Here is a 143,604-nt window from a genome sequence, read left to right on the forward strand (position 1 = left end):
TAGGATGTTTCCATCAGTGGGAGAGTCTGGGATCCAAGGATAGAGTGTCCGTGTGGGTAGGATGTTTCCATATGTGGGAGAGTCTGGGATCCAAGGATAGAGTGTCCGTGTGGGTAGGATGTTTCCATCAGTGGGAGAGTCTGGGATCCAAGGATAGAGTGTCCGTGTGGGTAGGATGTTTCCATCAGTGGGAGAGTCTGGGATCCAAGGTTAGAGTGTCCGTGTGGGTAGGATGTTTCCATCAGTGGGAGAGTCTGGGATCCAAGGATAGAGTGTCCGTGTGGGTAGGATGTTTCCATATGTGGGAGAGTCTGGGATCCAAGGATAGAGTGTCCGTGTGGGTAGGATGTTTCCATCAGTGGGAGAGTCTGGGATCCAAGGATAGAGTGTCCGTGTGGGTAGGATGTTTCCATCAGTGGGAGAGTCTGGGATCCAAGGTTAGAGTGTCCGTGTGGGTAGGATGTTTCCATCAGTGGGAGAGTCTGGGATCCAAGGATAGAGTGTCCGTGTGGGTAGGATGTTTCCATCAGTGGGAGAGTCTGGGATCCAAGGATAGAGTGACCATGTGGGTTTCCATCAGTGGGAGAGTCTGGGATCCAAGGATAGAGTGTCCGTGTGGGTAGGATGTTTCCATCAATAGGAGAGTCTGGGATCCAAGGATAGAGTGACCGTGTGGGTAGGATGTTTCCATCAGTGGGAGAGTCTGGGATCCAAGGATAGAGTGTCCGTGTGGGTAGGATGTTTCCATCAGTGGGAGAGTCTGGCATCCAAGGATAGAGTGTCCGTGTGGGTAGGATGTTTCCATCAGTGGGAGAGTCCGGGATCCAAGGATAGAGTGACCATGTGGGTTTCCATCAATAGGAGAGTCTGGGATCCAAGGATAGAGTGACCGTGTGGGTTTCCATCAATAGGAGAGTCTGGGATCCAAGGATAGAGTGACCGTGTGGGTTTCCATCAGTGGGAGAGTCTGGGATCCAAGGATAGAGTGACCGTGTGGGTTTCCATCAGTGGGAGAGTCTGGGATCCAAGGATAGAGTGACCGTGTGGGTTTCCATCAGTGGGAGAGTCTGGGATCCAAGGATAGAGTGACCATGTGGGTTTCCATCAGTGGGAGAGTCTGGGATCCAAGGATAGAGTGACCGTGTGGGTTTCCATCAGTGGGAGAGTCTGGGATCCAAGGATAGAGTGACCGTGTGGGTAGGATGTTTCCATCAGTGGGAGAGTCTGGGATCCAAGGATAGAGTGACCGTGTGGGTTTCCATCAATAGGAGAGTCTGGGATCCAAGGATAGAGTGTCCGTGTGGGTTTCCATCAATGGGAGAGTCTGGGATCCAAGGATAGAGTGACCGTGTGGGTTTCCATCAGTGGGAGAGTCTGGGATCCAAGGATAGAGTGACCGTGTGGGTAGGATGTTTCCATCAGTGGGAGAGTCTGGGATCCAAGGATAGAGTGACCGTGTGGGTTTCCATCAATGGGAGAGTCTGGGATCCAAGGATAGAGTGACCGTGTGGGTTTCCATCAGTGGGAGAGTCTGGGATCCAAGGATAGAGTGACCGTGTGGGTAGGATGTTTCCATCAGTGGGAGAATCTGGGATCCAAGGATAGAGTGACCGTGTGGGTAGGATGTTTCCATCAGTGGGAGAGTCTGGGATCCAAGGATAGAGTGTCCGTGTGGGTAGGATGTTTCCATCAGTGGGAGAGTCTGGGATCCAAGGATAGAGTGTCCGTGTGGGTAGGATGTTTCCATCAGTGGGAGAGTCTGGGATCCAAGGATAGAGTGTCCGTGTGGGTAGGATGTTTCCATCAGTGGGAGAGTCTGGGATCCAAGGATAGAGTGTCCGTGTGGGTAGGATGTTTCCATCAGTGGGAGAGTCTGGGATCCAAGGATAGAGTGACCGTGTGGGTAGGATGTTTCCATCAGTGGGAGAGTCTGGGATCCAAGGATAGAGTGACCGTGTGGGTTTCCATCAATAGGAGAGTCTGGGATCCAAGGATAGAGTGACCGTGTGGGTTTCCATCAGTAGGAGAGTCTGGGATCCAAGGATAGAGTGTCCGTGTGGGTAGGATGTTTCCATCAGTGGGAGAGTCTGGGATCCAAGGATAGAGTGTCCGTGTGGGTAGGATGTTTCCATCAGTGGGAGAGTCTGGGATCCAAGGATAGAGTGACCGTGTGGGTAGGATGTTTCCATCAGTGGGAGAGTCTGGGATCCAAGGATAGAGTGACCGTGTGGGTAGGATGTTTCCATCAGTGGGAGAGTCTGGGATCCAAGGATAGAGTGACCGTGTGGGTTTCCATCAGTGGGAGAGTCTGGGATCCAAGGATAGAGTGACCGTGTGGGTTTCCATCAATAGGAGAGTCTGGGATCCAAGGATAGAGTGACCGTGTGGGTAGGATGTTTCCATCAGTGGGAGAGTCTGGGATCCAAGGATAGAGTGTCCGTGTGGGTAGTATGTTTCCATCAGTGGGAGAGTCTGGGATCCAAGGATAGAGTGTCCGTGTGGGTAGGATGTTTCCATCAATGGGAGAGTCTGGGATCCAAGGATAGAGTGACCGTGTGGGTTTCCATCAGTGGGAGAGTCTGGGATCCAAGGATAGAGTGACCGTGTGGGTAGGATGTTTCCATCAGTGGGAGAGTCTGGGATCCAAGGATAGAGTGACCGTGTGGGTTTCCATCAATAGGAGAGTCTGGGATCCAAGGATAGAGTGACCGTGTGCGTAGGATGTTTCCATCAGTGGGAGAGTCTGGGATCCAAGGATAGAGTGTCCGTGTGGGTAGGATGTTTCCATCAGTGGGAGAGTCTGGGATCCAAGGATAGAGTGTCCGTGTGGGTAGGATGTTTCCATCAGTGGGAGAGTCTGGGATCCAAGGATAGAGTGACCGTGTGGGTAGGATGTTTCCATCAGTGGGAGAGTCTGGGATCCAAGGATAGAGTGTCCGTGTGGGTTTCCATCAGTGGGAGAGTCTGGGATCCAAGGATAGAGTGTCCGTGTGGGTAGGATGTTTCCATCAGTAAGAGAGTCTGGGATCCAAGGATAGAGTGTCCGTGTGGGTAGGATGTTTCCATCAGTGGGAGAGTCTGGGATCCAAGGATAGAGTGTCCGTGTGGGTTTCCATCAGTGGGAGAGTCTGGGATCCAAGGATAGAGTGTCCGTGTGGGTAGGATGTTTCCATCAGTGGGAGAGTCTGGGATCCAAGGATAGAGTGACCGTGTGGGTAGGATGTTTCCATCAGTGGGAGAGTCTGGGATCCAAGGATAGAGTGACCGTGTGGTTAGGATGTTTCCATCAGTGGGAGAGTGTGGGATCCAAGGATAGAGTGACCGTGTGGGTAGGATGTTTCCATCAGTGGGAGAGTCTGGGATCCAAGGATAGAGTGTCCGTGTGGGTAGGATGTTTCCATCAGTGGGAGAGTCTGGGATCCAAGGACAGAGTGACCATGTGGGTAGGATGTTTCCATCAGTGGGAGAGTCTGGGATCCAAGGATAGAGTGACCGTGTGGGTAGGATGTTTCCATCAGTGGGAGAGTCTGGGATCCAAGGATAGAGTGACCGTGTGGGTAGGATGTTTCCATCAGTGGGAGAGTCTGGGATCCAAGGATAGAGTGACCGTGTGGGTAGGATGTTTCCATCAGTGGGAGAGTCTGGGATCCAAGGATAGAGCGACCGTGTGGGTTTCCATCAATAGGAGAGTCTGGGATCCAAGGATAGAGTGACCGTGTGGGTTTCCATCAATGGGAGAGTCTGGGATCCAAGGATAGAGTGTCCGTGTGGGTTTCCATCAGTGGGAGAGTCTGGGATCCAAGGATAGAGGGTCCGTGTGGGTTTCCATCAGTGGGAGAGTCTGGGATCCAAGGATAGAGTGTCCGTGTGGGTAGGATGTTTCCATCAGTGGGAGAGTCTGGGATCCAAGGATAGAGTGTCCATGTGGGTAGGATGTTTCCATCAGTGGGAGAGTCTGGGATCCAAGGATAGAGTGACCATGTGGGTAGGATGTTTCCATCAGTGGGAGAGTCTGGGATCCAAGGATAGAGTGTCCGTGTGGGTAGGATGTTTCCATCAGTGGGAGAGTCTGGGATCCAAGGATAGAGTGTCCGTGTGGGTAGGATGTTTCCATCAGTGGGAGAGTCTGGGATCCAAGGATAGAGTGTCCGTGTGGGTAGGATGTTTCCATCAGTGGGAGAGTCTGGGATCCAAGGATAGAGTGTCAGTGTGGGTAGGATGTTTCCATCAGTGGGAGAGTCTGGGATCCAAGGATAGAGTGTCCGTGTGGGTAGGATGTTTCCATCAGTGGGAGAGTCTGGGATCCAAGGATAGAGTGACCGTGTGGGTTTCCATCAGTGGGAGAGTCTGGGATCCAAGGATAGAGTGTCCGTGTGGGTAGGATGTTTCCATCAGTGGGAGAGTCTGGGATCCAAGGATAGAGTGACCATGTGGGTAGGATGTTTCCATCAGTGGGAGAGTCTGGGATCCAAGGATAGAGTGACCGTGTGGGTTTCCATCAGTGGGAGAGTCTGGGATCCAAGGATAGAGTGACCGTGTGGGTAGGATGTTTCCATCAGTGGGAGAGTCTGGGATCCAAGGATAGAGTGACCGTGTGGGTTTCCATCAGTGGGAGAGTCTGGGATCCAAGGATAGAGTGACCGTGTGGGTAGGATGTTTCCATCAGTGGGAGAGTCTGGGATCCAAGGATAGAGTGACCGTGTGGGTTTCCATCAGTGGGAGAGTCTGGGATCCAAGGATAGAGTGTCCATGTGGGTAGGATGTTTCCATCAGTGGGAGAGTCTGGGATCCAAGGATAGAGTGACCGTGTGGGTTTCCATCAGTGGGAGAGTCTGGGATCCAAGGATAGAGTGACCGTGTGGGTAGGATGTTTCCATCAGTGGGAGAGTCTGGGATCCAAGGATAGAGTGTCCGTGTGGGTAGGATGTTTCCATCAGTGGGAGAGTCTGGGATCCAAGGATAGAGTGACCATGTGGGTAGGATGTTTCCATCAGTGGGAGAGTCTGGGATCCAAGGATAGTGTGTCCGTGTGGGTAGGATGTTTCCATCAGTGGGAGAGTCTGGGATCCAAGGATAGAGTGTCCGTGTGGGTTTCCATCAGTGGGAGAGTCTGGGATCCAAGGATAGAGTGACCGTGTGGGTTTCCATCAGTGGGAGAGTCTGGGATCCAAGGATAGAGTGTCCGTGTGGGTAGGATGTTTCCATCAGTGGGAGAGTCTGGGATCCAAGGATAGAGTGTCCGTGTGGGTAGGATGTTTCCATATGTGGGAGAGTCTGGGATCCAAGGGTAGAGTGTCCGTGTGGGTAGGATGTTTCCATCAGTGGGAGAGTCTGGGATCCAAGGATAGAGTGTCCGTGTAGGTAGGATGTTTCCATCAGTGGGAGAGTCTGGGATCCAAGGATAGAGTGACCGTGTGGGTAGGATGTTTCCATATGTGGGAGAGTCTGGGATCCAAGGATAGAGTGTCCGTGTGGGTAGGATGTTTCCATCAGTGGGAGAGTCTGGGATCCAAGGATAGAGTGTCCGTGTGGGTAGGATGTTTCCATATGTGGGAGAGTCTGGGATCCAAGGGTAGAGTGTCCGTGTGGGTAGGATGTTTCCATCAGTGGGAGAGTCTGGGATCCAAGGATAGAGTGTCCGTGTGGGTTTCCATCAGTGGGAGAGTCTGGGATCCAAGGATAGAGTGACCGTGTGGGTAGGATGTTTCCATCAGTGGGAGAGTCTGGGATCCAAGGATAGAGTGTCCGTGTGGGTAGGATGTTTCTATATGTGGGAGAGTCTGGGATCCAAGGATAGAGTGTCCGTGTGGGTAGGATGTTTCCATCAGTGGGAGAGTCTGGGATCCAAGGATAGAGTGTCCGTGTGGGTAGGATGTTTCCATCAGTGGGAGAGGCTGGGATCCAAGGATAGAGTGACCGTGTAGGTAGGATGTTTCCATCAGTGGGAGAGTCTGGGATCCAAGGATAGAGTGACCGTGTGGGTAGGATGTTTCCATCAGTGGGAGAGTCTGGGATCCAAGGATAGAGTGTCCGTGTGGGTAGGATGTTTCTATATGTGGGAGAGTCTGGGATCCAAGGATAGAGTGTCCGTGTGGGTAGGATGTTTCCATCAGTGGGAGAGTCTGGGATCCAAGGATAGAGTGTCCGTGTGGGTAGGATGTTTCCATCAGTGGGAGAGGCTGGGATCCAAGGATAGAGTGTCCGTGTGGGTAGGATGTTTCCATCAGTGGGAGAGTCTGGGATCCAAGGATAGAGTGACCGTGTGGGTTTCCATCAATAGGAGAGTCTGGGATCCAAGGATAGAGTGACCGTGTGGGTTTCCATCAGTGGGAGAGTCTGGGATCCAAGGATAGAGTGACCGTGTGGGTAGGATGTTTCCATCAGTGGGAGAGTCTGGGATCCAAGGATAGAGTGACTGTGTGGGTAGGATGTTTCCATCAGTGGGAGAGTCTGGGATCCAAGGATAGAGTGTCCGTGTGGGTAGGATGTTTCCATCAGTGGGAGAGTCTGGGATCCAAGGATAGAGTGTCCGTGTGGGTAGGATGTTTCCATCAGTGGGAGAGTCTGGGATCCAAGGATAGAGTGTCCGTGTGGGTAGGATGTTTCCATCAGTGGGAGAGTCTGGGATCCAAGGATAGAGTGTCCGTGTGGGTAGGATGTTTCCATCAGTGGGAGAGTCTGGGATCCAAGGATAGAGTGACCGTGTGGGTAGGATGTTTCCATCAGTGGGAGAGTCTGGGATCCAAGGATAGAGTGACCGTGTGGGTAGGATGTTTCCATCAGTGGGAGAGTCTGGGATCCAAGGATAGAGTGTCCGTGTGGGTAGGATGTTTCCATCAGTGGGAGAGTCTGGGATCCAAGGATAGAGTGTCCGTGTGGGTAGGATGTTTCCATCAATAGGAGAGTCCGGGATCCAAGGATAGAGTGACCATGTGGGTAGGATGTTTCCATCAGTGGGAGAGTCTGGGATCCAAGGATAGAGTGACCATGTGGGTAGGATTTTTCCATCAGTGGGAGAGTCTGGGATCCAAGGATAGAGTGTCCGTGTGGGTAGGATGTTTCCATCAGTGGGAGAGTCTGGGATCCAAGGATAGAGTGACCGTGTGGGTTTCCATCAGTGGGAGAGTCTGGGATCCAAGGATAGAGTGTCCGTGTGGGTAGGATGTTTCCATCAGTGGGAGAGTCTGGGATCCAAGGATAGAGTGACCGTGTGGGTTTCCATCAATAGGAGAGTCTGGGATCCAAGGATAGAGTGTCCGTGTGGGTAGGATGTTTCCATCAGTGGGAGAGTCTGGGATCCAAGGATAGAGGGACCGTGTGGGTTTCCATCAATAGGAGAGTCTGGGATCCAAGGATAGAGTGACCGTGTGGGTTTCCATCAGTGGGAGAGTCTGGGATCCAAGGATAGAGTGTCCGTGTGGGTAGGATGTTTCCATCAGTGGGAGAGTCTGGGATCCAAGGATAGAGTGACCGTGTGGGTTTCCATCAATAGGAGAGTCTGGGATCCAAGGATAGAGTGTCCGTGTGGGTAGGATGTTTCCATCAATGGGAGAGTCTGGGATCCAAGGATAGAGTGTCCGTGTGGGTAGGATTTTTCCATCAGTGGGAGAGTCTGGGATCCAAGGATAGAGTGTCCGTGTGGGTAGGATGTTTCCATCAATAGGAGAGTCTGGGATCCAAGGATAGAGTGTCCGTGTGGGTAGGATGTTTCCATCAGTGGGAGAGTCTGGGATCCAAGGATAGAGTGTCCGTGTGGGTAGGATGTTTCCATCAGTGGGAGAGTCTGGGATCCAAGGATAGAGTGTCCGTGTGGGTAGGATGTTTCCATCAGTGGGAGAGTCTGGGATCCAAGGATAGAGTGTCCGTGTGGGTAGGATGTTTCCATCAGTGGGAGAGTCTGGGATCCAAGGATAGAGTGACCGTGTGGGTAGGATGTTTCCATCAGTAAGAGAGTCTGGGATCCAAGGATAGAGTGTCCGTGTGGGTAGGATGTTTCCATCAGTAAGAGAGTCTGGGATCCAAGGATAGAGTGACCGTGTGGGTTTCCATCAGTGGGAGAGTCTGGGATCCAAGGATAGAGTGACCGTGTGGGTTTCCATCAATAGGAGAGTCTGGGATCCAAGGATAGAGTGACCGTGTGGGTAGGATGTTTCCATCAGTGGGAGAGTCTGGGATCCAAGGATAGAGTGTCCGTGTGGGTAGGATGTTTCCATCAGTGGGAGAGTCTGGGATCCAAGGATAGAGTGTCCGTGTGGGTAGGATGTTTCCATTAATGGGAGAGTCTGGGATCCAAGGATAGAGTGACCGTGTGGGTAGGATGTTTCCATCAGTGGGAGAGTCTGGGATCCAAGGATAGAGTGTCCGTGTGGGTAGGATGTTTCCATCAGTGGGAGAGTCTGGGATCCAAGGATAGAGTGTCCGTGTGGGTAGGATGTTTCCATCAGTGGGAGAGTCTGGGATCCAAGGATAGAGTGACCGTGTGGGTAGGATGTTTCCATCAGTGGGAGAGTCTGGGATCCAAGGATAGAGTGACCGTGTGGGTAGGATGTTTCCATCAGTGGGAGAGTCTGGGATCCAAGGATAGAGTGACCGTGTGGGTTTCCATCAGTGGGAGAGTCTGGGATCCAAGGATAGAGTGTCCGTGTGGCTAGGATGTTTCCATCAGTGGGAGAGTCTGGGATCCAAGAATAGAGTGACCGTGTGGGTTTCCATCAGTGGGAGAGTCTGGGATCCAAGGATAGAGTGACCGTGTGGGTAGGATGTTTCCATCAGTGGGAGAGTCTGGGATCCAAGGATAGAGTGACCGTGTGGGTAGGATGTTTCCATCAGTGGGAGAGTCTGGGATCCAAGGATAGAGTGACCGTGTGGGTTTCCATCAGTGGGAGAGTCTGGGATCCAAGGATAGAGTGACCGTGTGGGTAGGATGTTTCCATCAGTGGGAGAGTCTGGGATCCAAGGATAGAGTGACCGTGTGGGTAGGATGTTTCCATCAGTGGGAGAGTCTGGGATCCAAGGATAGAGTGTCCGTGTGGGTTTCCATCAGTGGGAGAGTCTGGGATCCAAGGATAGAGTGACCGTGTGGGTAGGATGTTTCCATCAGTGGGAGAGTCTGGGATCCAAGGATAGAGTGACCGTGTGGGTAGGATGTTTCCATCAGTGGGAGAGTCTGGGATCCAAGGATAGAGTGACCGTGTGGGTAGGATGTTTCCATCAGTGGGAGAGTCTGGGATCCAAGGATAGAGTGACCGTGTGGGTAGGATGTTTCCATCAGTGGGAGAGTCTGGGATCCAAGGATAGAGTGACCGTGTGGGTTTCCATCAGTGGGAGAGTCTGGGATCCAAGGATAGAGTGACCGTGTGGGTAGGATGTTTCCATCAGTGGGAGAGTCTGGGATCCAAGGATAGAGTGACCGTGTGGGTAGGATGTTTCCATCAGTGGGAGAGTCTGGGATCCAAGGATAGAGTGTCCGTGTGGGTTTCCATCAGTGGGAGAGTCTGGGATCCAAGGATAGAGTGACCGTGTGGGTAGGATGTTTCCATCAGTGGGAGAGTCTGGGATCCAAGGATAGAGTGTCCGTGTGGGTAGGATGTTTCCATCAGTGGGAGAGTCTGGGATCCAAGGATAGAGTGTCCGTGTGGGTTTCCATCAGTGGGAGAGTCTGGGATCCAAGGATAGAGAGACCGTGTGGGTAGGATGTTTCCATCAGTGGGAGAGTCTGGGATCCAAGGATAGAGTGACCATGTGGGTAGGATGTTTCCATCAGTGGGAGAGTCTGGGATCCAAGGATAGAGTGACCGTGTGGGTAGGATGTTTCCATCAGTGGGAGAGTCTGGGATCCAAGGATAGAGTGTCCGTGTGGGTAGGATGTTTCCATCAGTGGGAGAGTCTGGGATCCAAGGATAGAGTGACCGTGTGGGTAGGATGTTTCCATCAATAGGAGAGTCTGGGATCCAAGGATAGAGTGACCGTGTGGGTTTCCATCAGTGGGAGAGTCTGGGATCCAAGGATAGAGTGACCGTGTGGGTTTCCATCAGTGGGAGAGTCTGGGATCCAAGGATAGAGTGACCATGTGGGTAGGATGTTTCCATCAGTGGGAGAGTCTGGGATCCAAGGATAGAGTGACCGTGTGGGTTTCCATCAGTGGGAGAGTCTGGGATCCAAGGATAGAGAGACCGTGTGGGTAGGATGTTTCCATCAGTGGGAGAGTCTGGGATCCAAGGATAGAGTGACCATGTGGGTAGGATGTTTCCATCAGTGGGAGAGTCTGGGATCCAAGGATAGAGTGACCGTGTGGGTTTCCATCAGTGGGAGAGTCTGGGATCCAAGGATAGAGTGACCGTGTGGGTAGGATGTTTCCATCAGTGGGAGAGTCTGGGATCCAAGGATAGAGTGTCCGTGTGGGTAGGATGTTTCCATCAGTAGGAGAGTCTGGGATCCAAGGATAGAGTGTCCGTGTGGGTAGGATGTTTCCATCAGTGGGAGAGTCTGGGATCCAAGGATAGAGTGACCGTGTGCGTAGGATGTTTCCATCAGTGGGAGAGTCTGGGATCCAAGGATAGAGTGACCGTGTGGGTTTCCATCAATAGGAGAGTCTGGGATCCAAGGATAGAGTGACCGTGTGGGTTTCCATCAATGGGAGAGTCTGGGATCCAAGGATAGAGTGTCCGTGTGGGTTTCCATCAGTGGGAGAGTCTGGGATCCAAGGATAGAGTGACCGTGTGGGTTTCCATCAGTGGGAGAGTCTGGGATCCAAGGATAGAGTGACCGTGTGGGTAGGATGTTTCCATCAGTGGGAGAGTCTGGGATCCAAGGATAGAGTGTCCGTGTGGGTAGGATGTTTCCATCAGTGGGAGAGTCTGGGATCCAAGGATAGAGTGTCCGGGTGGGTTTCCATCAGTGGGAGAGTCTGGGATCCAAGGATAGAGTGACCGTGTGGGTAGGATGTTTCCATCAGTGGGAGAGTCTGGGATCCAAGGATAGAGTGACCGTGTGGGTAGGATGTTTCCATCAGTGGGAGAGTCTGGGATCCAAGGATAGAGTGTCCGTGTGGGTAGGATGTTTCCATCAGTGGGAGAGTCTGGGATCCAAGGATAGAGTGACCGTGTGGGTAGGATGTTTCCATCAGTGGGAGAGTCTGGGATCCAAGGATAGAGTGACCGTGTGGGTAGGATGTTTCCATCAGTGGGAGAGTCTGGGATCCAAGGATAGAGTGTCCATGTGGGTAGGATGTTTCCATCAGTGGGAGAGTCTGGGATCCAAGGATAGAGTGACCGTGTGGGTTTCCATCAATGGGAGAGTCTGGGATCCAAGGATAGAGTGACCGTGTGGGATTCCATCAATGGGAGAGTCTGGGATCCAAGGATAGAGTGACCGTGTGGGTTTCCATCAATAGGAGAGTCTGGGATCCAAGGATAGAGTGACCGTGTGGGTAGGATGTTTCCATCAGTGGGAGAGTCTGGGATCCAAGGATAGAGTGTCCGTGTGGGTAGGATGTTTCCATCAGTGGGAGAGTCTGGGATCCAAGGATAGAGTGACCGTGTGCGTAGGATGTTTCCATCAGTGGGAGAGTCTGGGATCCAAGGATAGAGTGTACGTGTGGGTAGGATGTTTCCATCAGTGGGAGAGTCTGGGATCCAAGGATAGAGTGACCATGTGGGTAGGATGTTTCCATCAGTGGGAGAGTCTGGGATCCAAGGATAGAGTGTCCGTGTGGGTAGGATGTTTCCATCAGTGGGAGAGTCTGGGATCCAAGGATAGAGTGTCCGTGTGGGTAGGATGTTTCCATCAGTGGGAGAGTCTGGGATCCAAGGATAGAGTGTCCGTGTGGGTAGGATGTTTCCATCAGTGGGAGAGTCTGGGATCCAAGGATAGAGTGTCCGTGTTGGTTTCCATCAGTGGGAGAGTCTGGGATCCAAGGATAGAGTGTCCGTGTGGGTAGGATGTTTCCATCAGTGGGAGAGTCTGGGATCCAAGGATAGAGTGTCCGTGTGGGTAGGATGTTTCCATCAGTGGGAGAGTCTGGGATCCAAGGATAGAGTGTCCGTGTGGGTAGGATGTTTCCATCAGTGGGAGAGTCTGGGATCCAAGGATAGAGTGTCCGTGTGGGTTTCCATCAGTGGGAGAGTCTGGGATCCAAGGATAGAGTTTCCGTGTGGGTAGGATGTTTCCATCAGTGGGAGAGTCTGGGATCCAAGGATAGAGTGTCCGTGTGGGTAGGATGTTTCCATCAGTGGGAGAGTCTGGGATCCAAGGATAGAGTGACCATGTGGGTAGGATGTTTCCATCAGTGGGAGAGTCTGGGATCCAAGGATAGAGTGTCCGTGTGGGTAGGATGTTTCCATCAGTGGGAGAGTCTGGGATCCAAGGATAGAGTGTCCGTGTGGGTAGGATGTTTCCATCAGTGGGAGAGTCTGGGATCCAAGGATAGAGTGACCGTGTGGGTAGGATGTTTCCATCAGTGGGAGAGTCTGGGATCCAAGGATAGAGTGTCCGTGTGGGTAGGATGTTTCCATATGTGGGAGAGTCTGGGATCCAAGGATAGAGTGTCCGTGTGGGTAGGATGTTTCCATCAGTGGGAGAGTCTGGGATCCAAGGATAGAGTGTCCGTGTGGGTAGGATGTTTCCATCAGTGGGAGAGTCTGGGATCCAAGGTTAGAGTGTCCGTGTGGGTAGGATGTTTCCATCAGTGGGAGAGTCTGGGATCCAAGGATAGAGTGACCATGTGGGTTTCCATCAGTGGGAGAGTCTGGGATCCAAGGATAGAGTGACCGTGTGGGTAGGATGTTTCCATCAGTGGGAGAGTCTGGGATCCAAGGATAGAGTGACCGTGTGGGTAGGATGTTTCCATCAGTGGGAGAGTCTGGGATCCAAGGATAGAGTGTCCGTGTGGGTAGGATGTTTCCATCAGTGGGAGAGTCTGGGATCCAAGGATAGAGTGTCCGTGTGGGTAGGATGTTTCCATCAGTGGGAGAGTCTGGGATCCAAGGATAGAGTGTCCGTGTGGGTAGGATGTTTCCATCAGTGGGAGAGTCTGGGATCCAAGGATAGAGTGTCCGTGTGGGTAGGATGTTTCCATCAGTGGGAGAGTCTGGGATCCAAGGATAGAGTGACCGTGTGGGTAGGATGTTTCCATCAGTGGGAGAGTCTGGGATCCAAGGATAGAGTGACCGTGTGGGTTTCCATCAATAGGAGAGTCTGGGATCCAAGGATAGAGTGACCGTGTGGGTAGGATGTTTCCATCAGTGGGAGAGTCTGGGATCCAAGGATAGAGTGTCCGTGTGGGTAGGATGTTTCCATCAGTGGGAGAGTCTGGGATCCAAGGATAGAGTGACCGTGTGGGTAGGATGTTTCCATCAGTGGGAGAGTCTGGGATCCAAGGATAGAGTGACCGTGTGGGTTTCCATCAATAGGAGAGTCTGGGATCCAAGGATAGAGTGTCCGTGTGGGTAGGATGTTTCCATCAGTGGGAGAGTCTGGGATCCAAGGATAGAGTGACCGTGTGGGTAGGATGTTTCCATCAGTGGGAGAGTCTGGGATCCAAGGATAGAGTGTCCGTGTGGGTAGGATGTTTCCATCAGTGGGAGAGTCTGGGATCCAAGGATAGAGTGACCGTGTGGGTTTCCATCAGTGGGAGAGTCTGGGATCCAAGGATAGAGTGACCGTGTGGGTAGGATGTTTCCATCAGTGGGAGAGTCTGGGATCCAAGGATAGAGTGTCCGTGTGGGTAGGATGTTTCCATCAGTGGGAGAGTCTGGGATCCAAGGATAGAGTGACCGTGTGGGTTTCCATCAGTGGGAGAGTCTGGGATCCAAGGATAGAGTGACCGTGTGGGTAGGATGTTTCCATCAGTGGGAGAGTCTGGGATCCAAGGATAGAGTGACCGTGTGGGTTTCCATCAGTGGGAGAGTCTGGGATCCAAGGATAGAGTGACCGTGTGGGTAGGATGTTTCCATCAGTGGGAGAGTCTGGGATCCAAGGATAGAGTGTCCGTGTGGGTTTCCATCAGTGGGAGAGTCTGGGATCCAAGGATAGAGTGTCCGTGTGGGTAGGATGTTTCCATCAGTGGGAGAGTCTGGGATCCAAGGATAGAGTGACCGTGTGGGTAGGATGTTTCCATCAATAGGAGAGTCTGGGATCCAAGGATAGAGTGACCGTGTGGGTTTCCATCAGTGGGAGAGTCTGGGATCCAAGGATAGAGTGACCGTGTGGGTTTCCATCAGTGGGAGAGTCTGGGATCCAAGGATAGAGTGACCATGTGGGTAGGATGTTTCCATCAGTGGGAGAGTCTGGGATCCAAGGATAGAGTGACCGTGTGGGTTTCCATCAGTGGGAGAGTCTGGGATCCAAGGATAGAGAGACCGTGTGGGTAGGATGTTTCCATCAGTGGGAGAGTCTGGGATCCAAGGATAGAGTGACCATGTGGGTAGGATGTTTCCATCAGTGGGAGAGTCTGGGATCCAAGGATAGAGTGACCGTGTGGGTTTCCATCAGTGGGAGAGTCTGGGATCCAAGGATAGAGTGACCGTGTGGGTAGGATGTTTCCATCAGTGGGAGAGTCTGGGATCCAAGGATAGAGTGTCCGTGTGGGTAGGATGTTTCCATCAGTAGGAGAGTCTGGGATCCAAGGATAGAGTGTCCGTGTGGGTAGGATGTTTCCATCAGTGGGAGAGTCTGGGATCCAAGGATAGAGTGACCGTGTGCGTAGGATGTTTCCATCAGTGGGAGAGTCTGGGATCCAAGGATAGAGTGACCGTGTGGGTTTCCATCAATAGGAGAGTCTGGGATCCAAGGATAGAGTGACCGTGTGGGTTTCCATCAATGGGAGAGTCTGGGATCCAAGGATAGAGTGTCCGTGTGGGTTTCCATCAGTGGGAGAGTCTGGGATCCAAGGATAGAGTGACCGTGTGGGTTTCCATCAGTGGGAGAGTCTGGGATCCAAGGATAGAGTGACCGTGTGGGTAGGATGTTTCCATCAGTGGGAGAGTCTGGGATCCAAGGATAGAGTGTCCGTGTGGGTAGGATGTTTCCATCAGTGGGAGAGTCTGGGATCCAAGGATAGAGTGTCCGTGTGGGTTTCCATCAGTGGGAGAGTCTGGGATCCAAGGATAGAGTGACCGTGTGGGTAGGATGTTTCCATCAGTGGGAGAGTCTGGGATCCAAGGATAGAGTGACCGTGTGGGTAGGATGTTTCCATCAGTGGGAGAGTCTGGGATCCAAGGATAGAGTGTCCGTGTGGGTAGGATGTTTCCATCAGTGGGAGAGTCTGGGATCCAAGGATAGAGTGACCGTGTGGGTAGGATGTTTCCATCAGTGGGAGAGTCTGGGATCCAAGGATAGAGTGACCGTGTGGGTAGGATGTTTCCATCAGTGGGAGAGTCTGGGATCCAAGGATAGAGTGTCCATGTGGGTAGGATGTTTCCATCAGTGGGAGAGTCTGGGATCCAAGGATAGAGTGACCGTGTGGGTTTCCATCAATGGGAGAGTCTGGGATCCAAGGATAGAGTGACCGTGTGGGATTCCATCAATGGGAGAGTCTGGGATCCAAGGATAGAGTGACCGTGTGGGTTTCCATCAATAGGAGAGTCTGGGATCCAAGGATAGAGTGACCGTGTGGGTAGGATGTTTCCATCAGTGGGAGAGTCTGGGATCCAAGGATAGAGTGTCCGTGTGGGTAGGATGTTTCCATCAGTGGGAGAGTCTGGGATCCAAGGATAGAGTGACCGTGTGCGTAGGATGTTTCCATCAGTGGGAGAGTCTGGGATCCAAGGATAGAGTGTACGTGTGGGTAGGATGTTTCCATCAGTGGGAGAGTCTGGGATCCAAGGATAGAGTGACCATGTGGGTAGGATGTTTCCATCAGTGGGAGAGTCTGGGATCCAAGGATAGAGTGTCCGTGTGGGTAGGATGTTTCCATCAGTGGGAGAGTCTGGGATCCAAGGATAGAGTGTCCGTGTGGGTAGGATGTTTCCATCAGTGGGAGAGTCTGGGATCCAAGGATAGAGTGTCCGTGTGGGTAGGATGTTTCCATCAGTGGGAGAGTCTGGGATCCAAGGATAGAGTGTCCGTGTTGGTTTCCATCAGTGGGAGAGTCTGGGATCCAAGGATAGAGTGTCCGTGTGGGTAGGATGTTTCCATCAGTGGGAGAGTCTGGGATCCAAGGATAGAGTGTCCGTGTGGGTAGGATGTTTCCATCAGTGGGAGAGTCTGGGATCCAAGGATAGAGTGTCCGTGTGGGTAGGATGTTTCCATCAGTGGGAGAGTCTGGGATCCAAGGATAGAGTGTCCGTGTGGGTTTCCATCAGTGGGAGAGTCTGGGATCCAAGGATAGAGTTTCCGTGTGGGTAGGATGTTTCCATCAGTGGGAGAGTCTGGGATCCAAGGATAGAGTGTCCGTGTGGGTAGGATGTTTCCATCAGTGGGAGAGTCTGGGATCCAAGGATAGAGTGACCATGTGGGTAGGATGTTTCCATCAGTGGGAGAGTCTGGGATCCAAGGATAGAGTGTCCGTGTGGGTAGGATGTTTCCATCAGTGGGAGAGTCTGGGATCCAAGGATAGAGTGTCCGTGTGGGTAGGATGTTTCCATCAGTGGGAGAGTCTGGGATCCAAGGATAGAGTGACCGTGTGGGTAGGATGTTTCCATCAGTGGGAGAGTCTGGGATCCAAGGATAGAGTGTCCGTGTGGGTAGGATGTTTCCATATGTGGGAGAGTCTGGGATCCAAGGATAGAGTGTCCGTGTGGGTAGGATGTTTCCATCAGTGGGAGAGTCTGGGATCCAAGGATAGAGTGTCCGTGTGGGTAGGATGTTTCCATCAGTGGGAGAGTCTGGGATCCAAGGTTAGAGTGTCCGTGTGGGTAGGATGTTTCCATCAGTGGGAGAGTCTGGGATCCAAGGATAGAGTGACCATGTGGGTTTCCATCAGTGGGAGAGTCTGGGATCCAAGGATAGAGTGACCGTGTGGGTAGGATGTTTCCATCAGTGGGAGAGTCTGGGATCCAAGGATAGAGTGACCGTGTGGGTAGGATGTTTCCATCAGTGGGAGAGTCTGGGATCCAAGGATAGAGTGTCCGTGTGGGTAGGATGTTTCCATCAGTGGGAGAGTCTGGGATCCAAGGATAGAGTGTCCGTGTGGGTAGGATGTTTCCATCAGTGGGAGAGTCTGGGATCCAAGGATAGAGTGTCCGTGTGGGTAGGATGTTTCCATCAGTGGGAGAGTCTGGGATCCAAGGATAGAGTGTCCGTGTGGGTAGGATGTTTCCATCAGTGGGAGAGTCTGGGATCCAAGGATAGAGTGACCGTGTGGGTAGGATGTTTCCATCAGTGGGAGAGTCTGGGATCCAAGGATAGAGTGACCGTGTGGGTTTCCATCAATAGGAGAGTCTGGGATCCAAGGATAGAGTGACCGTGTGGGTAGGATGTTTCCATCAGTGGGAGAGTCTGGGATCCAAGGATAGAGTGTCCGTGTGGGTAGGATGTTTCCATCAGTGGGAGAGTCTGGGATCCAAGGATAGAGTGACCGTGTGGGTAGGATGTTTCCATCAGTGGGAGAGTCTGGGATCCAAGGATAGAGTGACCGTGTGGGTTTCCATCAATAGGAGAGTCTGGGATCCAAGGATAGAGTGTCCGTGTGGGTAGGATGTTTCCATCAGTGGGAGAGTCTGGGATCCAAGGATAGAGTGACCGTGTGGGTAGGATGTTTCCATCAGTGGGAGAGTCTGGGATCCAAGGATAGAGTGTCCGTGTGGGTAGGATGTTTCCATCAGTGGGAGAGTCTGGGATCCAAGGATAGAGTGACCGTGTGGGTTTCCATCAGTGGGAGAGTCTGGGATCCAAGGATAGAGTGACCGTGTGGGTAGGATGTTTCCATCAGTGGGAGAGTCTGGGATCCAAGGATAGAGTGTCCGTGTGGGTAGGATGTTTCCATCAGTGGGAGAGTCTGGGATCCAAGGATAGAGTGACCGTGTGGGTTTCCATCAGTGGGAGAGTCTGGGATCCAAGGATAGAGTGACCGTGTGGGTAGGATGTTTCCATCAGTGGGAGAGTCTGGGATCCAAGGATAGAGTGACCGTGTGGGTTTCCATCAGTGGGAGAGTCTGGGATCCAAGGATAGAGTGACCGTGTGGGTAGGATGTTTCCATCAGTGGGAGAGTCTGGGATCCAAGGATAGAGTGTCCGTGTGGGTTTCCATCAGTGGGAGAGTCTGGGATCCAAGGATAGAGTGACCGTGTGGGTTTCCATCAGTGGGAGAGTCTGGGATCCAAGGATAGAGTGACCGTGTGGGTAGGATGTTTCCATCAGTGGGAGAGTCTGGGATCCAAGGATAGAGTGACCGTGTGGGTAGGATGTTTCCATCAGTGGGAGAGTCTGGGATCCAAGGATAGAGTGACCATGTGGGTAGGATGTTTCCATCAATAGGAGAGTCTGGGATCCAAGGATAGAGTGACCGTGTGGGTTTCCATCAATAGGAGAGTCTGGGATCCAAGGATAGAGTGACCGTGTGGGTTTCCATCAGTGGGAGAGTCTGGGATCCAAGGATAGAGTGACCGTGTGGGTAGGATGTTTCCATCAGTGGGAGAGTCTGGGATCCAAGGATAGAGTGTCCGTGTGGGTTTCCATCAGTGGGAGAGTCTGGGATCCAAGGATAGAGTGACTGTGTGGGTAGGATGTTTCCATCAGTGGGAGAGTCTGGGATCCAAGGATAGAGTGACCGTGTGGGTAGGATGTTTCCATCAGTGGGAGAGTCTGGGATCCAAGGATAGAGTGTCCGTGTGGGTAGGATGTTTCCATCAGTGGGAGAGTCTGGGATCCAAGGATAGAGTGACCGTGTGGGTAGGATGTTTCCATCAGTGGGAGAGTCTGGGATCCAAGGATAGAGTGACCGTGTGGGTAGGATGTTTCCATCAGTGGGAGAGTCTGGGATCCAAGGATAGAGTGTCCGTGTGGGTTTCCATCAGTGGGAGAGTCTGGGATCCAAGGATAGAGTGACTGTGTGGGTTTCCATCAATAGGAGAGTCTGGGATCCAAGGATAGAGTGACCATGTGGGTAGGATGTTTCCATCAGTGGGAGAGTCTGGGATCCAAGGATAGAGTGACCGTGTGGGTAGGATGTTTCCATCAGTGGGAGAGTCTGGGATCCAAGGATAGAGTGACCGTGTGGGTTTCCATCAGTGGGAGAGTCTGGGATCCAAGGATAGAGTGACCGTGTGGGTTTCCATCAATAGGAGAGTCTGGGATCCAAGGATAGAGTGACCGTGTGGGTTTCCATCAATAGGAGAGTCTGGGATCCAAGGATAGAGTGACCATGTGGGTAGGATGTTTCCATCAGTGGGAGAGTCTGGGATCCAAGGATAGAGTGACCGTGTGGGTAGGATGTTTCCATCAATAGGAGAGTCTGGGATCCAAGGATAGAGTGACCGTGTGGGTCTCCATCAATAGGAGAGTCTGGGATCCAAGGATAGAGTGACCGTGTGGGTTTCCATCAGTGGGAGAGTCTGGGATCCAAGGATAGAGTGTCCGTGTGGGTAGGATGTTTCCATCAGTGGGAGAGTCTGGGATCCAAGGATAGAGTGACCCTGTGGGTAGGATGTTTCCATCAGTGGGAGAGTCTGGGATCCAAGGATAGAGTGTCCGTGTGGGTAGGATGTTTCCATCAGTGGGAGAGTCTGGGATCCAAGGATAGAGTGTCCGTGTGGGTTTCCATCAGTGGGAGAGTCTGGGATCCAAGGATAGAGTGTCCGTGTGGGTAGGATGTTTCCATCAGTGGGAGAGTCTGGGATCCAAGGATAGAGTGTCCGTGTGGGTTTCCATCAGTGGGAGAGTCTGGGATCCAAGGATAGAGTGTCCGTGTGGGTTTCCATCAGTGGGAGAGTCTGGGATCCAAGGATAGAGTGACCGTGTGGGTTTCCATCAGTGGGAGAGTCTGGGATCCAAGGATAGAGTGTCCGTGTGGGTAGGATGTTTCCATCAGTGGGAGAGTCTGGGATCCAAGGATAGAGTGTCCGTGTGGGTAGGATGTTTCCATCAATGGGAGAGTCTGGGATCCAAGGATAGAGTGACCGTGTGGGTAGGATGTTTCCATCAGTGGGAGAGTCTGGGATCCAAGGATAGAGTGTCCGTGTGGGTAGGATGTTTCCATCAGTGGGAGAGTCTGGGATCCAAGGATAGAGTGTCCGTGTGGGTAGGATGTTTCCATCAGTGGGAGAGTCTGGGATCCAAGGATAGAGTGTCCGTGTGGGTAGGATGTTTCCATCAGTGGGAGAGTCTGGGATCCAAGGATAGAGTGTCCGTGTGGGTAGGATGTTTCCATCAGTGGGAGAGTCTGGGATCCAAGGATAGAGTGTCCGTGTGGGTAGGATGTTTCCATCAGTGGGAGAGTCTGGGATCCAAGGATAGAGTGTCCGTGTGGGTAGGATGTTTCCATCAGTGGGAGAGTCTGGGATCCAAGGATAGAGTGTCCGTGTGGGTAGGATGTTTCCATCAGTGGGAGAGTCTGGGATCCAAGGATAGAGTGTCCGTGTGGGTTTCCATCAGTGGGAGAGTCTGGGATCCAAGGATAGAGTGACCGTGTGGGTAGGATGTTTCCATCAGTGGGAGAGTCTGGGATCCAAGGATAGAGTGACCTTGTGGGTAGGATGTTTCCATCAGTGGGAGAGTCTGGGATCCAAGGATAGAGTGACCGTGTGGGTTTCCATCAGTGGGAGAGTCTGGGATCCAAGGATAGAGTGACCGTGTGGGTTTCCATCAGTGGGAGAGTCTGGGATCCAAGGATAGAGTGACCGTGTGGGTAGGATGTTTCCATCAGTGGGAGAGTCTGGGATCCAAGGTTAGAGTGTCCGTGTGGGTAGGATGTTACCATCAGTGGGAGAGTCTGGGATCCAAGGATAGAGTGTCCGTGTGGGTAGGATGTTTCCATCAGTGGGAGAGTCTGGGATCCAAGGATAGAGTGACCGTGTGGGTTTCCATCAGTGGGAGAGTCTGGGATCCAAGGTTAGAGTGTCCGTGTGGGTAGGATGTTTCCATCAGTGGGAGAGTCTGGGATCCAAGGATAGAGTGACCGTGTGGGTAGGATGTTTCCATCAGTGGGAGAGTCTGGGATCCAAGGTTAGAGTGTCCGTGTGGGTAGGATGTTTCCATCAGTGGGAGAGTCTGGGATCCAAGGATAGAGTGACCGTGTGGGTTTCCATCAGTGGGAGAGTCTGGGATCCAAGGATAGAGTGTCCGTGTGGGTAGGATGTTTCCATCAGTGGGAGAGTCTGGGATCCAAGGTTAGAGTGTCCGTGTGGGTAGGATGTTTCCATCAGTGGGAGAGTCTGGGATCCAAGGATAGAGTGACCGTGTGGGTTTCCATCAGTGGGAGAGTCTGGGATCCAAGGATAGAGTGTCCGTGTGGGTAGGATGTTTCCATCAGTGGGAGAGTCTGGGATCCAAGGATAGAGTGACCGTGTGGTTAGGATGTTTCCATCAGTGGGAGAGTCTGGGATCCAAGGATAGAGTGTCCGTGTGGGTAGGATGTTTCCATCAGTGGGAGAGTCTGGGATCCAAGGATAGAGTGTCCGTGTGGGTTTCCATCAGTGGGAGAGTCTGGGATCCAAGGATAGAGTGTCCGTGTGGGTAGGATGTTTCCATCAGTGGGAGAGTCTGGGATCCAAGGATGGAGTGACCATGTGGGTTTCCATCAGTTGGAGAGTCTGGGATCCAAGGATAGAGTGTCCGTGTGGGTAGGATGTTTCCATCAATGGGAGAGTCTGGGATCCAAGGATAGAGTGTCCGTGTGGGTAGGATGTTTCCATCAATGGGAGAGTCTGGGATCCAAGGATAGAGTGACCGTGTGGGTAGGATGTTTCCATCAGTGGGAGAGTCTGGGATCCAAGGATAGAGTGTCCGTGTGGGTAGGATGTTTCCATCAGTGGGAGAGTCTGGGATCCAAGGATAGAGTGACCGTGTGGGTTTCCATCAGTGGGAGAGTCTGGGATCCAAGGATAGAGTGACCGTGTGGGTTTCCATCAGTGGGAGAGTCTGGGATCCAAGGATAGAGTGTCCGTGTGGGTTTCCATCAGTGGGAGAGTCTGGGATCCAAGGATAGAGTGACCGTGTGGGTTTCCATCAGTGGGAGAGTCTGGGATCCAAGGATAGAGTGTCCGTGTGGGTTTCCATCAGTGGGAGAGTCTGGGATCCAAGGATAGAGTGACCGTGTGGGTTTCCATCAGTGGGAGAGTCTGGGATCCAAGGATAGGGTGACCGTGTGGGTTTCCATCAGTGGGAGAGTCTGGGATCCAAGGATAGAGTGTCCGTGTGGGTAGGATGTTTCCATCAGTGGGAGAGTCTGGGATCCAAGGATAGAGTGTCCGTGTGGGTAGGATGTTTCCATCAGTGGGAGAGTCTGGGATCCAAGGATAGAGTGTCCGTGTGGGTAGGATGTTTCCATCAGTGGGAGAGTCTGGGATCCAAGGATAGAGTGACCGTGTGGGTAGGATGTTTCCATCAGTGGGAGAGTCTGGGATCCAAGGATAGAGTGACCGTGTGGGTTTCCATCAATAGGAGAGTCTGGGATCCAAGGATAGAGTGACCGTGTGGGTAGGATGTTTCCATCAGTGGGAGAGTCTGGGATCCAAGGATAGAGTGTCCGTGTGGGTAGGATGTTTCCATCAGTGGGAGAGTCTGGGATCCAAGGATAGAGTGACCGTGTGGGTAGGATGTTTCCATCAGTGGGAGAGTCTGGGATCCAAGGATAGAGTGACCGTGTGGGTTTCCATCAATAGGAGAGTCTGGGATCCAAGGATAGAGTGTCCGTGTGGGTAGGATGTTTCCATCAGTGGGAGAGTCTGGGATCCAAGGATAGAGTGACCGTGTGGGTAGGATGTTTCCATCAGTGGGAGAGTCTGGGATCCAAGGATAGAGTGTCCGTGTGGGTAGGATGTTTCCATCAGTGGGAGAGTCTGGGATCCAAGGATAGAGTGACCGTGTGGGTTTCCATCAGTGGGAGAGTCTGGGATCCAAGGATAGAGTGACCGTGTGGGTAGGATGTTTCCATCAGTGGGAGAGTCTGGGATCCAAGGATAGAGTGTCCGTGTGGGTAGGATGTTTCCATCAGTGGGAGAGTCTGGGATCCAAGGATAGAGTGACCGTGTGGGTAGGATGTTTCCATCAGTGGGAGAGTCTGGGATCCAAGGATAGAGTGACCGTGTGGGTTTCCATCAGTGGGAGAGTCTGGGATCCAAGGATAGAGTGACCGTGTGGGTAGGATGTTTCCATCAGTGGGAGAGTCTGGGATCCAAGGATAGAGTGTCCGTGTGGGTTTCCATCAGTGGGAGAGTCTGGGATCCAAGGATAGAGTGACCGTGTGGGTTTCCATCAGTGGGAGAGTCTGGGATCCAAGGATAGAGTGACCGTGTGGGTAGGATGTTTCCATCAGTGGGAGAGTCTGGGATCCAAGGATAGAGTGACCGTGTGGGTAGGATGTTTCCATCAGTGGGAGAGTCTGGGATCCAAGGATAGAGTGACCATGTGGGTAGGATGTTTCCATCAATAGGAGAGTCTGGGATCCAAGGATAGAGTGACCGTGTGGGTTTCCATCAATAGGAGAGTCTGGGATCCAAGGATAGAGTGACCGTGTGGGTTTCCATCAGTGGGAGAGTCTGGGATCCAAGGATAGAGTGACCGTGTGGGTAGGATGTTTCCATCAGTGGGAGAGTCTGGGATCCAAGGATAGAGTGTCCGTGTGGGTTTCCATCAGTGGGAGAGTCTGGGATCCAAGGATAGAGTGACTGTGTGGGTAGGATGTTTCCATCAGTGGGAGAGTCTGGGATCCAAGGATAGAGTGACCGTGTGGGTAGGATGTTTCCATCAGTGGGAGAGTCTGGGATCCAAGGATAGAGTGTCCGTGTGGGTAGGATGTTTCCATCAGTGGGAGAGTCTGGGATCCAAGGATAGAGTGACCGTGTGGGTAGGATGTTTCCATCAGTGGGAGAGTCTGGGATCCAAGGATAGAGTGACCGTGTGGGTAGGATGTTTCCATCAGTGGGAGAGTCTGGGATCCAAGGATAGAGTGTCCGTGTGGGTTTCCATCAGTGGGAGAGTCTGGGATCCAAGGATAGAGTGACTGTGTGGGTTTCCATCAATAGGAGAGTCTGGGATCCAAGGATAGAGTGACCATGTGGGTAGGATGTTTCCATCAGTGGGAGAGTCTGGGATCCAAGGATAGAGTGACCGTGTGGGTAGGATGTTTCCATCAGTGGGAGAGTCTGGGATCCAAGGATAGAGTGACCGTGTGGGTTTCCATCAGTGGGAGAGTCTGGGATCCAAGGATAGAGTGACCGTGTGGGTTTCCATCAATAGGAGAGTCTGGGATCCAAGGATAGAGTGACCGTGTGGGTTTCCATCAATAGGAGAGTCTGGGATCCAAGGATAGAGTGACCATGTGGGTAGGATGTTTCCATCAGTGGGAGAGTCTGGGATCCAAGGATAGAGTGACCGTGTGGGTAGGATGTTTCCATCAATAGGAGAGTCTGGGATCCAAGGATAGAGTGACCGTGTGGGTCTCCATCAATAGGAGAGTCTGGGATCCAAGGATAGAGTGACCGTGTGGGTTTCCATCAGTGGGAGAGTCTGGGATCCAAGGATAGAGTGTCCGTGTGGGTAGGATGTTTCCATCAGTGGGAGAGTCTGGGATCCAAGGATAGAGTGACCCTGTGGGTAGGATGTTTCCATCAGTGGGAGAGTCTGGGATCCAAGGATAGAGTGTCCGTGTGGGTAGGATGTTTCCATCAGTGGGAGAGTCTGGGATCCAAGGATAGAGTGTCCGTGTGGGTTTCCATCAGTGGGAGAGTCTGGGATCCAAGGATAGAGTGTCCGTGTGGGTAGGATGTTTCCATCAGTGGGAGAGTCTGGGATCCAAGGATAGAGTGTCCGTGTGGGTTTCCATCAGTGGGAGAGTCTGGGATCCAAGGATAGAGTGTCCGTGTGGGTTTCCATCAGTGGGAGAGTCTGGGATCCAAGGATAGAGTGACCGTGTGGGTTTCCATCAGTGGGAGAGTCTGGGATCCAAGGATAGAGTGTCCGTGTGGGTAGGATGTTTCCATCAGTGGGAGAGTCTGGGATCCAAGGATAGAGTGTCCGTGTGGGTAGGATGTTTCCATCAATGGGAGAGTCTGGGATCCAAGGATAGAGTGACCGTGTGGGTAGGATGTTTCCATCAGTGGGAGAGTCTGGGATCCAAGGATAGAGTGTCCGTGTGGGTAGGATGTTTCCATCAGTGGGAGAGTCTGGGATCCAAGGATAGAGTGTCCGTGTGGGTAGGATGTTTCCATCAGTGGGAGAGTCTGGGATCCAAGGATAGAGTGTCCGTGTGGGTAGGATGTTTCCATCAGTGGGAGAGTCTGGGATCCAAGGATAGAGTGTCCGTGTGGGTAGGATGTTTCCATCAGTGGGAGAGTCTGGGATCCAAGGATAGAGTGTCCGTGTGGGTAGGATGTTTCCATCAGTGGGAGAGTCTGGGATCCAAGGATAGAGTGTCCGTGTGGGTAGGATGTTTCCATCAGTGGGAGAGTCTGGGATCCAAGGATAGAGTGTCCGTGTGGGTAGGATGTTTCCATCAGTGGGAGAGTCTGGGATCCAAGGATAGAGTGTCCGTGTGGGTTTCCATCAGTGGGAGAGTCTGGGATCCAAGGATAGAGTGACCGTGTGGGTAGGATGTTTCCATCAGTGGGAGAGTCTGGGATCCAAGGATAGAGTGACCTTGTGGGTAGGATGTTTCCATCAGTGGGAGAGTCTGGGATCCAAGGATAGAGTGACCGTGTGGGTTTCCATCAGTGGGAGAGTCTGGGATCCAAGGATAGAGTGACCGTGTGGGTTTCCATCAGTGGGAGAGTCTGGGATCCAAGGATAGAGTGACCGTGTGGGTAGGATGTTTCCATCAGTGGGAGAGTCTGGGATCCAAGGTTAGAGTGTCCGTGTGGGTAGGATGTTACCATCAGTGGGAGAGTCTGGGATCCAAGGATAGAGTGTCCGTGTGGGTAGGATGTTTCCATCAGTGGGAGAGTCTGGGATCCAAGGATAGAGTGACCGTGTGGGTTTCCATCAGTGGGAGAGTCTGGGATCCAAGGTTAGAGTGTCCGTGTGGGTAGGATGTTTCCATCAGTGGGAGAGTCTGGGATCCAAGGATAGAGTGACCGTGTGGGTAGGATGTTTCCATCAGTGGGAGAGTCTGGGATCCAAGGTTAGAGTGTCCGTGTGGGTAGGATGTTTCCATCAGTGGGAGAGTCTGGGATCCAAGGATAGAGTGACCGTGTGGGTTTCCATCAGTGGGAGAGTCTGGGATCCAAGGATAGAGTGTCCGTGTGGGTAGGATGTTTCCATCAGTGGGAGAGTCTGGGATCCAAGGTTAGAGTGTCCGTGTGGGTAGGATGTTTCCATCAGTGGGAGAGTCTGGGATCCAAGGATAGAGTGACCGTGTGGGTTTCCATCAGTGGGAGAGTCTGGGATCCAAGGATAGAGTGTCCGTGTGGGTAGGATGTTTCCATCAGTGGGAGAGTCTGGGATCCAAGGATAGAGTGACCGTGTGGTTAGGATGTTTCCATCAGTGGGAGAGTCTGGGATCCAAGGATAGAGTGTCCGTGTGGGTAGGATGTTTCCATCAGTGGGAGAGTCTGGGATCCAAGGATAGAGTGTCCGTGTGGGTTTCCATCAGTGGGAGAGTCTGGGATCCAAGGATAGAGTGTCCGTGTGGGTAGGATGTTTCCATCAGTGGGAGAGTCTGGGATCCAAGGATGGAGTGACCATGTGGGTTTCCATCAGTTGGAGAGTCTGGGATCCAAGGATAGAGTGTCCGTGTGGGTAGGATGTTTCCATCAATGGGAGAGTCTGGGATCCAAGGATAGAGTGTCCGTGTGGGTAGGATGTTTCCATCAATGGGAGAGTCTGGGATCCAAGGATAGAGTGACCGTGTGGGTAGGATGTTTCCATCAGTGGGAGAGTCTGGGATCCAAGGATAGAGTGTCCGTGTGGGTAGGATGTTTCCATCAGTGGGAGAGTCTGGGATCCAAGGATAGAGTGACCGTGTGGGTTTCCATCAGTGGGAGAGTCTGGGATCCAAGGATAGAGTGACCGTGTGGGTTTCCATCAGTGGGAGAGTCTGGGATCCAAGGATAGAGTGTCCGTGTGGGTTTCCATCAGTGGGAGAGTCTGGGATCCAAGGATAGAGTGACCGTGTGGGTTTCCATCAGTGGGAGAGTCTGGGATCCAAGGATAGAGTGTCCGTGTGGGTTTCCATCAGTGGGAGAGTCTGGGATCCAAGGATAGAGTGACCGTGTGGGTTTCCATCAGTGGGAGAGTCTGGGATCCAAGGATAGGGTGACCGTGTGGGTTTCCATCAGTGGGAGAGTCTGGGATCCAAGGATAGAGTGTCCGTGTGGGTAGGATGTTTCCATCAGTGGGAGAGTCTGGGATCCAAGGATAGAGTGTCCGTGTGGGTAGGATGTTTCCATCAATGGGAGAGTCTGGGATCCAAGGATAGAGTGACCGTGTGGGTAGGATGTTTCCATCAGTGGGAGAGTCTGGGATCCAAGGTTAGAGTGTCAGTGTGGGTAGGATGTTTCCATCAGTGGGAGAGTCTGGGATCCAAGGATAGAGTGTCCGTGTGGGTTTCCATCAGTGGGAGAGTCTGGGATCCAAGGATAGAGTGTCCGTGTGGGTTTCCATCAGTGGGAGAGTCTGGGATCCAAGGATAGAGTGTCCGTGTGGGTAGGATGTTTCCATCAGTGGGAGAGTCTGGGATCCAAGGATAGAGTGACCTTGTGGGTAGGATTTTTCCATCAGTGGGAGAGTCTGGGATCCAAGGATAGAGTGACCGTGTGGGTTTCCATCAGTGGGAGAGTCTGGGATCCAAGGATAGAGTGACCGTGTGGGTTTCCATCAGTGGGAGAGTCTGGGATCCAAGGATAGAGTGACCGTGTGGGTAGGATGTTTCCATCAGTGGGATAGTCTGGGATCCAAGGATGGAGTGACCATGTGGGTTTCCATCAGTTGGAGAGTCTGGGATCCAAGGATAGAGTGTCCGTGTGGGTAGGATGTTTCCATCAATGGGAGAGTCTGGGATCCAAGGATAGAGTGACCGTGTGGGTAGGATGTTTCCATCAGTGGGAGAGTCTGGGATCCAAGGTTAGAGTGTCCGTGTGGGTAGGATGTTTCCATCAGTGGGAGAGTCTGGGATCCAAGGATAGAGTGTCCGTGTGGGTAGGATGTTTCCATCAGTGGGAGAGTCTGGGATCCAAGGTTAGAGTGTCCGTGTGGGTAGGATGTTTCCATCAGTGGGAGAGTCTGGGATCCAAGGTTAGAGTGTCCGTGTGGGTAGGATGTTTCCATCAGTGGGAGAGTCTGGGATCCAAGGATAGAGTGACCGTGTGGGTAGGATGTTTCCATCAGTGGGAGAGTCTGGGATCCAAGGTTAGAGTGTCCGTGTGGGTAGGATGTTTCCATCAGTAGGAGAGTCTGGGATCCAAGGATAGAGTGACCGTGTGGGTAGGATGTTTCCATCAGTGGGAGAGTCTGGGATCCAAGGATAGAGTGACCGTGTGGGTTTCCATCAGTGGGAGAGTCTGGGATCCAAGGATAGAGTGACCGTGTGGGTTTCCATCAATAGGAGAGTCTGGGATCCAAGGATAGAGTGACCGTGTGGGTTTCCATCAGTGGGAGAGTCTGGGATCCAAGGATAGAGTGTCCGTGTGGGTAGGATGTTTCCATCAGTGGGAGAGTCTGGGATCCAAGGTTAGAGTGTCCGTGTGGGTAGGATGTTTCCATCAGTGGGAGAGTCTGGGATCCAAGGATAGAGTGACCGTGTGGGTTTCCATCAGTGGGAGAGTCTGGGATCCAAGGATAGAGTGTCCGTGTGGGTAGGATGTTTCCATCAGTGGGAGAGTCTGGGATCCAAGGATAGAGTGTCCGTGTGGGTTTCCATCAGTGGGAGAGTCTGGGATCCAAGGATAGAGTGTCCGTGTGGGTTTCCATCAGTGGGAGAGTCTGGGATCCAAGGATAGAGTGACCGTGTGGGTTTCCATCAGTGGGAGAGTCTGGGATCCAAGGATAGAGTGACCGTGTGGGTAGGATGTTTCCATCAGTGGGAGAGTCTGGGATCCAAGGATGGAGTGACCATGTGGGTTTCCATCAGTTGGAGAGTCTGGGATCCAAGGATAGAGTGTCCGTGTGGGTAGGATGTTTCCATCAATGGGAGAGTCTGGGATCCAAGGATAGAGTGTCCGTGTGGGTAGGATGTTTCCATCAATGGGAGAGTCTGGGATCCAAGGATAGAGTGACCGTGTGGGTAGGATGTTTCCATCAACAGGAGAGTCTGGGATCCAAGGATAGAGTGTCCGTGTGGGTAGGATGTTTCCATCAGTGGGAGAGTCTGGGATCCAAGGATAGAGTGTCCGTGTGGGTAGGATGTTTCTATCAGTGGGAGAGTCTGGGATCCAAGGATAGAGTGACCGTTTGGGTTTCCATCAATAGGAGAGTCTGGGATCCAAGGATAGAGTGACCGTGTGGGTTTCCATCAGTGGGAGAGTCTGGGATCCAAGGATAGAGTGACCGTGTGGGTTTCCATCAGTGGGAGAGTCTGGGATCCAAGGATAGAGTGACCGTGTGGGTAGGATGTTTCCATCAATAGGAGAGTCTGGGATCCAAGGATAGAGTGACCGTTTGGGTTTCCATCAGTGGGAGAGTCTGGGATCCAAGGATAGAGTGTCCGTGTGGGTAGGATGTTTCCATCAATAGGAGAGTCTGGGATCCAAGGATAGAGTGACCGTTTGGGTTTCCATCAGTAGGAGAGTCTGGGATCCAAGGATAGAGTGTCCGTGTGGGTTTCCATCAGTAGGAGAGTCTGGGATCCAAGGATAGAGTGACCGTGTGGGTAGGATGTTTCCATCAATGGGAGAGTCTGGGATCCAAGGATAGAGTGACTGTGTGGGTAGGATGTTTCCATCAATGGGAGAGTCTGGGATCCAAGGATAGAGTGACCGTGTGGGTAGGATGTTTCCATCAGTGGGAGAGTCTGGGATCCAAGGATAGAGTGACCGTGTGGGTAGGATGTTTCCATCAGTGGGAGAGTCTGGGATCCAAGGATAGAGTGACTGTGTGGGTAGGATGTTTCCATCAATGGGAGAGTCTGGGATCCAAGGATAGAGTGACCGTGTGGGTAGGATGTTTCCATCAGTGGGAGAGTCTGGGATCCAAGGATAGAGTGACCGTGTGGGTAGGATGTTTCCATCAGTGGGAGAGTCTGGGATCCAAGGATAGAGTGACCGTGTGGGTTTCCATCAGTGGGAGAGTCTGGGATCCAAGGATAGAGTGTCCGTGTGGGTAGGATGTTTCCATCAGTGGGAGAGTCTGGGATCCAAGGATAGAGTGACCGTGTGGGTTTCCATCAGTGGGAGAGTCTGGGATCCAAGGATAGAGTGTCCGTGTGGGTAGGATGTTTCCATCAGTGGGAGAGTCTGGGATCCAAGGATAGAGTGTCCGTGTGGGTAGGATGTTTCCATCAGTGGGAGAGTCTGGGATCCAAGGATAGAGGGACCGTGTGGGTTTCCATCAGTGGGAGAGTCTGGGATCCAAGGATAGAGTGTCCGTGTGGGTAGGATGTTTCCATCAGTGGGAGAGTCTGGGATCCAAGGATAGAGTGACCGTGTGGGTTTCCATCAGTGGGAGAGTCTGGGATCCAAGGATAGAGTGTCCGTGTGGGTAGGATGTTTCCATCAGTGGGAGAGTCTGGGATCCAAGGATAGAGTGTCCGTGTGGGTAGGATGTTTCCATCAGTGGGAGAGTCTGGGATCCAAGGATAGAGTGTCCGTGTGGGTAGGATGTTTCCATCAGTAGGAGAGTCTGGGATCCAAGGATAGAGTGACCGTGTGGGTAGGATGTTTCCATCAATAGGAGAATCTGGGATCCAAGGATAGAGTGACCGTGTGGGTAGGATGTTTCCATCAGTGGGAGAGTCTGGGATCCAAGGATAGAGTGTCCGTGTGGGTAGGATGTTTCCATCAGTGGGAGAGTCTGGGATCCAAGGATAGAGGGACCGTGTGGGTTTCCATCAGTGGGAGAGTCTGGGATCCAAGGATAGAGTGTCCGTGTGGGTTTCCATCAGTAGGAGAGTCTGGGATCCAAGGATAGAGTGTCCGTGTGGGTAGGATGTTTCCATCAGTGGGAGAGTCTGGGATCCAAGGATAGAGTGTCCGTGTGGGTAGGATGTTTCCATCAGTGGGAGAGTCTGGGATCCAAGGATAGAGTGTCCGTGTGGGTACGATGTTTCCATCAGTGGGAGAGTCTGGGATCCAAGGATAGAGTGTCCGTGTGGGTAGGATGTTTCCATCAATTGGAGAGTCTGGGATCCAAGGATAGAGTGTCCGTGTGGGTAGGATGTTTCCATCAGTGGGAGAGTCTGGGATCCAAGGATAGAGTGTCCGTGTGGGTTTCCATCAGTGGGAGAGTCTGGGATCCAAGGATAGAGTGTCCGTGTGGGTAGGATGTTTCCATCAGTGGGAGAGTCTGGGATCCAAGGATAGAGTGTCCGTGTGGGTAGGATGTTTCCATCAGTGGGAGAGTCTGGGATCCAAGGATAGAGTGACCATGTGGGTAGGATGTTTCCATCAGTGGGAGAGTCTGGGATCCAAGGATAGAGTGACCGTGTGGGTTTCCATCAGTGGGAGAGTCTGGGATCCAAGGATAGAGTGTCCGTGTGGGTAGGATGTTTCCATCAGTGGGAGAGTCTGGGATCCAAGGATAGAGTGTCCGTGTGGGTAGGATGTTTCCATCAATGGGAGAGTCTGGGATCCAAGGATAGAGTGTCCATGTGGGTAGGATGTTTCCATCAGTGGGAGAGTCTGGGATCCAAGGATAGAGTGTCCGTGTGGGTAGGATGTTTCCATCAATGGGAGAGTCTGGGATCCAAGGATAGAGTGTCCGTGTGGGTTTCCATCAATGGGAGAGTCTGGGATCCAAGGATAGAGTGTCCGTGTGGGTAGGATGTTTCCATCAGTGGGAGAGTCTGGGATCCAAGGATAGAGTGTCCGTGTGGGTAGGATGTTTCCATCAGTGGGAGAGTCTGGGATCCAAGGATAGAGTGTCCGTGTGGGTAGGATGTTTCCATCAATGGGAGAGTCTGGGATCCAAGGATAGAGTGTCCATGTGGGTAGGATGTTTCCATCAGTGGGAGAGTCTGGGATCCAAGGATAGAGTGTCCGTGTGGGTAGGATGTTTCCATCAGTGGGAGAGTCTGGGATCCAAGGATAGAGTGTCCGTGTGGGTAGGATGTTTCCATCAATGGGAGAGTCTGGGATCCAAGGATAGAGTGTCCATGTGGGTAGGATGTTTCCATCAGTGGGAGAGTCTGGGATCCAAGGATAGAGTGTCCGTGTGGGTAGGATGTTTCCATCAGTGGGAGAGTCTGGGATCCAAGGATAGAGTGACCGTGTGGGTTTCCATCAGTGGGAGAGTCTGGGATCCAAGGATAGAGTGTCCGTGTGGGTAGGATGTTTCCATCAGTGGGAGAGTCTGGGATCCAAGGATAGAGTGTCCGTGTGGGTAGGATGTTTCCATCAGTGGGAGAGTCTGGGATCCAAGGATAGAGTGTCCGTGTGGGTAGGATGTTTCCATCAATGGGAGAGTCTGGGATCCAAGGATAGAGTGTCCATGTGGGTAGGATGTTTCCATCAGTGGGAGAGTCTGGGATCCAAGGATAGAGTGACCGTGTGGGTAGGATGTTTCCATCAATGGGAGAGTCTGGGATCCAAGGATAGAGTGACCGTGTGGGTAGGATGTTTCCATCAGTGGGAGAGTCTGGGATCCAAGGATAGAGTGTCCGTGTGGGTAGGATGTTTCCATCAGTGGGAGAGTCTGGGATCCAAGGATAGAGTGACCGTGTGGGTAGGATGTTTCCATCAGTGGGAGAGTCTGGGATCCAAGGATAGAGTGACCGTTTGGGTTTCCATCAGTGGGAGAGTCTGGGATCCAAGGATAGAGTGTCCGTGTGGGTTTCCATCAGTGGGAGAGTCTGGGATCCAAGGATAGAGTGTCCGTGTGGGTAGGATGTTTCCATCAGTGGGAGAGTCTGGGATCCAAGGATAGAGTGTCCGTGTGGGTAGGATGTTTCCATCAGTGGGAGAGTCTGGGATCCAAGGATAGAGGGACCGTGTGGGTTTCCATCAGTGGGAGAGTCTGGGATCCAAGGATAGAGTGTCCGTGTGGGTAGGATGTTTCCATCAGTGGGAGAGTCTGGGATCCAAGGATAGAGTGACCGTGTGGGTTTCCATCAGTGGGAGAGTCTGGGATCCAAGGATAGAGTGTCCGTGTGGGTAGGATGTTTCCATCAGTGGGAGAGTCTGGGATCCAAGGATAGAGTGTCCGTGTGGGTAGGATGTTTCCATCAGTGGGAGAGTCTGGGATCCAAGGATAGAGTGTCCGTGTGGGTAGGATGTTTCCATCAGTAGGAGAGTCTGGGATCCAAGGATAGAGTGACCGTGTGGGTAGGATGTTTCCATCAATAGGAGAATCTGGGATCCAAGGATAGAGTGACCGTGTGGGTAGGATGTTTCCATCAGTGGGAGAGTCTGGGATCCAAGGATAGAGTGTCCGTGTGGGTAGGATGTTTCCATCAGTGGGAGAGTCTGGGATCCAAGGATAGAGGGACCGTGTGGGTTTCCATCAGTGGGAGAGTCTGGGATCCAAGGATAGAGTGTCCGTGTGGGTTTCCATCAGTAGGAGAGTCTGGGATCCAAGGATAGAGTGACCGTGTGGGTAGGATGTTTCCATCAGTGGGAGAGTCTGGGATCCAAGGATAGAGTGTCCGTGTGGGTAGGATGTTTCCATCAGTGGGAGAGTCTGGGATCCAAGGATAGAGTGTCCGTGTGGGTAGGATGTTTCCATCAGTGGGAGAGTCTGGGATCCAAGGATAGAGTGTCCGTGTGGGTACGATGTTTCCATCAGTGGGAGAGTCTGGGATCCAAGGATAGAGTGTCCGTGTGGGTAGGATGTTTCCATCAATTGGAGAGTCTGGGATCCAAGGATAGAGTGTCCGTGTGGGTAGGATGTTTCCATCAGTGGGAGAGTCTGGGATCCAAGGATAGAGTGTCCGTGTGGGTTTCCATCAGTGGGAGAGTCTGGGATCCAAGGATAGAGTGTCCGTGTGGGTAGGATGTTTCCATCAGTGGGAGAGTCTGGGATCCAAGGATAGAGTGTCCGTGTGGGTAGGATGTTTCCATCAGTGGGAGAGTCTGGGATCCAAGGATAGAGTGACCGTGTGGGTAGGATGTTTCCATCAGTGGGAGAGTCTGGGATCCAAGGATAGAGTGTCCATGTGGGTAGGATGTTTCCATCAGTGGGAGAGTCTGGGATCCAAGGATAGAGTGACCGTGTGGGTTTCCATCAGTGGGAGAGTCTGGGATCCAAGGATAGAGTGTCCGTGTGGGTAGGATGTTTCCATCAGTGGGAGAGTCTGGGATCCAAGGATAGAGTGTCCGTGTGGGTAGGATGTTTCCATCAATGGGAGAGTCTGGGATCCAAGGATAGAGTGTCCATGTGGGTAGGATGTTTCCATCAGTGGGAGAGTCTGGGATCCAAGGATAGAGTGTCCGTGTGGGTAGGATGTTTCCATCAATGGGAGAGTCTGGGATCCAAGGATAGAGTGTCCGTGTGGGTTTCCATCAATGGGAGAGTCTGGGATCCAAGGATAGAGTGTCCGTGTGGGTAGGATGTTTCCATCAGTGGGAGAGTCTGGGATCCAAGGATAGAGTGTCCGTGTGGGTAGGATGTTTCCATCAGTGGGAGAGTCTGGGATCCAAGGATAGAGTGTCCGTGTGGGTAGGATGTTTCCATCAATGGGAGAGTCTGGGATCCAAGGATAGAGTGTCCATGTGGGTAGGATGTTTCCATCAGTGGGAGAGTCTGGGATCCAAGGATAGAGTGTCCGTGTGGGTAGGATGTTTCCATCAGTGGGAGAGTCTGGGATCCAAGGATAGAGTGTCCGTGTGGGTAGGATGTTTCCATCAATGGGAGAGTCTGGGATCCAAGGATAGAGTGTCCATGTGGGTAGGATGTTTCCATCAGTGGGAGAGTCTGGGATCCAAGGATAGAGTGTCCGTGTGGGTAGGATGTTTCCATCAGTGGGAGAGTCTGGGATCCAAGGATAGAGTGACCGTGTGGGTTTCCATCAGTGGGAGAGTCTGGGATCCAAGGATAGAGTGTCCGTGTGGGTAGGATGTTTCCATCAGTGGGAGAGTCTGGGATCCAAGGATAGAGTGTCCGTGTGGGTAGGATGTTTCCATCAGTGGGAGAGTCTGGGATCCAAGGATAGAGTGTCCGTGTGGGTAGGATGTTTCCATCAATGGGAGAGTCTGGGATCCAAGGATAGAGTGTCCATGTGGGTAGGATGTTTCCATCAGTGGGAGAGTCTGGGATCCAAGGATAGAGTGACCGTGTGGGTAGGATGTTTCCATCAATGGGAGAGTCTGGGATCCAAGGATAGAGTGACCGTGTGGGTAGGATGTTTCCATCAGTGGGAGAGTCTGGGATCCAAGGATAGAGTGTCCGTGTGGGTAGGATGTTTCCATCAGTGGGAGAGTCTGGGATCCAAGGATAGAGTGACCGTGTGGGTAGGATGTTTCCATCAGTGGGAGAGTCTGGGATCCAAGGATAGAGTGACCGTTTGGGTTTCCATCAGTGGGAGAGTCTGGGATCCAAGGATAGAGTGACCATGTGGGTAGGATGTTTCCATCAGTGGGAGAGTCTGGGATCCAAGGATAGAGTGTCCGTGTGGGTAGGATGTTTCCATCAATGGGAGAGTCTGGGATCCAAGGATAGAGTGTCCGTGTGGGTTTCCATCAATGGGAGAGACTGGGATCCAAGGATAGAGTGACCGTGTGGGTAGGATGTTTCCATCAGTGGGAGAGTCTGGGATCCAAGGATAGAGTGTCCGTGTGGGTAGGATGTTTCCATCAGTGGGAGAGTCTGGGATCCAAGGATAGAGTGACCGTGTGGGTTTCCATCAGTGGGAGAGTCTGGGATCCAAGGATAGAGTGTCCGTGTGGGTAGGATGTTTCCATCAGTGGGAGAGTCTGGGATCCAAGGATAGAGTGACCGTGTGGGTAGGATGTTTCCATCAGTGGGAGAGTCTGGGATCCAAGGATAGAGTGACCGTGTGGGTAGGATGTTTCCATCAGTGGGAGAGTCTGGGATCCAAGGATAGAGTGTCCGTGTGGGTAGGATGTTTCCATCAGTGGGAGAGTCTGGGATCCAAGGATAGAGTGACCGTGTGGGTAGGATGTTTCCATCAGTGGGAGAGTCTGGGATCCAAGGATAGAGTGACCGTGTGGGTAGGATGTTTCCATCAATGGGAGAGTCTGGGATCCAAGGATAGAGTGTCCGTGTGGGTAGGATGTTTCCATCAATGGGAGAGTCTGGGATCCAAGGATAGAGTGACCGTGTGGGTAGGATGTTTCCATCAATGGGAGAGTCTGGGATCCAAGGATAGAGTGTCCGTGTGGGTAGGATGTTTCCATCAATGGGAGAGTCTGGGATCCAAGGATAGAGTGACCGTGTGGGTAGGATGTTTCCATCAATGGGAGAGTCTGGGATCCAAGGATAGAGTGTCCGTGTGGGTAGGATGTTTCCATCAGTGGGAGAGTCTGGGATCCAAGGATAGAGCGACCCTGTGGGTAGGATGTTTCCATCAGTGGGAGAGTCTGGGATCCAAGGATAGAGTGACCGTGTGGGTAGGATGTTTCCATCAATGGGAGAGTCTGGGATCCAAGGATAGAGTGACCGTGTGGGTAGGATGTTTCCATCAATGGGAGAGTCTGGGATCCAAGGATAGAGTGTCCGTGTGGGTAGGATGTTTCCATCAATGGGAGAGTCTGGGATCCAAGGATAGAGTGACCGTGTGGGTTTCCATCAGTGGGAGAGTCTGGGATCCAAGGATAGAGTGTCCGTGTGGGTAGGATGTTTCCATCAATGGGAGAGTCTGGGATCCAAGGATAGAGTGACCGTGTGGGTAGGATGTTTCCATCAGTGGGAGAGTCTGGGATCCAAGGATAGAGTGACCGTGTGGGTAGGATGTTTCCATCAATGGGAGAGTCTGGGATCCAAGGATAGAGTGACCGTGTGGGTAGGATGTTTCCATCAATGGGAGAGTCTGGGATCCAAGGATAGAGTGACCGTGTGGGTAGGATGTTTCCATCAATGGGAGAGTCTGGGATCCAAGGATAGAGTGACCGTGTGGGTAGGATGTTTCCATCAGTGGGAGAGTCTGGGATCCAAGGATAGAGTGACCGTGTGGGTAGGATGTTTCCATCAATGGGAGAGTCTGGGATCCAAGGATAGAGTGTCCGTGTGGGTAGGATGTTTCCATCAGTGGGAGAGTCTGGGATCCAAGGATAGAGTGTCCGTGTGGGTAGGATGTTTCCATCAATGGGAGAGTCTGGGATCCAAGGATAGAGTGACCGTGTGGGTAGGATGTTTCCATCAATGGGAGAGTCTGGGATCCAAGGATAGAGTGACCGTGTGGGTTTCCATCAGTGGGAGAGTCTGGGATCCAAGGATAGAGTGACCGTGTGGGTTTCCATCAGTGGGAGAGTCTGGGATCCAAGGATAGAGTGTCCGTGTGGGTAGGATGTTTCCATCAATGGGAGAGTCTGGGATCCAAGGATAGAGTGTCCGTGTGGGTCGGATGTTTCCATCAGTGGGAGAGTCTGGGATCCAAGGATAGAGTGACCGTGTGGGTAGGATGTTTCCATCAGTGGGAGAGTCTGGGATCCAAGGATAGAGTGTCCGTGTGGGTAGGATGTTTCCATCAGTGGGAGAGTCTGGGATCCAAGGATAGAGTGTCCGTGTGGGTCGGATGTTTCCATCTGTGGGAGAGTCTGGGATCCAAGGATAGAGTGACCGTGTGGGTAGGATGTTTCCATCAATGGGAGAGTCTGGGATCCAAGGATAGAGTGTCCGTGTGGGTAGGATGTTTCCATCAATGGGAGAGTCTGGGATCCAAGGATAGAGTGACCGTGTGGGTAGGATGTTTCCATCAGTGGGAGAGTCTGGGATCCAAGGATAGAGTGTCCGTGTGGGTAGGATGTTTCCATCAATGGGAGAGTCTGGGATCCAAGGATAGAGTGACCGTGTGGGTAGGATGTTTCCATCAGTGGGAGAGTCTGGGATCCAAGGATAGAGTGACCGTGTGGGTAGGATGTTTCCATCAGTGGGAGAGTCTGGGATCCAAGGATAGAGTGTCCGTGTGGGTAGGATGTTTCCATCAGTGGGAGAGTCTGGGATCCAAGGATAGAGTGACCGTGTGGGTAGGATGTTTCCATCAGTGGGAGAGTCTGGGATCCAAGGATAGAGTGACTGTGTGGGTAGGATGTTTCCATCAGTGGGAGAGTCTGGGATCCAAGGTTAGAGTGTCCGTGTGGGTAGGATGTTTCCATCAATAGGAGAGTCTGGGATCCAAGGGCACAGCCTCAGAATAAAGTCTGTCCCTTTAAAATTGAGATGAGAAATTTCTTCAGTCAGAGGTGGTGACTCTGAGGAATTCCTCACTGCAGAGGGCTGTGGTGGCCAAGTTATTTGTGTATTTTAGGCAGAAATTGATAGATTATTGATTGGGTTAAGGGTCATGGGGAAAGGTGGGAGAATGGGGTTGAAAATAAAATCAGTCATGATTGGATAGCAGAGCAGACTCAATGGGCTGAATGCCCTACTTCTAGTTCTATACTATCATACACATTCAGCAGGAGAGGCTACTTTTCCTGTGTGTGAGAACGTGTATGAGGTGATATTTTTTGCAGATGGGTCCAGTTTCACAGCTTCGCATCATTGATCCTTTCTGCTTCAACCACACTGTTGCTGATGTTCTGTGGCTTTCAAAAGTTTAGAGAGGTTTTTGTTAGTGTGACTGAACTCTCTGACCACACGCATTTGTTGTTTGGAGCACTGAGACTTGCTGAAGTTTCATCGAGAACAATGAGTGGCCACAGCCTCATCTGATCACATGACTGTTGACCCTGCAGCCAACAGATGTACCCAAAACCAGAGTGACCTGATACAGGTTAAAGTTATGCTACCCACTAACAATCTCACTCTGTGCCCTGGGTTAACTGCAATGGAGATGGAGTCAATATACAGCTATTTCTGAGATGTCACCTGATCTTCCACAGAACACGCTTGATGCAAAATACCAGCTAAATTCAACTGTAATCTCACCAGTCTCACTTCTCACAGAATCAAGGTTTGCTTTATTAATTCCTTGGTCTTTAAATGTCTACAGAACTTAGAACATGGAAGAGACCTTCAGTCCACGGTGTTGAGCTGCAGTAACTAAATAGCTGCCTGTTATTTGCCTGCTTTAACATCCCTGAAGGTGCACTTCAGATGCCTTTCACAAATAAATGTTAAAAAAAACTTCCCCTGCAGGTGTTCTTTGAACTCCCTATTACACTTGGGATAGCGATTAGAGAAGAGCTCTGCTCCTCCGGCAGGATGTGGGAGATCAGGGAGACTGCCATTCCCCTTAGAAAGTGCGCCCAGCGACAGCTCCTGACTGACCACGTTAAGAAACTGCAGCTGAAGTTGAACATGCCTGGGGTTACCAAAGATGATCAGAGTGTTAAAATTGGACTTTCAGCCAGGTGGTCACAGCTAGGGTACAGACAGCGAAAAGTTAAGTGCTCACCAATAAAGATCGAGGGAGCAGACAGGCAATGCAGGATCCGTTCCCCTCAGCAACAGGCACTCACCTTTGGATACCACGCAGAGATGATTATCAGGGCATAGCTGCAGCAGCCAAGTCAGTGGCTCTGAGGATCAGTGGGGACGGGCAAAGTCAAGCAGTGCCACGGTGATGGGGTACAGACTGCACGGGGTGTTGCTGCCTGGGTACCAGGGTCGAGGATGTCTCAGTGTGAATGCAGAACATTCCCAAGGGGAGGGTTCCCATGCAAGGCTTATTGAGAAAGTTTGGAGGCATGGGATCCAAGGAGACTATGCTTTGTGGATCTGGAATTGGCTTGTCCACAGAAGGCAAAGAGTGGTTGTAGACGGGTCATATTCTGCATGGAGGTTGGTGACCGGTGGTGTGCCTCAGGGATCTGTTCTGGGACCCCTTTTCTTTGTGATTTTTATAAATGACCTGGATGGAACAGTAGAATGGTGGGTTAGTAAATTTACTGATGACTCTAAGGTTGGGGATGTTGTGGATAGTCTGGAGGGTTGTCAAAGGTTACAAAGGGACATCAATATGATGCAGAACTGGGCTGAGAAGTGGCAGATGGAGTTCAACCCAGATAAGTATGAAGTGGTTCATTTTGGTAGGTCAAATTTGAAGACAGAATATAATATTAATGATAAGACTCTTGGCGGTGTGGAGGATCAGAGAGGTCTTGGGGTCCGTGTGGATAGGACACCCAAAAGCTGCTGTGCAGGTTGACAAAGTGGTTAAGAAGGCGTATGGTGTGTTGGCCTTCATCACCCATGGGATTGAGTTCAAGAGCCGTGAGGTAATGTTACAGCTATATAGGACCCTGGACAGACCCCACTTGGAGTACTCTGTTCAGTTCTGGTTACCTACCAGATGTGGACACTATAGAGAGAGTTCAGAGGAGATTTACAAGGCTGTTACCTGGAGTGGGGAGCATGCCTTAAGAGAATAGGTTGAGAGAACTTGGCCTTTTCTCCTTGGAGCGATGGAGAATGAGAGGCAACCTGATAGAAGTGTATAAGATGATAGAGGGCATTGATCGTGTGGATAGTCAGAGGCTTTTTCCCAGGGCTGAAAGGGCAAACGTGTTGGGGCATAGTTTTAAGGTGCTTGGAAATAGTTACCGAGGGGATGTCAGGAGTAAGTTTTCCACACAGAGTGTGTGAGTGCGTGGAATGCACTGTCGGAGGAGGTGATGGAAGTGGATACAATAAGGTCTTTAAAGACCTTAAATAGGTCCTTGGAGCTTAGAAAAATAGAGGGCAATGCGGCAGGGAAATTCTGGGTAGTTTCTGGAGTAGGTTTTATGGTCGTCGGAACATTATGGGCCGAAGGGCCTGTAATGTGCTGAAGATTTCAATGTTCTGTGTTCCAAAGAGGTTTTTACCAGATTAAGCTGAGAAAAAATAAAAATGAAAGGTGAAATGTTTAAGGGGAGCATGAGGGGGAACTTCTTCACCAAGAGGGTGTGAGAGTGTGGAATGAGCTGCCTGCAGAAGTGGTGGATGCGGGTTCAATTTCAATGTTTAAGAGAAGTTTGGGCAGGTCCAGAAATGGGAGGGCTGTGGAGTGCTGTGGTTCAGGTGCAGGTTGGTGGGACTGGGCAGGTTAATAGTTTGGTATGAACTAGATGGGCTGAAGGGCCTGTTTTGGTGCTGTAGTATTCCAAGATCCTATGACTCAGTAAACAAGTAAATGATGAAACTAATCCCCTCTGCCCACTCCTAACCAGAAAACCACAACCTGTGCGGATTGGAAACACTGTGACTCGCTGACAATTAACAGTAGCGCTCCACAGGGAAGTGAGCTGATCTACTCTCCATACACACCTGACGCTGTGGCTAGGCATAGCTCAAACAGCATCTATAACTTTGTTAATGATACAACCTTCTCCTTCTCCTTCTTTTTCCTCGTCCTCCCCCCCACCCGCCCCCAGCCTAATGGTGCATTACCGCCACCTTCTTTATCCTTTCTTATTTGGCTGTCCTAGTACCCTATTCCTGCTTATCCATCATATCCTATAAAAACCCCCGTATCCCTTAAGAAAGCTAAAAGTACCCTGACCTGTGCCCTCTCATTCATGCTCAGTAACCCTTTTAATGTGAATTCCTGCACCACCAATTCCCTTAGATTAATTCTTATTATTTCTCTCTGTATCCCATACTTCCTGCAACTCAGAATTACATATTCTACTGACTCCTCTTCCTGACATTCCTCACACAAACCTGTCTTGATGATACAACCATTGTTGGTGGAATTTCAGATAGTGACAAAGGGCGTACATGAGTGAGATGGACCAGCTGGTTGTGTGGTATTGTAGCAGCAACCTGGCACTTAACGTCAGTAAGACGAAAGAGCTGATTGTGGACTTCAGGAAGGGTAAGACGAAGGAAGACATACCAATCCTCACAGAGGGATCAAAAGTGGAGAGAGTGAGTAGCTTCAGGTTGCTCGGTGTCAAGGTCTCTGAGGACCTAAGCTGGTCACTATATATTGATGCATTTACAGGGAAGGCAAGACAGTGGCTTTTTCTCATTTGGAGTTTTGGTTTGTCAACTAAAACACTTGAAAACTTCTACAAATGTACGTGCAGATCGTTCTGACTGGTGTCACCGTCTGGTATGGGAGAGGGGCTACTGCACAAGGTCGAAATAAATTGTAGAAACTTATAAAATTAGTCATCTCTACCAGCCTCCATAATATCTAACACATCTTCAAGAAGCAGTGCCTTTCTGAAGTGCCATCCTTAAGGATCCCCATCACCCAGGACATGCCCTCTTCACACTGTTACTGTCGGAAAGGAGGTACAGAAGCCTGAAAGCACACACTCAGCGATTCAGGAACAGCTTCTTCCCCTCTGCCATCCGATTTCTAAATGGACATTGAACCTGTGAACACTATCTCACTACTTTTTTATTTCTGTTTTTTGCACTTCTTATTTTAACACAGCTACTTTATTGAGATATATATAGTTAATGTAACTCAGTTTTTTCCCTATATTTATTTATCATGTATTTTATTGCACTACTACCATAAAGTTAACAAATTTCATGACCTATGCCGGTGATATTAAATCTGATTCTAATTCTTGAACAAAGGAATAACAATTGCCACTCTCCAAGTGTCCTCTGGCCAGTGAGTATGTAACGATCATCGACAACGGCACAGAATTCTCCTCCCTCGTTTCCCACAGTAAACTGAGATATAACCCTTCTGGCCCTGGGGACTTAACTTTCCTAATGTTTTTCAAAAGTACCAGCACATCCTCTTTCTTAACATTGACATGTTCAAGCACATAAGCCTTTTTCACATTGTCGTCACAAACCCCAAGGTCCCTCTGACTGGTGAAAACTATATTTCCCTGATCTGCTGTGACTAATAACATGATTCCTTTTCTATCCCCAGTCAGTCCTACCCTCACTCCAGCCATCCTCCTGTTCTTCACATACAGTACCTGTCGAATGCCTTGGGGTTTTCCTTTATCCTTCTCACCACAAACTTCTCATGACCCCATCTAGCTCTCCTAAATACATTAGCACCTTGCTGGTTACCTTGTAACTCTCAAGAGCCATGTCTGACTGTTGGTTCCTCATCCTGAAATAAGCTCTTCCTTCCTCTTGACTAGATGTTCCAAAGCTCTGGTCAGCCATGGTTCCTTCACCCTACCATCATTTCCCTGCCTCAACGGGACAGACCAATCCAGGACCCCAAACAAGTGTTGCCTCAACAACTTCCACGTTACAGTGGTGCATTTCCCTGAGTACATCCATTCCCAGTTCCTGCCAAATTCCCCCTCCCACCCATTAAATACTTTCCCATACCAATGGCTCCTGTCCCTGTCCAAAGCTATGGTAAAGGCCAGGCAGTTGTGGTTACTCTCTCCAAAATGCTCTCTCACTGTGATGTCTGACACCTCACCTGGTTCATTGCTGATATCCAGCATGGTCTCTTGTCGAGCCTCAGCATTTACATATTGAATCAGGAAGAAGATGGCGCCAGCAAACAACGCGACCAAAGGCAACATCCTCCAGATAGTTCACAAAATCACTTTTTCACTTCTTTGATACCTTCTTTTTCTGTCAAATGTGTTTCTCTTACTGTTGGAGCCTGTAATCTACACCTGCACGTTGCTGTCTCCAGGAGGGTTCTGTGAGATTCTAGTGAAGCAGGTAGTCTTGAGACCAAGAAGCTGGAGATGGGATGTGAGCCCATGATTGATTCCATTTCTCACAAATTAAAGCACCGAGGAAGATTGAAATCGTAGAGACAAGTGTGGAAGGGCAAGCAGGTGTTCAGCACCGTCTACCAGCCTCTCGTTCGCTGCTGCCAGAGGAAAGTGTCTGCGTGTGACACTCTATCTCTCTCACTCACTGCTCCCGAAGGACGACCCCTGTGTTCGAAAGGCCTCTCTCTCCCTCGATGCTGTCGGAGGGTGGTGCTGGAATCCATGGTCTTGTGCAAGATTTAATCGACACGGTGTGTGGATTGGACTTGGTAGTTCACGTTATGATGTGTTTCTGCTTTCTGTCACTCCTTTTCTGTTGCTATTTTAGGTGATTTTGAATCAGGGTGGCCTGCAGATAACAAACACTGAATATGCCTGGACTCTTTTGATTTTGAGGTTTCATATTCTGTTTCTCAATTTTTTATTGTTGCCTTTTGCATGACTTGTTGCTTTTTTGTGTAGTGGGTGGAGTTGGTTGATGTGTTTCTTCGAATGGGTTCCATGGTTTTCTTTGTTTTGTGGCTGTTGTGGGGAAGACAAATCCCAGACTTGCATACTGCATACATACTTAGATAATAAACGTACTTTGAATCTTTCCTGGACACACCTAACAAATTCTGTCTCTTCTAAGCATTTTGAACTATGAAGATGCCATTCAATAATAGTGAAGTAGGGGTCCACCATAACACCGGCCTTGTTATTTTTTCACCTTTCCAAACTCTGACACCTGATCTGTTCCTCAGTGTCACTTTTACTTCTAAGATCATTAGATATAGGAGCAGAATTAAGCCATTTGGCCCATCAAGTCTGCTCTGCCATTTCATCATGGCTGATCCAATTTTCTCCTCAGCCTCAATCTTCTGCTTTCTTCCTGTAAACCTTCATGCCCTGACCAATCAAGAATCTATTATCTCTGCCTTTCGGCCTATTTCGTCCACACCAGAGCAATTTAAACTGTCTACGTCCAACAAATTGCACTGGGACCGTAGACCTCCATATTCCTACTATCCATGTACCTATCCAAACTTCTCAAATGTTGAAATCAAGCTTACATGGACCACGTGCTGGCAGCTCGTTCCACATTTTCACAACCCTCTGAACAAAGAAGTTTCTTCTCATGTTCCCCTTAAATTTCTCACCTTTCACCTTTAACACTTGACCTCTGGTTGTCATCCTACCCAACCTCAGTGGAAAAAGCCTGCTTGCATTTACCCTATCTATACCCCTCAAATTTTTTCCGCTTTCAAATCACCTCTTAATCTACATTTTAAAGAATACAGTTCTAACCTATTTAGTCTTTCCTTTTAAGTCAGATCCTCCAGACCCAGCAACATCCTTGTGAATTTTCTTCTGCACTCTTTCAAACTTATTTACTTCTTTCTTACAAGTAGGTGACCAAAACTGCACACAATATCTCCCGCAACACACACAAAATGCTGGTGGAACACAGCAGGCCAGGCAGCATCTACGGGGAGAAGCACTGTCAACATTTCAGGCTGAGACCCTTCTCTCCATTTTGAAACATCTAAACAACATACAACAACCATTTCTTTCTTTGTGGAAGGCAACTCTCTGTAATGGGTACCACATCGTATTAGGGTTAGGGTTAGGGTTCCATGCACTGACCCATACTCTGAGTTCATCACCCTTGTTCCTGATGCTACTTGCATTAAAATTGACACAGTTCAACCCATCCCACTGACTACAGCTTTGTCCTCTCAATTGCCGATCCCTCCTCACAGTCTCTTTAAAGATCAAAGAACAATTTATTATCAGAGTACATATGGGTCACTATATACAATCCTGAGATTCATTTTCCTGTGGGCATACTTAGCAAATCTACAGAATAGTAACTGTAAACAGAATTAATCAACAACAAACTATGCAAATGCAAATATAAACAAATAGCAATAAATAACAAGCATGTAATAACAAGATAAAGAGTCCTTAAAGTGAGACCGTCAGTTGTGGGAACACCTGAAAGAGAAGGAGTGCAGTTATCCCTGTTTGTTCAAGAGCCTGATGGTTGAGGGGTAGTAACTATTCTTGAACCTGGTGGTGCGAGTCAAGGCAGTTGCATCTTTTACCTGATGAAAAAGTGAGAAAAAAGCATGCCCAGGTGATGCCCTCTCTCTCACTCACACTAACACAGGGTATGTGAAGAATCCTTACTCATCCTGAATTAACTGAACAGGAAGCAGAAACAGGAGCTAGTGTAAAAAAAGCAAAAAGTTGCAGACGCTGCAAATCAGAAATAAAAGCGTAAAATACTGGAAACACTCACAGGTGAGGACGTTATGGGGTTTTATTTATGAGATGATGTTTCTGTGAATGTTCATTTTCATCATTGACCTGTTCTGCTGCAGACACTGGTGTTTGTGGTAAGATCAGGGGCTTCTTTCACATTCAGCAGCTGCTGCTTCAGTCTGATGTTTGAGAACTTGTGGGTTATGACTGTGTCATGTGGGAAGACCACAGGCCCTCCTGATCACATGACCTACAGCCTACAGACCTGCCTGAGGATGTATAAAACCAGGAATCCCTCTGCACATTGCAGCTACAATTGCCTGTGACTGCCTCGCCGAGCCATGGCTCTATCACTCCTTCTACTCATCCTGCTGGCAGCAGCCGATGGCTTTCGGTGAGTATCATCAGACTACTGGTAACTATGAGACTACACCGAGGTAAGCAGTGACAGAATGCAGAATATAGTGCTACAGTTACAGAGAAAGTGAAGTGCAAGTAGACAATACGGTGCAAGACCTGTGATGTTCTACATTGTGAGGTGAAGAGGTGAACTTGGTATTACGTGGAACCTCATCTTTATCATGCAAGAGCTTTTGTTAGATGGAAGTTAGGAGAGGAGAGAATTACTGGGTTGGCAGCTATCTTTAATTATACTTGCTGCTTTCTGGAGATAGTGGGTAGTGTAAACAGAATCCACGGAGGGGAGGCTGGTTTCCACATTGTGTTAAAGGGGTTGTAGTCTTGGGCAGATCAGTTGCTATACCATGAGACTACAAGATATAGGAACAGAATTAGGCCATTTGGCCCATCAGGTCTCCTCCACCATTTCATCATGGCTGATTCAATTCTCCTCTCTGCCCCAATCTTCTGCCTTCTTGCCTTAACCCTTAATACCCTGACCAATGAAGAATCTATCAACCTCTGTTTTAAATATACATAAAGGCTTGGTTCCCATAGCTGCCTGTGGCATAGAGTTCCACAGATGCTCCACTCAAGCTAAAGAAATTCCTCCTCATCACTATTGTAAAAGAGCGCCTCTCTATTCTGAGGCTGTGTTCTCTGACCTTAGACTCTCCCACCATATGAACCATCCTCTCCACATCTACTCTATCAAGGCCTTTCACCATTTGATAGGCTTCAATTAGATCACCCCTCATTCTGAATTCTACTGAATACAGGCCCAGAGCCATTAGATGCACTTCATATGACAAGCCATTCAATCCTGGAATCATTTTCGTGAACTTCCTTTGAACCTTTCCCAGTTTCAGTACATCTTTTCTAAGATAAGGGGCAAGACTGTTCATGACATTCCAAGTGAGGCCTCACCAGTGCTCAACATTGCATCCTTGTTTTCATGTTCTAGTCCTCTTGAAATGAATGCTAACATCACATTTGCCTTCCTTACCACAGACTGAACATGCAAATTAACTTTAGGGATTCCTGCACAAGGACTCCCAAGTCCCCTTCTCCCTCAGTATTTTGTATTTTCTCTCCATTTAGAAAATAGTCACCCTTTCATTTCTTCTACCAAAGTGCATGACCATACACTTCCTGACACTGTATTCCATCTGCCATTTCTTTGCCCATTCTCCTAATTGGTCTATGTCCTTCTGTAGCCCCCTACTTCCTCAAAACTACCTGCCCCTCCACCTATCTTCCTGCCATCTGCAAAATTTGCAACAGAGCCAAATTGCATCATCCAAATCATTGACATATAACATAAAGTCGGTCCCAACAGAGACCCCTGTGGAACATCACTAGTCACCGGCACCCAAACTGAAAAGGCTCCGTTTATACCCTGTTACAAATGTGCCACAGCTCTGAGGGGCCGAAGGGTGCGGGGTAGCCCCCTCCTTTGTGAAAATCGCAAGATCACTATTAAGTCAGTTCAGGAGACCCAGGAAATGAGAGAAAGACATGCAGAATCCACAAAGAGTTGGAATGTGTCCTGGCCTCCGAAAGGCAGACCCATTCATACCGGCTATTGTCTCTTGGAGACGGACTTGTGTATTGCATCCTGTACGATGCATCGAAGCCCCCAGGCAATGAACCGAGGGGGAGGTTGGTGGAGGGATTGCATCATCCCAACCTGATTGACATCTGAAACCCTGTGAGTCAGGATAAAAAGAGGGTCTGTGGGAACAGCCCCTCAGACGCACCAGAAGAAACGCTAGCGATCCCGTAATAGCAAAAACCAGTGGAAGGCCACGTGCGTCCTTTTCCGTTTGCCCCGGAATCGGTGGCCTTTACCACGGAAGAACGGTTTTTAGCTAACAACGGGGAAATCAACTCCCAACGACTCTCGAAGGATTGACATCATAAAAGGAATGGGCAAGTTTTAACCCGTCTTTCTCTCCAACCAAAGAGCTGCAGCTGGAATGAACTAAAGTGACTTTTATATTTCCATCGGACAATACATTATCCCCTAGACAACGATAGAGCTATTTCTTATTGATTATTATTATACCCGCGCTTTTAGATTTAGTATTGACGACGTATCTTATCTGTGTGTTTGCATTGATAATATTTTTATCAATAAATGCTGTTAAAAATAGTACCATCAGACTTCAACGGACCTCTCTATCTTTGCTGGTAAGTGACCCAGTTACGGGGTACGTAACAATTGGGGGCTCGTCTCAGGATTTGACACCAAATTGGGAGGCCAGTGAATCGGGCTTGTAAGTCCAAACTTGGATCTGGTTACGCGGGTAGCCAGATGGGAAACCAGCAAAGATGGACATGGGTGAGTTTATAGAAAACCCGACTCTGGAGGCGCTAGAGGCGGCCACCAAATCAGACTTGATAAATTTGGCGAAGGGGTTAAACCTCGCAGAGGTGAGGTTGTCAATGAAAAAGCGGGAGGTGCGAAGGGCAATAACTCTATTATATTGGGAAGAATGTGTTTGCAGCTGAGGTATTGGAAAATATCCCTGAAAAGGTACCAGCTAGTGGGACGGCTCAGTTAGAGTTGGAGAAATTAAGGTTGGAACATGCAATTAAGGTAACGCAGCTGGAAGCAGCTGAGAAGGAGAATGAAAGAGCCGAGAGAGAGAGGGAGCATGTGCTCCAGCTAAAAGAGTTAGAGGTGAAACGGGAGCAGGAAAGAGCTGAGAAACAAAGAGAGCACTAAATTCAATTAAAACAGCTGGAAGCAGCTGAAAAAGAGAAGGAAAGAGCTGAGAAGGAGAGAGAGTATGGGGAGGCAGAGAAACAAAGGAAACATGACTTGGAGATGGAGAAGTTAAGGCAAGAGCGAAGAGATCAAGGGTCAGACCGAGAGGAGCGGTTTAATGTTAGTTGGGAGTTGAGGTTAGTACCTCCGTTCGAGGAGACGGATGTTGATAGTTATTTCTTGCTTTTTGAAAAGGTGGCAGTGAATCAGAAGTAGCCCAGAGCACAGTGGGTGGTGTTGTTACAAAGTGTGTTAAAAGGGAAGGCACAGCGGGCCTATACGGCGTTGTCCATGGTCCTCCATCACCATGAAGAGGAGGAGAGTTATGACAAAGTAAAGGCAGCCATTCTCTGGAGTTATGAGTTAGTACCTGAAGCGTATAGACAAAAGTTCAGGAATTTAAAGAAAGGGTGGAATCAGACGTATACCGAGTTTGCCTATGAGAAGGGTGTGCTCTTGGACCGTTGGTGCACAGCAGAGATAGTGGAAGAGGATTATTGGCGTCTCAGGGAGTTAATTCTGATTGAGGAATTTAAAGGTTGTGTTTCGGAGGATATCCGGATGTATTTGAATGAGAAGCCGAATAAGTCCATCTCAGAATTTGCTAGGTTCACAGATGAATATGCCCTAACCCACAAGACAAAGTTTTCCTCGAATAAAAGTTCCCAGAGAGACTGTGGGAATGATCGAGAAAGCCCGCCGGCTGAGGCAGAGGTCCCGCCGGGAGCTAGTGGTAAGGTTGGGGAGGAGAGGCAGGACGGCCAGAGATTTCCGGGCTTGACTTGTTTTAATTGTGGAAAGAGGGGGGCATATTGCATCTAGGTGCTTTGCTCCGAAGAAAGAGACAGGAAAAGGGAAAGCAGCAGTCCCTATCGGATGTGCCGTGGTAATCAGTAAATTGACAAGAGAGCCCCGGGTAGACAGAGTACAAGAAGGGTCTGAGACTTGTATGTCAAACGGACCCGTGTCTGTGAGGGAGGGAGGCACACCAGTTCCAGTACAGATCTGGAGAGACACAGGGGCTGAACTATCATTGATCAGCAGTAAGGTACTAGATTTTGGTCGCAAGACGGGAATGGTAGCTGTGAAAGGAATAGGCAAAGGGACGGAAATGGTGCCCTTGCATAGAGTCATTATGAATTGTGAGCTAGTCTCTGGACCAGTTGAAATGGGGGTGCGATCAGAATTCCCGAGAACTGACGCGGACGTCCTTCTGGGTAATGATTTAGCCGGTGGTAAGGTTTGGTCAGCAATGATGCTGACGAGCCGGCCGGTGAGCATTGCAGCCCCGTCCCTAGCGTCCAAGATCTATCCCGCATGCGCGGTCACTCGCAGCATGTCGAGAAAGGCAGCTGAGAACGAGAGCAGTTTAAATCTGGCCAGTATTGATTTGGCCGAGACGTTTTTACTGACCCTGTACCACGAGGGTTTAGAGGGTGGTAAAGCGAAGAGTAGTAAAGTGAAAGAGAGTAAGGGAGAGGAGGTAGACCTGCCCTTAGCGAAGAGAAAAGTTCTAGAGGCAGGAGATAAAGATGAGAAACAGATAGAGCTGTTAAAAGGTCCAGGGTTGGACATGGATGATCTGTCTGGCTTGGCAGAACTGTTTGAAGAAGTGGTAAGTTCTAAAGGTGTTCCCAATAATGAAATGAGGGCCGTCCTAGATGAAAAGGATGCCATTACCTTGAAGAAGTCTGCTGGGTTGGCAGACGAGGTTGTTTCAGCCCGCGGGGTTGAGTTTACTCCGGAAGGGAGTTGCCCAGAGAGTAGCTGGGAGAATCAGGGGAATTTAGAGTTTGGACCGGGTACGGGTATTGAAAACCTGGAAGAGGCAAATGTCCTGTTGGAGTGTGTCCAAGATGTGGATGCACGTGGTACTGAACCTAGTAATGAAGCTCAGAAAAAGTCTGAGGTATTTGATTCAGTCGACAAGGACGGCAGTCCTTGTGGGTCAGATAGACTTGGTTCAGTGAAGAAAGGGTTAACCTTGGTAATAGTGGGAAGTGAGAGTTCCCAGGTGTTTGTGCTCGAAGGTGTGCTAAAAGTTAATGCGGAGATCAAAAGTGGGGAGATGAATATTATCATTGAAGGAAACGGGAAATATGTAGTTTCCAAATCGAATGAAGAAGATTTAAAACCCGCGGATCACTTACAGGTTGAGTTGGAAGATGACGGGGCGGGGGGGGGGGGCCCATGCTATTGTTATTCCAGAGTGTGGTGTGAAAAGGAGCAATTTGAAATGCTGCTTGAACAAAGAGTTCGAACTGAAAACTAATAGCCTGAAGGGCCCTGAAGAGAAAGTTAGCAACTTGCGTAAAATTAAAGAATTGGGTGGAAATTCCGAAGATGGTCTAAGTTTGGGACACAGTGTTGATAAAATAACTCCTATGAAAGAAGCGGGCAAAAGCCTATTTCGCCAGGGTACCCAAGCTCCCCACGTGGGAACTAACCGGAAAAGAGACGAGGGTTAATGGGGACGCCATTTTTAAATAGCAGAAACCAGTTTTAAGGGATTTCGACAAAGCCTGTGAATAATAAAAGACAACCCCCATGGAAGCCTGCCTGTTAAGTTTGAAAGCAACATAACGATTGGTATTTGCATGACCTTTCGTAGTATACACGTAAGCTTAAGATCACAACTCTTGAGTTTTGTTTGCTGAAGAAAAAAAAGGTGGTTACTAAATTGGAGTCTGATGCTACAAGACTTTAGTAGGGTACAAGATGTTAAGATATTAAAGGAAGTGACAATTGTAATCGGTAACCATCTAGATGCTGAATTGAATGTATAACTGTATTACTCTGTAGTGAAAAGAAAAAGCTTTTGTATTGTGTTAGATTCTAAAATCCTGTAAGACTCTGTATTACTCTGTTTTTACCGATGGTGAAAACGCTTTGAAGAAAGGGGGTGTTACGAATGTGCCACAGCTCTAAGGGGCCGAAGGGTGCGGGGTAGCCCCCTCCTTTGTGAGAATCGCAAGATCACTATTAAGTCAGTTCAGGAGACCCAGGAAATGAGAGAAAGACATGCAGAATCCACAAAGAGTTTGGAATGTGTCCTGGCCTCCGAAAGGCGGAACCATTGATACCGGCTATTGTCTCTTGGAGACGGGATTGTGTATTGAATACTGTACGATGCATCGAAGCCCCCAGGCAATGAACCGAGGGGGAGGTTGGTGGAGGGATTGCAACATCCCAACCTGATTGACATCTGAGACCCTGTGAGTCAGGATAAAAAGAGGGTCTGTGGGAACAGCCCCTCAGACGCACCAGAAGAAACGCTAGCGATCCCGTAATAGCAAAAACCGATGGGAAGGCCACGTGCGTCCTTTTCCATTTGCCCCGGAATCCGTGGGCCCTGTACCACGGAAGAACGGTTTTTAGCTAACAACGGGGAAATCAACTCCCAACGACTCTCGAAGGATTGACATCATAAAAGGAATGGGCAAGTTTTAACCCATCTTTCTCTCCAACCAAAGAGCTGCAGCTGGAATGAACTAAAGTGACTTTTATATTTCCATCGGACAATACATTATCCCCTAGACAACGATAGAGCTATTTCTTATTGATTATTATTATACCCGCGCTTTTAGATTTAGTATTGACGATGTATCTTATCTGTGTGTTTGCATTGATAATATTTTTGTGTATTTTTATCAATAAATGCTGTTAAAAATAGTACCATCAGACTTCAACGGACCTCTCTATCTTTGCTGGTAAGTGACCCAGTTACGGGGTACGTAACAACCCACTCTTTGCTCTCTGCCAATTAGCCACTGCATTATCCATATTAGAATCTTTCCAGTAATACTATGAGCTCTTAACTTGTTAAGCAGCCTCATGTGTGGGACCTTGTCAAAGTCCTTCTGAAAATCCAAGTGTACATCAACTGATTCTCCCTTGTCTATTCTGCTTGTTATTTCTTCAAAGAATTCCAACAGATCGGTTAGGCAAAAATTTCCTTTGCGGAAACCACGCTGACTATGGCCTATTTTATCATGTGCTTCCAACTACCACGGAACCACATCCTTAACTCTAACATCTTCCCAACTACTGAGATCAGACTAACAGGCCTATTGTTTCCTCTTTTCTGCCTCTCTCCCTCCTTGAAGAGTGGAGTGACATATTCAATCTTCCAGTCTTCTGGAACCATTCCAGAATCTCGGGACTCTTGAAAGATCATTACCAATGCCTCTACAGTCTTCCACAACCTTGAGGTCTACACCATCTAGTCCAGGTGACTTCAGTTTCCAAAGGACCAAAATAATTAGGCCATTCATCCCATCAAGTCTGTTTCACCATCCCATCATGGCTGATCCCACTCACCCCCATACACCTGCCTTCAATCAGGAATTTGTCAACTTCTGCCTTAAATATACCCATGGACTTGGTCTCCACTGCAGTCTGTGACAGAGCTCTTCATGAAGCTCCTCTGGACTCTCTCCAATGACAACATGTCCTTCCTAAGATATGGGGCCCAAAACTGTTGACAATATTCTGAGTGAGGCCTGACTAGGGTCTTATAAAGATTAAGCATTATCTTCTTGATTTTATATTCTATTCCCCTTGAAAATGCCAAACTTGCATTTGCCTTCTTTACCACAGACTCAACCTGTAAATTAACCTTCTGGATGTCTTGCACGAGGACTTCTAAGTCCCTCTGCACCACTGACGTTCGAACTTTCTCCCCATTTAGATAATAGTCCTTTATGCACTATCATACATTTTCCAACACTGTATTCTGTCTGTCACTTTTTTGCTCATTCTTCCAATTTGTCTAATTCCTTCTGCAATCATATTGCTTCCTCGAGACTATCTACCCCTCCACCTTTCTTCGTATCATCTTCAAACTTTGCCAAAAGAACCAACAATTCCATTATCTAAATCACTGACAAACAATGTGAAAAGCTGTAGTCCCAATACTGACCCCTGAGGAATACCACTAGTCACTGGCAGCCAACCAGAAAAGGCCCCTTGTTTTCCCATTTGCTGCCTCCTGCTTGCCCAACCATTGCATTATCCATGCCAGTATCTTTCCTGTAATACCATAGAATTTTATCTTGTTAAGCAGCCTCAACAGTGGTACCTTATCAAACACCTTCTGAAAATCCAATCCACTGCCTCTTCTCTGTCAACCCTACTTGTTACTTCCTCGAAGAACAGATTTGTCAGGCAAAATTTCCCCTACAGAAATCATACCGACTCTGACTTATCATTAGTCTCCAAGTACCTCAAAACCTCATCCTTAATAATAGACTCCAACACTTTTCCAATCACTGAGGTTAGACTAACTGGCCTATAATTTCCCTTCTCCCTTCTTAAAGAGTGGACTGACATTTGCAATCTTCCCGTCCTCCAGGATCATGACAGAATCAAGTGATTCTTGAAAGATCATGACCAATGCATCTGTTATCTCTTCAGCAACCTCTCTCAGGACTCTGGGATGTAGTCCATCTGGTCCAGGTGACTTATCCACCTTAAAACCTTTAAGTTTGCCTAGTTCGTTTTCCTTTGTAATAGGAATGGCACTCACTCCTGCTCCCTGACACGCATGGTCCTCTGGAACACTGCTAGTGTCTTCTGCATTGAGGTCAGATGCAAAGTTCTTATTAAGTTCATCTACTATTTCATTGTCCCCCATTACTATCTCACCAGTATCAGTTTCCAGGGGTCTAATATCAAATCTCCCCTCCCTTTCACTTTTTATATAACTGAGAAAACTTCTGGTATCCTGTTTTATATTATTGGCTAGTTTGCCCTCATATTTCATCTTTTCACTTCTTATAGCTTTTTTAGTTGCCTTTTATTGGCTTTTAAAAACTTCCCAATCAATGAACTTCCCACCACTTCTGCTACCTTATATGCCATTTCCTTGGCTTTTATGCAGTCCTTAACTTCCTTTGTCAGCATGGTTGCCTAGCCCTGCCATTAGAGAGAAACTACTTCTGTGGGACATCTATCCTGCGCTTTGTGAACTAGACCTAGAAACGTCAGCCATCTCTGACCTGCCATCATCCCCACCAGTATCCTCCTCCATTCCACCTGGGTAAGTTCCTCTCTGGTGCCTTTGTAATTCCCTTTATTCCGTTGTAATACTGAAGCGAGATATGTCAACTAGTGGAGTGGTGTCGCAGCAACAACCTGGCACTCTACATCAGTAAGATGAAAGAGCTGATTTTAGATATCAGGAAGGGTAAGACGAAAGAACATATACCAATCCTCATAGAGGGATCGGAAGTGGAGAGAGTGAGCAGCTTCAAGTTCCTGGGTGTCAAGATCTCTGAGGACCTAACCAGGTCCCAACATATTGATGCAGTCCTAAAGAAAGCAAGACAGCGACTATAGAAACATAGAAAACTTACAGCACAATACAGGCACTTCGGCCCACAAAATTGTGCCGAACATGTCCCTGTCCTAGAAATTACTAGGCTTACCTATAGCCCTCTATTTTTCCAAGCTCCATGTACTAATCCAAAAGTCTCTTAAAAGACCCTATCGTATCCGCCTCCACCATCGTTGCCAGCAGCCCATTCCATGCACTCACCACTCTCCGAGTAAAAAACTTACCCCTGACATCTCTTCTGTACCTACTTCTGAGCACCTTAAACCTGTATCCTCTTGTGGCAACCATTTCAGCCCTGGGAAAAAGCCTCTGACTATCCACACGATCAATGCCTCTCATCATCTTATACACCTCTGTCAGGTCACCTCTCATCCTCCGTCGTTCAAAAGAGAAAAGGCTGAGTCCACTCAACCTATTCTCATAAGACATGCTCCCCAATCCAGGCAACATCCGTATAAATCTCCTCTGCACCCTTTGTTTTGTTTCTATATCCTTCCTGTAGTGAGGTGACCAGAACTGAGCACAGTACTCCAAGTGGGGTCTAACCAGGGCCCTACATAGCTGCAACATTACCTTTCTGCTTCCAAATTCAATTGCACGATTGATGAAGGCCAATACACCGTATGCCTTCTTAACCACAGAATCAAACTGCGCAGATGTTTTGAGCGTACGATGGACTCAGACCCCAAGATCCCTCTGATTTTCCACTGCCAAGAGTCTTACCATTAATACTATATTCTGCCATCATATTCAACCTACCAAAATGAACCACTTCACACTTATCTGGATTGAACTCCATCTGCCACTTCTCAGCCCAGTTTTGCATCCTATCAATGTCCCATTGTAATCTCTGACAGCCCTCCACACTATCCACAACCCCTCCAACCTTAGTGTCATCAGCAAACTTACTAACCCATCCCTCCAGTTCCTCATCTAGATCATTTATAAAAATCATAAAGAGTAAGGGTCCCAGAACAGATCCCTGAGGTACTCCACTAATGACCAACCTCCATGCAGAATATGACCCGTCTACAACCACTCTTTGCCTTTTATGGGCAAACGAGTTCTCAATCCACAAAGCAATGTCCTTTTGTATCACATGGGGTAATAAGCCTTGCATGGGGTACCTTATCAAATGCCTTGTTGAAATCCACATACACTACATCTACTGCTCTTCCTTCATCAATGTGCTTAGTCACATCCTCAAAAAATTCAATCAGGCTCATAAGGCATGACCTGCCTTTGACAAAGCCATGCTGACTATTCCTAATCATATTATGCCTCTCCAAATGTTCATAAATCTTGTCTCTCAGGATCTTCTCCATCAATTTACCAACCTCTGAGGTAAGACTCACTGGTCTATAATTTCCTGGTCTATCTCCACTCCCTTTCTTGAATAAAGGAACAACATTGGCAACCCTCAAATCCTCGGGAACCTCTCCCATCCCCATTGGTGATGCCAGAGGCTCAGCAATGTCCTCCCTCACCTCTCACAGTAGCCTGGGGTACATCTCATCTGGGGCTGGCGACTTATCCAACTTGATGCTTTCTAATATCTACATGATCAAGCTTTTCAGTCTGCTGCAAGTCAACTCTACTATCACCAAGATCCTTTTCCATAGTGAATACTGAAGTAAAGTATTCATTAAGTACCTCTGCTATCTCCTCCAGTTCTATACACACTTTCCTACTGTCACACTTGATAGATCCTATTCTTTCACGTCTTATCCTCTTGCTCTTCACATACTTGTAGAATGCCTTGCGGTTTTCCTTAATCCTGCCCACCAAGGCCTTTTCATGGCCCCTTCTGGCTCTCCTAATTTCCTTCTTAAGATCCTTCCTGTTAGCCTTATAATCTTCTAGATCTCTAACATTAACTAGCTCTTGAACCTTTTCTTCTTGATCAGATTTATTACAGCCTTTGTACACCATGGTTCCTGTACCCTACCATAACTTCCCTGTCTCATTGGAACGTACCTCTGCAGAACTCCACACAAATATTCCCCGAACATTCACCACATTTCTTCCATACTTTCCCCTGAGAACATCTGTTTCCAATTTAAGCTTCTGATTTCCTGCTTGATAGCCCCATAATTCCCCTTACTCCAATTAAACACTTTTTCTAACTTGTCTGTTCCTCTCTCTCTCCAATGCTATGGTAAAGGAGATAGAATTATGATCACTATCTCCAAAATGCTCTCCCACTGAGAGATCTGACACCTGACCAGGTTCATTTCCCAATACCAAATCAAGTACAGCCTCTCCTCTTAGATAGATAGATAGATAGATAGATAGATAGATACTTTATTCATCCCCATGGGGAAATTCAACATTTTTTCCAGTGTCCCATACACTTATTGTAGCAAAACTAATTACATACAATACTTAACTCAGTATAAATATGATATGCATCTAAAATCACCCTCTCAAAAAACATTAATAAATAGCTTTTAAAAAGTTCTTAAATAGTTTACTAAAATACATTGAATGGTAACTTAAGCGCAGTCCTAACCCCGGCACTTTAACATATCTTGCCCCTGGCGGTTGAATTGTAAAGCTGAATGGCATTGGGAAGTAATGATCTCTTCATCCTGTCTCTTGTAGGCTTATCTACATATTGTGTCAAGAAACCTTCCTGAACACACCTAACAAACTCCACCCCATCTAAACCCCTTGCTTTCAGGAGATGCCAATCAGTATTTGGGTAATTAAAATCTCCCATCACGACAACTCTGTTATTATTACACCTTTCCAGGATCTGTTTCCCTATCTGCTGCTCAATATCCCTGTAACTATTGGGCGGCCTATAAAAAACACCCAGTAAAGTTATTGACCCCTTCCTGTTCCTAACTTCCACCCACAGAGACACCGTAGACAATCCCCCCATGGCGTCCACCTTTTCTGTAGCTGTGACACTATCTCTGATCGACAGTGCCACACCTCCACCTCTTTTGCCTCCCTCCCTGTCCTTTCCGAAACATCTAAAACCCGGCACTTGAAGTAACCATTCCTGTCCCTGAGACATCCAAGTCTCTGTAATGGCCGCCACATCATATCTGCAAGTACTGATCCACGCTGTAAGCTCATCCGCTTTGTTCACAACACTCCTTGCGTTAAAATAGACACAACTCAAACCTTTTGTCTGAGCGTGTCCCTTCTCTATCACCTGCCTATCCTTCCTCACACGCTGTCTCCTAGCTTCCTGTATTTGTGAGCCAGCCGCTTCTTCCCCAGTCTCTTCAGTTTGACACCTGAGAACATTTCTATCACATACAAACCTTTGATTTTTCTCCATACAAGCAGTCCTCGCATGACCTTTATCCTCCTCCACCTCACCATCTGCTCTAACATTCTGGTTCCATTCACCCTGCAAATCTAGTTTAAACCCCCCGGAGCAGCGCTAGCTAATCTACCTGCAAGGATGTTAGTCCCCCTCCAGTTCAGGTGCAAACAGTCCCGTCGGAACAGGTCCCACCTTCCTTGGAACAAAGCCCAATTGTGCAGAAACATGAAGCACTCCCTCCTGCACCTTCTCCTTAGGCACGTATTTAGCTGCATTATGTTCCTATTTCTAGCCTCACTAACATGTGGCACGGGTAGCAATCCTGAGATTGCAACCCTGGAGGTCCTGTCCTTCAACTTTGCACCTAACTCCCTAAACTCTCTTAGCAAGACCTCCTCCACCTTCCTATCCACGTCATTGGTCCCTACATGGACCACGACATGTGGCTGCTCACCCTCCCTCCTGAGAATACTGAGAACTCAATCCAAGATATCGTGGACCCTGGCACCAGGGAGGCAACAGACCATCCGGGATTCTGGATCTCTCCCACAGAACCTCTTATCTGTCCCCCTAACTATCAAACCCCCTATCACTACTGCTCTCCTCTTTTCTCTCCTTCCCTACTGAGCTGAGGGTCCAGTCTCGGTGCCAGAGATGCAACCACTGCAACTTGTCGCTGGTAGGTCGTCCCCACCAACAGTATCCAAAACGGTATAAAACAGATGGGAATGGCCACAGGTGTGCTCTGCTCTTCCTGTCTATTCCCCTACCCTCTCCTGACAGTCACCCAGCTACCTGTCTCCTGACTTTTAGGGGTGACTATCTCCCTGAAACTCCTGTCTATTTCTGCCTCTGCCTCCCGAATGATCCGAAGTTCATCCAGCTCCAGCTCCAGTTCCCTAACACGGTTTGTCAGGAGCTGCAGCTGGATGCACCTTTTGCAGGTGTAGTCATCAGGGACAATTGTGCCCGCCCTGACTTCCCACATACTGCAAACGGAGCACCCGACTGCCCTAACTGCTGCCTCCATTACCTGCTTCTAATTTAATTTAATCAATTAAATAAACTTACCTGGCCTTACCTCACTGGATGGCCTATAAAAAACACCCAGTAAAGTCATTGACCCCTCCCTGTTCCAAACCTCCACCCACAGAGACTCCGTAGACAATTCCTCCATGGCGTCCACCTTTTCTGCAGCCGTGACACTATCTCTGATCGACAGTGTCACACCCCCACCTCTTTTGCCCCCCTCCCTGTCCTTTCTGAAACATCTAAGACCGGCACTTGAAGTGACCATTCCTGTCCCTAAAAAATATATTTTTTAATATATATTATTTCTGTTTTTTGCACAACTTTTAATCTATCCAATATGTATATACTGTTATACTGTAATTGATTTACTTATTTATTTATTATTATTTTTTCTTTCTTTCTGTATTACATATGGCATTGAACTGCTGCTGCTAAGTTAATAAATTTCCCAACACATGCCGGTGATAATAAACCTGATTCTGATTCTGATACACGTGACTTATGCTTCTCTCTGTTATGTTGATGTATGAAGTCAATCATATTACGATCACAGCCTCCTAAGGAATTCTTTACATTAAGCTCCCTAATAAGACCTGAGTTAGTGCAGAAAACATAAAGATTAACATAGAGCTTCACATAAAGATCGCCTATCCCCGAGTGGGCTCAAGAATAAGCTGCTCTAAAATGCCATCTCAACAAATTCCCTCTCTTACGATCTGACACCAAGCTGATTTCCCCAATCCCCTTGCATATTGATGTCCCCCCACTATAACTGTGTCATTACCCTTATTACGTGCCTTTTCCAGCTCCCTTTGCAATCTCAGCCCCACATCTTGGTTACTATTTGGAGGTCTACATATGAGTCTCATAATGTTTTTTAACCCTTGCAATTTCTTAACTCCACCCAGAAAGATTCAACATTCTCCGACCCTATGTCACCTCTTTCTAAAGATGTAGTTCCATCTCTTACCAGCAAGGCCACATCACTGCCTTTGTCTTCCTGTCTCTCTTTTAGATGCGGTGCATTTCCTTTGATGTTAAGCTCCCAACTATGGCTTTCTTTCAGCCTCAACTCAGTGATGCCCACATGTCATACCCACCAATCTCTAATTGCACCACAATTTCACCCACCTTATTCCAAAAGCTATTGTTACGTACCCCGTAACTGGGTGTCTTACCAGCAAAGATAGAAGAATCCGTTGGAGTCTGGTGGTACTATTTTCAACAGTGTTTATTAGTAAAATATACAAAACAATATCAATGCAAATATACAGATGATACACGTTAGCAATACTAAACCTAGAAGTGTGGGTATAATAATAATCAATAATAAACAAGCTCTATCGTTGTCTAGGGGATAAGGAATTGTCACATGGAAATATAATGTTCAGTTCATGCAGGCTGAGGTAGTTGTTGGTCGATGTGTTGTAATTGTTGGAGAGAGAGAGAGGGCGATCAAACAGTGACAGCTATTGTCTTGCAAACCTTCCTTTACGATCTTGATCCGTCAATGTGTTGTTGTGGCCATTCAAGCATGACCCCTCTGTCCTTTAGCTAGACCGTTCTTCCGTGGTGGACTCACCACCCAGGCAAGGGTGGACACACACACACAAGCCCCCACTGGCCTTGCTATAAACACTGTGAGTTAAATTGACCGATCCTTCGTTCGGTCTCCAATGCCCCACACTTTCTCGTGGGTTTCTGATGCTCACTGGTGTGTCTCCTGGTGCGTCTGAGGGGTGTCACCCCCAGACCTCACTTTTATCCCCACTCACGGGGTCTCAGGTGTCAATCAGGTTTGAATGACTTGACCCATCAAACCAGCCCACTCTGGTTGTCCACTGAGGAATTTTAATGAGCAGGATGGTACCACGTAAACAACCCTCTCCGCAGCCATATAACAATCACAGCACGGAAACAGGCCATTCCGGCCCTCCTAGTCCGTGCCGAACTCTTAATCTCACCTAGTCCCACCTACCCGCACTCAGCCCATAACCCTCCACTCCTTTCCTGTCCATATACCTATCCAATTTTACCTTAAATGACACAACTGAACTGGCCTCTACTACTTCTACAGGAAGCTCATTCCACACAGCTATCACTCTCTGAGTAAAGAAATACCCCCTCATGTTTCCCTTAAACTTTTGCCCCCTAACTCTCAAATCATGTCCTCTCGTTTGAATCTCCCCTACTCTCAATGGAAACAGCCTATTCACGTCAACTCTATCTATCCCTCTCAACATTTTAAATACCTCGATCAAATCCCCCCTCAACCTTCTACGCTCCAATGAATAGAGACCTAACTTGTTCAACCTTTCTCTGTAACTTAAGTGCTGAAACCCAGGTAACATCCTAGTAAATCGTCTCTGCACTCTCTCTAATTTATTGATATCTTTCCTATAATTCGGTGACCAGAACTGTACACAATATTCCAAATTTGGCCTTACCAATGCTTTGTACAATTTTAACATTACATCCCAACTTCTGTACTCAATGCTCTGATTTATAAAGGCCAGCATTCCAAAAGCCTTCTTCACCACCCTATCTACATGAGACTCCACCTTCAGGGAACTATGCACTGTTATTCCTAGATCTCTCTGTTCCACTGCATTCCTCAATGCCCTACCATTTACCCTGTATGTTCTATTTGGATTATTCCTGCCAAAATGTAGAACCTCACACTTCTCAGCATTAAACTCCATCTGCCAACGTTCAGCCCATTCTTCTAACTGGCATAAATCTCCCTGCAAGCTTTGAAAACCCACCTCATTATCCACAACACCTCCTACCTTAGTATCATCAGCATACTTACTAATCCAATTTACCACCCCATCATCCAGATCATTTATGTATATTACAAACAACATTGGGCCCAAAACAGATCCCTGAGGCACCCCGCTAGTCACCGGCCTCCATCCCGATAAACAATTATCCACCACTACTCTCTGGCATCTCCCATCTAGCCACTGTTGAATCCATTTTATTACTCCAGCATTAATACCTAACGACTGAACCTTCTTAACTAACCTTCCATGTGGAACTTTGTCAAAGGCCTTGCTGAAGTCCATATAGACTACATCCACTGCCTTACCCTCGTCAACATTCCTCGTAACTACTTCAAAAAATTCAATAAGGTTCATAAGTCTTACAGGGGTCATAACATGGTGGATAAACATAACTCTCTCTCAGGCTGTTATCTCGCCCTTGTCTGAAGCAAATGTTCCAGTCCCAATATGTTTTGTTCCATCTCTCTCTCTCATTAGCAGCCTGGCAACAGTAACGGTTTGTAATTCTCCCAGGGGAGGGGGACATGGGCAACCCTGCACCCTTCTGCCCATCAGAGCTGTTCATCCTTCGTAACACTGTGCACATTTAAGTTCAGCACCTTAAGTCCCGCATTCGTGTTCAGGGTGAGTGGTGTTCAGGGTGAGAGTGGTGTTCAGGGTGAGAGTGGTGTTCAGGGTGAGTGGTGTTCAGGGTGAGAGTGGTGTTCAGGGTGAGAGTGGTGTTCAGGGTGAGAGTGGTGTGCAGGGTGTTCAGGGTGAGAGTGGTGTTCAGGGTGTTCAGGGTGTTCAGGGTGAGAGTGGTGTTCAGGGTGAGAGTGGTGTTCAGGGTGAGAGTGGTGTGCAGGGTGTTCAGGGTGTTCAGGGTGAGAGTGGTGTTCAGGGTGTTCAGGGTGTTCAGGGTGAGAGTGGTGTTCAGGGTGAGAGTGGTGTTCAGGGTGAGAGTGGTGTGCAGGGTGTTCAGGGTGTTCAGGGTGAGAGTGGTGTTCAGGGTGTGCAGGGTGTTCAGGGTGAGAGTGGTGTTCAGGGTGAGAGTGGTGTTCAGGGTGAGAGTGGTGTGCAGGGTGTTCAGGGTGAGAGTGGTGTTCAGGGTGTTCAGGGTGAGAGTGGTGTTCAGGGTGAGGGTGGTGTTCAGGGTGAGAGTGGTGTTCAGGGTGAGAGTGGAGTTCAGGGTGTTCAGGGTGTTCAGGGTGTTCAGGGTGAGAGTGGTGTTCAGGGTGTTCAGGGTGTTCAGTGGTGTTCAGGGTATTCAGGGTGAGAGTGGTGTTCAGGGTGTTCAGGGTGAGAGTGGTGTTCAGGGTGAGAGTGGTGTTCAGGGTGTTCAGGGTGAGAGTGGTGTTCAGGGTATTCAGGGTGAGAGTGGTGTTCAGGGTGTTCAGGGTGAGAGTGGTGTTCAGGGTGGTCAGGGTGAGAGTGGTGTTCAGGGTATTCAGGGTGAGAGTGGTGTTCAGGGTGTTCAGGGTGAGAGTGGTGTTCAGGGTGTTCAGGGTGTTCATGGTGTTCAGGGTGGTCAGGGTGAGAGTGGTGTTCAGGGTGAGAGTGGTGTTCAGGGTGTTCAGGGTGAGAGTGGTGTGCAGGGTGTTCAGGGTGAGAGTGGAGTTCAGGGTGTTCAGGGTGTTCAGGGTGAGAGTGGTGTTCAGGGTGAGAGTGGAGTTCAGGGTGTTCAGGGTGTTCAGGGTGAGAGTGGTGTTCAGGGTGAGAGTGGAGTTCAGGGTGTTCAGGGTGTTCAGGGTGTTCAGGGTGAGAGTGGTGTTCAGGGTGTTCAGGGTGTTCAGTGGTGTTCAGGGTGAGAGTGGTGTTCAGGGTGAGAGTGGTGTTCAGGGTGGTCAGGGTGAGAGTGGTGTTCAGGGTATTCAGGGTGAGAGTGGTGTTCAGGGTGTTCAGGGTGAGAGTGGTGTTCAGGGTGTTCAGGGTGTTCAGGGTGAGAGTGGTGTTCAGGGTGAGGGTGGTGTTCAGGGTGTTCAGGGTGAGAGTGGTGTTCAGGGTGAGAGTGGAGTTCAGGGTGTTCAGGGTGTTCAGGGTGAGAGTGGTGTTCAGGGTGTTCAGGGTGAGAGTGGTGTTCAGGGTGAGAGTGGTGTTCAGGGTGTTCAGGGTGAGAGTGGTGTGCAGGGTGTTCAGGGTGAGAGTGGTGTTCAGGGTGAGAGTGGTGTTCAGGGTGTTCAGGGTATTCAGGGTGGTCAGGGTGAGAGTGGTGTTCAGGGTGAGAGTGGAGTTCAGGGTGTTCAGGGTGAGAGTGGTGTTCAGGGTGTTCAGGGTGAGAGTGGTGTTCAGGGTGAGAGTGGTGTTCAGGGTGTTCAGGGTGAGAGTGGTGTTCAGGGTGAGAGTGGTGTGCAGGGTGAGGGTGGTGTTCAGGGTGAGAGTGGTGTTCAGGGTGTTCAGGGTGTTCAGGGTGTTCAGGGTGAGAGTGGTGTTCAGGGTGAGAGTGGTGTGCAGGGTGTTCAGGGTGTTCAGGGTGAGAGTGGTGTTCAGGGTGTTCAGGGTGTTCAGGGTGAGAGTGGTGTTCAGGGTGTTCAGGGTGTTCAGGGTGAGAGTGGTGTTCAGGGTGAGAGTGGTGTTCAGGGTGAGAGTGGTGTGCAGGGTGTTCAGGGTGTTCAGGGTGAGAGTGGTGTTCAGGGTGTGCAGGGTGTTCAGGGTGAGAGTGGTGTTCAGGGTGAGAGTGGTGTTCAGGGTGAGAGTGGTGTGCAGGGTGTTCAGGGTGAGAGTGGTGTTCAGGGTGTTCAGGGTGAGAGTGGTGTTCAGGGTGAGGGTGGTGTTCAGGGTGAGAGTGGTGTTCAGGGTGAGAGTGGAGTTCAGGGTGTTCAGGGTGTTCAGGGTGAGAGTGGTGTTCAGGGTGTTCAGGGTGTTCAGTGGTGTTCAGGGTGAGAGTGGTGTTCAGGGTGTTCAGGGTGAGAGTGGTGTTCAGGGTGGTCAGGGTGAGAGTGGTGTTCAGGGTATTCAGGGTGAGAGTGGTGTTCAGGGTGTTCAGGGTGAGAGTGGTGTTCAGGGTGTTCAGGGTGTTCATGGTGTTCAGGGTGGTCAGGGTGAGAGTGGTGTTCAGGGTGAGAGTGGTGTTCAGGGTGTTCAGGGTGAGAGTGGTGTGCAGGGTGTTCAGGGTGAGAGTGGAGTTCAGGGTGTTCAGGGTGTTCAGGGTGAGAGTGGTGTTCAGGGTGAGAGTGGAGTTCAGGGTGTTCAGGGTGTTCAGGGTGAGAGTGGTGTTCAGGGTGAGAGTGGAGTTCAGGGTGTTCAGGGTGTTCAGGGTGTTCAGGGTGAGAGTGGTGTTCAGGGTGTTCAGGGTGTTCAGTGGTGTTCAGGGTGAGAGTGGTGTTCAGGGTGAGAGTGGTGTTCAGGGTGGTCAGGGTGAGAGTGGTGTTCAGGGTATTCAGGGTGAGAGTGGTGTTCAGGGTGTTCAGGGTGAGAGTGGTGTTCAGGGTGAGGGTGGTGTTCAGGGTGTTCAGGGTGAGAGTGGTGTTCAGGGTGAGAGTGGAGTTCAGGGTGTTCAGGGTGTTCAGGGTGAGAGTGGTGTTCAGGGTGTTCAGGGTGAGAGTGGTGTTCAGGGTGAGAGTGGTGTTCAGGGTGAGAGTGGTGTGCAGGGTGTTCAGGGTGAGAGTGGTGTTCAGGGTGTTCAGGGTGAGAGTGGTGTTCAGGGTGAGGGTGGTGTTCAGGGTGAGAGTGGTGTTCAGGGTGAGAGTGGAGTTCAGGGTGTTCAGGGTGTTCAGGGTGAGAGTGGTGTTCAGGGTGTTCAGGGTGTTCAGTGGTGTTCAGGGTGAGAGTGGTGTTCAGGGTGTTCAGGGTGAGAGTGGTGTTCAGGGTGGTCAGGGTGAGAGTGGTGTTCAGGGTATTCAGGGTGAGAGTGGTGTTCAGGGTGTTCAGGGTGAGAGTGGTGTTCAGGGTGTTCAGGGTGTTCATGGTGTTCAGGGTGGTCAGGGTGAGAGTGGTGTTCAGGGTGAGAGTGGTGTTCAGGGTGTTCAGGGTGAGAGTGGTGTGCAGGGTGTTCAGGGTGAGAGTGGAGTTCAGGGTGTTCAGGGTGTTCAGGGTGAGAGTGGTGTTCAGGGTGAGAGTGGAGTTCAGGGTGTTCAGGGTGTTCAGGGTGAGAGTGGTGTTCAGGGTGAGAGTGGAGTTCAGGGTGTTCAGGGTGTTCAGGGTGTTCAGGGTGAGAGTGGTGTTCAGGGTGTTCAGGGTGTTCAGTGGTGTTCAGGGTGAGAGTGGTGTTCAGGGTGAGAGTGGTGTTCAGGGTGGTCAGGGTGAGAGTGGTGTTCAGGGTATTCAGGGTGAGAGTGGTGTTCAGGGTGTTCAGGGTGAGAGTGGTGTTCAGGGTGAGGGTGGTGTTCAGGGTGTTCAGGGTGAGAGTGGTGTTCAGGGTGAGAGTGGAGTTCAGGGTGTTCAGGGTGTTCAGGGTGAGAGTGGTGTTCAGGGTGTTCAGGGTGAGAGTGGTGTTCAGGGTGAGAGTGGTGTTCAGGGTGAGAGTGGTGTGCAGGGTGTTCAGGGTGAGAGTGGTGTTCAGGGTGTTCAGGGTGAGAGTGGTGTTCAGGGTGAGGGTGGTGTTCAGGGTGAGAGTGGTGTTCAGGGTGAGAGTGGAGTTCAGGGTGTTCAGGGTGTTCAGGGTGAGAGTGGTGTTCAGGGTGTTCAGGGTGTTCAGTGGTGTTCAGGGTGAGAGTGGTGTTCAGGGTGTTCAGGGTGAGAGTGGTGTTCAGGGTGGTCAGGGTGAGAGTGGTGTTCAGGGTATTCAGGGTGAGAGTGGTGTTCAGGGTGTTCAGGGTGAGAGTGGTGTTCAGGGTGTTCAGGGTGTTCATGGTGTTCAGGGTGGTCAGGGTGAGAGTGGTGTTCAGGGTGAGAGTGGTGTTCAGGGTGTTCAGGGTGAGAGTGGTGTGCAGGGTGAGAGTGGAGTTCAGGGTGTTCAGGGTGTTCAGGGTGTTCAGGGTGAGAGTGGTGTTCAGGGTGTTCAGGGTGTTCAGTGGTGTTCAGGGTGAGAGTGGTGTTCAGGGTGAGAGTGGTGTTCAGGGTGGTCAGGGTGAGAGTGGTGTTCAGGGTATTCAGGGTGAGAGTGGTGTTCAGGGTGTTCAGGGTGAGAGTGGTGTTCAGGGTGAGGGTGGTGTTCAGGGTGTTCAGGGTGAGAGTGGTGTTCAGGGTGAGAGTGGAGTTCAGGGTGTTCAGGGTGTTCAGGGTGAGAGTGGTGTTCAGGGTGTTCAGGGTGAGAGTGGTGTTCAGGGTGAGAGTGGTGTTCAGGGTGAGAGTGGTGTGCAGGGTGTTCAGGGTGAGAGTGGTGTTCAGGGTGTTCAGGGTGAGAGTGGTGTTCAGGGTGAGGGTGGTGTTCAGGGTGAGAGTGGTGTTCAGGGTGAGAGTGGAGTTCAGGGTGTTCAGGGTGTTCAGGGTGAGAGTGGTGTTCAGGGTGTTCAGGGTGAGAGTGGTGTTCAGGGTGAGAGTGGTGTTCAGGGTGAGAGTGGTGTGCAGGGTGTTCAGGGTGAGAGTGGTGTTCAGGGTGTTCAGGGTGAGAGTGGTGTTCAGGGTGAGGGTGGTGTTCAGGGTGAGAGTGGTGTTCAGGGTGAGAGTGGAGTTCAGGGTGTTCAGGGTGTTCAGGGTGAGAGTGGTGTTCAGGGTGAGAGTGGAGTTCAGGGTGTTCAGGGTGTTCAGGGTGTTCAGGGTGAGAGTGGTGTTCAGGGTGTTCAGGGTGTTCAGTGGTGTTCAGGGTGAGAGTGGTGTTCAGGGTGAGAGTGGTGTTCAGGGTGGTCAGGGTGAGAGTGGTGTTCAGGGTATTCAGGGTGAGAGTGGTGTTCAGGGTGTTCAGGGTGAGAGTGGTGTTCAGGGTGAGGGTGGTGTTCAGGGTGTTCAGGGTGAGAGTGGTGTTCAGGGTGAGAGTGGAGTTCAGGGTGTTCAGGGTGTTCAGGGTGAGAGTGGTGTTCAGGGTGTTCAGGGTGAGAGTGGTGTTCAGGGTGAGAGTGGTGTTCAGGGTGAGAGTGGTGTGCAGGGTGTTCAGGGTGAGAGTGGTGTTCAGGGTGTTCAGGGTGAGAGTGGTGTTCAGGGTGTTCAGGGTGAGAGTGGTGTTCAGGGTATTCAGGGTGAGAGTGGTGTTCAGGGTGTTCAGGGTGAGAGTGGTGTTCAGGGTGGTCAGGGTGAGAGTGGTGTTCAGGGTATTCAGGGTGAGAGTGGTGTTCAGGGTGTTCAGGGTGAGAGTGGTGTTCAGGGTGTTCAGGGTGTTCATGGTGTTCAGGGTGGTCAGGGTGAGAGTGGTGTTCAGGGTGAGAGTGGTGTTCAGGGTGTTCAGGGTGAGAGTGGTGTGCAGGGTGTTCAGGGTGAGAGTGGAGTTCAGGGTGTTCAGGGTGTTCAGGGTGAGAGTGGTGTTCAGGGTGAGAGTGGAGTTCAGGGTGTTCAGGGTGTTCAGGGTGAGAGTGGTGTTCAGGGTGAGAGTGGAGTTCAGGGTGTTCAGGGTGTTCAGGGTGTTCAGGGTGAGAGTGGTGTTCAGGGTGTTCAGGGTGTTCAGTGGTGTTCAGGGTGAGAGTGGTGTTCAGGGTGAGAGTGGTGTTCAGGGTGGTCAGGGTGAGAGTGGTGTTCAGGGTATTCAGGGTGAGAGTGGTGTTCAGGGTGTTCAGGGTGAGAGTGGTGTTCAGGGTGTTCAGGGTGTTCAGGGTGAGAGTGGTGTTCAGGGTGAGGGTGGTGTTCAGGGTGTTCAGGGTGAGAGTGGTGTTCAGGGTGAGAGTGGAGTTCAGGGTGTTCAGGGTGTTCAGGGTGAGAGTGGTGTTCAGGGTGTTCAGGGTGAGAGTGGTGTTCAGGGTGAGAGTGGTGTTCAGGGTGTTCAGGGTGAGAGTGGTGTGCAGGGTGTTCAGGGTGAGAGTGGTGTTCAGGGTGAGAGTGGTGTTCAGGGTGTTCAGGGTGTTCAGGGTGTTCAGGGTGAGAGTGGTGTTCAGGGTGTTCAGGGTGTTCAGTGGTGTTCAGGGTGAGAGTGGTGTTCAGGGTGAGAGTGGTGTTCAGGGTGGTCAGGGTGAGAGTGGTGTTCAGGGTATTCAGGGTGAGAGTGGTGTTCAGGGTGTTCAGGGTGAGAGTGGTGTTCAGGGTGAGGGTGGTGTTCAGGGTGTTCAGGGTGAGAGTGGTGTTCAGGGTGAGAGTGGAGTTCAGGGTGTTCAGGGTGTTCAGGGTGAGAGTGGTGTTCAGGGTGTTCAGGGTGAGAGTGGTGTTCAGGGTGAGAGTGGTGTTCAGGGTGAGAGTGGTGTGCAGGGTGTTCAGGGTGAGAGTGGTGTTCAGGGTGTTCAGGGTGAGAGTGGTGTTCAGGGTGAGGGTGGTGTTCAGGGTGAGAGTGGTGTTCAGGGTGAGAGTGGAGTTCAGGGTGTTCAGGGTGTTCAGGGTGAGAGTGGTGTTCAGGGTGTTCAGGGTGTTCAGTGGTGTTCAGGGTGAGAGTGGTGTTCAGGGTGTTCAGGGTGAGAGTGGTGTTCAGGGTGGTCAGGGTGAGAGTGGTGTTCAGGGTATTCAGGGTGAGAGTGGTGTTCAGGGTGTTCAGGGTGAGAGTGGTGTTCAGGGTGTTCAGGGTGTTCATGGTGTTCAGGGTGGTCAGGGTGAGAGTGGTGTTCAGGGTGAGAGTGGTGTTCAGGGTGTTCAGGGTGAGAGTGGTGTGCAGGGTGTTCAGGGTGAGAGTGGAGTTCAGGGTGTTCAGGGTGTTCAGGGTGAGAGTGGTGTTCAGGGTGAGAGTGGAGTTCAGGGTGTTCAGGGTGTTCAGGGTGAGAGTGGTGTTCAGGGTGAGAGTGGAGTTCAGGGTGTTCAGGGTGTTCAGGGTGTTCAGGGTGAGAGTGGTGTTCAGGGTGTTCAGGGTGTTCAGTGGTGTTCAGGGTGAGAGTGGTGTTCAGGGTGAGAGTGGTGTTCAGGGTGGTCAGGGTGAGAGTGGTGTTCAGGGTATTCAGGGTGAGAGTGGTGTTCAGGGTGTTCAGGGTGAGAGTGGTGTTCAGGGTGAGGGTGGTGTTCAGGGTGTTCAGGGTGAGAGTGGTGTTCAGGGTGAGAGTGGAGTTCAGGGTGTTCAGGGTGTTCAGGGTGAGAGTGGTGTTCAGGGTGTTCAGGGTGAGAGTGGTGTTCAGGGTGAGAGTGGTGTTCAGGGTGAGAGTGGTGTGCAGGGTGTTCAGGGTGAGAGTGGTGTTCAGGGTGTTCAGGGTGAGAGTGGTGTTCAGGGTGAGGGTGGTGTTCAGGGTGAGAGTGGTGTTCAGGGTGAGAGTGGAGTTCAGGGTGTTCAGGGTGTTCAGGGTGAGAGTGGTGTTCAGGGTGTTCAGGGTGTTCAGTGGTGTTCAGGGTGAGAGTGGTGTTCAGGGTGTTCAGGGTGAGAGTGGTGTTCAGGGTGGTCAGGGTGAGAGTGGTGTTCAGGGTATTCAGGGTGAGAGTGGTGTTCAGGGTGTTCAGGGTGAGAGTGGTGTTCAGGGTGTTCAGGGTGTTCATGGTGTTCAGGGTGGTCAGGGTGAGAGTGGTGTTCAGGGTGAGAGTGGTGTTCAGGGTGTTCAGGGTGAGAGTGGTGTGCAGGGTGTTCAGGGTGAGAGTGGAGTTCAGGGTGTTCAGGGTGTTCAGGGTGAGAGTGGTGTTCAGGGTGAGAGTGGAGTTCAGGGTGTTCAGGGTGTTCAGGGTGAGAGTGGTGTTCAGGGTGAGAGTGGAGTTCAGGGTGTTCAGGGTGTTCAGGGTGTTCAGGGTGAGAGTGGTGTTCAGGGTGTTCAGGGTGTTCAGTGGTGTTCAGGGTGAGAGTGGTGTTCAGGGTGAGAGTGGTGTTCAGGGTGGTCAGGGTGAGAGTGGTGTTCAGGGTATTCAGGGTGAGAGTGGTGTTCAGGGTGTTCAGGGTGAGAGTGGTGTTCAGGGTGAGGGTGGTGTTCAGGGTGTTCAGGGTGAGAGTGGTGTTCAGGGTGAGAGTGGAGTTCAGGGTGTTCAGGGTGTTCAGGGTGAGAGTGGTGTTCAGGGTGTTCAGGGTGAGAGTGGTGTTCAGGGTGAGAGTGGTGTTCAGGGTGTTCAGGGTGAGAGTGGTGTGCAGGGTGTTCAGGGTGAGAGTGGTGTTCAGGGTGAGAGTGGTGTTCAGGGTGTTCAGGGTATTCAGGGTGGTCAGGGTGAGAGTGGTGTTCAGGGTGAGAGTGGAGTTCAGGGTGTTCAGGGTGAGAGTGGTGTTCAGGGTGTTCAGGGTGAGAGTGGTGTTCAGGGTGAGAGTGGTGTTCAGGGTGTTCAGGGTGAGAGTGGTGTTCAGGGTGAGAGTGGTGTGCAGGGTGAGGGTGGTGTTCAGGGTGAGAGTGGTGTTCAGGGTGTTCAGGGTGTTCAGGGTGTTCAGGGTGAGAGTGGTGTTCAGGGTGTTCAGGGTGTTCAGGGTGAGGGTGGTGTTCAGGGTGAGAGTGGTGTTCAGGGTGTTCAGGGTGTTCAGGGTGTTCAGGGTGTGCAGGGTGTTCAGGGTGAGAGTGGAGTTCAGGATGTTCAGGGTGAGAGTGGTGTTCAGGGTGAGAGTGGTGTTCAGGGTGTTCAGGGTGAGTGGTGTTCAGGGTGTTCAGGGTGAGAGTGGTGTTCAGGGTGTTCAGGGTGTGCAGGGTGTTCAGGGTGAGAGTGGTGTTCAGGGTGAGAGTGGTGTTCAGGGTGTTCAGGGTGAGAGTGGTGTTCAGGGTGAGAGTGGTGTTCAGGGTGTTCAGGGTGAGAGTGGTGTTCAGGGTGAGAGTGGTGTTCAGGGTGTGCAGGGTGTTCAGGGTGAGAGTGGTGTTCAGGGTGTTCAGGGTGAGAGTGGTGTTCAGGGTGAGAGTGGAGTTCAGGTTGTTCAGGGTGTTCAGGTTGTTCAGGGTGTTCAGGGTGAGAGTGGTGTTCAGGGTGTTCATGGTGTTCAGGGTGGTCAGGGTGAGAGTGGTGTTCAGGGTGAGAGTGGTGTTCAGGGTGTTCAGGGTGAGAGTGGTGTTCAGGGTGAGAGTGGTGTTCAGGGTGTTCAGGGTGAGAGTGGTGTTCAGGGTGTTCATGTTGTTCAGGGTGTTCAGGGTGTTCAGGGTGAGAGTGGTGTTCAGGGTGTTCATGTTGTTCAGGGTGTTCAGGGTGTTCAGGGTGAGAGTGGTGTTCAGGGTATTCAGTGTGAGAGTGGTGTTCAGGGTGTTCAGGTTGTTCAGGGTGTTCAGGGTGAGGGTGGTGTTCAGGGTGAGAGTGGTGTTCAGGGTGAGAGTGGTGTTCAGGGTGTTCAGGGTGGTCAGGGTGAGAGTGGTGTTCAGGGTGGTCAGGGTGAGAGTGGTGTTCAGGCTGTTCAGGGTGTTCAGGGTGTTCAGGGTGAGAGTGGTGTTCAGGGTGAGAGTGGTGTTCAGGGTGTTCAGGGTGAGAGTGGTGTTCAGGGTGAGAGTGGTGTTCAGGGTGTTCAGGGTGAGAGTGGTGTTCAGGGTGTTCATGTTGTTCAGGGTGTTCAGGGTGTTCAGGGTGAGTGGTGTTCAGGGTGTTCAGGGTGAGAGTGGTGTTCAGGGTGAGAGTGGTGTTCAGGGTGTTCAGGGTGAGAGTGGTGTTCAGGGTGAGAGTGGTGTTCAGGGTGTTCAGGGTGAGAGTGGTGTTCAGGGTGAGAGTGGTGTTCAGGGTGTTCAGGGTGAGAGTGGTGTTCAGGGTGAGAGTGGTATTCAGGGTGTTCAGGGTGAGAGTGGTGTTCAGGGTGAGAGTGGTGTTCATGGTGTTCAGGGTGTTCAGGGTGAGAGTGGTATTCAGGGTGTTCAGGGTGAGAGTGGTGTTCAGGGTGAGAGTGGTGTTCATGGTGTTCAGGGTGTTCAGGGTGAGAGTGGTGTTCAGGCTGAGAGTGGTGTTCAGGGTATTCAGGGTGTTCAGGGTGTTCAGGGTGAGAGTGGTGTTCAGGGTGAGAGTGCTGTTCAGGGTGTTCAGGGTGAGAGTGGTGTTCAGGGTGTTCAGGGTGTTCAGGGTGAGAGTGGTGTTCAGGGTGTTCAGGGTGTTCAGGGTGAGAGTGGTGTTCAGGGTGTTCAGGGTGTTCATGGTGTTCAGGGTGGTCAGGGTGAGAGTGGTGTTCAGGGTGAGAGTGGTGTTCAGGGTGTTCAGGGTGTTCATGGTGTTCAGGGTGTTCAGGGTGAGTGGTGTTCAGGGTGTTCAGGGTGAGAGTGGAGTTCAGGGTGAGAGTGGAGTTCAGGGTGTTCAGGGTGAGAGTGGTGTTCAGGGTGTTCAGGGTGGTCAGGGTGAGAGTGGTGGTCAGGGTGAGAGTGGTGTTCAGGGTGAGAGTGGTGTTCAGGGTGTTCAGGGTGTTCAGGGTGAGAGTGGTGTTCAGGGTGTTCAGGGTGAGAGTGGTGTTCAGGGTGAGAGTGGTGTTCAGGGTGTTCAGGGTGTTCAGGGTGAGAGTGGTGTTCAGGGTGAGAGTGGTGTTCAGGATGAGAGTGGTGTTCAGGGTGAGAGTGGTGTTCAGGGTGAGAGTGGTGTTCAGGGTGTTCAGGGTGAGAGTGGTGTTCAGGGTGTTCAGGGTGAGAGTGGTGTTCAGGGTGTTCAGTGGTGTTCAGGGTGAGAGTGGTGTTCAGGATGTTCAGGGTGTTCAGGGTGAGAGTGGTGTTCAGGGTGAGAGTGGTGTTCAGGTTGTTCAGGGTGTTCAGGGTGAGAGTGGTGTTCAGGGTGAGAGTGGTGTTCAGGGTGAGGGTGGTGTTCAGGTTGTTCAGGGTGTTCAGGGTGAGAGTGGTGTTCAGGGTGTTCAGGGTGAGAGTGGTGTTCAGGGTGTTCAGTGGTGTTCAGGGTGAGAGTGGTGTTCAGGATGTTCAGGGTGTTCAGGGTGAGAGTGGTGTTCAGGGTGAGAGTGGTGTTCAGGTTGTTCAGGGTGTTCAGGGTGAGAGTGGTGTTCAGGGTGAGAGTGGTGTTCAGGGTGAGGGTGGTGTTCAGGTTGTTCAGGGTGTTCAGGGTGAGAGTGGTGTTCAGGGTGTTCAGGGTGAGAGTGGTGTTCAGGGTGAGAGTGGTGTTCAGGGTGAGAGTGGTGTTCAGGGTGTTCAGGGTGGTCAGGGTGAGAGTGGTGTTCAGGGTGTTCAGGGTGTTCAGGGTGAGAGTGGTGTTCAGGGTGTTCAGGGTGGTCAGGGTGAGAGTGGTGTTCAGGGTGGACAGGGTGAGAGTGGTGTTCAGGCTGTTCAGGGTGTTCAGGGTGTTCAGGGTGAGAGTGGTGTTCAGGGTGAGAGTGGTGTTCAGGGTGTTCAGGGTGAGAGTGGTGTTCAGGGTGAGAGTGGTGTTCAGGGTGTTCAGGGTGAGAGTGGTGTTCAGGGTGTTCATGTTGTTCAGGGTGTTCAGGGTGTTCAGGGTGAGTGGTGTTCAGGGTGTTCAGGGTGAGAGTGGTGTTCAGGGTGAGAGTGGTGTTCAGGGTGAGAGTGGTGTTCAGGGTGTTCAGGGTGAGAGTGGTGTTCAGGGTGAGAGTGGTGTTCAGGGTGTTCAGGGTGAGAGTGGTGTTCAGGGTGAGAGTGGTGTTCAGGGTGTTCAGGGTGAGAGTGGTATTCAGGGTGTTCAGGGTGAGAGTGGTGTTCAGGGTGAGAGTGGTGTTCATGGTGTTCAGGGTGTTCAGGGTGAGAGTGGTGTTCAGGGTGTTCAGGGTGAGAGTGGTGTTCAGGGTGAGAGTGGTGTTCAGGGTATTCAGGGTGTTCAGGGTGTTCAGGGTGAGAGTGGTGTTCAGGGTGAGAGTGCTGTTCAGGGTGTTCAGGGTGAGAGTGGTGTTCAGGGTGTTCAGGGTGTTCAGGGTGAGAGTGGTGTTCAGGGTGTTCAGGGTGTTCATGGTGTTCAGGGTGGTCAGGGTGAGAGTGGTGTTCAGGGTGAGAGTGGTGTTCAGGGTGTTCAGGGTGAGAGTGGTGTTCAGGGTGTTCAGGGTGTTCATGGTGTTCAGGGTGTTCAGGGTGAGTGGTGTTCAGGGTGGTCAGGGTGAGAGTGGTGGTCAGGGTGAGAGTGGTGTTCAGGGTGAGAGTGGTGTTCAGGGTGTTCAGGGTGAGAGTGGTGTTCAGGGTGTTCAGGGTGAGAGTGGTGTTCAGGGTGGTCAGGGTGAGAGTGGTGTTCAGGGTGAGAGTGGTGTTCAGGGTGAGGGTGGTGTTCAGGGTGTTCAGGGTGAGAGTGGTGTTCAGGGTGAGAGTGGTGTTCAGGGTGTTCAGGGTGTTCAGGGTGAGAGTGGTGTTCAGGGTGTTCAGGGTGAGAGTGGTGTTCAGGGTGGTCAGGGTGAGAGTGGTGTTCAGGGTGAGAGTGGTGTTCAGGGTGAGGGTGGTGTTCAGGGTGTTCAGGGTGAGAGTGGTGTTCAGGGTGTTCAGGATGTTCAGGGTGAGAGTGGTGTTCAGGGTGAGAGGGGTGTTCAGGGTGTTCAGGGTGAGAGTGGTGTGCAGGGTGTTCAGGGTGAGAGTGGTGTTCAGGGTGAGAGTGGTGTTCAGGATGAGAGTGGTGTTCAGGGTGAGAGTGGTGTTCAGGGTGAGAGTGGTGTTCAGGGTGTTCAGGGTGAGAGTGGTGTTCAGGGTGAGAGTGGTGTTCAGGGTGTTCAGGGTGAGAGTGGTGTTCAGGGTGAGAGTGGTGTTCAGGATGAGAGTGGTGTTCAGGGTGAGAGTGGTGTTCAGGGTGAGAGTGGTGTTCAGGGTGTTCAGGGTGAGAGTGGTGTTCAGGGTGTTCAGGGTGAGAGTGGTGTTCAGGGTGTTCAGTGGTGTTCAGGGTGAGAGTGGTGTTCAGGATGTTCAGGGTGTTCAGGGTGAGAGTGGTGTTCAGGTTGTTCAGGGTGTTCAGGGTGAGAGTGGTGTTCAGGGTGTTCAGGGTATTCAGGGTGAGAGTGGTGTTCAGGGTGAGAGGGGTGAGAGTGGTGTTCAGGGTGAGAGTGGTGTTCAGGGTGTTCAGGGTGGTCAGGGTGAGAGTGGTGTTCAGGGTGTTCAGGGTGTTCAGGGTGAGAGTGGTGTTCAGGGTGAGAGGGGTGTTCAGGGTGTTCAGGGTGAGAGGGGTGTTCAGGGTGTTCAGGGTGTTCAGGGTGGTCAGGGTGAGAGTGGTGGTCAGGGTGAGAGTGGAGTTCAGGGTGTTCAGGGTGTTCAGGGTGAGAGTGGTGTTCAGGGTGTTCAGGGTGAGAGTGGTGTTCAGGGTGTTCAGGGTGAGAGTGGTGTTCAGGGTGAGAGTGGTGTTCAGGGTGTTCAGGGTGAGAGTGGTGTTCAGGGTATTCAGGGTGAGAGTGGTGTTCAGGGTGTTCAGGGTGAGAGTGGTGTTCAGGGTGTTCAGGGTGAGAGTGGTGTTCAGGGTGAGAGTGGAGTTCAGGGTGGTCAGGGTGAGAGTGGTGTTCAGGGTATTCAGGGTGAGAGTGGTGTTCAGGGTGAGAGTGGTGTTCAGGGTATTCAGGGTGAGAGTGGTGTTCAGGGTGTTCAGGGTGTTCAGGGTGAGAGTGGTGTTCAGGTTGTTCAGGGTGTTCAGGGTGAGAGTGGTGTTCAGGGTGTTCAGGGTGAGAGTGGTGTTCAGGGTGTTCATGGTGTTCAGGGTGGTCAGGGTGAGAGTGGTGTTCATGGTGTTCAGGGTGGTCAGGGTGAGAGTGGTGTTCATGGTGTTCAGGGTGTTCAGGGTGAGAGTGGTGGTGGAGGAGGAGGAGAGGTTGTCTAACTGAACAAAACCCCAGCCAACTGCCCTGCACAGACTCTGAGCACACGGCCAGATATTCCATCCGGACCAGCTGCCTTCCGTACATTCACCCTGCTCAGGGTGAAAACCCCGGCCAACTGCCCTACACAGACACTGAGCACACGGCCAGGTATTCCATCCCGACCAGCTGCCTTCCGTACATTCACCCTGCTCAGGGTGAAAACCCCGGCCAACTGCCCTGCACAGACTCTGAGCACACGGCCAGGTATTCCATCCCGACCAGCTGCCTTCCGTACATTCACCCTGCTCGGGGTGAAAACCCCGGCCAACTGCCCTGCACAGACTCTGAGCACACGGCCAGGTATTCCATCCCGACCAGCTGCCTTCCGTACATTCACCCTGCTCAGGGTGAAAACCCCAGCCAACTGCCCTGCACAGACTCTGAGCACACGGCCAGGTATTCCATCCCGACCAGCTGCCTTCCGTACATTCACCCTGCTCAGGGTGAAAACCCCGGCCAACTGCCCTACACAGACTCTGAGCACACGGCCAGGTATTCCATCCGGACCAGCTGCCTTCCGTACATTCACCCTGCTCGGGGTGAAAACCCCGGCCAACTGCCCTGCACAGAGACTGAGCACACGGCCAGGTATTCCATCCGGACCAGCTGCCTTCCGTACATTCACCCTGCTCAGGGTGAAAACCCCGGCCAACTGCCCTACACAGACTCTGAGCACACGGCCAGGTATTCCATCTGGACCAGCTGCCTTCCGTACATTCACCCTGCTCAGGGTGAAAACCCCGGCCAACTGCCCTACACAGACTCTGAGCATACGGCCAGGTATTCCATCCCGACCAGCTGCCTTCCGTACATTCACCCTGCTCAGGGTGAAAACCCCAGCCAACTGCCCTGCACAGACTCTGAGCACATGGCCAGATATTCCATCCCGACCAGCTGCCTTCCGTACATTCACCCTGCTCAGGGTGAAAACCCCGGCCAACTGCCCTGCACAGACTCTGAGCACACGGCCAGGTATTCCAACCGGACCAGCTGCCTTCCGTACATTCACCCTGCTCAGGGTGAAAACCCCGGCCAACTGCCCTACACAGACTCTGAGCACACGGCCAGGTATTCCATCCCGACCAGCTGCCTTCCGTACATTCACCCTGCTCAGGGTGAAAACCCCGGCCAACTGCCCTACACAGACTCTGAGCACACGGCCAGGTATTCCATCCGGACCATCTGCCTTCCGTACGTTCACCCTGCTCAGGGTGAAAACCCCGGCCAACTGCCCTACACAGACTCTGAGCACACGGCCAGGTATTCCATCCGGACAAGCTGCCTTCCGTACATTCACCCTGCTCAGGGTGAAAACCCCGGCCAACTGCCCTACACAGACTCTGAGCACACGGCCAGGTATCCCATCCCGACCAGCTGCCTTCCGTACATTCACCCTGCTCAGGGTGAAAACCCCGGCCAACTGCCCTGCACAGACTCTGAGCACATGGCCAGGTATTCCATCCCAACCAGCTGCCTTCCGTACATTCACCCTGCTCAGGGTGAAAACCCCGGCCAACTGCCCTACACAGACTCTGAGCACACGGCCAGGTATTCCATCCGGACCAGCTGCCTTCCGTACATTCACCCTGCTCAGGGTGAAAACCCCGGCCAACTGCCCTGCACAGACTCTGAGCACACGGCCAGGTATTCCATCCGGACCAGCTGCCTTCCGTACATTCACCCTGCTCAGGGTGAAAACCCCGGCCAACTGCCCTGCACAGACTCTGAGCACACGGCCAGGTATTCCATCCGGACCAGCTGCCTTCCGTACATTCACCCTGCTCAGGGTGAAAACCCCGGCCAACTGCCCTGCACAGACACTGAGCACACGGCCAGGTATTCCATCCGGACCAGCTGCCTTCCGTACATTCACCCTGCTCAGGGTGAAAACCCCGGCCAACTGCCCTGCACAGACTCTGAGCACACGGCCAGGTATCCCATCCGGACCAGCTGCCTTCCGTACATTCACCCTGCTCAGGGTGAAAACCCCGGCCAACTGCCCTGCACAGACTCTGAGCACACGGCCAGGTATTCCATCCCAACCAGCTGCCTTCCGTACATTCACCCTGCTCAGGGTGAAAACCCCGGCCAACTGCCCTGCACAGACTCTGAGCACACGGCCAGGTATTCCATCCGGACCAGCTGCCTTCCGTACATTCACCCTGCTCAGGGTGAAAACCCCGGCCAACTGCCCTGCACAGACTCTGAGCACACGGCCAGGTATTCCATCCGGACCAGCTGCCTTCCGTACATTCACCCTGCTCAGGGTGAAAACCCCGGCCAACTGCCCTACACAGACTCTGAGCACACGGCCAGGTATTCCATCCGGACCAGCTGTCTTCCGTACATTCATCCTGCTCAGGGTGAAAACCCCGGCCAACTGCCCTACACAGACTCTGAGCACACGGCCAGGTATTCCATCCGGACCAGCTGCCTTCCGTACATTCACCCTGCTCAGGGTGAAAACCCCGGCCAACTGCCCTGCACAGACTCTGAGCCCACGGCCAGGTATTCCATCCGGAACAGCTGCCTTCCGTACATTCACCCTGCTCAGGGTGAAAACCCCGGCCAACTGCCCTACACAGACTCTGAGCACACGGCCAGGTATTCCATCCGGAACAGCTGCCTTCCGTACATTCACCCTGCTCAGGGTGGCGCAAACATCGGAGGTGGAAAGTGAGAGAGGCAGTTCACCAGGTGGGAGATCCGCTTTGAGGGTGACCTCCTTGTTCTCTCGGTCAAAGCAAGTGTAGATGTAATTGAGCTTATCAGGGAGGGGAGCAGAGCTGGAAGGGGGCACAGTACTAGGTGGTTTGAAGTCTGTAATCACCTGTATGCCATGCCACATACGCCAGGGATCCGAGGAGTTGAAATGCTCCTCAATTCTCTGTTTGTATATGTGTTTAGCCTGAGAGATTCCCCTCCTCAGGTTGGCCCTGGCTGAGCTGTAAGTCTGCCGGTCTCCAGACCTGAAGGCTGAACCTCTGGTTTTGAGCAGGAGGTGAACCTTTCTGTTCATCCATGGTTTCTGGTTGGGGAAAACTTATTTGTTTTTGTGATGTCACTCTATCTACAGACTTGTTGATGTGCTCAAGGACAGAGCTGGTATCTAAGTCAATGTCAATCTGAGAGTCTGTGGTGGCATGGGCAACAAACGGGCTCCAGTCTGTGTGCTGGAATTGGTGCTGAAGAACAGAGTCAGCACCCTCCAGCCAGATCTAATAGTCTTCATTGTGGGTTTCACACGTTTAATGACCGGGCTGTACTTGGGAAGCAGAAACAATGAAAGATGGACGGACTGTCCCAGGTGGGGGAGGGTAGTGGCTTTGTAAGCATCAGCCTCATTTGTGTAGACATGATCTGAGGTTTTATTTCCCTTGTGGTGCATGATACATTTTGGTAAATTCTTGGTACGTAGGTTGCAATGATTAAAGTCCCCAGCGACAATAAAGGCTCCATCTGGATGCAATGTCTGCAGCTTGCTAATAGCGGCACTGAGGTCTCACCCAGAAGACCAAGGAGATCATTGTGGACTTCAGGCATGCTAGAAGCCACACTCACGTCCCCATCTACATCAATGGAGCTGTAGTGGAGCGTGTATCAAGCTTCAAATTCCTGGGTGTCCACATTTCCGAGGATCTCACCTGGTCCCTGAACTCCTCCATCCTGATCAAAAAGGTGCAACAGCGCCTTTATTTCCTGTGGAGCATCAAGAAAGCTCACCTCTGTCCCAGGATACTGACAGACTTATAACGCTGTACCATTGAGAGCATACTCACCAACTGCTTCTCAGTGTGGTATGGCAATTGTCTCGTTTCGGACCATAAAGCACTCTAGCTTGTGGTGAAAACTGCCCAGCAGATTATCAGCACCCAGTTGCCCACCATTGAGAACATCTACCATAAACGCTGCCTGGGCACGGTGAAAAGCATTATCAAGGAAGCATCTCACCCTAACCATGGACTTTTTACTCTCCTCCCATCCGGTAGGCACCACAGGAGGCTCCGCTCCCGCACCAGCAGGCACAGGAAGAGTTTCTTCCCTGAGGCTGTGACTCTGCTGAACCTCACATCACAGCACTAAGCAGTATTGCACCCATATTGTACTGTCTCAGTACTTTTATATTTGTGTGCTGTAGCACTTACTTTTTATTCACAGTTATTTTGTAAATAACACAATTCTTTGCATTTCTGGTTAGATGCTAACTGCATTTCACTGGCTTTGTATCTGTACTCGGCACAATAACAATAAAGCCGAATCTAATCTCATCTCATTTTCCAGTGGTCTGATGGCCACTCATCTGTCTTTTATACTTGAGGTATCTGAAGAAACTTTTGGTATTCTCTTTAATATTATTGGCTAGCTTGCCTTCCTAATGGCACTTTTAGTTCCTTTCTATTGGCTTTTAAAAGTCTCCCAATCCTCTAACTTCCCTCTAATTTTTGCTCTATTTTCTGCCCTCTCTTTGGCTTTTATGTTGGCTTTGACTTCTCTTGTCAGCCACAGTTGTGACATATTTCCTTTAGAATCCTTCTTCCTTGTTAGCATGTATATGTCCTGTGCCTTCCAAATTCCTTCCAGAAATTCCAGCCATTGCTACTCTGCCATCATCCCTGCCAGTGTTCTTTTCCAATCAATTCTGACTATCTCCTCGCTCATGCGTTTGTAATTCCCTTTACTGCACTGCAATACTGATGCCTCTGACTTTAGCTTCTCCTTCTCAAATTTCAGAGTGAATTCAATCGTATTATGATCACTTTTCCCCAAGTGTTCTTTTACCTTCAGCTCTCTACTCAATTCTGGTTCATTGCACAGCACCCAATAGCTGATCCCCTTGTGGGCTCAACCACAATCTGCTCTGAAAAGCCATCTTGTAAACACTCTTGAAAGATTCATCGTCCTGGAATCCTGCACCAACCTGATTTTCCCAGTCTTCCTGCATTTTGAAATCCCCCTTGACTATTGTAACATTAATAAAAACACAAAATGCTGGCAGAACTCAGCAGGCCAGACAGCATCTATGGGAGGAGGTAGTAATGACGTTTCAGGGTCATTACTTTTCATCAGGACTCTGAAACGTCATCACTACCTCCTCCCATAGATGCTGTCTGGCCTGCTGAGTTCTGCCAGCATTTTGTGTTTTTATTTATTTCCAGCATCTGCAGATTCACTCGTGTTACAATTGTAACATTGTCGTTTTGGCATGCTTTTCTATCTTTCATTGTAATTTGTAGGCCACATCTGATTATATACTTCACATGCAGTAAACATGCCATTTCCTAACTTGTTCTGGGGTTTGTCCACCCATTGATCCAAACCTGCTCTGAGATATCTGCTCTAGACTTCTAAAATTCTCCACAAACCTCCCTGACCTGACCGTTTCCTATTTGAAACTTGCTGCTCTAATTCTAGCCTCATGCTCAATCCCGTATTTCATTGCATTTCCATTGGTGACCTTGCCAGCAGTTCCCAATTTGCTGGAATTCCTTCCTAGAATAGTGACATCATCAGGGGTAGCCTAAAGCCCACGGGCAGATCTGTCCTTGAGATGTTTTTCAGGTCCATGCAGATCTCTTGATGTAGCAGCATAGGAGAAGTGGAGAGGTAGAACAGGAACAGGCCCTTCATCCCACCAGATCTGTGCCAAGCACGGTGTGAATCCAGTTCCATCTGTATCCCTCAGTATTCTGCCTGTTCATGTGGCTGGCAAAAGCCTCCTGAACATTCCTATTGTATTAGTGGAGATACTGTCACTATGTTCAGATACGGCCCAAGTGCAGAGAGAGATGCTCTGAAACCAGTCAATAGTTCACAGTCTTTAATAGGAATAGATTTGTAGGCAAAGGAAAACAATAAATACTAGGCCAAATAGGGCCGTTAACTAAAACTCTCAAATGTAAAGAGAAGCCAATACTACAGCTGAAAAAAGTAACTAAATATTAAATTAATACTTCTAGTCTTCGGCATCATTTGACTCAACAATCCAGTTTCTTAGGCAAGGCTGAATGCACACTGGCAGTGAAATGCAGTGAAAAGAATGGAGTTAAATATCGTCACAATGAAATAATTGGCTGACAGGTGCGTATTCATGAGCACAGTTGCCAAAACCGCTGCACTGCTGAATCCGTGGTTGTGACAGATACAGGGTGCTGGAGGAGAGGGGATCACTGAGGGACTGTGTCGGGGAGTTGATACTGTTGAGGTCACAGATACCGTTGTGGGAAGTCGCGTGGACCCGAGGTAAGGATGGCTCTTCAGTACTTTCATAGAACTGTCCTTTTTTCAGTCCCATTCAGCCTCTTCCTCAGCACCTCCCAGTACATTGATATCTGTACTAGTACAGTATTCTTTGGGAATGTAAATATTTCACTATCTCTCCTGCCAGTTCGGATTGTACTCCCACCTTCACCTCGACCCTTCCCTTTGACGTTGTCTGTCCGCGCTGCACTTTCTCTCTGGATGTTCTACTTCATTCTGCATTCTGTTACTGCCTCAATATGCTATGCTTTGAAATGATCTGTCCAGCTTACACTGTACCTCAGTGATACAATGATAAAGCAGCCCCAGTTCCATCTCAGGGTGACTGAGTAAGAGTCCGTCGTGCAGGACCCACATCAGCGTTGGTGAATGCCAGTTCTAGCAGTGGTGATGATAAACTGCTGTTCTATCTATCAGCACTTCCCCGTGCAGCCAGCTCACAGATCCAGTAATGTTTCAATCTCATTTTACAGAATTTCCAACCTGTTCCAGAAGCAGTCCAAGAATATTCTGGTGGTTCAATGGCCTCCAAACGTCTGTAAGGTAACTGGAATCATTTGTGTACAAGCCTGAGTGCCTAATCAGTGAGTGCCTGCAATTAGTGTTATGACCACAGTGGCTGTTGTAGAGATCAGTGTACAAGACAGACACGTTGGATGAAAGTGTCGGTGATGTAGCAGACAGTGAAGAACTTTGTCTAAAGTTACAACAGGAACTAGATCAACTGGGAAAGTGAGCCAAGAAATGACAGATGGCATTTAACTTGGAGAAGTGAGTAATTGCCCCCTCACTTTAATGCATGCCCTCATGTAATTGACAACTACCCCATCTTTGCCTCTCACAATTTTATACCTTTTATCAGGTTCTATCAGCCTCAGCTGACCAGAGTAAACAAACTGAGTATGTCCAAGCTCCTACAGCATCCTAGGAAACCACTCTGCACCCCCTCCAAAGCCTTGACATCCTGTTTGTATTGAGGTCAATAGAATTGCACTCAATACTGTGTGCTGCCCAAGCAAGAATTTACATTGCTGCATGACTTCCTAAATCAAACTCAGTGAAGACAGACGTGCCATACACCACCTTAGCCACCTGTTTACTTGCATGGCCACTGTTAAGTGAGGACCCTGAGATCCCTCTGTACATGAGTACTGTTAACGGTCTTGCTGTTAACTGGATTTCCCTTTATGTTTGACCCCCCAAGAAAAACACCTCACACTTGCTCAGATTAAACTCCATCTGCCATTTTTCTGCCCATATCTGCAAATGATCTATATTCTGTTGTATCCTTTGATGGCCCACTACACTGTCCACAACTCCACCAATCTTTGTGACATCTGCAAATTTACTGACCCACTCATCTACATTTTCATCCAAGTCATTTATGTACATCACAAATAACAGAGGCCCCAGAAATTGAATCAGCTTTATTATTATTGTTTTACGTGATGCGAAATTTGCTGTTTTTATATAGTGCAAAGATGTAAAATGACCACAAATTGTAAAATAAATAGTGAAAAAAGGAATATTGAGATAGTGTTCATGAATAGTTCAGAAATCTAATAGAGAAGGGAAAGAAACTGTTTCTGAATCATTCAGTGTGGATCTTCAGGCTCCTGTACTTCTTCCCTGATGGTAGTAATGAGAAGAGGACATGCCCTCTTCTGATGAGGTGAAGATCATTGGTGATGGATGCTGTCTTCTTCAGGCATTGCCTCTTGAAGGTATCTTCGATAATGCGGAGGGTTGTGCCTCTGCTGGGACTCTGTTGGAATCTGGAATTCCACTGGTCAGGACCTCCAGCAGAATAACAGCCTCCATCATTACCCTGTAATTGCTATGGGCAAACCAATTCCCAATCCAAACTAACACGTCCCTGTGCATCTTAACCTTCTGGATCAGCCTACCATGAGGAACCTTGTCAAAAGCTTTACTAAAGGTCTTACTGAGTACAGTCACACCAGACTTTTATAGAACTGCAACATACCGCACGCTATTGCACTCCTTCCTGAACACTGGATACACCACTTAGGTTTAGGTGAAAGGTGAAATATTTAGCAGGAATCTGAGAATTAATTTCTTCACTCAGAGGGTGGTGCAAGTGGGAATGAACAGCCACCGGAAGTGGTAGATGGAAGTTCAATTGTAACATTTAAGAGAAGTTTAGATAAGTACATGGATAGGAGGGGTATGGAAGGACTAGGCAGACCAGGTTGGCATGAACTAGAATGGCCACCAGACCTGTTTCTGTGATGAACTGCCTGGCCTTGGTGTTCATCCACTTCTTCTCAGTGACGTTTCCTTCCTTGTCTTTCCAGGTTGAAAAATGGAGCAGCCCTGCTTGTGCCCATAAGTACTGGACCATCCACGGCTGGTGGTAACTGTCTCCTCACGCGGAAGGACTTGAGCAAAGGTTCAGGGGTGCTGGGATGAATCAGTGGCAGTGTTGGGCCATGCTGTGAAGAATGGGCTTTACTAAACCTGGATATCAATACCAGAATAACAGCTGTTTCTCCAGCTGCTCAGCCTGTACCTGAGCAAAGATTCCATCTTATCTTATCTCCATCTTAAACAGCCGGCCCTTAATCCAAAAAGTGTCCCTGCTGCTGGATTTCCCCCAAAGGGGAAGAGTCCACTCAACATCACCTGTTTGTCATGCTCAGAACTTTGGTCAATAAAATCACCTCTCTTATGTATAAACTCGAGTGAGTACAGGCCCAACAGCTCAACTTCATGTGTCAACCCCAATCAACCCATGAACTTTTTCCATACAGACACGTTCCTCTTTAACTAGAGAAACCAAGATTCTGGGTGTGACCTCATTGAAGATGTAGAGTTGGAGCAAGACTTCCCTGCTTCTATCCTTCAAAACCCACCCGACAAACTAGATCCCTGTATCCAGCTGCCCCCATTGCTCTGAACTGTGTGGGAGCTTTGTAGTGACAACTGAGCCCCTCATCCCTGAGACTTGAGACAGAACACGAAGTGTTGTCCCTGTAAGTGAATGCCAGTAAAGTGCAGGAACTCTTCAGCTCAGAATCAGCACCTCACCCTATCCTTTTATCTTCCAGGCCCCCTAAGTCTAACAAAAAGAACAAGGACAATTTCAGCGTGACTAAAATAAAGGTCAGTATATACAATCAGCGATGTATGTAGGAAGTTTGGCCAGGTGGATTCATAAATTGTCTTGCCTACAGAAGGGGTTACATGTCCACAGATCCCTGTAAGTTGCCTCACAGGTAGATAGGGTAGTTAAGAAAGCTTATGGGGTGTTAGCTTTTATAAGTTGAGGGATAGAGTTTAAGAGTCGCGATGTAATGACGCAGCTCTATAAAACTCTGGTTAGGCCACACTTGGAGTACTGTGTCTAATTCTGGTCACCTCACTATAGGAAGGATGTGGAAGCATTGGAAAGGGTACAGAGGAGATTTACCAGGATGCTGCCTGGTTTAGAGAGCATGGATTATGATCAGAGATTAAGGGAGCTAGGGCTTTACTCTTTGGAGAGAAGGAGGATGAGAGGAGACATGATAGAGGTGTACAAGATATTAGGAGGAATAGACAGAGTGGACAGCCAGCGCCTCTTCCCCAGGGCACCACTGCTCAGTACAAGAGGACATGGCTTTAAGGTAAGGGGAGGGAAATTCAAGGGGGATATTAGAGGAAGGTTTTTCACTCAGAGAGTGGTTGGTGCGTGGAATGCACTGCCTGAGTCAGTGGTGGGAGGCAGATACACTAGTGAAGTTTAAGAGACTACTAGACAGGTTTGTGGAGGAATTTAAGGTGGGGGGTTATATGGGAGGCAGGGTTTAAGAGTCAGCACAACATTGTGGGCTGAAGGGCCTGTAATGTGCTGTACTATTCTATGTTCTATGATACACAGAATCTCGGGTTTTAGGACTGGCCGCAGCACACTATCACACAGGTTACTGTCAACAGGCCAGGTGGATTATTCAAATCACACAACATCAGGATGAGTCCTGAGTCCTGGTCACTGGCCCATTTAACACAGCAACTTTGAACTCAGTCACAGCTCTCTGTGATTCTGTGCATAAACCCCTGAGTCACTGGGAATCGTTCACTTAGTAATAAGAGTCATAGAGATGTACAGCACTGACTTCAAACCCACTTGTCCATGCCAACCATGTTGCCAACGTCAGCCAGTCCCATTTGTCAGTGTTTGGCCCATGTCCCACTAAACCTTTCCAATCCATGTCCTTGTCTGAATGTCTTAAATGTTGTAATTGCACCTTTCACCAGGCCTAGGAGCTCCCAGAGTCATAGAGAGCACAATGCAGAAACAGGCCCTTCGACCCATCTAGTCAGTGCCTGCCTGGTTGTATCTGCCTGCACCAGGACCATTTTCTGTCATACTCCTCTCATCTATTTACCTGTCCAAGCTTTACTTATGTCACAATTCAACCCACATCTGCCACTTTACAGAGGGAGCAGCGGAGATTTCCCAGGATGGTGTCTGGATTTAAGAGCATGTCTGATTAGGAGATGTTGAGAGAGCTGGGGCTTTTTTCTTTGAAGCAAAGGAGAATGACTTGATAGAGGTGTACAAGATAGTAAGAGACATAGATAGAGTGGGTTGCCAGGATTTTTCCCAGTTATGGAAATGGCTAATACAAAAGAGTATAACTTTAAAGTGATTGAACAGAAGTATGGGGCGGGGGGTGGTCAGAGGTAGTTTTTTTTTCACAGTATGATAGGTGCATGTGAGGCGCCAGGGGTGTTGTAGAGGCAGATACATTTGGGACATTTAAGAAACTTAGATAAGCACATAGGTGAAAGAAAAATTGGTGGTTATGTGAGTGGGTAGAGTTAGATTGATCTTGGATTAACTTAAAAAGTTTGCACAACATTCTATGCTCTACTGTCAAATGTTTTATCAGTACAGCACAGGAAGAGGCTCTACAGCCCACAATGTTGTGTCAACTTATTAACTAGTAATTAAATACCCAATAAACACTAATCCCTTCTGGCTACACAATGTCTATAACCCTCTATTCTCTGCATGCTCATGTGCCTAAATGACAGCCTCTTAAACAGCTCGATCATATTTGCCTCCACCACCACCCTAGTAGCACATTCCAGCCACCCAATATGTTCTGTGTATGTTTTATAACTTGCCCAGCACATCTTATTTGAACTTGACCCTTCTCACCTTAAATGAATGCCCTGTAATAGTAAAAAATTCAGACCTTGTTTTAGAGAAGCTGTCCAGTCTATCTATGCCTTTTATTATTTTACAAGCTTCTCTGAGGCCTCCCCTTAGCCTTTGCCAATCTAGAGAAAACAATTCTTGTCCAACCTGTCCTTATACAGTCTAATAAATTCTGCCCAATCTAAACCTTTTGCAATAAGATCTTCCCATTCTATGCTAACACACTTCAATCATTTTCTCTTGAACGTCAAAGGCTGAAGGAAAATCTGAAATTATGGAAGGTGCAGATAGACAGTAAGAATGTGGACATATCAAATACTGGAGGACTTAGCATTAGATAGATAGATAGATAGATAGATCTCCTTGGTCTTGGTGATTATGGTGAGGGGGGACTTTAAAGGAGATCTGCACTGAGACCGGGGTGCCTGGGATGTGCTAGCATGGGAGCTGATGGAGGCAGAAACAATAATATTTAAGAGGTATTTTGATGGACACGGCTTGGAGGGACACAGCCCGTGTGCAGACAGATGGATTAGTTGGATTGGCATCATTGTTGACATGCTCATCGTTGGCTGAGGGACCAGTTCTGTGTTGTTTTTCGCCATGCTCTATTGGGTTAAGTTGAGAGGACGGCATTTTGAAGGGGCTCGGAGGAGTAAGTGTTTAGTTACACAGAGGGGGGTAAATATCTGGAGCATGTTGTCAGAGGCAGTGCAGATATAATCAACATTTAACATATAACTGGACAGAGGACCATGATGAGTATATTCACCCCTGACCCAATTAATCATATTCCAGGTTGTAACTCAGCTTTGGACATCCGTTCTTCCCTTTCTTTGACTTTCAGTTGGTATTTCACTCGAGTCCTTACTCAAACTGTCAATTTATTTTCAGGATCTCGTAGACAACATGGAACAAGTTTGGCCACAACTATCTGGCGAAAATAATGCGGGATTCTGGTACGTACTTGATAAATGGCCTTCTGTACTCAACCCAAATATCTTCAATTAATGTACAGATTCAGACTTCAGCAGAATCAGCATTGAACCAAGGATTTATTTCACATAACAGAGGAAATAAGGGCAGGGTTATGCCATTCAGCCCATCTGACTATCACAAGCTGTCCATTGGCCTGACTAAACCTTCAGACAACATTCCAGCCTGCCACTCACAGCCACGTTTCTGTTAATTCTAAACAAGCAAACGCTTCCATTAGATTCCAGTCTATAACTCATGCCCAGTACTGAAGTCCAAAATGCTGGAAAGCTCAGCAGGTCAGACAGCATCTGTGGATAGAGAAATGACACGTCCTTTGTCAGAAATGGGAAAAAAATCTCAGTAGGAGGGAGTTTGAAAAGTCTGTTTCGGGTAAGTATTTGTTAGTTTTCTTGATGACAGGTTGAGCAGAAGATGAAAGGACAGTCCCTCTATCAGAGTGGCACTTTAGAGCAGGCCTACTTTGAGGTGGAAGTGTGAGCATTGGTCAGGAGTGTGAGCAGCAGGAATTTTATCAATTCCACTGGTTTACTAAGGTAGTAATGGCAGTCAGTGGATGCTCTGCTCCTCCTGTAAAATGTGGGAGATCGGAAAATGGTGTTGTGTCTCTGATGGTTATATCTGCAGGAAATGTGTGCAACGGCAGCTCCTCTCAGACTACGTAGACCATGTGGAGCAGCAGTTGGATTGGAGTTGATGTGGTATGTGTGTTCCCTGTGCCCAGTCTATGTTCACACTGTTCCCTGTGTATGGCTTATAAATATGCATGTCTTGTTTACACATAGACCCCATCTTCCCTGTGATCCGTACTTTCAGCCACGCTTCTGGTCCTGCAACACCTGTAACAAACTGTGTGTTACAACATCGCTGACCTTTTTCTCTCTCTCAATAGGAAACATGAGTGGGATAAACACGGCAAGCCTGGGGGCTTAACAGTACATCAGTACTTCACGAAAGCGCTGGACTTCTTCGACAAGTGAGGACTTGATTTGTATATCTCACTAACTCATAACTCCCCTCCTCGCCCTGCTCCTCATTCCCAACCCTACCGCCAACCTAATGAAGCCACCAAAGGCCCGATTACAGGGCATTAAGAAAGACCCCTCAGTGGTAAGAAGAACTGCCCAGGACGTGTGGTGTATTCAGTGTCAGCTGAAGGGTAGACATGGATCTCACGGAGTGAACACAGCGGCAGCAACAGTGGAGCTCATTAGAAGAGGAAGTGGGCAGGCAGGGAGAGCGAAAGGGAGATGGCTGTGAGGGAGGGAAAGGGAGAGAAAGAGTGGGAGAGCTGTGGAGGGAAAGATGAATGGAAGAGAGCAAGACAAGGAGGGAGGGGGAGAGGGAGAGGAGTTGGAGGGACTGAAGGTGCTGGGCAGAACAGACAATTGTGGCAGACAGAAAGATGAGAGATGCAAGATGTGTGAGAAAGGGAGAGGGAGAGGCAGACAGATGGGAGAGTGAGAGGGAAACTGCAACAGGAAGTCAAAGAGAGGGAGGGTGTGTGTTGTGAAGAATAAGCAGAGGAGTCTCAATTTGACTGAGGGAGAGGGGAATGACTGAAAGGTGTATTTTTACCAACATTGAATGTTGATGTGCAGTGCAAGTAAAGATATTCTCTGTTTCTGTTACAGGGTTCTTGGAAACTGCACTGAGCCTTCTGAGGTGAGACGCTCTCTGTAACTGAGTTGAAGTGGTTTTAATACTGTACAGGGCCACACCTGGAGTAGTCAGAACAGTACAGCACCTCTATTTAACTCATCCATACCTACTAAATTGCCCATCCCAAATAGGCCCATTTGCACATGTTCACCTACACCTTTACAATCCTTGTGTCTTCCAAGTGTCTTTTAAACATTTTGCAATAACCATGGGGTGCAATGCTATTACAGTTTGGGACATCAGAGTTCGAAGTTCAATTCCAGCACTATCTGTATGGAGTTTGTATGTCCTCCCCACGAATGCATGGGTCTCCTCCAGGTGCTCCGGTTCTTCCCCCCACCCCCCCACAACAGTCCAACGACATACTGGTTAGTAGCAAATTGCCCTGTGATTAGGCTGGGGTTAAATAGGTAGTGCTGGGCAACGCAGCTCGTGAAGTTTGAAGGGCCTGTTCCACACTGTAACTCTAAATAACATTGTAATTGTACCCACCCCTATCACCATACCCCTGACACCTCCTCTGTACCTACTCCCCAGCACCTTAAACCTGTGTCCTCTTGTGGCAACCATTTCAGCCCTGGGAAACAGCCTCTGACTATCCACACAATCATTGCCTCTCGTTAAGAGTCAAAACGATGTGCACAGCAAGTATAGGCAGGTAGGAACAAATGAGATGCATTTGGAATACAAGAAATGCAAGAGAACATTTATGAAAGAAACCAGGAAGGATAAAAGAAGGAAAGAAGTTGCTTTCACAGACAAGGTGAAGGAGAACTGTAAGGGATTCTACAGATGTTGAGAGTAAAAGGATTTGCAAGGGACAAAATTAGTCCACTGGAAGATCAGAATGGTAACTCGTGTGAGAAGCCAATCATTTTTTTGCATCTCTATTTACTCGGGAGTCTATGGAAGTGAGGAAAAGGGGCATCAACTTCATAGACCCTGACAGATTATTGAGGATGAGGTGTTTGTGATCCTGAGGAAAATCAGGGTGAACTAATTCCCTGACAAGGTGTTCCCTCAGACCCTATGGGAGGCAAGTGCAGAAATTGCCGGGGCCCTTGCAGAGATACTTTAAGCATCCTTAGCGATAGGAGAGGTGCCAGAGGACTGGAGGATAGCCAATGTTTTTGACTGTTTAAGAAAGGCTTTGAACAGAAACCAGGAAATTGTAGGCCGGTGAGCCTGACAGCAGTTCTGGGAAAGTCATTGGAAGGTATTCTAAGGGACGGGATATATAAATATTTGGTTAACTGGATCAGCGAAGTTGCAGGTGACACCAAGATTGGTGTGTAGTGAACAGCAAAGAATACTATTATAGCTTGCAGAGGGATCTGCATCAACTGGAAAATGGGCTGAGAAATGGCAGATGGAATTCAATGCAGACAAGTTTGAGGTGTTGCACTTCGGTGGGACCAACCAGAGTAGATCTTACACAGTGAACGGTCGGGCACTGAGGATTGTGGCAAAATAAAGGGATCTGGGAATACAGGTCCATAATTCATTGAAAGTGACAGCACAATATGCTTTTGGCACATTGGCCTTCATAAATCAAAGAACTGTACAGGAGATGGGACGTTATGTTCAAGTCAAGTCCCTTTTATTGTCATTTCGACAATAACTGCTGGTACAGTGCATAGTAAAAATGAGACAACGTTTTTCAGGACCATGGTGTTACATGACACAGTACAAAAAACTAGACTGAACTACGTAAAAAAACAACACAGAGAAAGCTACACTAGACTACAGACCTACACAGGACTGCGTAAAGTGCACAAAAACAGTGCAGGCATTACAATAAATAATAAACAGGACAGTAGGGCAAGGTGTCAGTCCAGGCTCTGGGTATTGAGGAGTTTGATAGCTTGGGGGAAGAAACTGTTACATAGTCTGTTGAAGTTGTATAAGACATTGGTGAGGCCTAATTTGGAGTATTGTGCACAGTTTGATCACCTACATACAGGAAAGATGTAAATAAGATTGAAAGAGTCGGAACTTGAGAATCTGAATTATAAGGAAAGATTGAATAGGTTAGAACTTTATTCCCTAGAACATAGGTTGAGAGGAGTTTGACAGAGGTAGACAAAATTATGAGGGATACATCCTTTCTTTTATACTCTAGTGCTCACAGAATGAATGCTAATATTGCATTTGCCTTCTTCATCAGCAACATAACCTGAAAATTAACTTTTAGGGAGTCCTACACAAGGACTCCTGAGTCCCTTTGCACCTTAATTTTTTGAATTTTCTCTCCATCTAGAAAATAGTCTACGCTTTTATTTCTTACACCAAAGTGCATGACGATATATGTCCCAACACTGTATTCCATCTGCCATTCTCCTATTCTGCCAAAGTCCTTCTGTAGCCTCTCTGCTTCCTCAAATCATCCACAAATTTGGCCACAAAGCCTTCATCCAAATCATTAATGGATAACAAAAAGAAATTGTCCCAAAATAGACATCTGTAGAACACCATTAGTCATCAGCATCTAACCAAAAAAAGCACACGAGGAAATCTGCAGATGCTGGAAATTCAAACAACAACACACACAAAATGCTGGTGGAACACAGCAGTCCAGGCAGCATCTATAGGGAGAAGCAGTGTCAACAGCGCTTCTCCCTATAGATGCTGCCTGGCCTGCTGTGTTCCACCAGCATTTTGAGTGTGTTGCCCTTTTATCCTTACTCTTTTCCTCTTGCCAATTAACCTATGTTCTATCCATGCTAACATCTTTCCTGTAATACCATGGGCTCTTGTTAAACAGCCGCATGTGTGGCACCTTGTCAAAGGCCGCCTGAAAATCCAAGTACATAACATCCACCAATTCTCCTTTGTTAATCCTGCTTGCTATTTCTTCAAAGAATTCCAACAGATTTGGCAGGCCAGGTTTTTCCTTGAGGAAACCACAGTGACGTCACCCATTTTATCACATACCTCTAAGTACCCCACAACCACATCCTTAACAATCGACTGGAACATCTTCCCAACCATTGGCTAACTGTCATTTCCTTTCTTCTGCCTCATTCCCTTCTTGAAGAATGGAATGACATTTGCAATTTTCCATTCCTCCAGAACCATCCCAGAATCCTTGAAAGATCATACTAATGCCTCCACAATCCCTTCAGCCACCTCCTTCAGAACTCTGGGGTGGATCTACCTTCAGACCTTTCAGTTTCTCAAACACCTTCTTCCCTAGTAATGGAAACTTCACACCCTTCTGCCCCCCGACACTCACAAACTTCTGGCATACAGCTAGTGTCTTCCACTGTGAAGACCGATGCAAAATATGCATTTCATCCTCTATTTCCTTGTGCCCCTTTGCTAGCTATCCAGCATCATTTTCCAGTGATCCAATATCTACTCTCACCTCTCTTTTACATTTTATATAACTGAAGAAACTTTTGATATCTTCTTTAATATTACTGGCTAGCTTACCTTTATTCCATCTTTTCCTCCTTAGTGACTTTTTGGTTGCCATCTGTTGGTACTTTCCAATTCTCTAAATTCACACCAATTTTTGCTCTACTATATGCCCTCTCTGTGGCTTTGATGTTGGCTTTGACTTCTTTAGGATGTATCGATGCTGTGCCTTCTGAACTGCTCTCAGAAACTACAGCCAGTACTGCTCTGTTGTCATCCTGCTAGTGTTCCGTCCCAAACAATTTTGGTCAGCTCCTCTCTCTGTATTTCCCTTTGCACCATTGTTATACTGATATATCTGACTATCTTCTCCTTCTCAAATTGTAAGGTAAATTCTATCATATTATGATCACTTACTCCTAAGGGTTTCTTAACGCGGTCCCTTAGGAGCTGCAACTCGACACACCGGGTCGACAGCAGATATGGCTGTCCGGGAGGGTGGGAGACTCCAGGACTTCCCACATCCGACACTGAACGCAGAAAACTGGTCTCACACACATACTATTTCCTTTCCGCAATTAACACAGGTAAACCTACCTCGTCTCATCCCGTTGCTGCCTAAGCCCGTTGAGCCAAAGCCCTATCACTCTGCTGCCCACTCTGACACTGCCCGCTGGATATGGCGGTCTTCTTTTTAAGCCCTTCACACTCTGCTGGCTGACGTCACGTGCCTGCGCAGTCTTGCCTCTCTTTTACCCCGTAGTTAAAAACTGCCTTTGCTCTGGAAAACAGCTGTTCACTTGCAGCCTTCCTGCTCCACATCATGATTATGATCACTTACTCCTAAGCCTTTCTTTACCTTAAGCTGTCTAAATCAATTTTGGGTCAGTGAACAACATCCAATTGTGAATAGCTGATCACCTAGTGGGCTCAACCACAAAGTGCTCTCATGGTCATCCCCTCTTGGAGCCAGCAGCTACTTGATTCTTCTGATCTACCTGCCTATTGAAACTCCCTATAGCTATTGTAAATTTGACATACACTTTCTATCTCCCATCGTGTTAGTGGACCACATCTTTACCACTGTTTGGGTAGTCTGTATACAACTTTTATCCCTGCAGTTTCTTAGCTCTACCCACAATGATTCTACACCTTCCAATCCAATGTCAGCTCTCTTTAACAATTTGATTTAATGGTATGCCACAGATTGAGTTAATTAGGCACTTGGAAAGAGCCAATTAAAGTAAGTTACATGAAATGGAGTTGGAGCTGCCCCCCAGTGTTCACTTGGCAGAAGACAAGCTCTGTTGTGGTCCTTGGTATTCATGGCATCAGGGTCTGCCCTATATACATATATATATATATATTGCGTGGTTGTATTTTACTGATATCCTATATGTGCTTGCTATCCTGTGCCTGGAGGTCTAGGCCTCAAGCCGGGGTGTTGCCTGTTTACAGTCACCAGGAGAGAGGCGACAGAGCCAGTGCACTCCACCAGGGGCAGTGTGGCAAGGCGTCCAGGTTGCCACCAGTGTTTGCTTGGCAGAGACAAGCTCTATTGTCGTTCAGGCCTGGACTTTTTTTTAATAGAAACATAGAAAATAGGTGCAGGAGTAGGCCATTCGGCCCTTCGAGCCTGCACCGCCATTCAGTATGATCATGGCTGATCATCCAACTCAGAACCCAGTACCTGCTTTCTCTCCATACCCCCTGATCCCTTTAGCCACAAGGGCCATATCTAACTTCCTCTTAAATATAGCCAATGAACCGGCCTCAACTGTTTCCTGTGGCAGAGAATTCCACAGATTCACCACTCTCTGTGTGAAGAAGTTTTTCCTCATCTTGGTCCTAAAAGGCTTCCCCTTTATCCTTAAACTGTGACCCCTCGTTCTGGATTTCCCCAACATTGGAAACAATCTTCCTGCATCTAGCCTGTCCAATCCCTTTAGAATTTTATACGTTTCAATAAGATCCCCCCTCAATCTTCTAAATTCCAGTGAGTATAAGCCTAGTCGATCCAGTCTTTCTTCATATGAAAGTCCTGCCATCCCAGGAATCAATCTGGTGAACCTTCTTTGTACTCCCGCTATGGCAAGAATGTCTTTCCTCAGATTAGGGGACCAAAACTGCTCTCTTGTGTGGCTGTTACTAATATCTTTATGTGCTTGCTATCCTGTACGTGCTATGTATGCTTTGCGCTGTGTGACTGTTGGGACTGCATTTTGCACATTGGCCCTAGGGTAATGCTGTCTCGTTTGGCTGTATTCATGCATATTCATGTGTGGTCGAATAGCAATTGAACTTAAATTGAATTGCATTGAAATATAAGACCATAAAACATAGGAGCAGAACCAGGCCACTTGGCCCATCAAATCCATTCCGCCATTTAACCACGGCCAATCCTTTTTTCTCTGCCTCAATCCCATTTAGACAATAGACAATAGGTGCAGAAGTAGACTATTTGGCCCTTCAAGCCTGCACCGCCATTCTGAGATCATGGCTGATCATCTACTATCAATACCCAGTTCTTGCCTTGTCCCCATATCCCTTGATTCCCTTATCCATAAGATACCCTGGCCCTCTCCCCATTGATGTTAAGTCCAATCAAGAATATATCAATCTCTGCCTTAAATACACCCAACGACCTGGCCTCCACAGCTGCATGTGGCAACAAATTCCACAAATTCACCACCCTCTGGCTAAAGAAATTTCTCCGCATCTCTGTTTTGAATGAACACCCCTCTGTGCTGAGGCTGTGCCCTCTTGTCCTAGACTCTCCCACCATGGGAAACATCCTTTCCACATCTCTGTCTCAGCCTTTCAACATTTGAAAGGTTTCAATGTGCGTGTTGCTCCCTTCTTCCCATCTTCTTTGTGAGACCATAAGGTGGGTCTGTCCACTCAAGGTTCAAGATGGTTTAATGTCATTTCCAGACACGTGTAAAGGAGAACTAAATAATTGTTGCTCCAGAACCAATGCAGCACAAAGAAAACACAATAAGACAAAGAACACAATAATAAAAAATACAATAAATATAAATAGATAAGATAGCTTATGTACATAGATTGCGTGTATGCCCTTAACGTGATGCTGGGAACAGGAGTGTCTGTACATAAGGTGACTGACAGGAAATGATAAAGTTGCAGTAGTTGGGGGTGTGGAGGGGTGGGTCAGCCTTACTGCTTGGGGAAAGTAGCTGTTTTTGAGCCTGGTGGCTCTGATGTCGATACTACATAGTTTCCTTTCCAATGGGAGTAGGACAGACAGTTCATGAGCAGGGTGTGTGGGATCCTTCATGATGTTACTGGCCCTTTTCTGTATAAATGCCCTTGGTGGTGGGTAAGCGGTTCCAGTCATGCATTGGGCAGTTTTGATGAGCCATCGTAGCGCCTTTCTTTCGGTACCGTGCAGTGATGTAGCACTCCTGCTGGCCTTCACTTTCCTTTCTCTTTATTCACAGAAAATTGAAAAGTGCTTAAGAAAAAAAGGAAAAGTAAAGGAATACGTAAGTATGATCCTGAATATAAAAGCAAATGACTGGCCTCTGAGTCAGAACTCTGCTGACCCATGATGTCAGAACACTCGGTGACTGAGTTCCCAACTCCTCCCAGTGGAGAGCTCAGAACGTTCCCTACCTGCAAGGAGAAGGAATATTTTCTCATCTCCATCTTTTACACAAGATGTACCCTGCCAAGTCCCCTAATGAATGTTCCCTGTCTCTGTCAGATCACAAGAGTGAACATGTGCTGACTGCTTCATCACTCCTCACAGGGCAAGTGAGCTCACTGGCCTATAGTTTCCTGGTTTGTCTGTGTTGCTTTCTTTGAGGGCAATGGTAAGACTGATCAAGAAATAGGGTTTTCGAGAGAAATAGCTCCTCTGATGATCGGTATCTCAGGGATTTGAAGGAGGAGCTCTGTGAATGCACTGCTTTCACCTTTCAAATTCCCATAGATTGTGGAGCACTTCCCCACGTCAGAAGACCACAAGTAGATGCCAGAGTTTGTGAGAGGGACAGCAAGGAAATATGGAACAATTAGCCTGACATAAATGCTGGGGAAATGCTGGAAGCTCCGATAAGGGAAGAGGGAACATGGCACGTAGGAAATAATAATAGGCATCCGACAATGATCCTATTTTAAATGGGAAGCTGCCCCCTCAGGAGATGGAGACCGTGGATTTCCAGGAACAGTACCAGGGTTGAGATGCTTGGTGGGAAGAGGCTGGAGAAAGCATGTTGATCCCTGGAGAAGAGCAGATTAAAGGGAGATGGAACAGGTAGAATGCAGCACAAGGGAGGGGACACGAGGACATACAATGAAGGGAGTTGGCAGGAGCAGAAGACGTTTGGCCAGAGAGCTTTTGTGGTCTGGGATTCCTGCATGAAAGGAGATGGGAGGTAATCACAGGAAAGTTGAAAAAGAACTGGAGTGATCCTGAGTTGGGGAAGCGTTACAGGACTGTGGGAAGAGGGGAGTGAGACAGAACAAAGAGCTCCACCAAAAGAGACCAGATGGGCAGAGTGGTGTCGTGTTATTCATTATCCAGACGGTGGGTGAACGTGAGACTTGATCCCCCCCCCCCCCCCCGGAGAAATCGGCATCATCTGCAAGATTCTGTAGTTTATTACCTCCCCTCATTTCTAAAGGGACTTCATCAATCCCCCCGGTCCTGCTGTCATCACTTGGGTGAGTCCACTCCCGGTAACCTTCACTTTCCCCTTTGTTTACAGAGATTAATCAAAAGAGCCAGAGAAGGTGAAGTGAGTATCATCTCCTGAAAAAAACACAAACTCTTCGATCCATGAGGAAGGAATCTGGAACCAAGCGGTGGTGGGCAGTGGAAGTGATATGGTGATGAGACAAAGGGGAGAGGGAGTTGAGTAGACTGACTGAAAGGGGAAACTGAATCTGGTTGGTTGTGGAGGAGGGCTGAAGTCAGAAGCTAAGAAGTGATGGGTGGAAAAGGTAAAGGGTGTGAGAAGAAGGAATCTGAAAGGATGGGAGAGTGGACCATGGGAGAGAGAGAAGGAGAAGGGAAACCAGTGAAGAGGTGATGAGAAGAGGTAAGAGAGGACCATAGTGGGGAAATGAAGAAGGAGAAAGGGGGAGGGGAAAAGAATTACTGGAAGTTGGGAAATTAATGTTCATGCCATCTGGTGGGAGGCCACCTAGATGGAATGTGAGGTGTTGTTCCTCCACTCTGAGAATAGCTGCCTGAACAGAGCTGGGAGCCGATTCACAAGAATGTTAAAAGGAAACTGGAGTGAGCCTGAGAAGGACTTGGCGAGTAGAATTAAGGAAAACCCCAAGGAGCTCCACATGTATGTGAAGAACAGGATAGCCAGAGTGAGAGCAGGACTGATCAGGAATAGTAGAGGAAACATATACCTGGAGTTGGAGGAGGGAATTAATGAATACTTTGCTTCAGTGTTCACCAGTGAGAGGGTCATTGACGTATGTGAGGACAATGTAAAACAGGCTGATATACTTGAACATGTCAACGTTCAGAAAGAGAATATGCTGGAAGCTTTGAAAAACATTAGGATAGATAAGTCCCTGGGTCGGATGTAACATACCCTAGGTTTAGGATGGTGGTGAATACTGGTAGCTGGGTTGAGGCTTTTGATGTTGTGGAGTTTACCGAGCTTGGCAATTAGCTTGCAGACGTTTCATCGCCGGTTGAGGTGACAACCTCAGTGTGCAGTTGTTGGTGTTTCTCTCTGGGAGTGCTCACGTTTATATAGGGCCCCTTTCACTTGCCTTGGTCCTGATTGGCTACTCCTACAATTGATCTCTTAATTCTATTGGCTCCTAGGGGTTCGCGGGTGGCATCTGTTTGTTTGTTTGTTTATGGAGTTACCAAAAGAGAACCACGCTTCTGAAAATTCTTATGTATGCTTCATGTTTGCCTGCGCCAGAACTTCCACAGTGTCTCAGTTAAAGTGGTGTATGATCTTGGTCTTCATCTACCAAGATCAGGGACAGTGGATCATGTCTCTGAACTGCCAGTTTGTGTTGCCATAAATGCGTTGAGAGTCTACGTTCTGTACAGCCGACATAGTTCTTGTTGCAGTCTCCACAGGTGATCCTGGACACCATATTGCTTTTGTCAGTTGTCTTTACTGGGACCGTGGTTCTTGAGGCAAGCTTCCTTAAGGTTGCCGTTGATTTGTGAGTGATTGTGATGCCTTGAGGTTCTAGAAGTCAGGCTGTCATTTCTCTTTGGAAAAGTGGTTCTCTGTAAGCAAACATGCCAAAATAGACGCCATCCACGAACCCCCTAAGAGCCAAAGAAACACGAGCTGATTGAATTCAAAGGTCAACTGTAGGGATAGCCAATCAGGACCGAGGCAAGTGAATGGGGGCCTATATGAAATCAAGCATTCCCAGAGAGAAACACCAACAACTACACACTGAGGATGTCACCTTGACTAGTAATGAAACTTCTGCAAGCTGATTTCCAAGCTTGGCAAACACCACAACATCAAATACCCCAGGTTACTAGGAGAAGCGAGGGAAGAGATTGCTGCACCTTTGGCAATGATCTTTGAGTCCTCATTGGCTACAGGAGTAGTACCAGATGATTGGAGGGTGGCAAATGTTATTTCTTTGTTCAAGAAAGGGGAGGTCCTTAATGAATACTTTGGTTCAGTGAGAGGGATATTGACGAATATGAGGACAGTGTAGAGCAAGCTAATGTGATGGAGTATGTCAAGATTAAGAATGAATAGTGTTGAAAAACGTAAGGACAGTTAAGTCCCTGAAGCTGGACTGGATCTAGCCCACATATCTACAGAAAGTGAGGAAAGAGGTGACTGGGGCATTGACCATGATCCTTGCTTCTTTCCTGACCAGAAGAGTAGTAATTAGAGGATTGGAGGATAGATAACAAGTGTTCCATTTTTCGAGAAAGGTGAAGGAGATAATCTTGTGAATTTATAGACCAATGAGTCTTACGTCAGTGGTGGGGAACCTTCTGAAGATTCTTAGGGACAGGAGTTATTGTCATTTTGCAAAGCATAGTCACCTTAGAAAAAGTCAGCTTGGCTTTACGAGGGTCCTCACAAACCTGTTTGAGTCTGTTGAGGAGGTGGTAAAACAAATTGATTAAAGTAAAGTGGTGAATGTGGTGCCTATGGTTTTAATGAGATATATGACAAGATTTCCGTCTGGTCGGTTCATTCAGAAGGTCAGGACGCATTGGAACCAGTGAAACTTGGCTCTATGGATTTGGAATAGGCTTCCCTACAAAAGGCAGAGAGTGGTAGTAGATGGAGTATATTGTACCTAGAGTTTGGTGACCTGTGGCGTTCTACAGGGATTTGTTCTGGAACCCTGCTTTTTGTGATTTTTATCAGTGACTTGGAAGAGGAAGTGTAGGAGTGGGTTAGGAAGTTAGCAGAAGACACAAAGGTTGGAGGCATTGTGGATACTGCAGACGGTGTTGTGAGTTACAACAGTATATAGAGAGTATGCAGAACTGGGCTGCAAAGTCACAGATAGAGTTTGATCTGGAAAAGTGAGCAGTGACACATTTAGATTAAGATCGAACTTGAAAGTGAAGTACAAAGTCAACAGTAGGATCCTCAGCAGGGTGAAGAAACAGAGTGGTCTTCGGGTGTAAATCCATACATCTCACAAATTTGCCATGTAAGTTGATAGTGTACTATAAATGATAACAGCAGTCAATGTGTGAGTATGCTCCTAAATATAAACTGGTCCTGGCTTCCATTGATATCCAGAACTCTGCTGAGCTCTGACATCAGTATACTCAATGACTGAACTCCCAATGGAGAACTCAGAACAATCACTACCTGCAAGGAGAAGGAATATTTGTGTATCTCCATCCTTCATACAACATGTACCCTGCCGATTCCCACAATGAATGTGCCTGTCTCTGTCAGATCGCATTTCATTGTCCTCCAGAAAAGAGAACATGCGCAGACTGCTTCATCTCCCCTCACAGGATAAACCTGCCATCTCAGGAATACATCTGCTCCAAATATACCACATTAACTGAGCTCATTCCAGCAGATTTGTCAACAAGGTTTCCCTTCCCTAAATCTATGTTCACTCTCCCCAAGTTATTTTCCACGTGCCCTTCCATGTGTTATTTTTCAAATGATAATCCCTGCAATTGTCCTGCTATCAATATCTGCCTTAACCAGTCTGTACTCCCCTGTTTTCCCATCCTTGATTTGTAAATATAATGCTCACATCTACTACTTTTCTTCTGTGGAGTCTGTTGCAAAATCAGGAATTTGGAAGATGACAACCAGTGTATCAACTTTCTCCATCGATGTTTTATTCAGACCCTAAGATGCAGGTCATCAACTCCTAGGACACATTGCCTCAGGCCATTGGTTTTATTTCAGCTGCCAGTTCCTCACACAGACCTGTAGTCCTCCACTGTTTCCCTGCAGATGTTCTGTTTTTGACTCGTGCAGGTCCCACACAGTGGTTAACAAGGTGAGAGCATGTGAAATGGGGGATAATGCATTGATGTGGTTCTCAGACGATAATTCTTAGTTTGTAGGCAATGACTAGTGTAGTAAGAAAGGGATTTAGTCCAGGATCTATGGAGGGGACCAAATGTTATCTGCAAGTTTGCTGCTGATACTGAACTAGGTGTGATTGTGAGTACAGAGATGGATGTAAGGGGCTCCAAGCAGGTCTAGAGAAGCTGAGTAGGTGGACAAGAACATAGCAGGTGGAACCTACCTCTTATACAAGTCCCACTTCCCAGCAAGATAGGCCAATGATCAATGTGTCTCAGGTCTTCCTTCTGCACCAACTTCTTTCTCATGTATTGAACCTACTATCTCCCTGTTCCTTGTGTGCCACTAGACACTAGAATAGGTACAGGCCCTTCAGCCCTCAATGTTGTGCCAACCCATATATTCCTTAAAAAAGTACTAAACCCACACTACCCCATACCCCTCTATTTTTCTTTCATTCACATGCCTGTCCGAGAGGCTCTTAAATACCCCTAATGTTTTAGCCTCCACCACCATCCCTGGCAAGTCATCCCAGGCACTCACAACCCTCTGTGTAAAAAAACTTACCCCTGGTGTCTCCCCTAAACTTCCCTCCCTTAACTTTGTACATATGCCCTCTGGTGTTTGCTATGCATGCCCTGGGAAACAGGTACTGACTATCCACCCTATCTATGCCTCTCATAATCTTGTAGACCTCGAAAGTCCCCTCTTATCCTTCTACACTCCAAAGAGAAAAGTGCCAGCTCTGCTAACCTTGCTCATAAGACTTGCTTTCCAATCCAGGCAACATCCTGGTAAATCTCCTCTGCGCCCTCTCCATAGCTTCCACATCCTTCCTATAATGAGGTGACCAGAACTAAACACAATACTCTAAGTGCGGTCTCACCAGAGATTTGTAGAGTTGCAACGTAACCTCTCTACTCTTGAACTCAATCCCCCTATTAATGAAGCCTAACATCCCATAGGCCTTCTTAACTACCCTATCAACCTGTGCAGCGACCCTGAGGGATGTATGGATTTGAACCCCAAGGTCCCTTTGTTCATCCACACTCTTAAGTAACCAACCATTAATCCTGTACTCAGTCTTCTGGTTTGTCCTTCCAAAATGCATCACCTCACACTTCTCCGGATTGAACTCCATCTGCCATTTTTCTGCCCAACTCTGCAGCCTGTCTATATCCTCTTGTAACCTTCGACAACCTACAGCTCCATCCACAACTCCTCCAATCTTCGTGTCATCGACAATCTTACTCACCCATCCTTCCGCCTCTTCTCTGGTTCCTATCCCACTGCCAGACAAGTTCAAACCCTCCATCTGGAGAGCTGCTGAGGTCTGGCATTGCTGCCTGAACAGAGATGGAGTAGTTGCATTCATCACCTCTGCTCGTTTCTAAAGGGGCTTCATCATCCCTCCTGGTCCTGCTGTCATCACTTGAGTCAGTCCCCTCCTGATAACCTGCACTTTCCTCTTTGTTCACAGAGATCGGCCCGGAGGAACAGACGAGGACGAAATGTGAGTATCATCTCCTGAAACCAAACACAAACTCCTTCATCCACGAGGAAGGTGTTTGGTTCCAAATGGTGGTGGACAGTGGAACTGATAATGGTGACGAGCAAAGTGGGGTGGGGGTGATATAGACAGAGGAAGGAAGCAGAAATCGGGAGGCAGAGTGAGGAGAGAAGGGTGGGTGGGGGATGAAAAGTGAATGAAGCGAGAATTAAGCAGGGAATGGTAGTTTCTGGAAGTTGTGAGAACGATAGAGAGCAAGTCAGGAATGGGGAGTAGAGAGAGGGAAATTGATTGTGGGAAACAGCACTTGGGCAAAGCAATATATACAAAATGCTAGAGGAACTCAGCAGGCCAGGCAGTATCTAAGAAAAGATTTTGTCCAGCATTTTGTGTGTTGCTCGGATTTCCAGCATCTGCAGATTTTGTCTTGTTTAGCGCTTGGGCCATAGCGACTGGACCTTGGTGATTTAGCAGCGCAAGTAGATATTTCTCGCATTGTGGAAGACCCTGCCTCCAGTAACCCCACAGGCAGTGTGTTCCAGATAATAGCCACCCTCGGTAGGAAAGGGTCTTCCTCAGATCTCCCTCACATTCCACCTTTCCCCATCTAGTCTTAGAAATGTTCCCTCTGTCTACCATACCTGTCCCTCTTACCTCAGTACACCTCAAGCAGTTGTTCCCTCAGTCTCCACTTCTCCGGGGAAATCTGACCGAGTCTCTACATTATCTCCTCATAACTGAAATGTTCCGTACTCAGATAATGAGGGCAGGTATCCCGGATCTACCTGTACCCTCTCCTCCAGGGTTTCTCTGACCTGTATTCTGAGGTTCCTCAGTTTCACAGTGCTCTCTATGAGCTCGACCATTCAGGTGTATTTACACACTTCTGCCTCCTCCTCGTGACATTCAGCTCACAGTTCTCAGCATTAAATTCCAATTTGATCAATATCGTTCTGTCACTTCTGACTATCCTCCTCACTTTCAGCTTCACCACCGATGCAAACGAAGTGTCCGCTACAAACTCACTCGGCACAGCTACGTTCATATCCCATTCATTCTTGTAGAAAGTGCCCTACTACACTCAATGAACAATGAACCTATTCATTGAGAAGCTGCCTCCCTCAGGAGTTTTTTTCCACATTCAATAGATAATAGACAATAGGTGCAGAAGTAGACCATTCAGCCCTTCGAGCCTGCACCACCATTTTGAGATCATGGCTGATCATCTACTATCAATACCCGGTTCCTGCCTTGTCCCCATATCCCTTCATTCCCCTATCCATAAGATACCTATCTAGCTCCTTCTTGAAAGCATCCAGAGAATTGGCCTCCACTACCTTCCGAGGCAGTGCATTCCAGACCCCCACAACTCTCTGGGAGAAGAAGTTTTTCCTTAACTCTGTCCTAAATGACCTACCCCTTATTCTCAAACCATGCCCTCTGGTACTGGACTCTCCCAGCATCTGAAACATATTTCCTGCCTCTATCTTGTCCAATCCCTTAATAATCTTATATGTTTCAATCAGATCCCCTCTCAATCTCCTTAATTCCAGCGTGTACAAGCCCAGTCTCTCTAACCGCTCTGCGTAAGACAGTCCAGACATCCCAGGAATTAACCTCGTGAATCTATGCTGCACTTCCTCTACAGCCAGGATGTCCTTCCTTAACCCTGGAGACCAAAACTGTACACAGTACTCCAGGTGTGGTCTCACCAAGGCTCTGTACAAATGCAAGAGGATTTCCTTGCTCTTGTACTCAATTCCCTTTGTAATAAAGGCCAACATTCCATTAGCCTTCTTCACTGCCTGCTGCACTTGCTCATTCACCTTCAGTGACTGATGAACAAGGACTCCCAGATCTCTTTGTATTTCTCCCTTACCTAACTCTACACCATTCAGATAATAATCTGTCTTCCTGTTCTTACTCCCAAAGTGGATAACCTCACACTTATTCACTTTAAACGTCATCTGCCAAGTATCTGCCCACTCACTCAGCCTATCCAATTCGCCCTGAATTCTCCTAACATCCTCATCACATGTCACACTGCCACCCAGCTTAGTATCATCAGCAAACTTGCTGATGTTATTTTCTATGCCTTCATCCAAATCGTTAACGTAAATGGTAAACAGCTGTGGTCCCAATACTGAGCCCTGTGGCACCCCACTAGTCACCACCTGCCATTCTGAGAAACATCCATTCACCGCTACCCTTTGCTTTCTATCTGCCAACCAGTTTTCTATCCATGTCAATATCTTCCCCCCAATGCCCTGAGCTTTGATTTTACCCACCAATCTTCTATGTGGGACCTTATCAAATGCCTTCTGAAAATCGAGGTACACTACATCCATTGGATCTCCCCCATCTAACTTCCTGGTTACATCCTCGAAAAGCTCCAACAGATTAGTCAAGCATGATTTACCCTTGGTAAATCCATGCTGGCTCAGCCCAATCCTATCACTGCTATCTAGATATGCCACTATTTCATCCTTAATAATGGACTCTAGCATCTTTCCCACCACCGATGTCAGGCTGACAGGTCGATAGTTCTCTGTTTTCTCCCTCCCTCCTTTCTTAAAAAGTGGGATAACATTAGCCATTCTCCAATCCTCAGGAACTGATCCTGAATCTAAGGAACATTGGAAAATGATTACCAATGCATCCGCAATTTCCAGGGCCACCTCCTTTAGTACCCTAGGGTGCAGACCATCTGGACCTGGGGATTTGTCAGCCTTCAGTCCCATCAGTCTTCTCATCACCGTTTCCTTCCGAATGTCAATCTGTTTCATTTCCTCTGTTACCCTATGTCCTTGACCCATCCATACATCTGGGAGGTTGCTTGTGTCTTCCTTAGTGAAAACAGATCTAAAGTACTCATTAAATTCTTCTGCCATTTCTCTGTTTCCCATAACAATTTCACCCAATTCATTCTTCAAGGGCCCAACATTGCTCTTAACTATCTTCTTTCTCTTCACATACCTAAAAAAGCTTTTGCTATCCTCCTTTATATCCCTGGCTAGCTTGTGTTCATACCTCATTTTTTCTCCCCGTATTGTCTTTTTAGTTAAGTTCTGTTGTTCCTTAAAAACTTCCCAATAATCTGTCCTCCCACTCATCTTAGCTCTGTCATATTTCCTTTTTTTTAATGCTATGCAATCTCTGACTTCCTTTGTCAACCACTGTGGCGCCTTTCCCCCCTTTGAATCCTTCCTTCTCTGGGGGATGTACTGATTTTGCATTCGAATTTCCATGAACAATACTGGGATAGGATGCTTCATGGGAAGAGCGTAGAGAAGTCATTTTCAAATCTGGAGCGGAGCAGGTTAAGGGGAGAATGAATAGGGAAAGGGTGGCAGGAAGGAGGGTGACTGTAGGAAATAGAGCTGGCAGGAGTTGAAAATACCTATAGAACTTAGAAGAGTACAGAACAGGCCCTGCTTCAGCCCACAATGCCCACACCAACGTTCATGTGCCTCTCTCAGAGCCTCTTATATACCTGAATTGTATTTCTCTTCACCACCACCCTATTCCAGACACCCAAACAATGTGGAAAAACTGAAACATGCCTGCTCATCTCCTTTGAGATTATCGCCCTTCACTTTAACTGTGTGCCTCTGCTAAAGTTCTCTGCATCCTCTCCAATGCCACAATATCATTCCTATTGTCACATACCCCGTGACCAGGTTACCAAACCAGCAGAAATGGAATAATACGTTGGAGTCTGGTATTACTTTAACTCATGGTGTTTATTAGTCAACTAAGTAATACAGTACTATAAAATGCAAATATATGAAACAGGTTAGCAATGATATATACAGAAGTGTGGAAATAGGAATCAAAACCAAGCTCTATTGAAGTCAGGGGTAAATGAATAGTCTTATGATGGTGCAGAGTTCAGTTCAGTTTAGTTTAGGTCGAGGTTGTTGCTGTTGTACTGTTGGAGAGAGGGAGAGAGCGAGAGGTGATGCATTTGCAGGCAAACCTTCTGATGTCTTCTTGTCCTGTTGTGGTCACCGACTGTGACCCCTCCGTAGCAGACCAGACCGTTCTTCAGTGGTGAGCCTGTCACCCAGGCGAGGATGGACACACACACAAGCCCCCACCAGTCTGCCTTCACACACTGTGAGCTTCTGATCGATTCCTCGCAAATCGATCCTCCAAACCCCCGGCTTTGGTGGGTGCACAACGCTCTTTCAGTGTCCGTGGTGTGTCTGCCTGTGTCTCAGCAGACTTACTTTTTATCTCCCCTGACGGGGTACTGGCCATCCATCAGCTGTCCATCACCTGGTCCCGCCTTGCTGTCTCAGCAGGAATCCACACAAGCAGGCAAAGAAACTGTCCTTGGAGCAAAGTAAACAATTAGTGAAGAAGCCATAATCCTAAATCATTCTCTCTCTCTCATTATCAGCATCAGCAGCAGGGTGCCTCCCCCCTCTTCTTCTCTCTCTCTCGTTAGCAGCATAGTTCATAGGGGGGACAACTCTTGACCCCATCTCAGCCTGGTTTGCTCATCACACATCACACTATATTGCAGTGATGAGAATTGACTGCTTCACTCCAGATGCAGCTTAACTACAGTTTATAACGCTGCCACATTACTACCCGAATCTTCAACTGAACTCTCTGCTGGTAAAGGCAAGCATTCCGCAGACCTCATTTATCATCCATGCAGACTTCATGGAAATGTGGACTTGGACCCAATGGTCGCCCAGCTCAACAACATTGTTAACGTTTGATCAAAACCCAAGAGCATTATGCAGCCAATCCTGTTCCTCTCTCAACCAAGTCTCTATAACGACCAGAACTTCTTAGTTCCATGTAGAGATGCACGCTGTATCATCCTGTCTTCCATCATACTTCCAGCATTAAAATAAACACATTTGTCTATTCCCAGGCTCCTGCCTATACTTGCTGGTCCTTGATATCTACCTGTCTCACAATCCCTCCATTGTACTGACCAGTTTCTCTGGTTCCTGTCCCACTGCCAAACGAGTTCAAACCCTCCATCTGGAGAGTTACTGAGGTCTGGCATTGCTGACTGAACAGAGATGGAGTAGTTGCATTCATCACCTCTGCTCGTTTCTAAAGGGGCTTCATCATCCCTCCTGGTCCTGCTGTCATCACTTGAGTCAGTCCCCTCCTGATAACCTGCACTTTCCTCTTTGTTCACAGAGATCGGCCCGGAGGAACAGACGAGGAGGAAGTGTGAGTATCATCTCCTGAAACCAAACACAAACTCCTTCATCCACGAGGAAGGTGTTTGGTTCCAAATGGTGGTGGACAGTGGAAATGATAATGGTGACGAGCAAAGTGGGGTGGGGGAGATATAGAAAGAGGAAGGAAGCAGAAATCGGGAGGCAGAGTGAGGAGTGAAGGGTGGGTGAGGGATGAAAAGTGAATGAAGAGAGAATTAAGCAGGAAATGGTAGTTTCTGGAAGGTGTGAGAACAATAGAGAGCAAGTCAGGAATGGGGAGTACAGAGAGGGAAATTGATTGTGGGAAACAGCACTTGGGCAAAGCAATATATACAAAATGCTGGAGGAACTCAGCAGGCCAGGCAGTATCTAAGAAAAGATTTTGTCCAGCATTTTGTGTGTTGCTCGGATTTCCAGCGTCTGCAGATTTTGTCTTGTTTAGCACTTGGGCCATAGTGATTGAACGTAGAACACAGAACAATACAGCACAGTACAAGCCCTTCGGCCCACAATGCTGTGCCGACCCTTAAACCCTGCCTCCCATATAACCCTCCACCTTAAATTCCTCCATATACCTGTCTAGTAGTCTCTTAAACTTCACTAGTGTATCTGCCTCCACCACTGACTCAGGCAGTGCATTCCACGCACCAACCACTCTCTGAGTGAAAAACCTTCCTTTAATATCCCCCTTGAACTTCCCTCCCCTTACCTTAAAGCCATGTCCAATTGTATTGAACAGTGGTGCCCTGGGGAAGAGGTGCTGGCTGTCCACTCTGTCTATTCCTCTCAATATCTTGTACACCTCTATCATGTCTCCTCTCATCCTCCTTCTCTCCAGAGAGTAAAGCCCTAGCTCCCTTAATCTCTGATCATAATCCATACTCTCTAAACCAGGCAACATTCTAGTAAACCTCCTCTGTACCCTTTCCAATGCTTCCACATCCTTCCTATAGTGAGGCGACCAGAACTGGACACAGTACTCCAAGTGTGGCCTAACTAGGGTTTTATAGAGCTGCATCATTATATCGCGTCTCTTAAACTCTATCCCTCGACTTATGAAAGCTAACACTCCATAAGTTTCCTTAACTACCCTATCTACCTGTGAGGCAACTTTCAGGGATCTGTGGATATGTACCCCCAGATCCCTCTGCTCCTCCACACTACCAAGTATGCTGCCATTTAATTTATACTCTGCCTTGGAGTTTGTCCTTCCAAAGTGTACCACCTCACACTTCTCCATGGCAACTCCATCTGCCACTTCTCAGCCCACTTCTGCATCCTATCAATGTCTCTCTGCAATCTTTGACAATCCTCTACACTATCTACAACACCACCAAACTTTGTGTCGTCTGCAAACTTGCCAAGCTACCCTTCTACCCCCACATCCAGGTCGTTAATAAAAATCACGAAAAGTTGAGGTCCCAGAACTGATGCTTGTGGGACACCACTAGTCACAACCCTCCAGTCTGAATGTACTCCCTCCACCACGACCCTCTGCCTTCTGCAGGCAAGCCAATTCTGAATCCACCTGGCCAAACTTCCCTGGATCCCATGCCTTCTGACTTTCTGAATAAGCCTACCATGTGGAACCTTGTCAAATGCCTTACTAAAATCCATGTAGATCACATCCACTGCACTACCCTCATATATATGCCTGGACCTTGGTGATTCAGCAGCACATCCAGATATTTCTTGCATTGTGGAAGACCCTGTCTCCAGTAACCCCACAGGCAGTGTGTTCCAGATTATAGCCACCCTCAGTAGGAAAGGACCTTTTGCAGATCTCCCTCACATTTAACCTTTCCCCATGTAGTTTTAACAATGTTCCCTCTGTCTACCATACCTGTCCCTCTTACCTCAGTACACCTCAAGCAGTTGTTCCCTCAGTCTCCACTTCTCCAGGGAAATCTGACCGAGTCTCTATCTCCTCATAACTGAAATGTTCCGTACTCAGATAATGAAGGCAGGTATCCCAGATCTACCTGTACCCTCACCTCCAGGGTTTCTCTGACCTGTATTCTGAGGTCTGTCTGTTTCACAGTGCTCTCTATGAGCTCGACCATTCAGGTGTATTTACACACTTCTGCCTCCTCCTCGTGTCATTCAGCTCACAGTTCTCAGCATTAAATTCCAATTTGATCAGTATCGTTCTGTCACTTCTGACTATCCTCCTCACTTTCAGCTTCACCACCGATGCAAACGAAGTGTCCGCTACAAACTCACTCGGCACAGCTACGTTCATATCCCATTCATTTCTAGTCTCTTCCCTGCCACTGAGGCTCAGATTCCAGGATTATCCCCATTTCCCTTTTGAATAGTGCAATGATATTAGCCTCTTGCCAGTCGTCCAGGACCTCTCCTGGGACTAGAGGCATCATGAAGCTACTGGTCAAGGCACCAACAATCTAATATCTTGCGTTACATACCCCGTAACTGGGTGTCAGACTAGCAGAGAAAGAAGAATCTGTTTGAGTCTGTTGGTACCAAACTAAAGGTGTTTATTAGTAAAATAAGCAAAACAATACCAATAATGCAAATATACATATAACACAAGTTAGTAGTAATAAACCTAAAAGTGTAGGAATAATAATAATAAGCAATAATAAACAAGCTCTATTGATGTCTGGGGGTAAATGAATTGTCATAGAAAAGTATAAAGTTCAGTTCAGTTCATACGTGCTGATGTAGTTATGGTTGTTGTATTGAAATCGTTGGAGAGAGAGCGCGCGAGCGAGCGAGATGTAACAGCTGCAGCAGGCCTATTACAACCATAACTACCTTTATCCCCACTCACGGGGTCTCAGCTATCCATCAACTCTGAATGACCGTGTCCATCAAATCAGGCCATTCCTGCTATCTCCTGAGGAATGTTAACGAGCAAACTAAAGTCCTTGTAGTGGAAGGTAGATAATCCAGGAAGAGTCAAAATACAGTAAATCAACAGTCTATCTCCCCCTCTTATCTGTAGTGGATGTTCTTGCCTGTGTTTCATCTCTCTCTCTCTCTCAATAGCAGCATAGCAACAGCAATAGTTTGTAGTTCTCAGGAGGGGGGGTTGGAAATGGTTAACTCTGCACCCAATTTCCATCAGGTCTGTCCATCACCCATAACACTTGCTTCTCTCAATATCCTGGCTTTATTCCATCAGGCCTGGGGGTCTTGCCAACAAGGTTAAGAAACTCAGCATACTCATATCTGGGGTATTTTTTTATTATTTTGAAATGTCCTGTCATATCATCACAATCTACACTGATCTACTTATCCTCCATGTCCTTTTCCTTGATAAATATTGATGCAAGTACTCATTACATCCTCCACGTCCAAGCACATGTTCCGTCCTATATCCTTGAGTGGTCCTAGCACCTCACTGGTTCTCCTCTTGCTCTTGATGCATGTGTAGAATGCCTTGGGATTCTTTAATCCTGGAGGGTATTTATGGCCAAGGCTGACTCTCCAAATTCCCTTCTTAAATTCTTTTCTGACGTCCTTAAGGTCTCTGTTTGATTTTAGCTTCTTGAACCTTACATACGATTTTATTTCCCTCTTGATTAATTTCACCACCTTTCTCAACATCTAGGTTTGTCTGATCTAGCCATTCTTGTCCTTCTTCTTGGAATGTCCAGTCCTGGATTCTGTACAATTTGCTGTTCTTTAAATGCCTTCCACATGTCAGATGTCGATTCAGCCAAATATAACCGTTTCCAATTAACTCTCCCTCATTCCTGCCGATTACTCTTGTAATTTCTCCTGCTCCAATTTAATGCTCTCCTGCAAGGTTCATATTTAATCTTACCTCCATCTTAAGAAACAGAACATAACGAATTGTGATTGCTGTTCCCTAACTGTCCTCACCTGAGCAGTTTTATTACCCAACACTAGGTTCAGCATAACCCCTATGGTTGTCGGACTATTTATATATTGATTTAAGAACCCCTCCTGGATTCATGTAATTCTGCCCTCCTCTAATCCTCTTGCACATAACCCATCATAACCCAACTCTTTTGGCTCCACACATAGCTGTCCACTCTGATTCTCTAAGGGACCAATTTTATCCCTCACTATCCTTTTGCTATTAATATGGCTGTAGAAACCCTTTGGATTTATTTTCACCTTACTTGCCAAAGCAACCTCGTATCTTCTTTAAGCTTTTCTAATTTCTTTCTTAAGATTCTTTTTACATTCTTTATATTCCTCGAGCACCTCATTTACTCCATGCTGCCTATATTTATTGTAGATCTCTCTCTTTTTCCGAACCAAGTTTCCAATATCCCTTGAAAACCATGGCTCTCTCAAGCTTTTAACCTTTCCTTTCAATCTAACAGGAACATAAAGATTCTGTATCCTCAAAATTTCTCCTTTAAATGACCTCCATTTCTCTATTACATCCTTCCCATAAAACAGATTGTCCCAATCCACTCCTTCTAAATCCTTTTGCTTCTCCTCAAAGTTAGCCTTCTCCAATCAAAAATCTCAACCCTGGGTCCAGTCCTATCCTTCTCCATAATTATGTTAAAACTAATGGCATTGTGATCACTGGACCCGAAGTGCTCCCCAACACATACCACCGTCACCTGACCTATCTCATTCCCTAACAGAAGATCCAACACTGCCCCTTCTCTAGTCGGTACCTCTATGTATTGCTGCAAAAAACGATCCTGCACACATTTTACAAACTCCTAACCATCCAGCCCTTTTACAGAATGGGCTTCCCAGTCTATGTGTGGAAAATTAAAATCTCCCACAATCACAACCGTGTGCTTACTACAAATATCTGCTATCTCCTTACAAATTTGTTCCTCCAATTGTCGCTCCCCATTAGGTGGTCTATAATACACCCCTATAAGTGTTACTACACCTTCCCCCTTCCTCAATTCCACCCAAATAGTCTCCCTAGACGAGCTCTCTAATCTATCCTGCCACAGCACCGCTGTAATATTTTCTCTGACAAGCAACACAACACCTCCCCCTCTTGTCCCTCCGATTCTATCACATCTGAAGCAACAAAATCCAGGAATATTTAGTTGCCAATCACACCCCTCCTGCAACCATGTTTCACTAATAGCTACAACATCATATTTCCAGGTATCAATCCATGTTCTAAGCTCATCCACCTTTCTTACAATGCTCCTAGCATTAAAATAAATGCATTTAAGAAATTCTCCACCTCTTACTCTCTGTTAATCTCTAACAGTACAAAGAACTTTACTGTCTTCTTTTCCTTCCTTCTCCCATACATCTGTTCCTATACTCTGGTTCCCCTCTCCCCTCGTATCTAGTTTAAATCCACTGGAGCCTCTCTAGCAAACCTGCCTGCAAGAATATTTGTCCCCCTCCAGTTCAGATGTAAACAGTCCCACCGGAACAGGTCCCACCTTCCCTGGAGAACTGCCCAATTATCTATAAATCTGAAGCCCTCCGTCCTGCACCATGTCTTCAGCCACATGTTGATCTGCACTATCTTACTATTTCTAAACCCACTTGCACATGGCACTGGTAGCAATCCTGAGATTGCTATCCTGGAGGTCCTGTCCTTCAACTTGGCACCTAGCTCCCTAAGCTCACCTCTCAGGACCTCCTCACTCTTCCTACCCACGTCATTGGTCCCTACATGGACCACGACATCCGGCTGCTCACCTTTCCTCTTGAGAATACTGAGAACTCGATCTGAGATATCGCAGACCCTGGCACCAGGGAGGCAACAGACCATCTGGGGTTCTCGATCTCTTCCACAGAACCTCCTATCTGTCCCCTTAATTATTGAATCCCCTATCACTACTGCTCCCCTCTTTTCCCTCCTTCCCTTCTGAGCTGAGGGTCCAGTCTCGGTGCCAGAGACGCAACCACTGCAACTTGTCCCTGGTAGGTCGTCCCCACCAACAGTATCCAAAACGGTATATTTATTGTTGATGGGAACGGCCACAGGAGTGCTCTGCTCATTCTGTCTAAACACCTTCCCTCTCCTGACAGTCACCCAGCTACCTGTCTCCTGACTCCTAGGGGCGACTACCTCCCTGAAACTCCTGTCTATTTCTGCCTCTGCCTTCCGAATGATCCGAAGTTCATCCAGCTCCAGCTCCAGTTCCCTCACATGGTTTGTCAGGAGCTGCAGCTGGATGCACCTTTTGCAGGTGTAGTCATCAGGGACAGCTGTGCTTGCCCTGACTTCCCACATACTGCAAACGGAGCACCCGACTGCCCTAACTGCTGCCTCCATTACCTGCTTCTAATCTAATTAGATTAATTAAAGGAGCTTACCCAGCCTTACCTCACCTGGAGTGAAGCTCGTACTCAGCCTCTGCTCGCTTTTTAAATTCCCCTGCTGATCTCAGAGGCTGACTTTCACACACTTGCGCAGTTGTGCCCTGTTCAAACTTCGCCTCTGCCTGTTCTCGCCGAAGCCTGATTGAGCCAAAGCCGTCCCACTCTGCCTCAGTCCACTCCGACGATGGCCGCTGTATATGGCGGTCTTTCTTTCAAATCTTTGGCGTGTTACGTCACGCGCCTGCGCAGTCTAACCTCTTTTCCCCAATCAGTAAAAGAAACAGCTTGTCTCTGAGATGCCTTTACTTCTTCCCTCTCCGCCTCTTGCTTCAATTTAAAAACATGCAGACAGAATTCAGGACCAACATGTTCCCATGCAGAAGACAAGGGTGGCAATGTTGGGATTGCCGAGACATCTTTCAAATTCAGTCCAAAACAAAAAGGAAGCAATAAGTAGGGAGCTGAGAACTTTTGTGCAGTGACTGTTTCCCTCTTTTGCTTTGCAGTACGTTGTAGAAGCACGACTGGTGCTCCCAGCCAACTTCATCTAGCTGTCCAGAAATCAGAGGAAGCAAACCGCACGCACGCTCAATGGAACAGTGACTGCAAATGCTCAGCTACAGACTGTGGGATGGGAGGGGGGCGAGGGTGCAGGGAGGGGGAGGGGTGGAGGGAGTGGGGAAGGGGTGGAGGGAGGGGTAGTGGGGGAGGGGGTGGAGGGAGGGGGAGTGGGGAAGGGGTGGAGGGAGGGGTAGTGGGGGAGGGGTGGAGGGAGGGGGGAGTGGGAGGCGGTAGCGTGGGAAAGGGAGATGGTTGGGGAGGGTAAGGGGGTGGAGGGAGGGAGGGAGATGGGTAACAGTGCAGTAGAAAGTTAGAGATATGGGGAAATAAGGCAGACTGAAGGAGTGAGATGGTTGGATGTGGTGGAGAGATAATCTTATGCCACTGCAGTAATCCCCAGGAGACACGGGAACCTCAGAGGGAATGCTCACATCACACAATTACATAACATGCACTCACCACTTATTACAATCTTCGCACAAAGAGGAATTGAGACACACATCAGCATGGAGAGGTTGGGAGATGGGAGCGAGAGTAACTTACACAGTTATGAGAGAGAGAGAGAGAGAGAGACACACACACGAAGAGTTAGACAGAGAGAGACCTGCACTGGGGCGGATAGAAACTGCAAACAGGGTCAATGGGTTTTAGCAACGCTGTGCAGCTACCTATGCTTTTGAAACAATAAAGCTTCATTTTATGGTTTAGTCTTGTGTTGCTTTTATATGTTTGGACTCTTCCTTAGCCATGTATGCAGGCAGGAGGGGGTGCACTGGGACTTGGACAGAGCTGACAGACTATCTGGCAGAGTCTTGGAACTGGGATGGTGAGGAGAAGGGAAGCTGCCTATGCATTCAGGAGGGAGGAAACTGGAAGGCATTTTCAGTAAATAAGTCTACAAGACAAAGACACAGGAGAAACAAAATAGAAAAGTTTGTGTCGGTGCCTCACCCTGATCCATCCATGTGGAGTGTACACTACCTCCACCCCCCTGGGACTCCCCTCCATTCCTCCCACACCCCAAAGACGTATGGGTTCCCGGCTCACTGTAACTCACCTCTGTGTTTAGATGTGTGGTGGAGCCTGGGTAAAGAGATTGCACAGACCACAAGACCAGGAGACATAGGAGTAGAAACAGGCCATTTGTCCCATCGAGTCTGCTCCATCACTTCATCATAGCTGACTCACTGTTCCTCACAACCCCATTCCCCAGCCTTCTCCCCGTAAGCATTGATGTCCTTACTAATCAAGACCCTCCACTTTAAAAATAGAAACATAGAGAGGTGCAGCACAGAAGCTGACCCAAAACCATTGAAACTGCTTCCTCCCATCGACCTGCCCTGGGACCTTGGCCCTCAACACCCCTACTATCCATGCAGCCATCCAAACTTATGTTGAAATCGAGCTCACGGGGACCACTTGTGCTGGCAGCTCATTCCACACACTCATGAGTGAAGACGTTTCCCCTCATGTTCCCTTAAACTTTTCACCCTTCATCCTTGACCCATGACCTCTGGTTGGAGTCCCACTCAACCTCAGTGGAAAAAGCCTACTTGAATTTACCCTACATATACCTCTCATAATTTTGTGTACCTTTGTCAAATCTCTCAATCATCCACGTTCTAAGGAATAAAGTCTGAGCTTATTCAACCTTTCCTTACTGCTCTGATCCTCCAGACATGGCAATGTTCTTGTAATTTTTTCTGTACTCCTTCAACCTTATTTACATCTTTCCTATAGGTAGATAACCAAAACTGCACACAATACTCCAAATTATTGTGTCTTGTACAACTTCACCATCTCCTGTACTCAGTACTTTCACTTATCAAGGCCAAGGCCAAAAGCTCTCTTTACGACCTTATCTACCTGTGACGCCACTTTCTATGAATGACCTGTATTCCCAGATCCTTTTGTTCTGCCACATTCCTCGGTGCCCTACCGTTCACTGTGTGAGACCAACCCTGTTTGGTCCCACTGAAGTGAAACACCTCACACTTGTCTGCATTCAACTTCGTCTGCCATTTTTCCAGCTGATGCAGGTCCCTCTGCAAGCCATGATAGCCTTCCTTGCTGTCTAGTACACCCCCAATCTTGGCATCATCCACAAATTTGCTGATTCAGTTAACCACATTATCATTGATATAGTTGACAACAAGGACCCAGCACCGATCCCAGTATCACACCACGATCACAGGGCTCAATGAGAGAGGCAACCATCTGTTACCGCTCTCTGACTTCTCCCACAAAGCCAAAGTCTAATCCAATTTACTACCTCTTCCTGAATGCCAAGTGACTGATCCTTCTTGGCCAACCTGCCATGCGGGACCTTGTCAAATGAAGTCCACATAGACGATATCCATTGCCTTGACTTCATCCACTATCCTGGTAACTTCCTCAAAAAAAACTCTTTAAGATCAGTTAGCCACAACCTACCAGGCACGAAGCCATGCTGCCCATCCTTAATCAGTCCTTGTCTATCCAAATACTTACACAACCAGTCCCTCAGAATACCTTCCAGTAACCTTCCCACAACTGGTCAGCCTAACTGGCCAATAATTTCCTGGTTTCTGTGGGACCCCTTTTTACTGGACGTTTCTGGAGATGCAGCTCATTAGCCCCTCATTAACAGCCACTGGACTCGGCAGTGAAAAAGCACCTTTCTCAAACTCCGTACATCCAGGGTCGATTGGACTTGCACCCACCACACTCGGGAGGTTAGGATGTCTCGCCCACCCGAACGCCGATCTGTGAGAATACTGTGTAATTACTGCCCCCATGCAATCACCTATCTGCAAGATATAACAGATTACACTGCATACAATAATAAAGAATGTATATTTATAAATGTTAACTTAACCTAACCATTATTAAAAATGTTACGTACCCCGTACCTGGGTCACTTACCAGCAAAGATAGAGAGGTCCGTTGAAGTCTGATGGTACTATTTTTAACAGTATTTATTGATAAAAATACACAAAATAACATCAATGCAAACATACAGATAATATACTTCGTCAATACTAAATCTAAAAGCGCGGGTATAATAATAATCAATAAGAAATAGCTCTATCGTTGTCTAGGGGATAATGTATTGTCCGATGGAAATATAAAAGTCACTTTAGTTCATTCCAGCTGCAGCTCTTTGGTTGGAGAGAAAGACGGGTTAAAACTTGCCCGTTCCTTTTATGATGTCAATATGTATATTGAATAGATGTTTTAAAAAATGTGCAGAAACAGAAATACTGTACATTAAAAAAGGTGAGGCAGCATCAATGTCCATTTAGGAATCAGATGGCAGAGGGAAGAAGCTGTTCCTGAATCACTGAGTGTGCGCCTTCAGGCTTCAGTACCTCCTACCTGATGGTAACAGTGAGAAAAGGGCTTGCCCTGGGTGCTGGAGGTCCTTAATAATGGACACTGCCTTTCTGAGACACCGCTCCCTGAAGATGTCCAGGGTACTTTGTAGGCTAGTGCCCAAGATGGAACTGACTAGGTTGACAACCTTCTGCAGCTTCCTTTGGTCCTATGCAGTAGCCCCTCCACACCGGACAGTGATGCAGCCTGTCAGAATGCTCTCTACAGTACAACTAGAAAAGTGTTTGAGTGTAATTGTTGACATACCAAATCTCTACAAACTGGCTGTTGTCTTCTTTATAACTACATCGATATGTTGCGACCAGGTTAGATCCTCAGAGATAGAACATAGAACATAGAATAGTACAGCACAATGCAGGCCCTTTGGCCCACAATGTTCTGCCGACCCTTAAACCCTGCTTCCCATATAACCCCCACCTTAAATTCGTCCATATACCTGTCTAGTAGTCTCTTAAACTTCACTAGTGTATCTGCCTCCACCACTGATTCAGGCAGTGCATTCCTCGCATCAACCACTCTCTGAGTAAAAACCTTCCTCTAATATCCCCCTTGAACCTCCCACCCCTTACCTTAAAGCCATGTCCTCTTGTACTGAGCAGTGGTGCCCAGGGGAAGAGGCGCTGGCTGTCCACTCTATCTATTCCTCTTAATATCTTGTACACCTCTATCATGTCTCCTCTCATCCTCCTTCTCTCCAAAGAGTAAAGCCCTAGCTCCCTTAATCTCCGATCACAATCCATACTCTCTAAACCAGGCAGCATCCTGGTAAATCTCCTCTGTACCCTTTCCAATGCTTCCACATCCTTCCTATTGAGAGGCCTAACCAGAGTTTTATAGAGCTGCATCATTACATCGCGACTCTTAAACTATATCCCTCGACTTATGAAAGCTAACACCCCATAAGCTTTCTCAACTACCTTATCTACCTGTGAGGCAACTTTCAGGGATCTGTGGACATATACCCCCAGATCCCTCTGCTCCTCCACACTACCAAGTATCCTGACATTTACTTTATACTCTGCCTTGGAGTCTGTCCTTCCAAAATGTACCACCTCACACTTCTCCGGGTTGAACTCCATCTGCCACTTCTTAGCCCACTTCTGCATCCTATCAATGCCTCTCTGCAATCTTCGACAATCCTCTACACTATCTACAACACCACCAACCTTTGTGTCGTCTACAAACTTGCCAACCCACCCTTCTACCCCCACATCCAGGTCGTTAATAAAAATCACGAAAAGTAGATGTCCCACAACCGATCCTTGTGGGACACCACTAGTCACAACCCTCCAGTCTGAATGTACTCCCTCCACCACGACCCTCTGCCTTCTGCAGGCAAGCCAATTCTGAATCCACCTGGCCAGACTTCCCTGGATCCCATGCCTTCTGACTTTCTGAATAAGCCTACTGTGTGGAACCTTGTCAAATGCCTTACTAAAATCCATGTAGATCACATCCACTGCACTACCCTCATCTATATGCCTGGTCACCTCCTCAAAGAACTCTATCAGGCTTGTTAGGCATGATCTGCCCTTCACAAAGCCATGCTGACTGTCCCTGATCAGACCATGATTCTCTAAATGCCCATAGATCCTATCTCTAAGAATCTTTTCCAACAGCTTTCCCACCACAGATGTAAGGCTCACTGGTCTATAATTACCTGGACAATCCCTACTACCTTTTTTGAACAAGAGGACAACATTCGCCTCCGTCCAATCCTCCAGTACCATTCCCATGGACGACGAGGACATAAAGATCCTAGCCAGAGGTTCAGCAATCTCGTCCCTTGCCTCGTGAAGCAGCCTGGGCAATATTCTGTCAAGCCCCGGGGACTTATCTGTCCAAATGTATTTTAACAACTCCAACACCTCCTCTCCCTTAATATCAACATGCTCCAGAACATCAACCTCACTCATATTGTCCTCACCGTCATCAAGTTCCCTCTCAGTGGTGAATGCCAAAGAGAAGTATTCATTGAGGACCTCGCTCACTTCCCACTTTTATCTCTAATTGGTCCTACCTTCACTCCTGTCATCCTTTTGGTCTTCACATAATTGAAGAATGCCCTCGGGTTTTCCTTTACCCTACTCACCAAGGCCTTCTCATGCCCCCTTCTTGCTCTTCTCAACCCCTTCTTAAGCTCCTTTCTTGCTACCCTATATTCCTCAATAGACCCATCTGATCCTTGCTTCCTAAACCTCATGTATGTTGCCTTCTTCCACCTGACTAGATTTTCCACTTCACTTGTCACCCATGGTTCCTTCACCCTACCATTCTTTATCTTCCTCATCAGGACAAATTTATCCCTAACATCCTCCAAGATATCCTTAAACATCGACCACATGTCCATAGTACATTTCCCTGCAAAAACATTATCCCAATTCACACCAGCAAGTTCTAGCCTTATAGCCTCATAATTTGCCCTTCCCCAATTAAAAATTTTCCTGTCCTTTCTTATTCTATCCTTTTCCATGATGATGCTAAAGGTCAGGGAGCAGTGATCACTGTCCCTCAGATGTTCACCCACTGACAGATCTGTGACCTGACCCAGTTCGTTACCAAATACTAGATCTAGTATGGCATTCCCCCTAGTCAGCCTGTCAACATACTCTGACAGGAATCCATCCTGGACACACTTAACAAACTCTGCCCCATCTAAACCCTTGGAACTAATCAGGTGCCAATCAATATCAGAGAAGTTACAGTCACCCATGCTAACAACCCTGTTATTTTTGCACCTTCCCAATCTGCCTCCCAATCTGCTCCTCAGTATCTCTGCTGCTACCAAGGGGCCTATAGAATACCCCCAGTAGAGGGGGTATTAAATGCAATAAATAACTATCAACATCCGTCTCCTCGAACGGAGGTACTAACCTCAACTCCCGACTAACATTAAACCGCTCCTCTCGGTCTGACCCCTGAACTCATTGCTCTTGCCTTAACTTCTCCAACTCCAAGTCATGTTTCCTCTGTTTCTCTGCCTCCCTCTCCTTCTCGGCCCTTCTCTTTCTCAGCTCTTTCTTTCTCCTTCTCAGCTGCTTCCAGCTGTTTTAACTGAATTTCGTGCTCTCTTTGTTTCTCAGCTCTTTCCTGCTCCCGTTTCACCTCTAACTCCTTTAGCTGGAGCTCATGCTCCCCTTCTCTCTCGGCCCTTTCTTTCTCCTTCTCAGCTGCTTCCAGCTGCTTTAACTTAATTGCATGTTCCAACCTTAATTTCTCCAACTCTAACTGAGCCGTCCCACTAGCTGGTACCTTTTCAGAGATATTTTCCAATACCTCAGCTGTAAACACATTCTCCCCAATATAATACTGAGTTATTGCCCTTCGCACCTCCCGCTTTTTCATTGACAACCTCACCTCTGCGAGGTTTAACCCCTTCGCCAAATTTATCAAGTCTGATTTGGTGGCCGCCTCTAGCGCCTCCAGAGTCGGGTTTTCTAGAAATTCACCCACGTCCATCTTTGCTGGTTTCCCGTCTGGCTACCCGCGTAACCAGATCCAAGTTTGGACTTACAAGCCCGATTCACTGGCCTCCCAATTTTGTGTCAGATCCCAGACAAGCCCCCAATTGTTACGTACCCCGTAACTGGGTCACAAAGATAGAGAGGTCTGTTGAAGTCTGATGGTACTATTTTTAACGGTATTTATTGATAAAAATACACAAAAATAATATCAATGCAACCATACAGATAATATACTTCATCAATACTAAATCTAAAAGCGCGGGTATAATAATAATCAATAAGAAATAGCTCTATCGTTGTCTAGGGGATAATGTATTGTCCGATGGAAATATAAAAGTCATTGTAGTTCATTCCAGCTGCAGCTTTTTGGTTGGAGAGAAAGACGGGTTAAAACTTGCCCATTCCCTTCTTTTTCCATCTTTTTATTATCATTATTAATAACAACAAAATAAAATTGATACATAGATAATGAGATTACATGCATACATATTTCAACTAACTATAAAAGATTACAAGAGCAATGATTACAGTATAAATGAGTATTCCCACATCGTAAATGATACCATATACAAATAGACAAGGCAAACCTAAGTGTATCATAATATAAAATAAAAAAGAAAAAGAAAAAGAAAAAATCATTATGCAAAAAACTAATCTAAAAATCTAATAATAGAAGAAAAAAAACAAAAAAAGAGAAAAAGAAAAAATAAAAAAGAGAAAAAAGGGCTGTTTATAATATCTCACAAAAATACAAAATCATCAGTGTCGTCAACTCTGATCCTCTTGACATATATGCAGTCAAAACTGGAAAATCAAATAGGCCTGGAACAGGGTCCTATTACATCATATGAAAATATTGAATAAATGGTCTCCATATCTTTTCAAATTTAGTAGAAGTGTCAAATACATCACTTCTAATTTTTTTTAAATTTAAACATAACATAGTTTGAGAAAGCCAATGAAATACAGTAGGAGGATTAATTTCCTTCCAATTCAACAAAATAGATCTTCTAGCCATTAGTGTAAGAAACGCAATCTTTCGACAAGCGGAAGAAGATAAATGAAGTGAGTCCATCATTGGTAAACCAAAAATTGCGGTAATAGGATGGGGTTGTAAATCAATGTTCAATACCGCAGAGATAATATCAAAAATATCTTTCCAATATTTTTTCAAAAGCGGACACGACCAGAACATATGAGTTAGAGACGCTATTTCAGATTGACATCTATCATAAATAGGATTTATATAGGAATAAAAATGAGCCAATTTATCCTTGGACATATGAGCCCTATGCACAACCTTAAACTGTATTAATGAATGTTTAGCACATATAGATGATGTATTAACTAATTGAAGAATTTTATCCCAATTCTCAATAGGAATAATAATGTTGAGCTCTCTTTCCCAATCATTTTTTGTCTTATAAAGGGGCTCTGAATGTATCTTCATAATTATATTATAAAGTTTTGATATTAGCCCCTTCTGAAAAGGATTTAGTTCAAACAAATTCTCCAAAATACCTGAAGACACAAAATTTGGAAAAGTAGGAAGTACAGTATTTAAAAAATTCCTAATCTGTAAATATCTAAAAAAATGAAATCTAGGCAAATTATATTTATTAGATAACTGCTCAAAAGACATAAAACAATTATCCAAAAATAAGTCAGAAAATCGTAGTATTCCTTTAGTCTTCCAAGCCAAATAAGCTTGGTCTATAATTGAAGGGTGGAAAAAACAATTGGATACAATAGGAATATTTAAAACAAACTGAGTCAACCCAAAAAATTTCTGAAATTGAAACTATATACGTAAAGTATGTTTAACTATCGGGTTGTCAATTCGTTTCGGCAATTTAGAAAGAGCAAAAGGGAGAGAAGTCCCCAAAATAGAACCCAGTGCAAAACCTGGTACCGATTTAATTTCCAGGCTCACCCAATGAGGGCTAAAAGATCCATCCCAATCTTTCAACCAACATATCAAATATCTGATATTAACTGCCCAATAATAAAATCTAAAATTAGGCAATGCTAATCCACCTTCCTTCTTTGCCTTCTGTAAGTATATTTTACCTAACCTAGGATTTTTATTCTGCCAAATATATGAGGAAATTTTTGAATCAACATTAGTAAAAAAAAAGCTTTTGGAATAAAAATTGGTACCGCTTGAAAAATATATAAGAACTTAGGTAAAATAACCATCTTAATAGTGTTAATTCGACCTATCAGAGATAGAGATAATGGTGACCACTTAGTAAACAAGCATTTAATCTGATCAATTAAGGGTACAAAATTAACCTTAAATAAGTCTTTGTGGTTTTTTGTGATTTTAATCCCTAAGTAAATAAAAGAATCATTAACTGATTTAAAAGGTAAGTTTCCATAAATTGGGACCTGTCTATTTAAAGGAAACAATTCACTCTTATTAAGATTTAACTTATACCCAGAAAAATCACTAAATTGAGCCAACAATGATAAAACTACAGGAATAGATTTCTCTGGATTGGAAATAAATAACAATAAATCATCTGCATACAAAGATAACTTATGAATATCTGTCCCACAATTAATACCAAGAATATTCTGTGATTCTCTGATAGCAATTGCCAAGGGTTCTAAAGCAATATCAAATAATAGTGGACTAAGAGGACAGCCTTGTCTAGTGCCCCGAAATAAACGAAAAAAGGGAGATCTTTGATTATTAGTAAACACCGAGGCTACTGGGGTATGATAAATCAGTTTAATCCAGGAAATGAATGTTGGACTAAAATTAAACTTCTCCAACACATTAAATAAGTATGGCCATTCAACTCTATCAAATGCTTTCTCCGCATCTAATGAAATAACACATTCTGAAATATTATGTGAAGGAGTATACACAATATTCAATAACCTCCTAACATTAAAAAAAGAATAACGATTTTTAATAAAACCGGTTTGATCCTCCGAAATAATTTGGGGTAATACCTTCTCCAACCTGGATGCAAGTAACTTGGAAAAAATCTTGGAATCTACATTCAGTAAGGATATTGGTCTATAGGATGCACAATCAGTAGGGTCTTTATCTTTCTTCAATATTAAAGAAATAGAAGCTCTATAAAAAGATTGTGGCAAATTCCCAATCTAATTGCTTCTTCAAAAACCTTATATAACCAAGGAGAGAGAGTAGCGGAAAAACATTTTTAAAATTCTGCTGTATACCCATCCAGACCAGGTGCTTTCCCTGAATTCATGGAAGAAATAACCCCTTTGATTTCTGCATCAGTCATAGGAGTTTCCAATATTGAAAGATCATCTGGTGATAATCTTGGGAAATTCAATTTCCCAAGAAAATCACACATGGCACTGTAATCCTGAGGAAATTCAGAATGATACAGGGACGTATAAAAATCTTGAAATGATTTATTTATCTCATCATGGTTAATTGTCAAATCCCCATTTTGCTGACGGATCTTAGTAATTTGACGTTTAACCAAAGCATTCTTCAATTGACTAGCTAATAGTTTACCCGATTTATCACTATGTATATAAAAATCAGATCTGGACTTCATCAGTTGATTTTCAATTAAAGATGTAAGTAATAAACTATATTCTGTTTGAAGTTCAACCCTTTGTTTGTAAAGCTCCTTACTAGGAGTAATCAAATATTTCTTGTCAATCTCTGTAATTTTATCAACCAATAAAAGAGCTTCCTTCTTTATGCGTTTTCTCAGACCAACAGAGTAAGAAATAATCTGTCCACGTATATATGCTTTAAAAGTGTCCCAAAGTGTTCGGTAAGAAATATCTTCCATGGAGTTGGTTGAGAAGAAGAAATCAATCTGTTCATTCATAAATTTAATAAAGTCCGGATCTTGCAATAAGGTAGAATCAAACCGCCATTGTCTAGCATTATGAACTGTGTCTGTAAATTTAATAGAAAGTTTTAATGGAGCATGGTCAGAAATAGCTATACTATCATAATAACAACCATTTACCGAAGGAATCAAACAAGAGTCAATACAAAAATAATCAATTCTTGAATAAGAATGATAAACATGTGAGAAAAAAGAAAACTCTTTGTCCTCAGGATGCCGAGATCTCCAAATATCAAAAATTCCATTATCAGTCAAAAAAGAGTTGATACAAGTGGCCGACTTATTGGGTACAGTCTGAGTAGATATAGATTTGTCCATCAAAGGATTTAAACAACAATTAAAATCACCACCCATTATTAACTTATATTCATTTAAATTAGGTAAAGAAGTAAATAAAGACTTAAAAAAATCAGGACAATCCACATTTGGAGCATAAACATTAACCATAGCAACCTTTTTATTAAAAAGTAAACCCGTAATTAACAAAAATCTACCATTCAGATCCGAAAAGATACCATGTTGGACAAATGTAATAGAGGAGTCAATAAAAACTGAAACTCCCTTTACTTTGGCATTCGAATTCGAATGATACTGTTGATCCCACCAAAACCTAAAAAAGCGATAGTTGTCCTCCTTCCTCACATGAGTTTCTTGTACAAAAATGATATGAGCATTAAGTCTTTGGAATACTTTGAAAATCTTCTTTCGTTTAATCGGATGGTTTAACCCATTAGTATTCCAAGAAACAAAATTAATGGTCTGAGCCATAGTTCTAAAATCAACCCTTTGGTATAAAAAGGGTTAACCAAATTACAAACTCATGCCCCCGGAAGAAGAACAAAAATAAAAAGCGGACCCGGAAGTGACGACATCGCGGACATATTTGTAGTTCAAAATCAGCCCAAATGAAAAAACTAAAAAAAACTGATAGAAAAAATATAGAATTAGAAAAAAGACCACCCCCCTCCCACTCAAGAAAGAGAAAAAAAACCAGAGCCAAAAAAAGGCCGGGAAAAAGCAAAAATGAAACTAACACTACCCCCATATCAGCGGAAGACCACTCCATATATAAAGGATATATATTTAAAAAAAACACCCAAACTTTAAAAATTATAATCACTATACTAGAACCAGACTTCTTAATATAATTGGTAGTAGGAAAAAAACAAAGAAAATATGATCACTAAAAACTTATAAATCGGGTTAAAACCCAAACAAACCAAAAAAAAATTTAAACTGTGATAAGGGATGCACTGTAGGGAGAAGACAAGAGAAAAAAAAAGCACCATCTTAAAAAACACCAAAAATGTTTTATCAAAAAACCACCATCTTAGTAAAAAAGTATTCACCTTCGAAGGATTAAAAATACACCTTCGAAGGAACAGAAAATAGTCAGCAATACAGTATAATGGTTAAAGTGTGTAAAACAAAACGATTAATATGTCGAAAGAACACTTTAACTTGAGTATAAAGTGTAGAGTAAACCTACACCAACAACCAGAAACAAAATCTGGTTTGGAAGATCAAAAACCATCTTACACGATCAAAATCACTCATTCATTCGGCCTGAGAGCCCGTAGCAGTAGGGAAGTTCTCATTCAGAAAACTTCTCGCTTCAAATGTAGAAAGAAAAATCCGGCGAGGAGCGTTCGGCGGAGAGATTCTGAGCTTCACAGGGTATAAGAGCGCTGGTTTTAGATTTTTCTCATAACATTCAGACATCAGCGGTTTAAAAAGAAGCCGTGCCCTCATTACCTCACGACTAAAATCTTCTACTAAGTGGAAATTGTGATCTTGAAATTTAACCATTCCTACACGCCGAGCCATACGAATAAGTTGCTCTTTAACATGTACATAATGAAACCAGACAATTACAACCGAAGGTTTAGCTGAAGCACTCAGTGATCGACGCATAATTCTATGCGCCCGATCAAGTAACGGCGGACTGTCTGGAAAAACAGATGGGAACGCTTCCTTTAAAAGTTGAGCAAAATACTCCCTGGGGTCGTCTTTTTCGATACCTTCTGGGAGACCAAGTATACGTAGGTTCTGTCTTCTGGACCGATTCTCAAAGTCGACACTCTTGGCTTTAAGTGTTTCCACCAGTTTAGTAGTCGAAAGTAAGTCCTGTTGCAATTTTTCAATTATCAAATCTCGTTTCCGAGCGTCTTCTTGCAGAGATGCGATAAGAACTTGCTGCTGGTTAATTACTGAATCCGTCCTATCCATATAATCTCGAAAAGCCTTTATATCTTGTTTAAAAATTTGTTGTAGTTCATCAAATTTTCTATCCAAAACCTCCATAAGCAGTTCATAAGTTAACTCAGTGCGTTGCGGATGAGCTTGCTTCTTTCCATTACCGTTCGGGTTACGCCCCGGTTCTCATCCTTTGGATCTAAGAGCCATTTCTGAGGACATATCTTCAAAAATTCACAATAAACTCTTAACGATAAGTCCAAAAAAATAACAAGAATCTTTTGGTGTAGGTAAAAATAAGCTGAATAAGGGTGATCAAAGGTTAAAAAAAGTAAAGGTTATGGAGCGAATCTAAAACAGTACTCACTCCATGAGTGCCTCCCGCTGACCTCGCCCATTCCTTTTATGATGTCAATCCTTCGAGAGTCATTGGGAGTTGATTTCCCCGTTGTAAGCTAAAAACCGTTCTCCCGTGGTAAAGGGCCCACCGATTCCGGGGCAAATGGAAAAGGACGCACGTGGCATTCCCACTGGTTTTTGCTATTACGGGATCGCTAGCGTTTCTTCTGGTGCGTCTGAGGGGCTGTTCCCCCAGACCCTCTTTTTATCCTGACTCACAGGGTCTCAGATGTCAATCAGGGTGGGATGATGCAATCCCTCCACCAACCTCCCCCTCAGTTCATTGCCTGGGGCGTCGATGCATCGTCCAGGATGCAATACACAAGTCCGTCTCCAAGAGACAATAGCCGTTATCCATGGTTCCGCCTTTCGGAGGCCAGGACACATTCCAACTCTTTGTGGATTCTGCATGTCTTTCTCTCATTTCCTGGGTCTCCTGACTCGAATCAATAGCGATCCTGCCATTCTCAAAAAGGAGGGGGCCACGGGCGTAACAGAAAGAAAAAGAAAATAAAATGAAAGGTCCTATCGTAATTAAAACAGTCAAATGTGCACAGGTTGGAACTCAAATCTTCCAAAAGCTGATGTGTTCAATTTACTCTGGCATCAACTCTACTCACCAATCACCGGTAGGATTTCCCTTCTTGGACTCCAACGAATCGAATCTACAGTTGGTTCTCCCGAGCGTCTTCTCTCACCATCCCCTGCCGAAAAAGACCTCAACCCACCTCAGTGTCCGTCATAAAACCTCTCCACCCAGCTTTCTCTAGAACCTTCTCTCAATTCCACCATTCTGAATGGATGACACGACATAATCAGGAACATCACAACCCCTTACCATGAACGGTACCCTAAACACTACCAGCAGAACACACTGCTTCTACAGAAAGCCATTAAATGAAATATTGAAAAATATGCATCCTGGAAATTGCGGATGCATTGGTAATCATTTTCCAATGTTCCTTAGATTCAGGATCTGTTCCTGAGGATTGGAGAATGGCTAATATTATCCCACTTTTTAAGAAAGGAGGGAGGGAGAAAACAGAGAACTATCGTCCTGTCAGCCTAACATCAGTAGTGGGGAAGATGCTAGAGTCCATTATTAAAGATGAAATAGTGGCATATCTAGATAGCAGTGATAGGATTGGGCCGAGTCAGCATGGATTTACCAAGGGTAAATCATGCTTGACTAATCTATTGGAGTTTTTTGAGGATGTAACCAGGAAGTTAGATGGGGGAGATCCAGTGGATGTAGTGTACCTCGATTTTCAGAAGGCATTTGATAAGGTCCCACATAGGAGATTGGTGGGTAAAATCAAAGCTCATGGCATTGGGGGGAAGACATTGACATGGATAGAAAACTGGTTGGCAGATAGAAAGCAAAGGGTAACGGTGAATGGGTGTTTCTCGGAATGGCAGGTGGTGACTAGTGGGGTGCCACAGGGCTCGGTATTGGGACCACAGCTGTTTACCATTTACGTTAACAATTTGGATGAAGGCATAGAAAATAACATCAGCAAATTTGCTGATGATACTAAGCTGGGTGGCAGTGTGACATGTGATGAGGACGTTAGGAGAATTCAGGGTGACTTGGATAGGCTGGGTAAGTGGACAGATACTTGGCAGATGCCGTTTAATGTGAATAAGTGTGAGGTTATCCACCTTGGGAGTAAGAACAGGAAGGCAGATTATTATCTGAATGGTGTAGAGTTAGGTAAGGGAGAAATACAAAGAGATCTAGGAGTCCTTGTTCATCAGTCACTGAAGGTGAATGAGCAAGTGCAGCAGGCAGTGAAGAAGGCTAATGGAATGTTGGCCTTTATTACAAAGGGAATTGAGTACAAGAGCAAGGAAATCCTCTTGCATTTGTACAGAGCCCTGGTGAGACCACACCTGGAGTATTGTGTACAGTTTTGGTCTCCAGGGTTAAGGAAGGACATCCTGGCTGTAGAGGAAGTGCAGCGTAGACTCAGGAGGTTAATTCCTGGGATGTTGGACTGTCTTACGCAGAGAGGTTAGAGAGACTGGGCTTGTACACGCTGGAATTAAGGAGATTGAGAGGGGATCTGATTGAAACATATAAGATTATTAAGGGATTGGACAAGATAGAGGCAGGAAATATGTTCCAGATGCTGGGAGAGTCCAGTACCAGAGGGCATGGTTTGAGAATAAGGGGTAGGTCATTTAGGACAGAGTTAAGGAAAAACTTCTTCTCCCAGAGTTGTGAGGGTCTGGAATGCACTGCCTCGGAAGGCAGTGGAGGCCAATTCTCTGGATGCTTTCAAGAAGGAGCTAGATAGGTATCTTATGGATAGGGGAATCAAGGGATATGGGGACAAGGCAGGAGCCGGGTATTGATAGTAGATGATCAGCCATGATCTCAAAATGGCGGTGCAGGCTCGAAGGGCCGAATGGTCTACTTCTGCACCTATTGTCTATTATCTATAAATATCCTACAACCTTAGCAGAAAAATCATAACCAGAGCATTACATATGTTCACAGCCTTTCTGAAACAGCAGAACAACATTGGCCCTCTTCCAATCCTCTGGTTCCTCTCCTGTCCCTAAGGATGATTTAATTATCTCTGCTAGAGCCCTGGCAATTTCTGCAATTGCCTCCCATAGGGTTCAAAGCAACACCTTGTCAGGCCCTGGGGATTTATCAGAATCAGAATCAGGTTTATTATCACCGGCATGTGACATGAAATCTGTTAACTTAGCAGCAACAGTTCATTGCAATACATAATCTAGTAGAGAGAGTGAGAAAAACTAATAATAATAAATAAAATACACTACAATAAATAAACAAGTAAATCAAATATGTATATTGATTTTTTAAAAATGTGCAGAAACAGAAATACTGTACATTAAAAAAGGTGAGGCAGCATCAATGTCTGTTTCGGAATCGGATGGCAGAGGGGAAGAAGCTGTTCCTGAATCACTGAGTGTGTGCCTTCAGGCTTCAGTACCTCCTACCTGATGGTAACAGTGAGAAAAGGGCATGCCCTGGGTGCTGGAGGTCCTTAATAATGGACACTGCCTTTCTGAGACACCGCTCTCTGAAGATGTCCAGGGTACTTTGTAGGCTAGTTCCCAAGATGGAACTGACTAGGTTGACAACCTTCTGCAGCTTCCTTTGGTCCTATGCAGTAGCCCCTCCACACCGGACAGTGATGCAGCCTGTCAGAATGCTCTCTACAGTATAACTAGAAAAGTGTTTGAGTGTAATTGTTGACATGCCAAATCTCTTCAAACTGGCTGTTGTCTTGTCTTCTTTATAACTACATCGATATGTTGCGACCAGGTTAGATCCTCAGAGATAGAACATAGAACATAGAATAATACAGCACAGTGCAGGCCCTTTGGCCCACAATGTTGTGCCGACCCTGCTTCCCATATAACCCCCAGCTTAAATTCCTCCATATACCTGTCTAGTAGTCTCTTAAACTTCACTAGTGTATCTGCCTCCACCACTGACACAGGCAGTGCATTCCACACACCAACCACTCTCTGAGTGAAAAACCTTCCTCTAATATCCCCCTTGAACTTCCCTCCCCTTATAGAGCTGCATCATTAACTCGCGACTCTTAAACTCTATCCCTCAACTTATTTACTTTGTACCGTACTTATTTACCTTTGCCTTGGAATTTGTCCTTCCAAAGTGTACCACCTCACACTTCTCCAGGTTGAACTCCATCTGCCACTGCTCAGCCCACCTCTGCATCCTATCAATGTCTCTCTGCAATCTTCGACAATCCTCTACACTATCTACAACACCACCAACCTTTGTGTTGTCTGCAAACTTGCTAACCCACCCTTCTACCCCAATATCCAGGTCATTAATAAAAATCACGAAAAGTAGAGGTCCCAGAACAGATCCTTGTGGGACACCACTAGTCACAACCCTCCAATCTGAATGTATTCCCTCCACCATGGCCCTCTGCCTTCTGCAGGCAAGCCAATTCTGAATCCACCTGGCCAAACTTCCCTGGATCCCATGCCTTCTGACTTTCTGAATAAGCCTACCGTGTGGAACCTTGTCAAATGCCTTACTAAAATCCATGTAGATCACATCCACTGCACTACCCTCATCTATATGCCTGGTCATCTCCTCAAATAACTCTATCAGGCTTGTTAGACACAATCTGCCCTTCACAAAGCCATGCTGACTGTCCCTGATCAGACCATGATTCTCTAAATGCCCATAGATCCTATCTCTAAGAATCTTTTCCAACAGCTTTCCCACCATAGACATAAGGCTCACTGGTCTATAATTACCTGGACTATCCCTTCTACCTTTTTTGAACAAGGGGACAACATTCGCCTCCCTCTAATCCTCCGGTACCATTCCCGTGGACAACGAGGACATAAAGATCCTAGCCAGAGGCTCAGCAATCTCTTCCCTCACCTCGTGGAGCAGCCTGGGGAATATTCCGTCAGGGCCCGGGGACTTATCTGTCCTAATGTATTTTAACAACCCCAACCCCTCTTCTCCCTTAATATCAACATGCTCCAGAACATCAACCTCACTCATATTGTCCTCACCGTCATCAAGTTCCCTCTCAGTGGTGAATACCGAAGAGAAGTATTCATTGAGGACCTCGCTCACTTCCACAGCCTCCAGGCACATCTTCCCACCTTTATCTCTAATCGGTCCTACCTTCACTCCTGTCATCCTTTTGTTCTTCACATAATTGAAGAATGCCTTGGGGTTTTCCTTTACCCTATTCGCAAAGGCCTTCTCATGCCCCCTTCTTGCTCTTCTCAGCCCCTCTACCCTATATTCCTCAATTGACCCATCTGATCCTTGCTTCCTAAACCTCATGTATGCTGCCTTCTTCCACCTGACTAGATTTTCCACTTCACTTGTCACCCATGGTTCCCTCACCCTACCATTCTTCATCTTCCTCATCAGGACAAATTTATCCCTAGCATCCTGCAAGAGATCCTTAAACATCGACCACATGTCCATAGTACATTTCCCCGCACCCGCAAGTTCTAGCCTTATAGCCTCATAATTTGCCCTTCCCCAATTAAAAATTTTCCTGTCCTCTCTGATTCTATCCTTTTCCATGATAATGCTAAAGGCCAGGGAGCGGTGGTCACTGTCCCCCAGATGCTCACCCACTGACAGATCTGTGACTTGACCCGGTTCGTTACCTAATACTAGATCTAGTATGGCATTCCCCCTAGTTGGCCTGTCAACATACTGTGACAGGAATCCATCCTGGACACACTTAACAAACTCTGCCCCATCTAAACCCTTGGAACTAATCAGGTGCCAATCAATATTAGGGAAGTTAAAGTCACCCATGATAACAATCCTGTTATTTTTGCACCTTTCCAAAATCTGCCTCCCAATCTGCTCCTCGGTATCTCTGCTGATACCAGTGGTCCTATAGAATAGTTCCAGTAGAGTAACTGCTCCCTTCCTATTCCTGAATTCCACCCATACTGACTCAAAAGAGGATCGTGCTACATTACCCACCCTTTCTGTAGCTGTAATAGTATCCCTGACCAGTAATGCCACCCCTCCTCCCCCTTTCCCCCCTCTCTATCCCTTTTAAAGCACTGAAATCCAGGAATATTCAGAATCCATTCCTGCCCTGGTGCCAGCCAAGTCTCCGTAATGGCCACTACATCATAATTCCATGTATGTATCCAAGCTCTCAGTTCATCACCTTTGTTCCTGATGCTTCTTGCATTGAAGTACACACACTTTAGCCCTTCTACCTTACTACCTTTATACCCTTTATTCTGCTTCTCTTTCCTCAAAGCCTCTCTATATGTTAGGTCTGGCTTTACTCCATGCACTTCTTTCACTGCTCTATCGCTCCGGGTCCCATCCCACTTGCAAATTAGTTTAAACCCTCCCGAACCATGCTAGCAAACCTACCTGCAAGGATATTGCTCCCCCTCGAGTTCGTTCCAACTAAGAAGATTGCCTATGATAAGGGATTATTCCCATCACTTCAATATCCAGCCCGATTAAAATTATTTCCCGAAGATTCGACTCCACGCGTATCTGGGAGTACAGTTAGACAAGAAGCTTGACTGGACTGCCAACACAGATGCCTTGTGCAGGAAGGCACAGAGTCGACTGTACTTCCTAAGAAGGCTGGCGTCATTCAATGTCTGTAGTGAGATGCTGAAGATGTTCTATAGGTCAGTTGTGGAGAGCGCCCTCTTCTTTGTGGTGGCGTGTTGGGGAGGAAGCATTAAGAAGAGGGACGCCTCACGTCTTGATAAGCTGGTAAGGAAGGCGGGCTCTGTCGTGGGCAAAGTACTGGAGAGTTTAACATCGGTAGCTGAACGAAGGGCGCTGAGTAGGCTACGGTCAATTATGGATAACTCTGAACATCCTCTACATAGCACCATCCAGAGACAGAGAAGCAGTTTCAGTGACAGGTTACTATCGATGCAATGCTCCTCAGACAGGATGAAGAGGTCAATACTCCCCAATGCCATTAGGCTTTACAATTCTACCTCAAGGACTTAAGAACTTTTTAAAGCTATTAATGCTTTTTGAGACGGTGATTTAGATGCATATCATATTTTTTTTACTGAGTTAAGTATTGTATGTAATTAGTTTTGCTACAGCAAGTGTATGGGACATTGGAAAAAAAGTTGAATTTCCCCATGGGGATGAATAAAGTATCTATCTATCTATCTATCTTTCTGGACTACGTTAACTCTATTCCGGTTGTAGCTGAGGTTTGAATGGCTTTAGGTCTGCTGAATAATTGTTCTTTCGGAAAGAAGATAAGCTTTGAATCTTTCTGATTTGCTTAAGATGTCCTTTGATCGATGGGCCATTTAAAGAAGATGTGAACTTTTTGATGTGAATGATGAGTGACTTTTCCGAAATCTGTTTGGTCCACTGAGCGAATTAACACAACGGACAGATAGTTTGATTATTTGTTTTTATCCTCCTTTTTTCATTAATTAAGAGATAGTTTTCATAGTTCATAAGGTCTTTTTCTTATAGTTGGGAGTGCTTAGTCGATAGATAAATAGTTTTTTTAAAAAAAAATAGTTTTTCATTGGGCTTGTCAGTTAAATGGACAATGGTGCTGATTTTTCTTCACTAGAGATTACATAGGCATTTTTCTCTTTGTTTAATGTTATTGTTTTGGCATCTTCGGAGATGTTTTTACATTCCCCAGGACTCCGCCTTCCGGACATGTAAAACATAGTTTCTTTCTGTCTGCCTTTAATCTCTCCCTTTTCCGACTCAAACTTTAAAATTTGAACTTTATTCAGTCGGATCTGTAGAGCAACAGTTATAATTATGTCTACCCTAAGAAGCACCAAAAGGAACCCGGACCCAGGCAACAGAAAGCCTAAAAAAGCTGACGAGTTCTCGGAGGAAACCCCTTGGGTGAAGAGATTAGCTGTATCTCAAATCAGCTGTATCGGCACTGAAATAACTCAACTAAAAGAGAAATTTGAGGAAAGAATTGACTCTCTGAGCCTCGATCTTAGTAGAAATGCGGCTGACCTTTCTTCTAGTTTGGAAAAGGCTCAACAACGGTTAATCGTTGATCTGGAAGCTCGGTCGCGTCGGAACAATATCCGAATTGTTGGATTAAAAGAAAAATCAGAACCTGCCGACACACTGGATTATTTTGCCAAAATGTTTCAGTCTCTATTTCCGGAGGCTTGCTCACAACCGCCGGAGACTGAAATGGCTCAAAGACATTATCTAATGTTATGAAGGTTACTCTCGAAATTGTAGGTCTTTTTTTTTAACAAAAAAACACTGTTCCTCCCAACTTAATTATATTGAGTTATATGTCGACTGTAACGAGATTATGTCCAGTAGAGGGAGACAGAGATTACTTTTTTCATTTTTACTTTTTATTCAGGTAGGTGGTGTTTATATTCACTTTTTTATGCTTTCTTTGGGGCTTGCGTCGATTGATATCGACTTATTTCCGGGCTTTGTAGTTTGGGTGGGTTTTTTTCTTTTTTTATCCCCATTATGGAATTCCGGAGTGTACACAAATTATTATTATTATTGTTGTTTATCTCCACCATTTTCAACTACCTTATCCTGACTAACTGTCTAACTATTTTTAGATACAAAGTCTCATGATGATACCTAAACAGTTAAGTGCTTTAAGTTGGAATGTCCGTGGTTGGAATCATCCTATTAAGCGCAAGAAAACATTTAAAACTATTAACCAATTCCAACCTGATATAATTTTGCACAAGAGATGCATATCAGGTTATGTGATAAAAATCGATTTTTAAAATTTTGGAAGGATTCTCAGTTTCATGCACTCTCAGAGTAAAATTAGAGGTGTCTCTATTTTTATTGATTCCAATATTCCTTTTAATCAGGAAGATATTTTAGCTGATATTAATGGTAGATTTTTGATTGTTAAAAGAATAATTTTTAATAGGAAAATGGTTTTGGTTAATATTTATGGACCAAATGTTGATGATCCCTCATTTTTTAAAGATGTTTTTGCTCTGTTATCTGATCTAAATGAATATATGTTATTAATGGGGGTGATTTTAATACTTGTTTAAATCCTTTAATAGATAAGTCATTACCCAAACATCAACTCCCTAATCGTTCTGCATCACTTATTAATTCCTTTTCAATTAATTATGGCTTAATTGAAATTTGGAGGCATATGCATCCTCGTGATAGAGAACACTCTTTTTTTCTCACATGTTCATAATAAATATTCAAGAATCCACTATTTTATAGTTGACCCTCGACTTCTACTTAATGTTCAGAAATGTGAACATGATGCAATTGTTATCTCTGATCATGCCCCTTTAAACCTAATATTTGAACTGAAAGATGTTGCTTCTACCAGACCATTTTGGTGTTTTCCAGAACATTTGTTACAAAGTTCAGAATTTGTTGTGTTTATTGAAACTCAGATAAAAGTTTTTTCTCTTTAATAATACAGGAAATGTCTCAAAGTTAGTAACCTGGGATACATTAAAAGCCTATCTACATGGTCAGATTATTTCGTATGTAGCTAAACTGAAGAAACAGACAAGAATGGAATTAGATAAAATCTCTAAAAAAATTAAAGAATTAGATAACATCAATGCAACCTCTGCAAATGTTGTTTTGTTTAAAAGAAGAGTGGAATTACAATCACAATATAATTTATTATTAACTTATCCTATTGAAGGATATTTGCTTAAATTGAAAAGTCAGTTTCATATTTTTGGGGATAAAAATAATAAGCTCTTAGATTCCCAATTAAGGGCAGCTAGAGCTAAAAGACAAATTTTAAAGATTAGTAGAAATATTGGAGATATAGCAAGTAACCATGAAGACATCAATAATATTTTTCAGGAGTTTTATTCTGATCTTTATAGCTCTCAATTTCCTGCAGATTCCTCCAAAATGAAGGCTTTTTTACATAAGATTAAATTTCCTCAAATTTCTGTTGAAGAACAACAGATGCTTGATGCTCCAATTACTGAGCATGAAATTCAGAAAGTTTTGTTATTAATGCAATCAGGTAAAGCTCCTGGACTTGATGGTTATTTGGTAGGATTTTACAAAAAATTTGAAAGATTACTTTCTCCGTATCTTTTGGAAATATTTCATGGATCTTTTGAGAAGGGTAGTTTACCTTCTTCCTCTTATGAAGCTTCTATTTCCTTAATCCTTAAGAAAGATAAAGATCCTGTTGAATGTTCATCATATAGACCTATTTCGCTATTAAATGTGGATGCAAAAATTCTCTCTAAGATAATGGCTAACCACTTGGAAAATATTTTAACTAAAATCATCTCTATGGATCAAACAGGCTTTATTAAAGGCCATTACTCTTTCTCCAGTGTTCGGAGATTGATGAACATTATATATTCATCATTATCTAAGGAACCCCAATGTGTTATTTCTCTTGACGCAGTAACGGCATTTGATAGAGTTGAGTGGTCATATTTGTTTAAAGTATTAGAAAAATTTGGTTTTGGTAATAATTTCAATAGGTGGATTCCAATGATTTATAAGAATCCTGTTGCCACAGTTATTACTAATAATTTCAGGCCCTCTTTTTTCTCACTTTCACGTGGTACTAGACAGAGATGTCCATTAAGCCCTTTATTACTTAATCTCGTACTGGAGCCTTTGGCCATAACACTCCATGAAGCCAAAAATATTCATGGTATTTCTATGAATGGAACCATACATAAGATTTCTCTTTACGCAGATGATCTTTTGGTTTTTATTTCAAACCCTGAGGAATCAATTCCTAATCTTTTGGAATCACTAAAAGATTTTGGTAAATTTTCAGGATATAAAGTTAACTTGAATAAAAGTGAATTGTTTCCATTATCTGCCCCTGTTTTTATATATAATGATATTCCATTTAGAATTGTTAATTCTTTTAAATATTTAGGTATTATAATTACTAAAAAATATAAAGATCTTTATAAAGCTAATGTAGTTCCTTTAATGGACTCCATGAAACAACTATTCTCTAGATGGAATCGACTTACTCTTTCTTTAATAGGTCATATCCATGCCGTGAAAATTATGATTTTACCTAGATTTTTATATATCTTTAAAAATATACCTATCTTTTTAACTAAAATATTTTTTGATCAGATTGACTCTCTTATTTCGTCCTTTATTTGGAACAATAAGAGACCAAGAATTCATAAGTATCATTTACAAAAATCTAAAAAAAAATGGTGGATTTGCACTTCCTAATTTAAGACTATTATTGGGCTGTTAATATCAGACAATTATGTTTTTGGCTATATTGACTCAACAGGAACCAAAACCAGTTTGGGTTGATTTGGAATTAAAAGCTGTTAAACAATTTCATTTAACTTCAATACTAGGAGCTCCATTACCTTTTCAACTCTCTAAAATTCCAAATTTAAATCTTTACCCTGTTATTAAACAGTCCTTATGGATTTTGTTTCAGTTTTGCAATTTTTAACATTTTAAACAACTTAAATTGTCTAGTTCTTTATATTGAAATTTTTTTATTTAAACCTTCAATAACCATTTTTCTCCTATGGAGAAATAAAGGGATCCATTCTTTTACAGATTTATTTTGTGATGGTCAATTGATGACTTTTGAAGAGTTAATTAGCAAATATTCTCTCGCTCATACACACTTTCTGCAATATCTTCAGATTAGACATTTCTTACAACAATTCTTATCTAAGTTTCCATATTTGCAAGAATCTGATTTGTTGGATACCATTTTGAATTTGAATCCTTTAGTAAGAGGTTCCATTGGTAGAATTTATAATTTATTTTTACTACAAAAAGAGAACCTCTCACTAAAGATTAAACAAGATTGGGAGAGAGAACTTAATATGACCTTAGTGTTTCTCCCTATAGATGCTGCCTGGCCTGCTGCGTTCCACCAGCATTTTGTGTATGTTGCTTAATATGACCTTTGTTAATGAGGATTGGTTGCACGTTTTGAAAAAGGTAAACTCTTCTTCGATATGTGCCAATCACTGTTTAATTCATTTTAAAATTGTTCACCGTTATTATTTAACAAAGGAGAGACTATCCAAAATATTTCCTAGCATAGACAATTACTGTGATAAATGTAAAACTGAAGTAGCTACTTTGTCACATATGTTCTGGTCATGTTCTTCATTAAAACCTTTTTGGAAATCTTTATTTTCTACAATTTCGAAAGCACTGAAAATTAATTTACAACCTAATACATTGACTGTTCTACAGTATTTGGAATAGTTCCGCATCATATTCAGGGTATTAAAACTTCAGACCAACATGTAATTACATTTGTTAAATTGTTGGCAAGAAGGGCTATTTTATTAAAATGGAAAGATACCTCTGTCCCTACATTAATTGAATGGTTTTTTCAAGTAATGTTATGTCTCAGTTTAGAAAAAATTAGAAGTAGAACTTTTGATTCTCGATTCAATATTGAGAGAAGATGGGGCTCTTTTGTCAAATATTATCATTTAATTTGAATTAATTTATATGGTTTCCTTCCAGTCTTATTCTATATAAACATGACCTGGCAGTTGATGATTCTTTCTCTTTATATATATGGATGATGGTAAGATGTATTTCTCTGGGGGTTGATTCCTAATGGGTTTTTTTTCCACTTTTTTGCAGTTAGTATTTTTTTTAGTTAGTTGGGGTTCTCTTTTTTCCCTTTTTTTCCTTATATAATTTTTTTTTCATTTTCATATATTACGATTAGCTTTTTCTCTCTTCAGTTTTATTAACCATATAACCATGTAACAATTACAGCACGGAAACAGGTCATCTTGGCCCTTCTAGTCCATGCTGAACACTTACTCTCACCTAGTCCCACTGACCCGCACTCAGCCCATAACCCTCCATTCCTTTCCTGTCCATATACCTATCCAATTTTACTTTAAATGACAATACCAAACCTGCCTCTACCACTTCTACTGGAAGCTCGTTCCACACAGCTGCCACTCTCTGAGTAAAGAAATTCCCCCTCATGTTACCCATAAACTTTTGCCCCCTAACTCTCAAATCATGTCATCTTGTTTGAATCTCCCTTACTCTCAATGGAAAAAGCCTATCTACGTCAACTCGATCTATCCCCCTCATAGTTTTAAATACCTCTATCAAGTCCCCCCTCAACCTTCTACACTTCAAAGAATAAATACCTAACTTGTTCAGCCTTTCCCTGTAACTTAGGTGCTGAAACCCAGGTAACATTCTAGTAAATCTCCTCTGTACTCTCTCTATTTTGTTGACATATTTCCTATAATTCAGTGACCAGAACTGTACACAATACCCCAAATTCGGCCTTACCAATGCCTTGTACAACTTTAACATTACATCCCAACTCCTATACTCAATGCTCTGATTTATAAAGGCCAACATACCAAAAGCTTTCTTCACCACCCTATCCACATGAGATTCCACCTTCAGGGAACTATGCACCATTATTTCTAGATCACTCTGTTCTACTGCATTCTTCAATGCCCTACCATTTATCATGTATGTCCTATTTGAATTATTCCTACCAAAATGTAGCACCTCACACTTATCAGCATTAAACTCCATCTGCCATCGCTCAGCCCACTCTTCTAACTGGCCTAAATCTCTCTGCAAGCTTTGAAAACCTACTTCATTATCCACAACGCCACCTACCTTAGTATCATCTGCATACTTACTAATCCAATTTACCACTCCATCATCCAGATCATAAATGTATATGACAAACGACATTGGACCCAGTACAGATCCCTGAGGCACACCACTAGTCACCGGCCTCCAATCTGACAAACAGTTAGTCACCACTACTCTCTGGCATCTCCCATCCAGCCACTGTTGAATCCATTTTACTACTTCAATATTAATACCTAACGATTGAACCTTCCTATCTAATCTTACGTGCAGAACATTGTCAAATGCCTTACTGAAGTCCATATAGACAACATCCACAGCTTTACCCTCATCAACTTTCCTCGTACCCTCTTCAAAAAATTCAATAAGATTTGTCAAACATGACCTTCCACGCACAAATCCATGTTGACTGTTCCTAATCAGAC

General features: G+C 47.1%; 1 protein-coding gene across 1 annotated transcript; it reads left to right on the forward strand.

Annotated features, from left to right (window-relative positions):
- The first annotated feature begins 46,468 nt into the window (after positions 1–46,468).
- On the forward strand, positions 46,469–116,865 carry LOC140728690 (ribonuclease T2-like). The gene is made up of 12 exons (XM_073047651.1): positions 46,469–46,584; positions 84,062–84,131; positions 85,907–85,965; positions 86,660–86,714; positions 89,653–89,717; positions 90,647–90,730; positions 91,389–91,419; positions 98,238–98,282; positions 99,510–99,539; positions 104,758–104,790; positions 109,957–109,989; positions 116,747–116,865. Exons 1-12 carry the CDS (start codon positions 46,532–46,534, stop codon positions 116,789–116,791), a joined length of 603 nt encoding a protein of 200 aa, XP_072903752.1. The 5' UTR covers positions 46,469–46,531; the 3' UTR covers positions 116,792–116,865.
- Positions 116,866–143,604: the final 26,739 nt, after the last annotated feature.

Source organism: Hemitrygon akajei, chromosome 6, assembly GCF_048418815.1.
Source record: "Hemitrygon akajei chromosome 6, sHemAka1.3, whole genome shotgun sequence".
NCBI classification, from domain to species: domain Eukaryota; kingdom Metazoa; phylum Chordata; class Chondrichthyes; order Myliobatiformes; family Dasyatidae; genus Hemitrygon; species Hemitrygon akajei.

Coding starts and splice junctions, on each gene's coding strand:
- LOC140728690 (XM_073047651.1), top strand. CDS start 46,532: ATGGCTCTATCACTCCTTCTACTCATCCTGCTGGCAGCAGCCGATGGC. Junction 84,132..85,906: donor GGCCTCCAAACGTCTGTAAG/GTAACTGGAATC, acceptor TTGTCTTTCCAG/GTTGAAAAATGGAGCAGCCC. Junction 89,718..90,646: donor GAAAATAATGCGGGATTCTG/GTACGTACTTGA, acceptor CTCTCTCAATAG/GAAACATGAGTGGGATAAAC.